General features: G+C 40.0%; 7 protein-coding genes across 19 annotated transcripts in view; 4 read left to right on the top strand and 3 right to left on the bottom strand.

Moving 5' to 3' along the window:
* Nucleotides 1–5,226: 5,226 nt before the first annotated feature.
* LOC128310613 (myosin light chain kinase, smooth muscle-like) lies at nt 5,227–15,763 on the bottom strand. Of its 3 annotated transcripts, none has more exons than XM_053047299.1 (9): nt 15,675–15,763; nt 10,293–11,211; nt 9,659–9,983; nt 9,269–9,586; nt 7,153–7,427; nt 6,259–7,060; nt 5,744–6,184; nt 5,569–5,662; nt 5,227–5,503 (listed from the first exon to the last, which is right to left on the bottom strand). In XM_053047299.1, coding segments are annotated over exons 2-9 (3,120 nt in total). In that variant the 5' UTR covers nt 11,156–11,211; nt 15,675–15,763; the 3' UTR covers nt 5,227–5,501. The 3 variants fall into 3 exon arrangements, with proteins under 3 accessions (XP_052903259.1, XP_052903261.1, XP_052903260.1); XM_053047301.1 differs by lacking the exon at nt 15,675–15,763 and adding an exon at nt 13,616–13,763 and having other exon boundaries at nt 10,293–11,166; XM_053047300.1 differs by lacking the exon at nt 15,675–15,763 and adding an exon at nt 13,616–13,763.
* Nucleotides 15,764–20,560: 4,797 nt separating this feature from the next.
* On the top strand, nt 20,561–25,424 carry LOC128299271 (hepatocyte nuclear factor 4-gamma). Its single transcript, XM_053035175.1, has 7 exons — nt 20,561–21,946; nt 22,190–22,403; nt 22,496–22,590; nt 22,744–23,286; nt 23,374–23,473; nt 23,794–23,930; nt 24,036–25,424. The coding sequence occupies exons 1-7, from the start codon at nt 21,829–21,831 to the stop codon at nt 24,638–24,640; spliced, it is 1,812 nt and encodes a 603-aa protein (XP_052891135.1). The 5' UTR covers nt 20,561–21,828; the 3' UTR covers nt 24,641–25,424.
* Nucleotides 25,425–26,762: 1,338 nt separating this feature from the next.
* LOC128299273 (adipokinetic hormone/corazonin-related peptide receptor variant I) lies at nt 26,763–28,562 on the top strand. Its single transcript, XM_053035176.1, has 7 exons — nt 26,763–27,115; nt 27,199–27,322; nt 27,395–27,543; nt 27,659–27,758; nt 27,825–28,032; nt 28,094–28,217; nt 28,284–28,562. Exons 1-7 carry the CDS (start codon nt 26,949–26,951, stop codon nt 28,474–28,476), a joined length of 1,065 nt encoding a protein of 354 aa, XP_052891136.1. The 5' UTR covers nt 26,763–26,948; the 3' UTR covers nt 28,477–28,562.
* Nucleotides 28,563–30,234: 1,672 nt separating this feature from the next.
* LOC128310834 (cartilage oligomeric matrix protein) lies at nt 30,235–84,702 on the bottom strand. 2 transcript variants are annotated; one of them, XM_053047561.1, is made up of 19 exons: nt 84,538–84,702; nt 66,605–66,812; nt 36,942–37,038; nt 36,361–36,424; nt 36,183–36,286; nt 35,865–36,076; nt 35,578–35,734; nt 35,364–35,501; nt 35,120–35,296; nt 34,936–35,053; nt 34,720–34,841; nt 33,206–33,306; nt 32,685–33,046; nt 32,400–32,619; nt 32,046–32,333; nt 31,748–31,982; nt 31,437–31,665; nt 30,845–31,353; nt 30,235–30,765 (listed from the first exon to the last, which is right to left on the bottom strand). In XM_053047561.1, exons 3-19 carry the CDS (start codon nt 37,024–37,026, stop codon nt 30,689–30,691), a joined length of 3,198 nt encoding a protein of 1,065 aa, XP_052903521.1. In that variant the 5' UTR covers nt 37,027–37,038; nt 66,605–66,812; nt 84,538–84,702; the 3' UTR covers nt 30,235–30,688. The 2 variants fall into 2 exon arrangements, with proteins under 2 accessions (XP_052903521.1, XP_052903522.1); XM_053047562.1 differs by lacking the exons at nt 66,605–66,812; nt 84,538–84,702 and adding an exon at nt 38,667–38,903.
* On the top strand, nt 44,883–62,617 carry LOC128310835 (uncharacterized). 4 transcript variants are annotated; one of them, XM_053047563.1, is made up of 9 exons: nt 44,883–45,626; nt 50,918–51,745; nt 55,109–55,320; nt 55,387–55,673; nt 55,761–55,894; nt 55,966–56,106; nt 56,170–57,814; nt 61,304–61,504; nt 61,709–62,617. In XM_053047563.1, exons 2-9 carry the CDS (start codon nt 51,507–51,509, stop codon nt 61,793–61,795), a joined length of 2,946 nt encoding a protein of 981 aa, XP_052903523.1. In that variant the 5' UTR covers nt 44,883–45,626; nt 50,918–51,506; the 3' UTR covers nt 61,796–62,617. The 4 variants fall into 4 exon arrangements, with proteins under 4 accessions (XP_052903523.1, XP_052903524.1, XP_052903525.1 ...); XM_053047564.1 differs by having other exon boundaries at nt 44,883–45,292; XM_053047565.1 differs by lacking the exon at nt 44,883–45,626 and having other exon boundaries at nt 50,900–51,745.
* On the top strand, nt 65,465–85,164 carry LOC128310836 (RAC serine/threonine-protein kinase). Of its 3 annotated transcripts, none has more exons than XM_053047568.1 (7): nt 65,465–65,547; nt 67,656–68,078; nt 76,223–77,069; nt 77,146–77,343; nt 77,460–77,611; nt 79,445–80,063; nt 80,158–85,164. In XM_053047568.1, exons 3-7 carry the CDS (start codon nt 76,419–76,421, stop codon nt 80,236–80,238), a joined length of 1,701 nt encoding a protein of 566 aa, XP_052903528.1. In that variant the 5' UTR covers nt 65,465–65,547; nt 67,656–68,078; nt 76,223–76,418; the 3' UTR covers nt 80,239–85,164. The 3 variants fall into 3 exon arrangements, with proteins under 3 accessions (XP_052903528.1, XP_052903529.1, XP_052903527.1); XM_053047569.1 differs by lacking the exon at nt 65,465–65,547 and adding an exon at nt 65,885–65,900; XM_053047567.1 differs by lacking the exon at nt 65,465–65,547 and adding an exon at nt 66,622–66,792.
* A 7,723-nt stretch (nt 85,165–92,887) lies between these two features.
* LOC128297942 (broad-complex core protein) overlaps nt 92,888–144,179 on the bottom strand; it is a 138,355-nt gene continuing 87,063 nt past the window's right edge. For 3 of the 5 annotated variants that reach the window (XM_053033661.1, XM_053033658.1, XM_053033659.1), the window contains 7 exons: nt 125,539–125,872; nt 125,275–125,463; nt 124,682–125,189; nt 124,183–124,588; nt 123,945–124,096; nt 123,264–123,314; nt 112,300–112,998 (listed from right to left, as the gene is read on the bottom strand). In XM_053033661.1, the coding sequence (XP_052889621.1) occupies nt 112,463–112,998; nt 123,264–123,314; nt 123,945–124,096; nt 124,183–124,588; nt 124,682–125,189; nt 125,275–125,463; nt 125,539–125,724 (2,028 nt within the window). In that variant the 5' untranslated portion in view covers nt 125,725–125,872 and the 3' untranslated portion in view covers nt 112,300–112,462. Of the gene's footprint in view, nt 97,110–112,299; nt 112,999–123,263; nt 123,315–123,944; nt 124,097–124,182; nt 124,589–124,681; nt 125,190–125,274; nt 125,464–125,538; nt 125,873–144,179 lie in introns of those variants that run through there. The other 2 variants (XM_053033660.1, XM_053033662.1) reach the window with 2 other exon arrangements.

Below are 144,179 nucleotides of genomic sequence, written 5' to 3' on the forward strand. Positions count from 1 at the left end.
TCAAGGATGTACAGCACTTCTGCGGCGACTACTGCTGTGTGCCCCGGTCGTCGTATCAAATTGGAGACAAATTCGGTTGGATTGATACGGGCTAACGTTAGTTTTGTTTCCATCAGTGCCTTATCGACCTTGCATATTTCTGTCATTACCGCGGTGTACACATCATTTAGTTTCTGCCCGAGGTAACTTTCAACCAACGTTATCTTGGAGTTGAAATAGGTAAAGAGATCCAGGTTTCTCCCATTTACCGCCTTGCGCTTAAACGGCGATTGATAACCGTTTGACTCAAGGATAAAGATCCTCGGGTGATCTGTATCGAAACTGTCGAAACCGCAGATCTGTTTTACATCACGCGCTCTTATTGAAAACATCTGTTCGTGTGTGATCAAGGTGTACACGGCGTTTATGCGATCGCCCTTGTTGCTGTTAAACGTTTTATTGACCGTGCCTTCGTAGATGATCTCGAAGTCGGTCCTTTCACAGAGCTTTTGGTGATCTAAATCCCAGGTGAGATAGCCGTATTCCGTGTCCAAACACCAACCAACACTGTACGGGCACACGATACCACTTCGAAGTGTCACTTGGTCTTCCTCGATGTTCGCTGTCGTCACGTAGTCGTACATGCTGATCTCGTACTCGTAGTATACCAGCGCCTTCGTCCACGTATAAGATGGTGTTGAGTAGACACCTCCCTCGCACGATGAGCCCGTGACGCTGCCGATGATCAATGCCTGCCCTCTGGTGGTGTGATTGCGACGCAATTCCCTAATCTTATAATTATCAGAGAGTGAAATTTCGCCTACCACTTGAGCGTGCCTACATTCATCCGGAGTAAATTCCTTTACTATATACGCGAAACCATGTTCATATTCAGAGGTGTGAGACCAAGCCCCGCAGTGTTTTATCGAGCGTTTAATAATTACTTTACACTGGCGCACATGTGTTAATGTTTTCGGACTACGTTGTAATACCTGAATTTTTGTCTCGATTGTAGTTATGTTTTCTGTTTGAGGTATGCAAGATGCTACTTTCATCAATGAGTAACTCGTTATGTTGATGTTATCATTCGCACAATCGTATGCGATTAACCCATTAATGGTTTTTCCAAAGGCTTGAGCTGCAAATAGAAGAAGTATGATTAATAGCGCATTCCATATATTTGGTTTGAACCTTGCTTTGTTCGTACGCTTCCCTGGTACGTACTCATCTTTGTGTATTGTTGCATCAACATTTGTCGTGCTTGTCTGAAGCTGTTTCGAATACCGCGTGCAAGGTATTGTCTTCTTCCGTTTTGCCCTTTTCTTGGGCGGTGCATCAACGTTTTCCCTTATGCAGCATTTATTAATCTTTCCTTTGATAGCATTCTTCCGTGTTTTCGGGAAGTTTTCAACTGATTCATCATTGTTTCGTGCCTTGTCCTTTGATTCGGGAAGCTGAGTGACTGGTTTTGCACCAGAATTCTCTCTTGATAAATAATTTGGCCTTATTGGACGGAGACTTCCTTCGTCTTCTTTTATTATCATGGAATGATTAATTCCTTGATCATGGGCTGCCTTGCCATAAATCAACCACCCCAATCTTGTTTTCATTGCGATCGGATCACCTAATTTTCCATATCTATGGGATATTCCCATTAAAAGGTGATTGTGTTTAATGCCAATTATGATTGTCGGTTGAACGTTATTATAGGCATTTATGGGTAAGTCCTTCAGGTAAGGATATTCATCGCACAATTCGTCGTAATTCAAAGATTGAATTGGCAACTTAAGATTGTTAATTGTCCTTACGTCTTTTAGTACAAATCCCTTTTTTGTGGCACCCTTGATTCTTACTTCCACGCTTTGACTTTTAACGTGGTCGGCCATTTTACCTTGTGTCCAAAGTAATTGAAGAGGTATTTCTTTCCCTGTAAGCTCAAGTTTCTTTGCGACTTTGGCTTCCAAAAGTGTTAAGGACGATCCGGGATCTAGGAAAGCATATGTATCTATCTTTTTATCTTCGTTTATTAATGTTACCGGTAATACCTGGTAATGTGTTGATGATGCATTTTGTTCATAATGGCTATTTACACCTTCTTTTTCAACTATGGGAGGTGTAACCTTTACATGAAGCATCTTATGGTGCTTACTTTCGCAACCATTTATTCCGCAAGTTTGTGCGGACCTGCAATCGTTTATCGAATGATTGTTTGTTTTTAAACAACCTTGACACAAACGTTTGTTTCGAGCAATTTTTATTCGCTCAGAAGGTACTTCCCTGATCAATGCATAGCATGTGATCGTAGCATGAGGTTTATTGCATATTAAGCATTTCATTACCCCGTTTGACCACTTGTAGGAATTTGTTTCCTTTTTTGTAGGCTGTAGTTCAGCCTTAGCAGTTGATTTTTGATCATGGAAAAGACTGTTTCCCTTCTGTGTATGAACTGCGATCGTGTTCATCATTTCCGACGTTTTGGCATAGGGTTTGAGCCATCGACATAATTCCTCTAGATTTTGAACATCTAATGATGATGATGCGGCCGCCATATGTTCCGCTCTTTTCACTTGAATGTGATGCGGTAACTTAGCCGTTAAATCCATCACTAGCCTGTGATCGTTCAAATACGTCGGTCTCCCCATAAGTTTTACGTTCGTCACGATGTTTTCGAGTGCGTTAGCCATATCCGAGATCACGTTTTTTGATTCCTTTCGTAACTTTTGGAGATCATTCAACAACTCCAAATAAACCATATCAGGTCTCCCGAAAGTTTCGTCTAAACGTTTTATTATCTCCGGGACGTTTTCCGCCTCCATCATCAATTGTTGAACAGTCTTGTAGGCTGTTCCGTGTAAAACTTGCTTTAGACGATTTAAGTTTTCTATATTAGAAAACTCCCCTTCTCGGGTAGTGTCTTCAAACGTCTTTTTAAAGTTTGTCCATTGACTCGTGTTGCCATCGAATCTGGGCAACTGCATTAGGGCTTGTCTTTTGACCAAGATCCCTATTTGGGTGGATTCACCACGGTTGTTCGTCATTAGCATAATGAATTCTTTCATTTGCCTTTGCTGGCTCACTAACAATTGTGATACCATTTCCTGTAGAGTTTGTTCCCTAGTGGAACTTCCTTCTCCAAGGTTCATCTTGCCTTCTTTCAAGGTCTTGAGCTCTGCCCGATTTTTTGCGTCTCTTTCCGCGAGAGCCTTGAGCTCTTCCTTTTGCCGATTAAGTTCATACTTAATTCGTTGGCATTTGTAGCATAGCCAGGCTTCCTCTGGCTTTGGCTTCCGAGTTAATTTGGCACATGTCAAATGGAACCATCGATCGCATTCTGTACATGCGATCATACTCTCTTCAGCGGTATCTTCCGCTGCACAGAGTCGACAACTACCCTTATTATTCTCGGTAAATTCATAAGGCATTTTGGACGAATCAAAGATTTCCTTGCCGTGCTTAAATAGAACGTTACACTTACCCCTTTCGGATTTATGTTAACTTCCCTTGATGCACTGGCTGGATCTTTCACGATTGTGACGATTAAGGACGACTGCGGTGGAAGAGGTGCGCAACTTGAATCACTGTTGTTCGTGGTTAATATTGTTCACTTTCTCGTCCGTAGAAGTTTTAGAACATCACTATAGTCCGTAGCCCTTTGAAAAGTTCTGCACTTGCACTTGATTCGATATTCACGACGCTTAATCACTTTTGTTATGTTTTAACCGTCTTCGCGAATCATTTAATACACAGAACTGTTTTGCTGTTCTTATGGCGACAGCACACCATGAACATAAGTTCGTTCTAAAGAGATTACAATGCGCGCGCGAGTTACTGTAATCTCCTCTCTGGAGCCACCATTTGTTGCTGCGGGAACAAAGTTCGGACTGCTGGGTCCGCCGCCGTAGGTTGACCACGCGAAGGTTGGCCTACCCTGAGACTCTCGCGCAAGTCTCGTTCACCTTTCAGATCAGTTCGGATCAGACGTTAGGCTTTGTAGCTGGATTCCCAGGGCGAGTTTCTAACGTGGATCTTTACTTTCACTGAAAGGGCCGTAGAAGTGAAGGCGCTCGGAATTGTTCGGGTCGGACACTAGCCTGTTGTTCTGAATAATCAGAGTAAGTATCTAGTGTGGACCTCCGTTCAATTCGATTGCCAACCCAGCGACTTGAAGATACCGTGTTAGGGTTTAAAGTACAAGTGAAGTTTATTGGCAATGTCTCCTGCTTATATACTAACAATGTGTCTGAGGTTTGAAAGTGAAAACGAGATGAACGATAGAATCATTCTCCTTACGTTAGCAATCTTATGTTGAAAGATCAGATCATCGTTCTTACTTTAGCATATCTTGCATTGTGAGGGTATAATTATTCTTCTTATGTTGGCAAATCTATTGGTGTCGGGTGTACACGCCCGTTGACGGTCGCATTGCGTCTGCTTATTTGCGATAATTGTCGTATAGTCGATTGTATTTGTTTACAGTATCAACGGTGAGGGCTCTTATTGTTTATGCGCTTTTCGAACGGGTCTCCGGACGTTGTTTACTTACGAGCTCGCGTTTCTGTCAACTGTTATGATTTACGCCCTCACCTTGGGTGCTGGGCATTGCTATGCTATGCTATGCTATGGGTGCTATGCTGGCTCATTCATAAGTTTTGTTTGCTTACTTTGCATTTCGACCGATTTCGCGGATTTCTCAATTGTTATGATTAACCCCCTTCGGATTCTATCATGCTCATTCATGAGTTTTGTTCGCGTTCGCAACAGTGTGAATTCCAATTCGAACGCCAGATCGGACGCAAACTGCAGTAACAAACCATGTTCACATGCCAATGAACCGTGCGGTGAAGAGTTACCGCTTTGCCAAGGCATTCAACGAACCAGCCAGGAATCGGAGCGTCCCGATACGGTGACGCCAATGGAGGAACCCACTCTACCCAATCTACCATCACCCTCGACACCGGCAGACTATGAGGTAAACAACAGCATCTGAAACTATGGTTCACACGATTCGCGAGTAGCGCCCATCGCCATCGCGAATTTCCATCGTCTCGGAGATCGTCTTCAGCTGCTCCGCTAGCCACGGTATCGACACATTATTCGTTACATCCAACACACCGGCACTGGTAGTGCTTTTGTATAGCGTCAGGGCCGGGATGCTTCGCTCCGATTCTGTCACTTGACAAATTTTGTCAATCTGATTTTGTCACTTGACAAATTTGTCAGCATTTTGCCAACTCTCGTGGCCCTGCTCCTATTGATGATGTGTAATAAAGCTCCAGATACGTACGTATCTCCAGATACGTACCCCTGCCGTTTTAGTACATTTTATCTTGGGTTTCTTTATGCATTAAAATTATTGTTCATTATTTTATTAATTTAGTGGTTTGTGTAGTACGTAAAATAGCTTAAAACAATTAACACACATTTATATTTAACATCGGATGCTTTCATTTGGTATTGGAAACAATCAACAAACGTCTTTTGCGCCGTTCTGTGTGCATTGTAGATACCATCCTGATAAATGGCTCTGCAAATAGAAAAAAACAATAGAAGCACAGTTTCTTATCCACCGGGATGGAATCCATTACTTACACTCAGGATTCGTTTCACGAGGCACCACCGAGACACGCCGGGAAGCGGATAAATTTGCCATTCTTCCGAGGGCCCTTATGGCATTGCCGGTTTTCTGTTGAGTTCGTAAAATAAATGAGAATCAATCGAATTACTCCAATAACGCACCACCATACTGTAATGCAAATAAACTTACCTGCCATTTTCTACGGATGATGAATTTTTTCAATTTATCCGTTCGGATCTGATTAATGCCAATATTGTCGCCGCTCTTGAGTGAAAGCCACTCAGACTGCAGACATTTTTGGGCGTTTAGCCGTTCTTCCTGACGTCCACGGAGTAACCCTGCGATAAACTCTTTTGCTTCGTCCGATACCAAGTCGAACGCTTCATCGTCAAAGTCGTACTCGGCGCGTGTGATGTTGCTGAACGTGTCCACGTCGTTGTCGCCCATGAATGGTGAAAGACCGGAAAGTAGCACGTAGCAAATGACACCAATGCTCCACATGTCTGACTGTACGCTGATCGGTTCGTAGTTGATGATTTCCGGTGCGATGAACTCGGGCGTTCCAAAGAGTACTCTCGTTGGGTTCGAGGCACACAAACGCTGTGCCAAACCGAAGTCGATAATTTTTATCTGTCATAGATAATTTAAATCGAAACTAAAGTCAATCATTGATCAAGCAATAAGATATCCTAACGTTACCTTACCTCGTGACTCGTTTTGGTGGCGCACATAATGTTCTCTGGCTTTAGATCGAGATGCACTATCTGGCGGCTGTGCATGTGCTCAACACCCTGGCAGATCTGTCGCACGAATATAACACAATCCTTCTCGGTGAGCGTAAAATCGTCCGCTACCACACGTTCAAACAATTCGCCGCCCGAAATGTACTCCACCACCATTATGATTTCCTTCGGTAGCTCGAATGTGGCGAAAAGTCGAAGTAGCTTGGGATGATCCAAGCTTTCCATGATAGCCGTCTCTTGCCAGACTCGTTCCTTGTCCTTTATACGTATGCACTTGACCTTTTTAGCCGCTAGGATAGTCCCCTTTTCGGCCTGGCGAGCAATCACCTTGTAAACTACCCCAAACCGTCCCTTGCCGACCTCCTTCAATACCTCAAACTGCTCGGTAAAGTCTCCGCCGGCGGAAAACTTTACAGTAGCTGGGAACGACTGTTGATGCTGATTGCTTTCCAACCCTCCCTGGTCACCTCCGTAATCATGGTAACTATTATCAACATCGTTGCAGATGCTTACCCCACTGGAAGTGGGACTGGTCACCACCGGACGGTTCGCTCGCAGTTCTGATGTTCCATTGGTGTTACCAGTGCTTAGTGTAACCAGATCGCTCGCAGGCGTTGGATGGCTCGTTCCGTGTACATTTTCCGCCCGTATACGAAATCGATAGCAATCGTGCTGCTGCAAATTTTCGAGTAAACATGAGAACGAGTTTGGTACACGCTTGGCGCAAACCCAACGCTCTTCTCCATTCTGTTCCATTTCGATCCTGCGCTCAAAGGAAAGTTATCAATAATCGATTTAATAAAATTCGTAATTCGATTTTGTAATCAAACTAGAATCTAATACTAAGATACATACACAAATCCAGTTATGGCACTTCCTCCATCGTATGGGGCAGGATTCCAAGATACGGTGAGCGCGGTTTGACTGACTATGGTCGCCGTCGGTTTACCGGCCGGTGGTTCCGGTGGTGACTCAACACGCAAACACATCGATAGCTCTGTGTCTGGACAGGTTTTGTCAAGCTGAATGCTATATTTGCCGCCTTGGGCCGATTCTATATTTGTTAGTAGGAGTCGGGTGCGTCCCGGTAGATTGGTCGTAGTCACGTTGCTCTCGATGATGGTTCGGCCCTTAGATGATAGGAATAACAAAGCATGCATAACTATGACATGGTGTTTATCATTACTAGCAATGATCATTATTAAATATGTAATGTGTAGCGGAAGCGCATTTAATAACAGTGAAGCAAGATAGCACGTCGATCGACTCATGCAAAATATTATAAGTTTGCATTATCTTATCAAAGCAGAAATACTGGACTAATTGGTAGTGCATGTATTGGAAGAGATGGTTATCCTAAAGACTTTACAATTGGCCATTGTTAAGTACATTTAACCGTCGTAAGTTACTTATATTTTGGGTTTAAAATATGCTTCAAACGTATCCGCAGAGTAAAAACAGTTTAAACAGCTCATAATACACGAGTCCATTTCTAATCCGTTGGAAAATCCTTACATATCCTGCAAAACAGGTATGAAAAATCCATATATAAATAACCGCGCGTCAACAGAAGCATCAGAATACAACGCGTGCACCTGGAGACACCTAGCGACAACGCGTGCACCGGACGATGACACCATCGATACGTGTGTTGCGTGGTCAGCGGAACCGGAGGCCAATCGTCCCCAAAACTATAGAATCGTGAGAATCGCCACACAAACGAGATTGACAATACATCTCAAGAGAAGCCAGCAGCAGCTGTAGAAAACAGTTCTGAAGTAACAGCCAACGTGAACGGCCACTCGGCGTTAAAAGTAGTGTGTAGAAATAAAATTGTGTCATTTAAAAAACCCTATTCAACACCAGTTACCAAACATTTATCGATGTTTTATGTTCATATTTCTTCTACTTCTTCCACGGCACACCAGCCTCAAGAGGTCTGGGCCTGTCATTCTTGGATTTCTTACCCGTAGCTGGATACTCACTCCTGCGCACGGTCCGTATTACTTAGTCAAACTTAGTTAATATAGCTATTCGTTTTAATTATAATGTAAGTATGAATAAATTAAATTATTCTTCTATTTCTACACTCACTATTCTACAGTTGCGAATGTTGCGCGAACCATTAGTTCTTAAGATAATCGATAATCAATAATCAAATTTAACTCTCTCTTTCAACGAAAACTCCACCAACGTCTCGGCAAATATACTGCACAAAAACGAATGAAATTTATCCGAAAAATTACTTGCGAAAGAACACGTTAATTTTACCATTGAGACATAATTCAAACTATTTTTTTTTTGTTTCGTTAGAACGGCCTGGCCGTATCGACTTATTTTACCACGTGTAGCCGGATAGTCAGTCCTTGCTACGGGGGATTGGTCCGGATGGGATTTTGGTCCGGGCCGTTCGTGTGAAGACCGGCTCCGCTACCATCATGCCACCAGGCCGCCCCTACATAATTCAAACTAAAGCAAACATAAATAATTATCTTTGTACCATCGGGATTCGTTGTATATGATTAGTATGCAACGATGTATTGTAAAAGGGGGTTAATCAATACAAAATATGAAGTAAACTGGGTTTTTTGTGTGCCACCTTTGTTGTGAACGTATGCGAGAACTTTATTACTCATATTTATATGTTAAAAAGTATAACAAAATATTTCTAACATTGGCTTACTGAATACCCATACGCAAATGTGTGATTACACTGCCTAACTGGACCGACGCTCCGTGTCGCCAACGAGTGCGTGTTTAATTGGGATTAAGATTAGCCGATTAACGGCATCAAATAAGATGACATTAGAATATCTAATCGAACACCTTATTCCACCGCTACTGATATGACAATGAAACGGGTTTAAGAACCGGTTTTGATGACGTCACACACTCAGAACTGTAGACTTATACAATAATAACACACGAAAACGCCTCCAGACAGTATATGTAAATCATTGCTCTAACTTACCGAACGTCTCCAGCGCAAATCGGACGGAGGGTGACCCTGGTAACAGGCTTCAATAATCACGTCATCACCCTGCAGTACCACCTCGTCCTGAAGACAATGAAGAAACCGTAATTTCTGACCCACACTGTACCGTTCTATTTCCTTCCTCTCCAGCGTACCGACGTAAGTTTTGGGCAGGACGCACAGATCAGCGTACGCGCACATCTGCCCATGGGAATCGGTATCCGTCGATGGGATGCAACACTTCACCTCGCCGCTTTGCCGGTATGCGCTGTTGAATATTCGCAAAATGTTTCCACCATCATCGCGCGATTCCATCTGCGTGTGACCAAAGTGTGAACAAACGAGGTCAGCCAGGCAAAGAGGGTGCTTGACATCAACATTACATACCGAAAACCCTTTGGTAAGGCTCGTGATTTCTATGCCCCGGACGAACCATCGTAGCCGTATATCCGGTGGATGCACACACGCATAAAACTCCACATTATCGCCCTCAAGTGCAATCTGTGAAATTGGGAAGCGTACAAAGTGAACCGGCAACCGGTAATCACAATCCATCGATGGCTGTTGCTGGTCAGGTTCGAGCACGTCCAGATAGCAACTCGAGATGAGTTGCCGCTTTGCCGTTTCGAGTACACACTCGTACAGTCCTGCATCGTCCAGGAATGGGTCTTTAAGCCGTAATCCAAACTTCCCATTACCATGATCGATGTATCTGGAAGAAAGAACAAGGAACAAATTAAAAATATCTTCATAAATGTCGGGTAATATCCAAAGATCCCCGTAATCTGACGGGGATGAAAACGGCTGTATTAAAGCCGTATTTCTCTCCGGGATCGAATCCGAATTTAAGACCGTATTGAGCTCCGGATTTTACTCAGGAGTAGATCCCTAATCCGATACCAAATTAATTTCGGAACCGTGCCCGGTTTACCAGTACCAGAGTTTAAGTATTTTCGTGAATCCAATCCGAATCCCATACTACCCTTTTGACTAATTTCCTAGTTTATCCTTTGCTACTTACGCGAAATCCGTCGAATCCTTCACAGGGCGTCCATTTTTCTTCCACGAACATTTCACCAGCTCGGAACACTGGATCTCAAGACTTAGCTCAACTTCCGATCCCTCGGTAATAGTGATTACCTTCGGCAAGTCTTGTACAACTCGCGGCAGTTTGTCGATCGAGCCAGACCATTTCGGGTTCTGTACATCAATTTCCGCGGACATCACCTTCATGCAGCCATCCAACGTTTCCAGAACGCACGTGTACGTACCCGAATCGCTCGCTCTGGCCTTTTCTAGCACCAACGAAAGGTTTCTCTGACTTACGCTTCGATGAAATATTCGTCCTTCCTCGAGCTCCCGTCCGTTATGAAAACAGCGGATAAGCGGTGTGGACGGTGCGTAGTATTCCGCGTTCAGTATAATGTAATCACCGACCAGAGGCGAATAGTCGTTGATGTGGCGATAGATTCGAATACTACAGATCGCGGCCTGACTATTCCGCTTCACCCGATTAATAATGCGTATTTTCTCGAGCACTAGCAGCTCGATGGTACGCTCTACCCGGCCACTTTCATTCTCGATTATAAGCTGATATTGGCCCGCGTCCTTTCCTTGGATGTTCTGTATTTTCATCGTGCACAGTGAACCCTTGCTCTGGATCGTGACGGTACTCGATGGCGCGAACGTTTTACCATTGCGCTGCCAAGACATAACCGGCGTAGGATAACCTTCAATAATACACTGAAATATGGCCGTCTCGTACTCGTACACTTCCAACTTTTGGGGTACGTAGATAAACTTTAACGGCACGGTACCGCTTTGTTCACTGTTGCTTTTGGCGCACGTAGGCGCTAGTTGCTGATTCTCCGCTTTGCTAGTCATTTCACGCGATGCTAACAAAACAGTTAAAGATTCATTCGTCACTTTGGCTAAAACAACTAGACAAACATTTAAACATCCAATGGAATTGCGGAATTAGTTTTAGTAGACGTCACACGTGGATCAAATGATCGTATGTTGGTTCACCTATGATCTGTAAATGATTAAGGCACTGGCCTGATGATTCACTAAGCACGCACGCACAGGAACTATTTCGCTTCGCATTATACCTTTATAGTGTATCCCCACGTTACCTTGTAGTGATACATTGTACCGCAGATATTACCTATGTCCATGAACGTGCCTTTAATAGTTAAAGAAGGTCGTACTGTATGGATCTTGGCACCGTGGTTGCATATGGTAACATGCAGAAGATCATGGATCTGTAGTTGTTGCTAGTAGCAGAACATACATTCGATGACACTGCGTGTCATGGTATTTTCTTTTTTGGTATAAATTGCTCTCATGTTCAATGTCAGAGCGTTGTGAAATAACTTTTACATAAAATGCTGATGCAATTGTTAACCGGATACAGGAAACGGACAAAGGTGAAGAACTTTCGGAAAGATTTTGGAGGAGACAATGGCACTGTTTGGGATGAAATCTTGCGTGTGAAGATGTTTCATGTCAAATGTCATGTTTATTAATGGAGACCTTAGGAGTTGACATTAGCTCAAAAAAAAAGTATTGTTGAAGGAATGATAATCGTTAAATAATCATTGTTTTTCAACAGCAATGAAATATTTTTTTGTTTTATGCACATGATCTTCAAATTAAAACGAAAAGATCGTCATCACGATCAGCTCAGGCAACGCTAAACAGCAATTTCAAATATGTTGGAACCCCACCCAATAATAGGTCTCCCCAATCTGAGTGGCGTTGTCGATGAGGTAATAATAATTTAGGAATATAATGGTCGTTTCACGGACATACATGGAAACTCGGTCCAAGGCGAGATTGAAATGAGGGGTTTAATAATATTACTTTTTTATCATTTTGGCAACCAACTACCTCGCGAATGGATTTCAACATGGATTGTATGTCTGCAGCCCAGTTTGTTGTCTATCAAAATGCTTAAAGAAATGTACATTTTAATAATATTAGTCCCAAAAACCGATACCAATTATTAACACTAATCCGCAACAATACCAGTCATGGTAGAATTGTATCTCATTAGCTAAGCGCGGCCTAATGGTACCAGTTACTGAGAACAGAGTGCAACTTGCGAGCGCACACCATTACTCACTGTGCGACCTTCACGGTGTGACGACGATAAGTTGCCGGTACGATGAGTCCGCAAAAGTCGGTTGGCGCTACTATTTGCGGTGCTAACTAACCGTGCGTTCCACCGTTATGCACGTACCAGCTTTATCTCAGTTGCTGTGTGGACAACCGTAGACAAGATCCAAAGGCATTCCGAAAATTCTACACTCACTGTTTCGTTGCTTGAGGTGGCACAGCAGTCACTGACAACGAAAACAATCTCACACCCCTGATTCGGTTTGTTTTGCGTGATTTTGCCATATTACCACGGCGTTTTAGTCGTTTGTTGTGTTGTGATCGTGGTTATGCAACGAACGTGTTTTTATGCCTCGAAAAGGGAATATTCCATGGCATCATATATTGAAAGCGTCAAGATTAAAACTAACGCAAGCTGGAGTTTATGTGTAGGCATGATGGAACGAATAACGCAAAGTTTAATATAATGCGCACCTAATAAAATCAAAATACAACAGCCCAAAGTTGTACACAAGCATATCCTATACGCCCGATTTGATATGTATCTGGAATACATAAATATTGTCATTTCACACAGGCCTGTAAAGGGTTGGCATCTGTTAAACAGTATTTGCAAACGATCGTCATTCTCGTAAACCTACTACCCACAAACAATATAAACGCTCGCAGCCTCCCAAACAATGTATATGTGTGCGTGGTTGTTCCACAAATCCGCGCAACACAATACCCGCAGAATTGTGGCGGCACAATGTCGCTGTAAGGGAAAAATAACCTTGCGTAAACACGCTTCCCAACTCTCACATAGACACACACATATATACGTTGACGAACGATCGCTATTCATTCTTCGCGAGTGTAAGGCTGGTAAGGTTTTTGTGCGCTAAACTACCGACTGGTAGTTCCGGCAGCTATCCCCAACCGTACCGGATCACTCGTTTACATCAAACCTGATTAAACTGCTCCATTAAACAATCGTTTTAGTTCATGTTAGCACTCGCAAACAAGCGTTTCTGTAACATATTGCAAAACTCATCCACCATTTGGCACCGTTTGGCCAACACACTCACACACGCGGAGAGCTTAAAATCGGTGTATCTTTCCGCGCCCTTGTACATATTTTTCGTTTGTTTGCAGTGTTGTGCTCGACGGGTCTTCTATGGATCTTAGTTCTTCGCCTTGGTTCGCGATCACCGTCAACGCACACACACACTTGTTATTTCGTACTTTAATTAAACCACAAGTGCTAATTAGTCGATCCAGCTATTGTCGATTGCCTGAAACCGATCAGAATGACACGCTGTCCCCGATCTTGAGATGAAACGCTTAACTGCACAGTGTATCACAGCGTACTGCACTGTCGAACGTTACGACACAAAGTGCGACAGGGGCACCATCTGGCTGGCAGGGCACGATCGCAGTTAAGATGCTGCGCCGAAGCGACCATGCTCTCGTTTCTTACCCGTCACCTAATCGATCGATAAAGCGATAAAGCGAAAAAATGAGAGAGAAAGGTATGTCTGAGGGCATGCGTGTGACAGAGAATGAGTAAGCAACTAAATAGATGATTCGCATTAATAGATTCGCAGCCAAAATGTTATTCACCGTAGTATCTGTGTCACAAGGTATTGATAGCTTGATTGGTTAAAATTACAACCAGAAAATATGATGATTATTTCCACCTCATACCGCAACAGATGTTTGAGAAAGATGAAATCATCATTAAGGTGTTTCACGTCAAAAAACTAGACAGAAAGTGGTCACAGCGCCTACTAAGCAGTTTCCTAGTGTCCGCCAAAGAAGGTCACCTGAGACACCAACATGGTGTCAAAGAACTACTTTCCGGGACAGGAGAATAAAATGTGTTAGGGAATTAGTCACGTACAACATCAATTTATGAATATAGCAGAGGGGGGCCCGGTGGTATGGTGGCAGCGACGCCAGTCTTCACACGAACGGACCGGACCAAAATCCCATCCGGACCAATCCCTCGTAGCAAGGACTGATTATCAATCCGGCTACGTGGTTTTTTAAATAAGACAAACATAAACAAAATAAGCCCGAAATGGGGCAGGCATGACCTAACAGGTCGTTACGTCAAGAAGAGAGAGAGAAAGAGAGAGAGAGAGAGAAAGAGAGAGAGAGAGAGAGAGAGAGAGAGAGAGAGAGAGAGAGAGAGAGAGAGAGAGAGCAGAGACTGACTGAAACACGACATATTTGTAGGGTGTCGATATTACTAATTATTTTATATATTATTGTTTTAATCAAAATTCATCAAATCGTCCTGCAAAATGCCGAAATATTTAATGTGGTGGACTCTATCATTTCGTTCCAAATAAATGAATACAGAAGGTAGGCAGATCAGTTCCATCACAGCCATTACCATGTAGCTGGCTTGTTTAAATTAAAGTCTTGGACGAACAAACTTTTCAAAGGGGGTGAGCGCTCTTTCGTTTAACCACACTGATCACACTTATCATAATATTGCACTTATTGAAACTTTCGATCTAATTCCACAACATCCGCCACTAATGTTGGTGTAATTTCTTTCCGAATCACGTAAACAGTAGTAGCAATTAGATCCTTTCCGTTTGATCAATTTTAATCAACATGCGTTAATCAGGCAGACTTTCCGCATGCGAATCTGGTCCCAGCGGCGGATCTAACGGTGGGCGGAGTAGGCGGCCGCCAGGGGCCTCGTCGAATGGGGGTCCCGAAAAAAGCTTTTTAGTAGGAAATGGTGTATAGATTATGTCAGAAAAGTCTCGCAAAACGAAGCGAGGGCTAGCGAGGGGCCCCGAGGAGTACAACAAGGGGCCCCTGGAAAAATATGTTCGCGGCCACCCCCTCCCCCCAGCAATTTTTTTTTCAATTGAGGCGCCGACTATCATTCCGCCTAGGGCCTCCAAGGGGATTGATCCACCACTGTCTGGTCCACTGCTTCCTTCCTAAGTACTTAGGCATTTCAACTGCATAACTCTGTACACCATATTTTGTGACTAACAACTCTTCTACTAACTAACTTCTCTTCTACTTAGCTAATCATACACTTCTAGCACGTACGAGCACTGGAACCGGCAATTTTCGACACCTTGACACCAAAATCGTTCGAGTGCGCTTACACATATCGATAATCGGCAGTAGATCGTTCCGCAAACGGTTCACAAAGCGATCGTACGCAATTGCATGCACGCACGTTGCGGTCTCAAGTGGTGAATAGCTTGTTGTGATCGCAGTTTCCGCGGGACTACTTCGGTTCCCCGTAGTGTGGAGGGAAAAGGCCTACCAAGTAGTGCTGGTTAAGTACCAAATGGCGCTTTACTGTTGTTTGCACAACGTCTGCATTCAGTTTGCACCGACCGACGCGATCAGCGGACGAACAACGATTATTTTTGCTCCCGCAAACGAAGGCGCTACATTGTGGTCAGCGAGCGCAAATGCGCCTGAACACACACTGCCAAACAGGGCTGGGATAGATTTCTCCACATGAGTAAGGGCATGGTGCATGGGTGCACACTATACAGCACGATCGAGTAAAACGATCGCATATCTTACTTCAATCAAGCGATCTTCGGTGATTGATAGAATAATTGATCGTTTCGTATCACCAAGGGGAAAATACAAGAAAGTTTAGTATTTCAAACGGCCTCCGACCTTTTTGATCCCAGTGCGACGATACATATTCCAATATGATAGTTACTTGAGTGTTTTTTTGTTCTACTGTCCCAAACCCTAGTACCATTGACCGAATCCGGGTACGGTAGACCGGATGATAGTGAAACAACCCTAGCCACTATCTGTCCGGTTTTGGGTTACATGTCGTTGAAGGACGTTGGATTCTTTCACGCAAAAAGGTTGGTATTCTCCCTCTACTACACAGAGAAGCTTAACACAACTGAACAAAACCAGTTAAACGCTACGATTTTGCAGCAGCATCCGCCTGAGTCACTTTCGTTTCGAATGTTTATCTCTCCTACAAAACTCCTTTCATGGAATGAATGTTACATCGGCGCAAAACCACAACCCTGGTGTGGTTGAGATTGTTTTTCTTTTTTTCTCTGTTACTGGGTATGCAATGCAGTATGGGATAAATATTCGAGGACACAAAGATGCATGAATTTATCGATACAAGTCGACAAGAGCTATCTGCAGGGGAAATGTTACTGACGTGTAAGTGTGTTAGGCTGATAATGTACAGGAACAACGAAATGATGTAAATGAATGATAAGTCGTGTTTTGTGGTTTTTTTATTTGGTAGCGTTATAGATTTTAATCACCGTTATCACTGCTATATTAGTACAGTAATCAACGTTAAACGTGATGTGTGAAATTCACGAGTACAAGATTTAACGAATGTTTTTTTAAACATAGAAGAAACGGGCAGAATATGAATTTTCCAGATCTAGAGAACAACAAATCAGTCAAGAATAGGACATACAGGCAGTCCCTGTGATACACTTTGCAGCGATACACTTATTTAGACTAGAAAATTGTTTACAGCTTAGAGAAACTTGACTTTATATAGTTTAAGTTTATATAGTTTAGTTCCTAAACTACTCTTACTACTTATAGAGATATAGATACTCTTCTAAGTTATATACTTTGCAATTGACGATACTCTCTTAATTACGATCGAAAAGAAATGGGTAGAAGGATGTGTGGTCCCATTTAAGTGTGAGAAACAATAACCAGCTCTACGAGGAGCTGCAGTTAAATGATTAACTCACGACCGTACAGCGACCGTAAACTCGCCAGGTTCCGGTGGGTTGATCCTGTCATTAGAATGACACTGGGCGACCCAGTACGTAGAGTCCTGTTAGGTCGTCCACATAAGCATACGAGGCGTGTTAGGCCCGATGGCAGTACAGTACAGATTGCAGTACAGTACAGATGGCAAGCAGTTGAAGTACTTACCAGAAAGGAATTGAATATTTTATTTGTCAAATTTCAAATTTTCCAAAAAATACTTTACATTGTAACATTATAAAAATAAATTTTGATATAAATTTGCTCTAATTGCCGAAACAAACCTAAAAATATAAATTAATTTAAAAAATGTGCTTCCCAATGTTAAAAGAAGAAATCGACCCCTGAATAATCAAAATAAATGATATTTTAAAGGAAATTCGAGCTACGTAAAAAAAATCGAGTTACGAGAATTTCTCTGGCACGCGTTATTCGCGTAGCTCGGGAAAACACTGTACAGGCAGTTTCCGAGATACGCGATTCCTCTTATACGCGGGTTTTGGAATTTTGACAGATGAGCTAGTTTATAGCACAATATCTTAACAAAAAGGTTAAGATTTGGTTAAAATTTGGTTAAAATAACCTTTTTTGCCTTATAAAACATTTCTTTCTAACTTATTTTAATGTAATCTTTCGAAAAATCGTCTGATTCGCTGCATAAATTAAATGCAGAGAAGGAAGTCGTCTCTGTGACTTTGAGGTATAAACAAAATTGCACCAGAATTCGACTTACGCGGAAATTCGAGATACGCGGACTTTCCCCGGTTATAGCGGTCCGCTATAATAGCGTAGCTCGGGAACTGCCTGTACATTAATTTTCGAAATGTAAATTTCTTATTTTCTAGCAGTTTTATTACATATAGTTACCTCACACCATTGAACATGAAATAAAGCTAGTTATTAAAAATTATTTGTAAACCGGTATATTTTTCTTTACTGAAGAGAACGGAAGGCTGAAGGTGTGTTCGCTTTCAAGTGATCAACGATAATGCCTTTTATTTTTTCGGATCCTTCTTTTCCTGCTGTCACAGCAGCTGTCAAAGTTGACAGCTGCCAAGGTGTGCATAGAGTTTACAAATTTATGTTATTTCTACATATTTGAAAACTAATTGTTCCAAAAGACAGCTAAACTCAAGCTAAATTAAGTTAAATCAGAAGAAAAAATAAAAATTTATTAACGTTTCACCGCAATTTTGTATTCACCTCGGTTGCTTCCCAACAAGAAAGCGAAATTCACCACACCTTGCACCGATGTCTATAGCAACCCTGAAATTAATCTACGCACGCAAGGTGAAAATGCTGTCAGCTACAGTCGAAATTAAGTGCATATAACTGTAGTGATGTCGGTTGTTTTATGTAATTTTGTGTTGTAAATATGTGTAGTCCTCGTTTGTAGCGTATAATTCTGTTATTGTTGTTAACTGGGAGGTAAATATGTGCCATATTCAGTACGGTGACGTTGAGGATTTGTGTGCTTGATTGTTGCTGTGTGGTAGCAGAAACAGCAGTACGAGCAGCAGCTAATAACAGCAAACAAACGCAACGCACAGGAATATCGAACCCGTTCGTTGTCACCGTCGCGTTGTGTCGCTGTTTCTGTATGGTGGTTGTATTCGTGTTGTGTCGTTGCGTCATGGTGCTCCGTTTATTCATCGCGGATCAATCGCACTTGTCCCGGAACGTACAGTGTTGTCGTGTTTGTGCCGTATCGTATCTTTCTGGAACGGGAAGACATTGATAAGGCGGACGCGCACCAACCGCACCTATCCCGCCCCTGCTAAGCCTACCCTGCTCAAGATCGTATTTCAAGTAGGAGTGGTTAGTAGGCAGAGGTGTTGTTCCCGGAATGTGTGGGATGGGAAATTTTGCCTCCGAATGTCCTTTCCCGACATTTGTTGTGCCGAATGTTGCTAATTGAAGGACCTGCTCGGGCATACAAAGCATATTTGTTAGTGTGTAAAGTTCACATGGCTTTGTGTGTTAATGTTCCTTATGCATTACACAGGATTGTGTCCGCGGTTAATCACCGTTCAAGTGGCCGTTTCGTGTAGAAAGTTAAATCTGACTATCGCGTGCTCTTGGTGGTGATGTTATTGCCGATGATGATGATGATGATGATAATGATGATGGTCACTTCCCTACAGTCGGGCCTTGTTCGAACTGTATGAGAGTGGTAAAGTTTATGTTTTTTAACAACTCAGTGAGTTCCGTAGTCTCTGGCCAGAGCATGTAAACAACATGGTTCCAAGATCATGCCCCGTGATCACGGTAACCAGAATGATGGAATGTCATAAAGAACCTTTGATTCAGGATGAATTCTTTCGTCTTTCTGCATGAAGGGGATAGATGAAAACAAACAATTTCTTCCACGCGATTCGATAGATGAATGTTTTCGCCATGGTAAATTGATGGCCCATGTAGGTTCCATCACAAGATACACGTTGGTTGCATTTCTTACGTTGTATTGATCAATATTTGTGTCAATTTCGTTCGTTGGGTAGGTGTTGTGAGTGTAATTGATAAGCTTTAATCAAAACACGATCGCAATTCGATCTATCGCTCCATCCTTTACTCCGAGCGATGAAGATAAAGAGTATCTGATAAAAAATGGTTTAATTATCCTCTAAGCAAACAGTAGGTTTTGTGCTGCATAGCATAGATGCATGACGAATACTGCAGACATTTGAATGACAAACCCCACACACAACGAGCCACACACAGGTAAAAAATACATGGCAAGTAAATCATGATCATAGATGACATTACGTCGCTGGGTGCTATAAACGGTTAAACGCTGGACGAACTTGTTTGAACATTGTGTTTTTTTTCTCACACTGATTCTCACTCCTTCGCCTGCTTTATTCAATGGGTAAATTGCGGTCTGGATAAAATTTTGTACTGGATGTTGGCTGCGTGACTCGTGTTGTATCTTTTTTTTGTTCAAACAACAATTACGCCAAATCAGCAATCGTACACTCGGGATAAAAGCAAGGAATGTCCAGCGCGCAACTCGAATAGAACGGGTGAGACCTCTGGTTTTTGCCACCTTGTTTTGTTTTTTTTTTTTTGTTTTCGGCCTAGGTTATTTCTTTTTTGTTAGAACGACCTGGCCGTATGGTCTTTTCGACCTAGGTGATCTTAAAAAACTGTCTCGATAAAAAGGAATGGTGTGCCGTGTTATGAACCGAGTGAAACATTAATCACAGTAGATAAAGGCACTATTCGTATGGGAAGGATCTTGACACCATGGTACAATCCGAAGAAGTTCGAGTGTTGATATCGCGGTGATATCGCACTGGACGATAATCGTCGATAGCTCGCCATACCTCGAGGCCGCATTCATACTGATACAACTCACGGTCGTTGCTACCAAGCGATTTAATTATCAGCTTAATTCCGTCTTCGTGAACTAAAACTGGAGGGGATATGAGATATTATAAAAAGTTCTGGAGAACGATTTAAGAAGATGTGGGCGATTTAATACACTCTTGCAAATGAAGCGTTTAACAGTGATAAACCCCCGGAAGATGTCCCATCTGTAGAGGAAAAGATATGCACCAACAAACAAATATAAGCCAACCCGTTTATCGCCAGTTCTATCAACATCAATTTTCCAATGTAACAAAGTGAATCAAACGGTCGCACGCTAACGGAGTGATGACATGGTTCACTAGCTTCATATCACAATGACAATATGTTAGGAGAATGAGCACAAACTGAACGCACAACGAGAAGATCACGTTGACGATTGTTTTACAATTGAGCAAAAAGATCATGTGTGCACTAAGCACAGGAAAAGAAACGTTAGTTACCTTCCCCTCGAGATTTGTCATTAATCAGTTTCATCTGCTTCTCCATGTGCAGGTCCTTAGAGAACATGAAAAGCATTATCTGCTGGGATTCTAGGAAAAATGCAAACATTCAATATTTTAAGAATTTCATTTGGAAGTTGGCTTCGAACCCATTTTTTATGAGCTTGTGGATGTTTGTGCGTGTTATCTTGTAAAACTAAATGACCACTCTCTCCCATTGTATTTAAAAAACATGTTGTTTTCTTATATAAATGGATTATTTTCTCCTATTGTCCAAAACTGCCTTTTTTGTTTGTTGGTAGTTGTGAATAACTGACCAATTAAAATGGCATATTCTTGTTCCATCTCTTGTGAGAAAAGGGGTGAAAAAGATAAGAGATAAGGCCAGGCCAAAAAATACCGTAGTCCGTATAGATGAAAAGATGAAGCGAAAGAGTTGGAAAGAGATTGTTGCGTGCCAAGGCAGAACGATCAAAAACCAACACTCGTTCATTGCCCGCGTAATCGGCCGGTACTGTCCGGAGCGAGGCGCTGATTAGCTCTGGTCATCTCTTGAGACACACAGTATTGATCCCGAGATTTCCAATCGCGTGAGACAACGAAGGGAGCCGTAAGGAAGATCTAGCGTTGGTTGTGTGAGGTGCTGGTCCGGTGCCAAATAGTGGAGGGAATCTCTAGTGCGTTGATGTGTCGCGCACATAATCAGCTATCTGAACCACCACATTCAGTAGAACCACACCGTGTACGAACACTAGCGAAAAAAGGAACTTGCGCCACGACGTCGACGAACCGCGTACCCTGGCACTGTTGCATCCAGTGTCTACGAGTGCCACAGAGGATCGTTGGTGCTTTTAATCGTCGAATCGTGTAGCTCTGTACTGCATGATGATGCAGTTTTTGCCTCTTACAGAATGTGTACCACTGCTCGCGAGCCAATATGCTGCTATCAAGATGTCTAACGCCGGAATAGAATACAGCGAGCTAAACGACCGCACGAAAGGTAAGTCGAAAGATTCTACTGGAAACCTTTTTTGGCGCCGTTTCGCGATGGCAACACGTGAAAACCAAAACTCGTGTTAAGAATATTTTCTGCATCGCGGAGGCTCTATAGATATTGTCATAAGAGTTGCCATAAGGTGTTGAATAGATGATTGTGAAAACGAGGCGCACGGTGAAAAGTACCCCTGGTTGGGAACTTAAGGACAACCAGTTATCCAATAAAAACGATATAACCGTTTTGCAGGAAGCCACGACAGCCCGAGCCACACGTCCGATACGGCTTATGAATCATGTCTAAGTCCCCTTCAGCCGAACGATAGTAGCAGCTTCAATGCAATCAATGTGTGCGCGATCTGCTGTGATCGTGCCACTGGTAAACACTACGGTGCCGCTTCTTGCGATGGATGTAAGGGATTTTTTCGACGGAGCGTAAGAAAGAACCACACCTACTCCTGCAGGTATGACGAACTTCTGGAAAGGTTACACCAAATCTCCCAAATATTCATCAATTAAAAATTCGGTTTATCTATCGCGTTTCTCCCTATCTTAGATTCTCCCGAAACTGCGTGGTGGACAAAGACAAAAGGAACCAGTGTCGGTATTGTAGATTGAAGAAATGCTTCAAAGCTGGCATGAAAAAAGAAGGTAAATCACCATCAAACGTCGCCTTGCACCGACACTCCACGGTGCTGGTGATGGCGCATCTGCTCCCGGATCTCGTGATTGATAACAATGCATTTTCTTCTTTCGTTGGTTTACTTGTTGCTTTTACCACTGTTTCCAATCACCGTCTCGCAGCGGTCCAAAACGAGCGGGACCGTATAAGTTGCCGCAAGCCAAGCACCGATGATAAGAACACCATCAGCGGACTGTCGGTGAAGTTTTTACTTCGAGCAGAAAACTTCAGCCGCCATTTTGGGGCCGCTTTGGACGAGACGAATGATGCTGAGGAAGCGGACCTGTCATCGAAGCGCTTCGCCAGCATCAACGATGTATGCGACTCGATGAAACAACAGTTGTTGATATTGGTCGAATGGGCCAAATCGATCCCTGCGTTCGCCGAACTACAGCTGGACGATCAAGTTGCACTTCTGCGAGCGCACGCCGGTGAACATTTGCTGTTGGGGCTGTCGAGGCGATCCATGCATTTGCAGGATATGCTGTTGCTGGGGAACAATTGCATCATTACGAAGCAGTGCCCGGATGCGAACATGTCACCGAATTTGGACATTTCCCGTATCGGGGCACGCATCATCGACGAGCTTGTGAGTGCCATGAAAGAAATACAAATCGACGATTCAGAGTTGGCCTGCATAAAGGCGCTAGTGTTTTTCGATCCGAGTACGTGTTATTTTAGCTTTCCAGTGTATATTCTTCAGTGATATTAATAGGTTAATGTTCCCTTTTCTTTTCTACACTTCGCCACAGGTGCAAAAGGACTGAACGAACCCGCCAAGATTAAATCACTCAGGCATCAGGTTCTAAATAATCTTGAAGATTACATATCAGACAAACTGTATGATTCGAGGTAAGACGTTTTTACTGGAGTGTAAACCAAACTAGCAATTGTTGGGTTAATCTGATTCTTATTCATCAATTTCAACCCTCTAAAAATTCACACATCTTTGAAAAATCTTCGGAATCTTTAGAATTTGATCTTTTCAAACATTCGCCATTTCTAAATCTTTAGAATGTTTGTAAATTTATGTATCCATTGAGAGGCGACTCGTGATGGATCTGAATGACTCTATCAACAATTGATTAAATTACTGTTCACGAAAGATTCATCAAGTAAAAATCTACTAGTAATAGTACAAAGATAACTTTTATTTCGTTGTTTCTAAACAGAGGAAGATTTGGAGAGATTCTGTTGCTATTGCCAGTGCTTCAATCGATAACGTGGCAGATGATTCAACAAATAGAGCTTGCCAAAATGTTCGGTGTTGCACATATTGATAGCCTTCTGCAGGAAATGCTGCTAGGAGGTACTGTATATTTTTTAGTAGAAGAAACAAAGATCATTAATATATCTCATCTCATACGAATTCCGATTTCTGTCCGAATTCCGATGTCCATCTATCTTTATACAGGTGATGCTATAGATACCTCATCGACGATCACCTCACCGATAAATATGATGAACACTAACAACAGTCCATCTGATTCGTGTGATACGACGCATCTCGCTACCACAATGAGCACGGCCGTGGACCATGAAACGCAAGACCCTCTAGTACAAATGTCGTCCCTAAACGGACCCAGTTACGGTGGCGATCCCGACAATTTGCTCATATCGCCGATGGACACGGTTCCCGGTGGAAACAGTTACTGTTCCCGTAAAACAACCGGACAAACGACGCCCGATTCCTTAAATGGACAGCTACATGGGCCGAGAAGTGGTGATGGAGTTGACGTCCCGGCAGACGTTAGCTATATGCAACATCAAACACATCAAGGCCAAACGCAGCAGCGCCATGTGACGACCAGCAATTCAACGGATGCGCATGTGACGGTAGCGGACATATACTTCCACGCGCCAACGAACATAGGTCCACCGTCGTCGTTGCAGCTCGATAGTGACGTGGCAATGTACAACAACAACAGTCTGAACTGCTGTCAAGGCGGAATGATCCATACTGGCAAGAGTTGCGAGGTGGTGAAAATCGAAACCAAACGGGAACCGGAAAATGCCTAACACCAAAATCTTCCCTTGCCTTCTTCTAGCCCAAAGCTATCAGCTAGCATAGCCATTAAGAGCGATGTAATATGGATCCCATGTGCAATGTTAGGGTAAAGCATAGAACTCGATTGATATTTACCGTGCTGCAGGTTAGGAATGCCATGTGCATCTGACTTCTATTAAGTTGGTTTTCGTTAAATTTGTTTTTACATTACTTTCTTTGTTAAAATAGGTTCTAATTTTTGTATTTTTTTGTTGGATATCTGTCGGTTCTTCGGTTATGGGAAATTGTGACAATGTTAAGCGCGGCACAATCAGCAAACTGGAAGCTATGAAGTTGTGAGTTTTTTACACAAGTTTTATCCCTTCCTACTGTGCTTTGGCGTAGCTAATATTTTGTAGGTGTGATGGTTTTTTCCTTCTTAGTTTTCTTATATAAATGGCAAGAAAGTTAGGAACCAATGTTATAATTGTAAGAATAACAATGCTAGTAATAGTAATATGAAAACAAAAGTCAAACTCATTCTGTGAGATGTAGGTTTTTTGCTGTACATATACAACAGGGTGGTGTGCATTCGGGCGGTGATTGTTATACTCTTTGCGTAGTTTAGGTATTTAGGATTCTAGCGCCACTATTCCTCCCTCATTTTCCTCCTTCCACACCCCATATGATATATGATCCAATGTGACGTAAAGGAAACTTCTATAGACTTGTTTTTCTCTTCTGTTTTCTGGGACGAAAAGTGCAAATAAAACGACTGTTATTTACTGTTTCCAGTTCGGGCAGCGATGCGGTGCTCTAAAAGAGGCTATTCTTTAATTGCTCTGACGCGACTCCGAACTAATGGTGACGATAGAGCAATAAACATATTGTTTTGATTTACCTACTAAATATTGAGGGGGAAATACGCCTTAACACAAAATTGACCAGGCGTTTAAAGCGATTATCTTTGATGGCTACTTTGCCTTTGAAAAAGTCGAATACATGGAATATGCTTCCATATTGTTGGGAGTTCGTACTGTAGAATAGTTGTATAAAAGTTATGTTTTAAAATGAGTTGTATTGTTTAACTCCTAAAATTTGATGTAAATGAAGCGTACCAGTCAATATGACTTGCCCGGGCAAACTGGTGTTATACAAAAATTTTTTTTTGAACGAATGCTAAGGCATACACATCTGTAGCGACATCAATCATCTCTGCGGCGCTTGTCCTAGTTGATATGGCAATCGGCAGCAAATTGCCGTCGGTTAGTTGCTCAATGCTCACGAATTGAGTAGTAGAAAACATTGATAACCGTTGATGGCGACCTAATGTGACACAGGCCTGCCAGTCAGTAGGCTAGCCTTCGTGCGGAAAGTCTATCTGTCCCGTTCCCATCCAGCCACACCAGAACAAATACATCGTACGTTGGTTTATGGGAAAATAATTAGCTTTGTCGTGCGGAAGTATTGGATGAATGTGAATCGATCAAACTCTCTGTAAATAATAGGAGAATAAGTGTTACCGTGTTTAAGTCTACCACTACACAACGTCTATTCGTTTATGTGCAATGGCTGGACGATTGAAGTACCGATGTGAGAATTTATTTTATCTGGTGGATGAAGTAACAAGTGGAAACACACTGGCTTTTTTCTGTGGGTTGTAACACTGGGTATTTTCTGAGAATACCGTGTCCAGTGCTGCACATTCATCTGAACGCGATCATTTGCTAATCATCGATCCTAGGATCTATCTCGGCGCATACCCTTCATCGTGTATGTTGTCGCCTATCCCACTTGGACTATGAGTTGTTTGGCACGCAGTAAGTGAGTGTTCACCCGTGTTCGAACATCAACATCTAATCTGGTGAATTGCTCTGCGATGATCGAAAGCATGTCTTGTAACGATCACTTTGCCTGTGCTCATGTACTTGTGCAGCCCGGCTGTAGCTGTTTGTGTACAGTGTTTGAGAGATTGTAAAGGTATTCCGTTCCAGAATCGATGAGGCACATACTTATCAGAAATCCAAATCAAACAGCAGGCCGAAATTAAATGTAGCAAATGAATGAAGTTTTTTCAACACGTAATAGTTAAGTCAGGATCGTTTATGTACGATTCTCTTGAATTTCAAGCGTGGAAAAGTGTTACGAAAGAGATTTAAAGATCAGAATGAATATGCAACAGTTTACTACATTACGGGTATACATATGGTAGAAAATGTCATTAGAGGAGAATCTTGTGTTTTTTTTTACGGAACGCTTGCACTGACGTCAGATGCAAAAGAATTTTATGGAATATTTTAACTATCGAGTAGAAGGTAGTACCATAATTTACGCAGTATAATGCTCGAAACAATGGCACACATAAAGTCGAACCAACGGATTGAAGATCACCGGAATCTAGTTGACTGGTCTTTCTATGCCAACGAGTCATCTGGTGAGGAGTACTACGAAATGCCGATCGATATGCGTTTCAACTCTGGTCATATTCTGTCGATCATGGTGTACAGGTAAAAGACCCTGAAGGAGTGACTTTAATTTCATATCCAATTGGATCTTAATTATATTGGCTGGGGTTTCGTTTCCATCACAGTACGCTGATGGTGTTTTCAGCTACGGGAAATATTACAGTTCTGCAAATTCTTGCCCAACGGAAAGTACGAGCATCATCCAGGATAAACATAATGCTTGCCCATCTAGCCATAGCGGATCTCTTGGTATGTAAAAGTGTAGTTTCATTGGGAATTGATCAACAGGTAGTAACTTTTCATCAATGTCTCTTCGCACAGGTTACCTTCCTTATGATGCCGTTAGAAATAGGATGGGCATACACGGTTAGATGGTCAGCTGGGGATGTAATGTGTCGCGTGATGGCTTTTTTCCGAACATTTGGCTTGTACCTTTCCAGCTTCATTCTGATCTGTATATCAGTCGACAGGTGCGTGGAACAGGTTGCATGGTGTGAGAATGCGGCTAATGATCGATATATATATATATATATATATATATATATATATATATATATATATTTTTTTTTTTTTTTTTTTTTGCAGATACTTTGCCGTGTTGAAACCATTGAAAGTTCATGAACATCGAGCAATTTTAATGATTTCTGGCGCTTGGATAATGTCTGGTCTTTGCAGTCTGCCGCAGGTATAGCAACGCTAGGCGGTAGTTTCACTACCAAAACATAAATTTCTTATGTGGATTATATTTCAGGCATTTATCTTTCATCTGGAGGTGCATCCAAACATCACAGGATACCAGCAGTGCGTGACTTACCATTATTTCGAGGAAGAAATCTATCAAATCGTCTACAACGTGATGGTAATGTGCCTGATGTACACGATCCCGCTGATAGTAATCCTTTACTGTTATGGATCTATATACTATGAAATATTTAGTCGCACAAATCCGAGGAATTTAGGTATTACTTTTTAACAAACACCTATATCATAAAGCTTACAACTAGCCTTTTTCATTTACAGACAGCTTTCGTCGATCGAGTATCGATGTGCTAGGTCGAGCAAAACGGAAGACGTTAAGGATGACCATAACGATCGTCATCGTGTTTGTAGTTTGCTGGACACCTTACTACGTAATGTCACTATGGTTCGTTATTCTACAAGCACGACGCGAACGTAAAATACTAACTCCCTTTCTTATTTCCGTTTCTAGGTATTGGTTAGATAAAGAATCGGCAAAGAATGTAGACCAGCGAATACAGAAGGGTTTGTTCTTGTTCGCCAGTACGAACAGCTGCATGAACCCGGTAGTGTATGGTATTTACAATGTGCGGAAGAAACACACCAAAAACCATTTAAAGGTGCAAGATAAAAGTTGTGGAAGTCATCTTGCTATGAAAGTGTAACTCCCAATCAAGTGTTCAGTGTTTGTGTCTATTTTAGTAACCTAAGTAATGGTTTTAATATAAATGTCTAAAATAATAAAGCATCTTTATCATACAGAAATTGCAAGTAAAGTGTTTGTGGGATTCGTACACAGGAACGATGAGGCGGATTTCGGATTGCTGAAATAATATTCGTCTTACTCGCTTTGTGGTTCAGGTGGTAGAAAGCGATTATTCCGCAACAATTTTCCAACGTCTGTTAGGACAAAACGAAGTTTGTTTCGCTAGCTCCGTTGATCCTTCTGTGCTCGCTTTGTGGTTCAGGTGGTAGAGAGCGATTATTCCGCAACAATTTTCCGACGTTTGTTAGGACAAAACGAAGTATGTTTCGCTAGCTCCGTTGATCCTGCTGTGTCGAGCGCTTGACACACGCTTGGATCGTGTAACGCTCATTTCATGTAACGCTAAATCAGTTTCCCCCCTTTTTTTAAAACGTTATGGAGCATAGATCCTACGACCATATCGAGTTTTATGCAATGGTACTCGCTCGTTCGTCGTTGTAGGGTCAGAGACGGACAGTGTGATGGCTGCTGTAGATGATGCGGATCATTTTAACGGACACATAAATGCTGCCTTCAAACGGTCTATAGATATTTCCTTATGCCCTTGCACTTCAATTACATACGTTTTCACCTTTCTATGTACCACGATTCTGGAACGAAAGGCTTGATTCTGCTAGTGGATACATCGCAGTATATTTCGGTCGCGGAGTGCGGTAGGTTAAAGGCTTTTAATATCAGTGAACTATCAGTAGGCGGACTAAGTAGATACTTCTTAACATCGTCATCTTGTTGTTGTTAATTTGCCAGTTTTAATTCAAAGTTCAAAGTCGATATTAGCTTCGATTTTTCCTATTCTGCTGAGCATGTCGGCCACTTTATTACTTTCTCCGGCAATGTGTCGTATGTCGGTGGTGTATTCACTTATGAAGGTTAGGCGCCGCTGCTGCGTTGGATTTGCTCGTTCCAGTTTCTGCAAGAATGCTGTAGTTAACGGTTTGTGATCTGTGTATACTGTGAATTCACGTACTTCTGATATATCTTTGAAGTGTCGGATTGCCTCATAAATCGCGTATTATTCTCGTATGTACTAGCTTGAGTAAGATGTGCGGAAAGGTTTTTTGAGAAGAAGGCTAAGGGTTGTAGTCCCTGTACAGTGATTTGATTCAGTGCTGCACCGATTGCGAGGTTGGATGCATCGACCTCCAGTACCAATTTCGCGTTCGGTGATGTATGCGCAAGCAAGGCGGCTTTGGCTAAATCTTCTTTACACTTTTGGAATGGCAGTGTTGTAGCCGCGATCCATGTCAGAGGTGTGCAATCGTTTTTTTTATATTACCGATAATACTATTGCCTGCCGTTTGTGTTAATTTGGTGCCTAACCGATGCATTCGTTGTTTTGTGTTCAGTGCGTATAGTGGTGATATCTCTTAATTTGTTCATAATATGCGTAAATAGTTGGTGCTGATGCCGTAGTTATGTCGTTCAAATGTACTTGTTTTGCGCTGTCGATCAACTTACTTCCTTTCACATCAACAAGCAAATCATAGTGCTTCAAAAAATCGGCTCCCAAGATTGGTGTGCTTACATCAGCAATTACGAATAACCAAAGAAAAGGACGTCCAAGGCCGACATCGGTTTTAAGGTTTTTATTGCCGTAGGTTGTGATTTTAGTGGCGTTTGCTGCGAATAGCTTTCGAGTTGGAGACCGGTGCATCCTTTCTTTCAGGTAAGAGGACACACGGAAATTTCAGCGCCGGTATCAATCAGAAATCGGGCGCATGTAATATTATCCGTGACATACACACGATAGATTGTGTTTGTGCGTTGTTTCAGCTGGTCGCTGGATAGATCGTAACGGGGAGGTGTGCTGCTGTACGATGGAACGGTTATTGATGATGGTTAATGATGGCGTTGAAGTTCGAGAGAGCTACTAGTGGGGAGAGAAGCGTTACTATCGATAACGGGGTAATATATCAGACGCTTTATTGTTCGTTATTATTCTCTTATGTACTGGGGAAAAGTATTTCTCGCCAACATTGAGCTGAGGTAGCAACGAGAAGGGAGAATCTGATTATACGAAGCAGATTTGAAAATATATATATTTATACGTTATATTTAGTTGTACTACTACGACGACAAGCTTTACTGCGGTTGGACTTAAACACGTCACGTTAAGCGCGATGATCCACCTGAACTTCACGTTGCAAACGTGGAGGAAGTTCACGGTAGATTGCTTCCGGAACGTTATCTGTGGAGTGAGAATGTGAACATAATTCTCATTGACTTCGCTGTACTATTCGAGGAAACATTCAGCTGTACAAACTTACCATTGCATCGGTACACCAAGTCGGACCAAATGATCATTTCCTGCGAGAAGCAGAATACTCCCAGCCGGCCACCTTTGAGCGTGGTGTCAAAGATGTTGCCCGAATCGGCCACCATCTGATCGCCATCGAATATGCGCAAACGGATCAACCCAATCTTAGGTCGGTGCAGCAACAACCAACGGTAAGCAGTACGCTCCGTCCATCCCACGTTGCGTGGATCCTTCCAGAGTAACTTCACTTGATCCTTCGTATCCCCTGTATGCCACAGACTGTTGCGCAACATCTCGCCTGGTCCAGTATTGCTGTTGATCAGCTTCAGCTGAATGCCCGGCTCAGCGGACGCACGGAAAGGTGTTGCCTGCCAGTACGTCTGTATGTTTTTCTTCCACATGACCGCATAGAACTTGTGATTGTCCTGATAGCTGAAGATGAAACCGACGTAATCGTCATCAATTTCCGTGTCGACAAAGAAGGTACCTTCGAAATCCACGCCACCAAATGCGTCGTAACTGTGTTGAATGATACAAAAATAAAAATAAAATCTTCTGAATTAATTTCAGTTTCTTTCTTAACGGTGTCTCTCACGGCTTACCCAACAGCTAGGCCAGGATCACTGTTTTGTGTCTGCACAATTTCGGCACCCTTGTTATAGATAACCCAGTTGGGATCGATCTGCGAGTCACCCTCCGGATCTAGGACCACTGTCTGATAGGTACGAAAATCGGTGGAGAAGATTTTGGAATTGTTCGGACAGTTATCGAGATAGTTCGGAATGAGATCCAAATCAAAATCTTCCTCACAGATATCACCAATTCCATCATCTAGAATGTAGTGCGGAAAAATTGGTACATTATACCTACATTCGTTCTAAAGAAATCAGATCCTGGCACCCATTAAACCTACTATTTGCGTCAGTCTGATCGGGATTGAACACAATCGGACAGTTATCTTCATGGTTCAGTATGCCATCATTATCAGCATCCGTGTCGCACAGATCGCCCCTACCGTCACCATCCGAATCAAGCTGATCGGAATTGGGCAGCTTCGGACAGTTGTCCCGGCTATCCTGAATACCATCCCGGTCGCGATCGACATCACTGTCGCAAGCATCACCGATAAGATCATTATCCGAATCAAGCTGAAAGTAAAATACGAACACAAATCAGTAAGGATGAAGTTCAATTTACTATTTCAGGTATACCTGATTGAGATTTGGTATCAGCGGACAGTTATCGCAAACGTCACCAATCCTATCACCATCAGTATCGAGTTGGTTGAAGTTGGCCACCTTGGGACAGTTGTCATCTTCGTTACGGATACCATCGTTATCAATGTCTGGATCGCAAGCATCACCCAAACCATCCTTATCAACATCGTTCTGATCGACATTGGACACCGTCGGACAGTTGTCGCAAGCATCTCCTTGTTTGTCTCCTCCATCCACATCACTATCCATTTGGTCCGGATTGTGTACCAAGGGACAGTTATCCTGCAAACGAGGTGCATTTAATTAATATCCTTGTACATCGAACAGTGCTAGACTCTTCATTCATACCGGATTGTTTAAAATTCCATCGTTGTCTGCATCCGGGTCGCAGGCATCTCCAATGCCGTCGCGATCGGCATCTTCTTGACCAGAGTTGGGAATGTTGACACAATTGTCGGCGCGGCATTTCTCATCATTGCACTGCAGGTTCTTGTCAGGCCATCCATCAAGATCCTTGTCGGAACCGCACAGGTACCCATCACCTGCCCAACCTACCTTACATTTACACCTGAAAATCCAATGCAACTATCAGATTTTGTCGATTCGTCATAATTCTCAATTATCAATTTCTACCTGTATTTGTTGTTTCCGGCATGTTTGCATATGGCATTTGTGTCACAAATCGTGCCATCTTGACACATCCGATCCGATGGTAAACACTCGTGTGAGGAACTATGGATAAACCCCGGTTTACACTGGCATTCGTACGATCCTTCCGTGTTCTGGCAAACCATATTGGGTCCGCACCGTGCAGAACCGTCGGCACACTCGTTCCGATCAATGCACCGTTGCCGCTGCATCGACCCATCGAACGAGGTGGCCGTAAGGCCTTCGTAGTGCATACCTACATATCCACCGGGGCATGGATCGCATCGGAAACCGGGAATGGTGTTGGTGCAGCGAACACGCACATCACACGGTTCCACAAGATCACACTTGCAACGGAAGACAAGTAACAGAAAGGTACCGTCAGATTGTAGAGCAGGACATAGACAACGTATTTAGATATGGACGTCCAGCGCTTGGCCTCGACTACCAATACCGGAATAGTTCATCAGGAATCGAGCACAAGGCATTGAACGAATTACACATACCTCATCGAAATCATGACAGGCAGTACCGTTGCCAGTGAAACCGGCCGGACAAGCACCGCAGCGGAAGAATGGATGCTGATCTATTCTACTGCAATGTACACCTTCAGGTGGGGAACATTTAAGGAAGGGTGTGTTTAAAGATTGGGCAGACATTACAATATCTATATGGTATGTGATTGAGGTTTCATGATTCACTCGGGTCCGTACGGACATACACTTAGATGAAATATCAGGCCCGTTTTTTTTTAAGAGTTTTCACGGCAAGGTATTGAGCATAAAAACGTATGTGTTCAAAAAATGGATGACGTAAACAAACAATAACGTATGCATTAAAAATGGATAAATTCCAGCGATTTTCAATACGAGTTTCCTGCCACTTAGAGAAGAACTAAGCAGTTTTGTGTTTTATAGCCGTCCGTTTATGCACTACCAAAACTTGATAGTATAATGTTTAATGACCTCTTTTAAAATTGTAAGACTATTGCTTTAAATCTAAAAACTGTCAGTTTTACACTGAATCATAGAAGTTTTGATATATTTCTTCGTATTCGCCGGCTGTGGTTGATCTTTCTTCTTTTTGGCCTTTTGATATTTAAAAAAACGCTAGAGTGCCAGGCTGTGGTCTTGTTCTAGCCGCCACAGCACAGAACGCCGCGATAGCAGACACCGCCGTAAAGTGCAGTAGAATCTAATGATTTAGATCGAAGGCAAAGTGATCCTTGTATCCTTTTCTGGAAATTGTAGCAATCGGCCAAACATTGAGGAAGTACTTGAGAAAGATGGACTTCGTTTTCTGTAAGTTTTAATTACGTCCAAACAAATTCGTATCCTACTAGCAGACAATCTTTTTTCCAAAAAAATACTTTGAAAATAGTTAATTATAACATTTTAATGAAAGCAAACATGAAACATGAAAAAAGCATGCATAATGTTTCTTACGCGATGTTATACTATCTGTTTCGGAAGTTATCAAAGATGTTAAATGTGTGTTACACGGCTCACCTCAAAGTAAATAATTGATATCAAACCAATTAACCAAACTTGACAAACAATAATGATCAGTTTATTATTATTATTGGGTATCGTAAATATCGTTGGCTTAGTGAAGCTTAAGGTTAAGTACATTTAGCACATTACCGAGTACGAGATGGTACGTCGTACTGTATTGAAGATTAACAAAAGTATGTAGAAACAATAATAAGAACCATGTAACACAGTATATAATTCGTTCATTTCGGTTCGTTGTGGAAAGAATGAAAAGTATTATGAGAACATCGGCACACTCGTCATGTACCTGGATATGGGCTATTTTGGTTTACATTCACAATTGCGCACGGATAAGGATTGTAACTGAAGAAGGAGAAAATGCTTCGCCTCAAGAAGCCCCTTAGCTTCCTAGGCTAGAGGACTCCTTCGACGACAGTCTCGAAGGTCAGCCGTAGGTGGTTAAATATGGGGGAAAGATGTTCGATCAAGGCAATAGCTTATGGGAGGTTTTGATTATTGGTTCCTACCTGGCGCGCACGGCTTATCTTCGCAAGCGTCCCTAATTCGGCAGTGCTTCCCGTCGCCCTCATAACCCACAGGACAGGGACCACACTGGGCACCCTCGACCGTGTCATAACACTGGACACCACTGTGCCCCGGGAGGGAAGAGAATAATAGCAAAGGTATATTATTCGCAACTAACGCGCTTGGCAGCGAGATATTCAAGGACGAATGATACTTACCTAAAGCATGGTTGGTCCGCACAAGTTTGACCCGGGCGACAGTTTCGTCCATCGCCGACATACCCACGCGGACAGTGACCACAACGCATGCCGGTCGATGAATCATAGCACTGCACCCCTGCAAAAAAAAACATATAGTCGTCTATCTATCTGTCAATACTCGGATCTTAGTGCCACATCTCACCTGGGAAACATGGATTACTGTACTGACAGTTCTCGCGCAATGGTTGTGCCTGTTGACAGCCGGCACAGTTTTCGATCAAACCGCGCAGGTAATTAATCTCATGTCGCTGACCTTTCACCTCTTCCTTTAGCTCCTTGACCAACTTCAACAATTCACCTAACAGTTTCAGTATGTTCTCTACATCAGGTCAATTGACGTTAGTGGAAGATGGTCAATGCTTCGTTTAATTCTTCCCTTAACTTACCATCGCAATCACCATGAATGATTGGAATGTCTCCACGGTTTGCTGAGAAATCGGAATGAAATGCTTCCTTGTACTTTTCCGACGTATGATGCCAATTGCGGATGTCCCGCTTCTTGTTGCGCTCAGGAACACTCTCACCTGCGAACCGGTTTGAAGCATGTAATGAACAATCTAGGACAATGGAACTACGGTTCCAAAAACCTTACCTACTTACCCTGAACTTTGTTCTTCAGCATCTTCTCCACCGTTTGCTTTTGACGCGTGGAGTGTATGTGATTACCATTGCGGCGCAGTATCTTCTGACAGCTGGCCCGGCTCAATGCCTTTTCCAGCTCGGAATCCAGAAATAGTGGATACTTTCGCTCCCGAAACTTGGCATGTGTAAAAAACGAAAGGAAGCGGAGAAAACAAAACAATACTAAAATCAAATCACATTCGCCATAATTTAATCAAGTACGATCCGAAAGATTGGCGGATGAATTAGTGTATCGCATTAAGTACCAGTTTGACGGTCGGTTCATCGTTGCTGGCAAAAAGCTTGGACAGATTGACGTCGAGCTCCTCGGTGGAGGACTGTTTACAGTTCATGTAAACGGTGATCGCACTCTGGTGGAACGCGAATGCTAACGATTTGATCGTTGTTGATTCGTTCAGATCGTTCAGTATTAGATTCTTCGAGTACACCTTCGAGTGGGTGGTGATATCGATGGTCACTGGGTGGTTGGTGGGTAAACGAAGAAGAGAAAAAAGTACATTCCCGCGCTTGAAACGCTTGATTTATCGATCAACGATTAGCCGGCTGCCGGTTTTCCAACTTACCGCGCTTATTTTTGCGGTCGAGATAGAAAGAAAACTTGTTCTTCGATTCCGGGAAATCAATCATAAATAGTGCCTCGATCGTGATTCTAAACTTCCTACGTGGTCTGAAAGAATGTAAATGAAACGATTTCGTTACACTTTAGAGTTCGGATATTTATATACCCGATAGAGGTCTTACCTAATGTGTCTAAGTGATATTAAGAAATCATCCTTTATGTATTCCTCCAGCTCCGTCGAAGCAACTGGATAAATTGGTGAAAACACGAAAACAAAACACAACGTAATTCATTTAGATCGTAAGCCATGTTAGTACCGTTCTATAACCGTAAACAACCGTTTACTCTTCTCTCTGTACTTACTGACATCGCGAACAAAAACATTTAAGAATTCAGTGGCGCCCCAAATATGAAATTAATATAAATAAATCAATCAATATCACCAGCGAGCAAAAGCGCAAATGGTACACGCACTAAAACATAGGCGCCTGCATACAGCCCTGTGTGCGGTTTTCATGTAGATAATTTGTTGAAGATTTATGATACTGTTACGTTATTTCATATTGGTCAATTTGGATGACGTATTGTCGGGCGAAGTGTTTTAGATCGAAATTAAATTCACCTGTTCGTCGTTCATACGTGGGGTTTCGAAGACTTAAATTGAAATTCGGGCGGATCAGTCTACTACCACTACTATATTGCATGAGGTGTTTAAAGTAACTTATGAAATTGCATATTTACGACTAATCGTTAACATACTTACCTGGGTCAATAGATAGTAGTTGTACTTGCTGCAGAAACGCGCATAGTGACAATAGCATCAACAGCCCTGCCGTCATTGATTTCATTTTGCTTCAGTACTATGGAAAGTGAAAAGCGAAAGAAAAACACAACAATTTACACACACTTTACGTAGGTAGTTGATTGAAATGATATTATACGTGACAATAGATTAGTAATTATTGTTCCACACATCATAACTCGGATCACTTTTCAGTTGCTAGCAAACGAACTCAGGGCCAACGCGTACCAGGTAAATCGGGAACGATAACTGGAAATCGTTTCTTTTCCTGGTTTTAAGAGTCTCGGATTGAATATTTGGAAAGATCTCTATGTCCTTTCAGTCTGTGGATGTGTGAGTTTTTTTGCTTCTCAACTCTTGTTATTAATACTTGTTGTTGTTGTATTTGTTGTTAATATTTGTTAATACTGTCGTGTTCCTACATGGGGCAACATTTTCTTCATTTGTTTCACTGTTCAAAGCGGCGCAAATACTGTACCATTTACATTAAATTTGGTATGTTTAATTAATTGTTTGAGGCTTTGATTTCAGTTTGCCTGTTTCTCTTGCTGTTTTGTTTTCACTCTTCATTCTAGATTTCAAGATTTCTAGATATTAGATGAGTGTACTATTGGAAGATATCAACTAGCTGCCCCGATCTACTACATCAACTAGATGGATAAGATGCTACAACTACACAATAGCAAATGCCTCGCGAGATGATACTATAGTTGCCCCGGTGATCTTGTGGTCGCCTTGTTTTAAAAGGCTCCCATCGAAGTCGACGAACTGGTTAACTCTTTGAGCGACATCAACATTACAATCCCGTTCCTCGTCTCCGGCTCCCGATGCAGACATTGATGGTCTCGGCGGACAGGTAGACAAAACCATATCCAGGGGTACTTCCCGTTCCCGTGCACAGAGAAAAAGGTGCAAAACAGGAATTCCCATCCAAAAACGCTACAACCCGCAACGCAACACTGGATGCAGACAACGAGGGGAAAAAATGCGAGGGGTATAAAAAATATACATATCGTAAAAAAAACACACGGAGAAGACTGATCGGGCAATCAAACCCCGCCACAAATGGGGTAGAATGGAAAACGGTGCGAGAAGAGGCCTTCGAGTTGCGATGAGAGACAAATGGCGGGAACTGAAAGTTAAGAGCCCCGAAGCATCGGAATTGTGGCGCGTAGGCGTTTTTTAAAAGCGAACAAGGAATGACGGAACAAAACATGTGGGCAGCTCCACATGGAGGCTGAATGTATGAGCGTAAGCAGCCAGACAGAGAGTGAAACGGTGGAAAACGCCTTTGATTCTTACAAACCTTACCCTCCTGGTGTGGTCAGCCACCGAACGGGGTCTAGGTGGTGCCTTGCGTATAGATGGCTCCTCCACACGAGGGTTCGCGCAAAACGTAACGCTGTTGTTTTCGGTTTGCATAGGAACATATGGGATTTCGAACGAGGATTTGCCAAATTCGGAACCGATTGGTCCAAAAATGGACATGCGGTTCGATTGCAGAGGACCTAAAAATACCGGATGGACAGCAAATCCGATCCTAAACCGTAACGCCAAACGAACAATACGATTATTGTAGTTTATAGTTTTTTTGGGGGTAAGATACCTATGCGATCAATCAGTGGCTGCACGCATCAGTGATTTAAATGTTGGAATACACGCACTTGAGTGGATAATTACACTTACACTGAAAAGAAAAAGGTATAACACTTTCTGGCACATGCACGATACGTATGTGCCAAACTGTCCTGCACAACTTACAGCAAGTGTAACTGTTACACGCTGTATTCTAAATTTCGCAGCAATTCAAACGTCGTCTATTCACTAGGATACAGGATCATGAAATGCAAAACGATCAACAAACTTCTGTATTAGGATCACACTCTACTGGTTAGTGAGTCTTCCACCAGCACACCGGCACGGTACCAGCATAGAAAAGATCGACCAAACGCTGCGGGATCTCGCAGCAGACTAACCCGCGACGCGTACCTTCATCTGAGACGCGCGATTGCGACGTCCGCTGCTTGTATATGGTCGGCGCTAGTACTGGCTCCTTTAGGTGGGTAGTCGTATTGCATACTTGAAGTGGAAGCAAGACGCAACGATCACGACCAACCAGAGGCGGTGCACGGCTGGCTAGGTGTGGCACCCTTCACGGAAGAAGGTGCTGTATCGGATGCTGAGCGTTTGTGAAACATATTACGACTACCATTGATGAGTTTTATTTAACTTTTAGAAAAATAGATGACACCCATATCAGTGAGTTACTATCTTCATGAAGGTGGCACACCGCAACTGAGAATCACCTATTGGATATCAGCATCCGGAATTTTTGGGCACGGTGGCATAAGGCGCCAAAAACCAAGAGGTCCCGTTGATAGGATATCGTTTCACCCCGATATTTTCCGGGTTCCGGATTAAAAGTGAAATAAATATGTCAGATCAACACTAGAGCGTATGGCAAAATCAGCTGGTTTCCTCGCTCTATAGACCCCTGCTACGCGTAGTGCGTTCATGCTCTTTCCGTACTGGCCATTACCATTTAATGACTATGACTAATAAAATAAAAAAAAACTCTGTCGCTCTGTCTGTAGAAGCATCCGGCCTTCAGCATTACGAAGAGGATCGAGACATGCAATGATGCTGGGTGGGTGTTAAGTAAACCTGTCCAACCCGCCAAACTGCCAATTTAGATCGGCGTAAAAAAGGCGTTAAGCTGAAGGGTAAAGATTATCACCTAACACCAGGCCCAGTAATGCCGATGACTGTGATCGGGCCGCTTGCGTATGAACATCGTTGAGGTTCGTATTTTATGGATACCATGATCCACACAAAGCAGCAGACCGGATGGCAAAAAGCTTCTTAACGTTTTTCTCATTAGTTCTCCGTATGCTAGTTGAATCGATCTTAGAATTGTAAGATTTTTTTTCTTTTTTGGTGCATTTAATTATATTTTTTTTCATAGTAAGATAATTTGATCGGAAAACGTGGGCAGCAACTATCTCATGTAGAGTGCGCGTTTTATGTTTTGCGTTACTGCTTGACACGCTGCTATTTCGCATATGTAATAGATGTCGTAGGAATTCTTCAAGCACGCTCTTCAGATGCTCGTGCTGATCTGGAAACCAAAAACCTTTCAAGGCAAACTAGTAGTAGGAAAATTATGAACTTAGCTGCCATTGAGAGAGATCTCATTAAGTAGTCTGTTAACAGCTTTATTTGCATTATTTGGTCATTATATGGCTGTATGAATGATGACAGCCTGTGCGTGCTTGTTGGATAATGATAAGGCATTTTATGTGAACAAAAATAATGGCACAAGATGATCGGATGAACAGCTGATTTTAAGATTTGAACTGCTACGAAAGCACCAACATCCCACTCAGTTACTCAGTAAGCAGAAATGACCCAGTTAACAGTACAAAGGGGAAGATCGCGCAACTAAAAACCTGTCCCTGTGCGCCCTTATGCTGCATTACCTTGAGATCAGGGCCGATCGATAATGGCGACTGCCACTGGGTACACTCCTGTTTTGATTCGAGTCTATAGACTAAAACCAACCTATGCTTGTTGATAATCAATTCATCAACTCATTGATCGACGCTTCCCCCAAGGATGTGTGTCTCATCCATTGAGCAAAGTGAATTGTGGCATGATCCGGGATAACAATGTGAAGGGGATGAGGCAAATAGCGACCAAGATGAGGTTCGTACCTTCCCTTGAGTGTGTTGATCCATAAGCATGATAATATGTTACGCGAGTTAAATGTAGCGTGTTTATCAACCCATGAATTGCGGATTACATAGATTCTTTTTTTAAATATTTCAATGTATTGCAATGTCACGTATTTCCACAAAATTTTGAAAGGTAATATCAAAGAGTCTAAATGCTCCGTTGATGTACAGTCATTTCCCGAGTTGCGCGACACTTGTGTAACGTGAATGCGAGATACGCGAATCTCAAAATGTTGGCAGTTGGTGTAATTATGTACGTGGAATTCAATTTTTTGTTAGGCAAATTTCATTTAAAAAACGGTTACATTTAGCTATTATTAAAACAATTTTCATAACATTTTCTAATTGTAAAAATATAGAAATATCAATTATGAACAGGGCTTTTCACAGTAACGTGAAAAGAAGAAATAGAACTCTTAATATAGAATATAAACTATATTATAGATGGAATTCGAGTTACGCAATTTTTTCTACCACGCATTATTTGCGTAACTCGGAACTGCTCCATTTCTCTTTGATGGGTTCTCGTTGCTTTTTTAATAGTATTTACACGACAATAATCGGCATCAAAAGTCACCCAAAACGTTTTCTCGTAGTACGCAATATTGTTGGTTCCGTTAAAGATGAGCTGTTAAAGATTCATGAACGTCTAACAAATCATATTTCATGCATTTCTTAAGTATGAACATTAATTATTTTATTTTAATAACCCAATTACAGTTCGTTTTCGATTGCGAAAACACTCCGACGATTGAAGAGGATTAATCAATCCTCACAGATTTGAACAACTCCCCTCTGAAGGTTAATATAAATTACTTAATTAATATTACTTATTAATAAATTAATTAAAACAGTACTCATGATTTGATTTTTCAGTTAAGGGTAAATGAGATTAAAAAGAGCGAGTAATAATACCGGAATTGGGCCAGTCGCGTATGTGATATGTTATTGCCCCAAATAGTGTAAGTCTACACCACCGTCTCACTTAATTAATGTGACGAATTTTAATTTATTCGCCCTCCCGAATTATTTCCTGTAGTAGAATGAAACATTCTAGTGGCCACTAATTCGCATGGCACTGTATGATGTCATCCTAGACATGGGAAGAGAGAAAGAAGTGAAGCAAGGGTATTCCCTCTGTTCGGTTCATTCCCTTTGTATTGATTGCTACGTGTTTACATTCCTCGCGAGAGCACGCATGTTGCAACTGTCAGAGTGCGTTCTCGCGTTCGTAAAGCACCAGAAACGTAGATTATAGAGATGGTTTCCTCTCAACCTGTGTCACAACTTGCTGCTAATCCATTCTTAGGGGATGGATGGATGGATGGTGAACAAAGTTGGCTGCCTATGGTGGTGCTTCGGTCACGTTTTACACACGCACAAGCGCTGTGTTTCCAGGGGTTGGGTATTGAATTGAAGATACAAGACGCACTTCACCACTACTGCAGATGGCAGTGTTCCCAGCTAATTGGCTGTCGTATGACGGCCGAGACGAATGTGTGAGGATGAGCTGGAACCGTAAGGTCGAAGCCTGCGCCAGGAGAAGCCACTACTAGAGACGTTCAGTTTGACATTTATCATATGATGTGTGTAAACAAACTGTAAGTCTCGCGCTTAAGAACACAGCTACGGACAAGGATGGGTGGAGAGAGATGCGTGAGGTCTGACGGTTCAGAGCCGAGTGCGACGATATTTGAAAGTCTCCATGCACTTCGGTAAGAAACAGTTGGACATGATGCACGACGCATAACGTTGGTAGTGTTGCTTTCTGGTCTTCCTTTTTACTAAGCCTCTGCCTATCCTTAACTACAGATTCTATTACCGTGTAGCAAACTCTCGAAAAGTGTTTTCGTGAGAAACTGTCATCCAAGACACGATTTCCACACAATGTTCTTTAGAATCCCAGCGGAAGAACAAAAAGGAATAAGTAGTTCGAATCGCTATTCCTCCCAAATTCTTTTAAAAAAAACATACATTTACACACATGCAATTGGTACTCGACTTCAAGGAATTCCATCTAACTTTATTCACTACCCCCCATTATTAAACACGAAAGTGCACAGTGAGAAAAAATTATTATGACTTCTTAATAATTTGTCAGAACTTTGTGGTCTACATAAAATTATTAAACAATACTTAATTACTAGACAATAAGGATTCGAAAACGCTCATAAACAAGATACAATTCAAAATATCAATGACAACATTTAATTTAAGACACATCTGCTGTAACGAGTTACTTTGTCCATAGCTAACCTAATACGTTCTCAACGAAAACAAAAAGTCGACCGAAAAGATCTATTCGGCGCTAACATGTCCACACTAGCTAGGAGCGGAGAGGTGTGATCCAATTTCGGACCAGATCGCGTTATTAAAAGGATCGAGAATTGTTGCTCTTTTAGTAGCACAAAGATCATAGTGTTATTACACTCCTGTAGAACACACGGTAACAAAAACCTTGAATTACATGCCATGGTGATCACCATCCTAACCCCTTTTGTCCCATCTCATCCTCAAACGATAATTGTAGCAGTAATAATAAAATATTTTCATAAATTCGTTATTGTAACCCATTACTCGCTTGCGCACGGCTATGATGACCAATGTCAGTATTTTTATATCTTGCTCCCATTGCTCCAATTGCGGAGGTGTTTCTCGAAGCCGGAAACGTGAAATATCCCATTTAAAGTAAACGCTCAACCTGTCACTGGCCATTCATGTCGTTTTTGCCGATTGTCGAATGACGCTGGTATTGGTTTGTATTGCTCATCGCTTGCTCTTTATAAAGTTACGTTGCATTCACTATTCTTATAACAGGTTGCTTTAAGCGGTATCACGTTCAAATGTTCGAGCACAAACATAATGAAATATGCATTTGCATTTGTATAACATGAAGAAGAAGAAGAGGACTTGCTGAGTGCGTGTGTGTTTGTATAAGGTAAAGACACCACCGTTTGGGGAATGTTGATTTAGCTCACCATATGTCAACATAGTGCACGCGGGGATCCATTTCATTTGAGTGATGTTCCATACCTCTTACGCTTTCTTCTCCCATCCGCAACTCTACTGTATTGTGTAAGGATCGCGAGGGACGCAGCTCTCTGGCATATGATGAAATATGCTTTATTAGCGCGTCTTCTTTTTGAGGCACATTGCTCACTTCTATCGATATGAATCATTACCATTTAAAAGAGAGCAACATATCGAGAAAGATGCGGTGGGTTGGTGGGTTTGAAGAGACCGCAGATTCGCAACGCACGGTCGATCCTGAACTATGCTCTCAAGGAATTCCCGACGTAGAAATACTGAGATGGCTCTTCGACGGCACGGGACATTTCGTGTTCGTGGAAAACATTACTCACGAATGAGCATAAAAAGAAAAATCATTTCAATATTAGAGCGGGCATCCATGTTTGTATATTGCGTAGTATTCTGTCTCCCTGTGCTCATCTCATCCTTTTCCCTCGCATTTTCTCTCAAAACCCCTAGGGTGTTCAAAAAATTTCCCCCGTATTCCACATCATTCACTCTAGTGGCGGTTTGGTAAGGATGGGTTTCCATTTTCTTTCGCTTTCACACATGGTGTATCTCGCTCTCTCTCTCTCTCTCTCTCGCTTTCCCTCTATCGCTCTCTCATCCTCTATCTTTCTCTCTCTTTCTCTCTCTCGCTCTCTCTCGAGGCAAAACGCTCTCTTGCGTGAACACAACTCGCTTTTCACTCGCTATCGGGTTTTGCTCACTGACTTTTCCAAACTGATGGAGAGTGCGCGCGAGTTTTCCTCGTCGGATGGCAGGCAGGCACCGTCCGTGGTTTGCTTTTCTCAACTGAGATTCTTTCTTTTTTGACAGGGCGACATAAACCTCTATTGTCTTTCGTGTGTTGCGCGCGGATCAGGATAGCGGGCGATAATTTTCGGTGCTTGATATATTTTTGATTTCACCATATCGTTTGCCCGTTTCCTTCATTTTTAGTATTTGTTTTTGGTCCATTCCGTCTCAGATCCGTTCCTAGCAGGCTAGTCAAGCGAGTGAGTGAGCACGAGTGTGTTTGTGTGTGGCTGTGTTTGTGTGCCCAGTTTACGAACACAACCGTCGCATTAAGACAAGAATCTCTCTCCATTGCTGCCGTACCGAATGGTTGAACGGCCGAAAAAAGTGTCAAGAAAAGATCAAAGTGAGATCTCGGGACAGATTCATCCATAGTATTGCATCTTTCATATGTATGTGTAACGCTGCTCGTATGTTTGCTTTTAACATTCAACCTTGTGCGTATGTTTTGCGAACGGTCGATCGAGTTGAACAGTTTAGCTGACGTGCAGTAGTTAGCGATTTCCCGATTCCCACTTCCGACGGGGAAATGATAGTACCACTCGAGCCAAACATTGAAAACGAACGACCGATGAAACTTCTATCGAAACGAAACATGAAACGAAATACCAGGTGCAATTTCCATACCCAGTACGGATGTTAGTGCGTGCCAAAAGCGAACAGAAGCAGCCACAATCGTGCATAAAACCGAATTCTCACAACGCGCACCGTGGATAGCGGAAAACCAGCGCCTCAGTGGGAAGAAAAAAAGTGAGAGTCAAAAATTGCTCTAAAGAAAAGGACCTGCCACATACTGAACTCAACAACTTTTCCCAAGATATCCGCTACTCGATCCTGGAGTAAGCAGAAGAAAACCCAAGGAATAGTGTAGTAAGGATACTCAAGTGAAGCAGTGAATTTAATTTCTCACATCGATCCAGTAGTGCCCTCCACAGGGATCTGATATAACCTAGAGTGTGGATTTGTGCGACAGCTGAGTGTGATAGTTTTGACGAGGACGGACAGCCAGGCTAGAAAACAACACAGCAGTAACACGTACACGTACCTCACGTTTTGCGTGTGCATGTGTGGAAAGATAGAAACGGTAGATATAGATAGAACAGTTTAGATAGATAGTACTGCTTGAATTTCAGTCATCCTGACATCACCGCAAGTGCCTCTGCATAGCGCAATAGAAACGCGAGGAGCGTGGCTGGCGCAAGCATCTGATTACTTGGATCCATTCATTTCTTCGCCACACCACAGCGCACCACCCCGGTACAACAATTGTCCATCATTCACACACATTCACACATTCTATCACTCTCTCTCTCTTTCTTTCCTTTTCTCTTGAATTATTTCTCTCTCTTTCTCATACACACATATACACACACATGCAATCTCTTTTTCCTCTTCTCTACCTAACCTTGCTGTCAGCTAAGTCCTAGTGACGTTTGACAGCGTTGACACTGTATGCCAGGCTAGTCTTGTTGGTTTTGTTATTGTTGTGTCGTAGATGGTGTGTGGGAAAGTGGGCCAATCCACCCCCAAACCAACAAACGATTTGGTTTTGGTGGGGATGGGAAAAATAACCGGCAGCAAAAAGGCCTACACAGAACATCTGTTTTCTTGGTTAAAAACTAACTCTGTTCTGTAAATTGGAATTGAAAATGTGTATCTCAAATATCATGCCTTCGACTATTAAAATTATTAAGTAAATTATACATTATTGTAGCCTACGCGACCTCGGGAATATAACTGTAAAAGCCAGCTTCTTCAATACGTCCTGGGGATACAATTCTACAAAAATGTGAAACGATGAAGATGTGTAAGATCGAATAGAGGAACATTTCGATATCTTTTTTGAAATGATCATTATGCTTATAATGGATCATTATGTTGTTTGTAAAAATGGAGAAGAAGTACTATCCATTCTTTTGTACTGTTACAGAATGTAGATGATAAGTTAAAGAACGACGACCGTTTCGCGACGATTTAGATCTTTAAAAGTTGTAGTCTGATCTTCATCTGTCTAGTAAGAAACAGAGCGTAAATGTGCTGTTTTGTTCATAGGCGGATGCTTGTTGACGATTGACTAAACTGTGCATAATTTATTCTCAACTGACATTGGCATAAGCTTCAACTGTTGCCGCCTTATTCACACCGCCGGTTACTGCTTCCACCGTGCTCCTTTGTAGTGGTTGCTGGTGTAGTCGTAGAACAACTCTCTCGTTGATCCGGATACGTCCACTAACAACTGTCAACTTGTTCCTGGTCTGATTGGTCCCAGAATTAAATAAGATATACGCGCATTGTACTAGAATGGAAAGGGAAAATTGTCCCGTTTAATCGCTAGTCCGCACTTCAATTCGTGACAGGAGTTATTGAACCAGCCAGCACTGATAACGATTGCGACCGATCGTAGTAGATCGTAGTTTGGCAATGTTCAGCCATGAGGTGTTTGGTTCGATCTGATGCCAAATTTATAAAGCGTTACTTTGTATCGTACTATTGAAAAAAAACGTGCTGCATCGACTGGCAATCAGATGCTTCCGGATTTTCGACCAACAACATCACAACCATGCAAAACTCTCTTGTACAATCATACCCCTAAAAGAATTCAACACACACTACGACGAATGTGACGACGCTCAGGCAGTGTGTGTAAGTACATCGCTCGCGGAGTTGAGGAAAAAAGCGATGAATTCCCCAGTTCTACTCGCGCGTCTATCGAGTGCGGGGAGAATATCACCCTTAATGGTAGTGCGGTGCCTTCAACTAAGGGTGTATCAATTGTCAAACGATCATTGTAAATTTGATTTGTTGGATAGTTAAACCGGTGGTCCGTAGTACGTGGCAGAGGGTCGATCTGTATTGATTCTGGAATCTCGTTGACAGTTGTGTGTCCAGCGTTTTGCGGATGTTAGCCGTTCCGGCTCGTTGTAGTGTATACTTTATACAGAAAGGGCATTCTTAATGCTGCAATTCGTACGTCTGAATGTATGCGTATGAGCGAGTGGATCAAGTTCAGTCAAATGATGAAACCGCCAAAAAAGAAAGGGTCAAACATAAGTCAGTAATGATATAATATATAATGATATATATATATATATATATATATATATATATATATATATATATATATATATATATATATACGCATATATATATATATATATATATATATATATATATATATATATATATATATATATATATATATATATACGCATTATGCAGGTAGGACACAGTAGTGCTTTGTGCAGTGACCGAGACGTAGTAGACGATGTGCTGACAGTTGACAACGAAACGATCACGCACGATCAATAATGCTAGTCAAAACCAGATAATTGAATGGTCTTATCTAATGCGTGAAAAGAGAGCATGTGTGCACTACCTGCAAAAAGAATTCAACATTGAATGAAAGACGGTAAACCGAACTAAGATTGACAGCATTTGTAGCTGGGAAAGTGTCAGCAACAGAAGGTAATGGCTACTTACACACATGGATCGTACTCGTAGTGAACACTGGCAACGGTATCGACTTCATTTGTGCGCGCGAGGTATTAGTAGGATCCCTTTATCTTTGGGGTTTGATGATAGCACGAAATGGTGAAGGGTGAGATCCCCGGCACCGTAGCAGCTAATTCGTGGCGGACTAGCTGTTTCCCAAAATACTGACACCCGCTCTGGGCGGACTAGAATGGTTGGGATGTGTGTACGAGGGTGTGTGGGTTTATACCACCACCGTTACATGTTTACAGGCCCGTACAAACGCACCCAGGCAGCGCATCAACTCTAAACAGTAGACCGATCTTCGTTCGTTCATCGGTCCCATCGTCATCAACATCTTCATCTGCCTCCTCATGTTGTTGCTCTTCGTACTTGTTACCGGGGCTTGTGAACAATTCGCGGCGAGTGAATCGCGCACTAAACAACAACCGAACGCGAACGAAATATTACTGAAAAAGGAAGGGGGAAGCAGGGTGGTAGGGGCCAGGATGTAGGAGATGAGGAGTGCACGAGAATGTGGTGTAATTTTTTTTTGTTCCCATCTTTTTCTCCTCGTTGCGACATCTGCTTTCCGATGTTTTTCTCGGTATGAACTGTCAGAAAAAATAAATAAATTTTCTCTTGGGCTATTGTTTTATGTTTTATTAATTTTGATAATGAGTATCCTGCTAAAGTTGGGTTGAGATCAACATCCTCGTAACTTAGGATGCATGGGGATATTGGGACATTGGAGATTACTATCTACACTCCAAATACTTTCGTTAGTAAGCATGTGCTTTCTTTACAATCCTCGCGCGTATATCTTATTTAATTCTGGGCCCAAGCAGACCAGGACCAAGTTGACAGTTGTTAGTGGACGTATCCGGATTAACGAGAGAGTTGTTCTACGACTACACCAGCAACCACTACAAAGGAGCACGGTGGAAGCAGGTACCGGCGGTGTGAATAAGGCGGCAACAGTTGAAGCTTATGTCAATGTCAGTTGAGTACAAATTATGCACAGTTTAGTAGTGCCGTGAATAGGCTAGGCTACAAACCAGGCCAGTAGTCTTAATTGTCGTTGTTCGTGGTACAGCTCATATAACAATTCGTGCATCTCTTTTCGGGGCGATCCCTTTCCGTTCACCCTTAATTTTCCCCCACATAGGGAAAATTCACGTCCACTTCTCGGCACAGGATCAGGGGTAATGTGAGATATTAGCTGTGGTCATCGTCATCGCATCCGCCACTTTTAACGTCCCGCTGTGTGTGTGTGGCTATTACGCGCGCACGTGTGCTCACAAATGTATGCCGTGTACAGATTTTCCATGCGTGTGTGTATGTGAGTGTGTGAATAGAATGCATATGTGTTTGTGTGTGTGTGTGTGTGTGTAGATGTGGGGATGTTGGTGAGTCAAATTTTTGGTTCAGCAGGGATGCTATTTTTAAGACTAAGCTTACTTGGACCGTCCTGTGCTAGTGGTCTTTACTCTTTTCTTCACACGTAAAAATATGTGCATGTGGTTGCCTCTTTGCGTGCAAATTTCCAACCCCCTCTCTCCCTCCTCTCACCCCTTTTTGTTCTCAAATCCCCCTCACACACCCGTCACTGCCCTAGGATGGACGTGCAACTCATTCGCAGAACGCTCCCTTGGTCACAGGGCCACCGGACCAAACGAGCAAGTGCGACCAACCAACAGTTTGGAAATGTAAGGCGCTTACTGCAGCCGTACAAAATACACCACGCTGGAGCTCTTCTGGCGCTTGTTGCGCTGGAGGCCTGTAATATGTCGCGTTGCGTGATGATTGTCAAAAAGCTTCGTTCTATTCGTGAACGAAGACATTAGCGCAATGCATTTTTATAGTTTTTTATAGTATTGCAAAACGCAATGAGACGCATAACTCACAACTCTGAACCCCCTCCATTTTTCGTTTGCTCCAACCTCCAATTGAACGGAAATAATGATCAACGAATGGAAAACTCCAGTCGGTCATGGTGGAAAAATTGGGGTAGTGTTCCTATAGTCACGGCAACGTGAAGGAACAAAGGCAATGATTTTCTAATGCCTTCGTTGTGCAGGTCTGAGAGTGGAAGCAGTTTCGTTTCCTTTCTCCATTTTATTTTTCATTTATGTTACAGTATTGTAATGTGCGGTTACTAGCTGACCGACTCAACGAAATGGAATGGAAAACGTGAACTTTACGAAACGATCCCGAGGAAATTCGTGCAGTAGCCATAATAACAACGATGAGCTTCTTGAACATTCTCTTTTTCCACAAGGCATGGTTTTGAATCCAGCAGAAGAAATGGAGAAGTATCAGGAAAATAAGAGAAAAAACTTCAGAGTGATGGTGGTACGGGAGGGGCAAATGGTAAGGAGGGGAGAGGTAGGGGGGAGGGTCTTAACATGTTGAAGATTCTTTGCCCCGTTTTCCTGAGCTTCGTCTTGGTTTAGTAATATAAAGCGGGGAAACGTCAGAATCATTATTAGTACCAGCGATCATGCATCTTTTGTATCGCATCCCAACACATCTGTCATAATCGTTGCGTTGCGTATTGAAACCATTATTAACCTGCGTTACGCATCGGAGATCCCTCTCTTGGTTTTGCCAGATATACGCTTATAAAGAATTGACGCACCGTCCACAAGTCTCTTCGTCTATCCATTAGAACTATTAAATTTTCCCTCAATTTTCCCTGTCGGAATTCTCCCGGATTCGCCGAATTTTTACCGTATTCAAATTCTCTTAATTTATATTTTGCATTTGCTCTCTTCCCTTTTTGTTCTCTCTTTCTTTCTCTATTTCTCTCCCTGGTGCTTTCACTCTCAACCCCGATGGTTGGTCTTGGGAATGGCCGTTTTCCGGCACCTTACCCGGTGATCGCTCGCGCTTTCTGTGCAGATACGCACATTAAGCATCGTGAGGCCTCGTGATCTAGGTTAGGTTTTGTCGACGGTAACCAAAAGTGGTATCCGTACGGCCATCTCACCCCTCCCCCAATACGTGCAGACGACGTGTTGCAACCGAACCAGATCGAGTGACTGTGTGTTTGTTTGGCATCGGCCAGGAAATCGCGATTCAAACACATTGCAGGTATCTGGTGCTGTAGTGTGTGGCGCCACCGTCACGATGATGATCATATCCGCTACAGACCCGCTATGATCCTGTGCGATTGGAATCGCGTCATCTGCCGTCGCATTATCGTACAGTTATTGTGATGAATCGACCAGCACCAGTGTTGATATATCAATACGACGTAGACGAGGACAACGACAACGAGCACAGAGTGTGTTGCAAATGCGTAGTGGATCAGCCAACTGCGATCGATAGCAGCGCGGTGCAACATATATCAGATATTGCTTATTATTACGATTGCGACGACGACGGTGATTATCACCATCACAATTGGTTGTGGCAGCATCATTTGCAGCAGCGGCGGCAGCTTTGGACCACAAGCTGCTCGGTGGTTTAGTACGAAAAGAAATGAAAGATGTCGCACGCGGCGGCAATGCAGGCGGGCGGCAGTTTGGCCGCGACGGCCGCTCGTGCCGATAGTACACACATTAGCGGTGGTCGATACGACTTCGAAGACGGTGGAACATTCTGTGGTGGCTGGGAAGATAACAAAGCCCACGGCCACGGAGTTTGTACGGGTCCAAAGAACAAAGGTGCTTATTCCGGAGCATGGCATTACGGTTTCGAGGTATCGGGGATATATTGTTGGCCAAGGTAAGTTCGGTGAATGTTGTTGTGAATAGCTTTAAATAAATATGTCATAATTATACCAGTATGCTGTTTGTGCGAGTATTTAGAAGTGCTTTAAAACAAACAAATTGAATGTGAAACTTGTTTAACGATTAAGGATATTTTGTATGTAACTTGGTTCCGTCCGAGTAGCTTGAAGACTGGCTCGCCTTAAAATATCATTATTTTTCATTATCGTGTTCATGCTAGACAGCTGTCCTATAATAGTGTAAATTATTGTCAATACGTCTGTTTTGATCACTCAGCTAGCTGAATAAGACAGCTTTTGCCCTAAACGATTAATTTGTAGTCTAAAAGGATAAATTTGAGTTTGATAAATTGATTTTTTACTCACATAGACGTCGATCGGTTGAAGTCGTCAACCCATATCTGAATATTTTGCATTCGCAATGGGAAGCAGAATCTTCTCAAGATTTGATCTCTTTTTGATTTGATCTGATTCCCGTTTTTGTGTTCAAGTCAGTCAATCTTTTCAAGTTACCAAACACATTTATAATTGATATTTCTTCGTTTATTTCGAGAATTAGAATAAAATCTTACCGAATGTGATTTTTATAATAGTCAAATGTTTAAGGGAAAATTAAAAATTTGGTAAAAAAAATTGAATTCCACATACAAAATTACATAAACTGTCAAAATTTGTAGATTCACGTAACTCTAGTGTCGCGTAAGTCGGGAAATGACTGTATTAATGACTATCGTTGGAAGAACTTCCGTCTCATTCCATTCATTCCATCCTTCTTAACTATTTTCAGTTTACTAAATAAGAACCCCCCCCCCCCCCCCCCCCCCCCTTAAATAAAATTCGCAGATATTGACATTGTCGTGAAATGATTCATGTGAAATGGCATAATTAAACAAAATTTAGTCAATTGTTGCAATGCACATCACGTAAGGGTCTCGAATCCCTGTTATCTCATGGAGTTCACTAGAATCTTTATTTTTTCAATTAATGCATGAAATACCGGTAGTATTACTACGAAATGAAGGTGTTAATGTGTGAAACGAAATTAACTTAATCATGTGTGTTTAAGTTTAACAGAACTATAGACCAATCATCGATTGCTGGTGTTCGCTGAAATTGCTACTAGTAAGTAAGCGACTTCTAATACAGGTACAATGAATAGAATTTTGTCGAATCTACATTGCTAACTGTGTATTTGAATAATTTAATTGTCACAATAAAACATACAAAAGCAGTGTGTTTTGCACAAGCAATAACTACCCAAATTACTCTACCCTTACTTTGCACGATCCAATATCGAAACTTTGGCCCACACCGCGCTAGCACAGCATGTATCAATTTATTGCTGTTTTGACCGAAACACGAAAGAATCCCCCCCTCTTTAATTCGGACAATACGAATAAATCGCGATGCAACGTCGCCCCTGGTTATGTGTTTCGGTTTCAGTGGATTGAATTAAAGACAAGAGCTAGCGATACTGGCGCAATGAGAAATACTGTTTTGCCAGAATTAAATACTTCCTCGACCGATGACGCCACCATACGCCATGTTTGGCGCCAGGAACGTCTAATAGCGGGCTAGTAATGTTTATTACTCGTAACAATTCGGTTCTCAAAAAACTACGACCGTTACTCATTTGCAACGCTCACGCGCAACAGGCGACTCATTGTTGATGCTCGTGCTTACATCTTGACGCCATTTGTAACTAACGGTTGTTGCAAAAAAAAGATAGAAGGCGGTCAGACGATCCCAAAAGGAATCGGTCGACATAATTTTCTTTTCGTCGCCGCCATCATCAAAAACCACCATGCCTAATGCTATATGTCAAATTGTTCAACCGGTCGCATCGCATCGCCACATCGTGATATTGATCTGCCGCCGACATGCATTGGTATGACGTTCTAATGTAAGGCAAGTGAGAGAAAACCGACGCAATATTCGTTGAGCATATGGTTGTATCTGACAAAAAGGATCAATAAAGATCACGCCATAAAAATATGGTTCATTCGTAGCTACCGCATTGTATAGCAATTGTGTAGAAGAGTCACGTGTAACCACATGTTAGTCGATAGATAAAAGAAATATACTAGAGATATTTCATTCATAGCTTTTCTGTTTTATTTGCTTATTTTGCTATTGATATATGTGCACGAGACCGATCGCCAGCAGTTCGTACACCGAAGGTCGTGCATCTCTTCATAACAAGAACTTAGCTTATTTTACATTGGCTAAAGTTTATAGGATAAACAAAAACAAAGTATATCAGTAAATCTTTTGTCTGGAGCAGTGATTGGTAACAAAACTGTGAGTTACAACCTTATCATACCTCAATACAACTTTGATCAGATTTTTAATTTCGATTTTGCAATTAAACAAAAGATTGTTGGACATTGGGTCAAATTCTAAGCATTGATTGAAAATTTATTAACAACTGTATATAATTGAAACAATAAGTTTTGGATCAATTTTTTCAATTAAATCCGAAAAACGTAATTAGTTCGCAAAACGTATTAGGCGTCTCCATTGTTTTATTATTTTTTTTGTTTCGTTAGAACGGCCTGGCCGTATCGACTTATTTTACCACGTAGCCTGATAGTCAGGCCTTGCTACGGGGGATTGGTCCGAATGGAATTTTGGTCCGGGCCGTTGGTGTGAAGACTGGCTCCGCTACCATCATGCCACCGGGCCGCCCCACCTCCATTGTTTTACAACCGTACTAAAAATCGATATTTACATTTTACATTTTCTTAACAAATGGGTATTATTTCAATTGTTTATTGAAATAATTATTCTTTTTCTTTTCTTTCTATCGGCACAACAATCTCAAGAGGTGTCGAGGCCAGCCATTTCTGTCTTTCTTGGACTATATTCACCCATTGTTTAGCTGGATAGTCACATGTCCGTGTTAAACACATTTGTTTAGCTGGATAGTCAATCCTGCGCACGGGTCCTGCGCAATTGGTCCGGATGACATCCTATGACAGTTCTGTTGTTTGGAACCGACGCCGCTGATATATACATTACCGGGCTGGCAAATATTTGCGAACAGGCTATCAATGTACAAGTCGTATCAGGCGCATCTACTGATCTACAACAAAACGACGAATATCGAATTTTATCTATAGATTTTTATAGTACCAGGGTTTTAAAAATGTTTGTTAACATTTAAAAAACCGCGAAACTAATCATCAGTGTCAAACCATAATGTTTGAACCAAGTTACAAATAATGCATAAGTGGACACAGCGTCTCCGTTGTTATTCAACAATATGATATAGATCGTATAACTAATCCTTTCTCGAAGCAGTCAGAAGTACGTACAATTATTAAAAACTTTTTTTATTTTTCCGTTTGCTGTCACAGTGGCTCAACATACGAGGGACATTGGCAAAATGGCAAAAGACATGGGCTGGGTATTGAGGTTAGAGGCAGATGGGTGTACAGAGGCGAATGGACGCAAGGTTTCAAGGGCCGGTACGGTGTGCGACAAAGTGCATCATCGACAGCCCGGTATGAGGGAACATGGGCTAACGGGCTGCAGGATGGGTACGGTTCGGAAACGTACGCTGATGGAGGTACATGTACTAAAATGCGCTCGGAATCCCTTATCAATTACATTAACCCTGATTCCCTTTGATTAGGCAGCTACCAAGGACAGTGGCAGCGGGGTATGCGGCATGGATATGGTGTCCGCACATCGGCTCCATTCGGCATGGCCGCTCGGTTTCGGCCAAAGTCGGTCCGCGTGTCGATGACCTCGCTGCGGAGTACCGACGGCGGCAATCAGGCACCAACGCCAGATCCGGGCGAAAAGCGCAATCATCGGATCGATGATGCGCGTGGTGGTTTTGTGTTAAAGGCGAAATCCGACGAAACACCCGTCCGCCGCAACAGTTTGGTAGAAAAAACGAAGAAAGGACTTTTATCGGTAAGTGACCGGAAGTATTGCGACTGATAATACACGTGTAACTTCGTGTTTAATTCTTATCGTATTTTTTATTTGTCCAAAAATCAGGGACTCAAAATTAGGAAACAAAAAAGTACGGGCGATTTGGAAAAACGTGGCACAGGCACGGGTAGCATTCGGTCTACGGCGTCGACCGCATCCTGGTTGAGTACGGAATCTTCACAATCAGGAATGACAAATAAGTAAGATATAGACGTTTTTTGACGAATCTTTGATATTGATCCCTTGTGCTTCTCTCTATTTGATCCCCCAGGACAATGCACACGGATTCCAATGCAAGCTTTATAGTAGAGGACGAACAGTTGGATGCGAGCGTGGTGGAAACGTATATGGGCGAGTGGAAGAATGATAAGCGATGTGGATATGGTATTTCGGAGCGTAGCGATGGATTAAAGTGAGTATGGAATTAATTTGCTATCATGACAGCCCCTATTACAACAATTAAATCTCTCTTCAGGTATGAAGGAGAGTGGTATGCAAATAAGAAGTACGGTTACGGTGTAACTACATTTAAGGATGGCACGAAAGAGGAAGGCAAATACAAGAACAACGTGTTGATCACGAGTCAGAAGAAAAAGCATCTATTCTTGATCCGTTCGGCCAAGTTCCGCGAACGGATAGATGCGGCAGTTGACTCGGCCCAGCGCTCCTCTAAGTACGCACTACAGAAAGCGGACATTGCGATATCGCGCACCGCTACCGCACGCGGCAAAGCCGAACTGGCCGATGCGGCCGCAGATGAGGCGCGTTCTGAATCAGATCTAGCGATACGAATCGCACGTGACTTTGCTCCCGATTTTAATCCGTCCCTGCTGGAGCGGTTCGATCGCTTGCGGCGCAACCGTGTCTACCCACTGCCGGACAGTGTGAAGCTGAATGAGTTGCCCGGTGGCCGACTCGGTCAGGACGAGTACGGTGCCCACAGCCAGCTACACAACCATGCCAACAAAAAGGAGTTAGAGCTGGCTAATATGAAGAACGCACTGAACAGTCCTTTCGGGATGAGTGGTGGACATGCGGGGGCTACCAACCAGCGCATGTCGAATTACTATGACCAAAAAGGACAAAACACAAACAGCTCTATCATGGGGGGTCCAAATGGGCCGATTGGTGGTGTAATGCATCAAACGTCGATGGCCCACTACGGTTCGTCGATGGGACCGAGCCACGACCAAGGGCGGCTAATGGACGATGGGCTGCAGTCGATATATGGTCGGCAACCGTCCTGCCCGAACTCACAACAGTGCGGTCCCGGTAGTGGTAGTGGTGGTCCTTCTGCCAACTACTACGGAGCGGGTGCAGTTACTAAGTCGGCCACCGGCGGTACACCGTCGAACGAGAAATTTTCCTACCAACAGTCGAGCTTACAGTTGCGGGACGAACCCACTCTCGGTGGCATTACGAGCCCAAGACGAACGTCCACGCTGCAGCACGCAAACACGTCGATGTACAGCGAGTCAGTCAAACAGATGAACTCTCGTCCAGCTCCATCGCTCGGGGCGATCGGTAGCCAATCATCGATAGATTACTTCGACCATTACAAGCGACCGCCCAGCAGAGATGGATCGGTAGATCGGTACACGCGTGCCGCTAGTAAGCTGGGCGGTGCAGGCGTCAGTTCACGTCAACCGTCCGTTGAGAAAACGGGACCGGTATGTATGACAAATTCGGGAGGCGTGGATGGTGGTGAAGTTACCGAACGGATCGGTACGTTACGACGTGGTTCGCAGATAATATCGGGTCCAGCGACTACCAACGGTTCCATCCAGGTGAATATCGGCATAGGTAATGGTAGTGTACGGCCGGGATCGAGAGCGACTACCCCATTGCATCAACACAGCCCGGACATGTGCCAGCAATCGCAGCAACCATTCGAGGACGTTTTGCTTCGGCAACGAACCCTCGGACAGGACATTATTCCTTCGCTTACGCAGCCAAAGCGCACCGAAAGTCTTTACCTATCGAAACCGGCTATCAACAGTGTTCCGATGGGCGGTGGAGGTAGCAGTGGTTTCGGTGGAGGAGGCATGAGATCGAGAGGAGGTGGAGGTGGAGGTGGAGGAGGAGGCAACGGTATGGCAACGTTTAGTAGGGAGCCAAAGGTAGGTATCGGGGTTTTGAAGAATGTCCGCGAATGCTGCTTCACGGTGTTATTTTTACTCCGCCAGTTATCTCTGCACTGTAAACATCGTTGTAAACAATGGCGGATCAAGTTGTATCGCATGCCTTTAAGTGGGGCGGTTTGATGATTTGATTATGAAGCGATGCGCGAATGTGTGTTTCGTATTATTTCAATAGTCATTGCCAAAATCACAAGATATAGGATAAGTGGTTATGTATGACTGATCGCCCATTTTCGTTAAAAGCTTAATGCATTGAAAAATGTCTTCCATATTTCGTTACTATTACCACATATCTTGCGCTATCGCTTATCGTATGTAGGTGGTTGGCGCTCATTGCAAAGGTTGCCTGGTTTCTATTTTCATTTTAATAGCCATATCGTACAATCACGCAGTCACGGGAGGGGCGTAATGGTATTTGGGTCTTGGGCCGGTCTTGTAGAAGAGGAAAATAAATATGGCTGGCATTTGGGAAAAATATCGATAGCACTGTGGCACTATTCCCATGCTTCACGTTTTTCTTCAATTTTCAAACAGCCTGTATGCTCTCTATTATTACTCTCCTTTTTTTCTCAATCTCTCCCACTCGAAGTATGTTTTTCTCGCGATCTTCATTCATGCTCGTGAATGATTAATGTTCCTTTCATAGTTTTTTAACCTTTCACGAGTAAGATTCTATCCAACTGAATATCTTACATATCTTGGTTTGCAAGCATCTTCATTTGCTGCACAAGCAAACAAGTAGAGATTCGGTTTAATTTAATCGGTTTACCAAGGAGGGGCCGACTGCTGATATGATGATCCTGAAATGATAGCCATCTTGCGGTACTACTAGCAGAACGGTGTTGATTGTTTCGTTCTTCGCTACACGCGTACATACAAACATGTCGATTGTTTCACACAATGCGCACGTGTAAACGTGGTTCGCTATTGTGTGTTTTCCGATCGTGCTTCGCTTTTCCTTTACAACGATATACAGCCACTTCTGTTTTCTAACCCGTGTGGAAATGTTTGTATGCGTTAATATCGGCATGCAGAAATGATGGATGAACCAGAGAATAGTTGAGAAACGAGTAGACGATGAACCTGTCGACGCCATAATCGGTCATCTTCGTAAGGAACGTAAATGCAACAAGCCTAAAAAAAATACTCTCCATGTTGCATATTAGTAACATTCCATGTCATTTGCAATACATCCATTGTCCCGAATAGTGTTATTGCTTCTTGGAACGAACCCTTCAGATCTACCGTGTGACTTTAGTAATGGGTTTGGGTTTGTGTGAATACTGGGTTAATCAACCACAATTTAGGGCTGACTTTCGTTTTCGTAACTCAACAGTGGTTAACAGCCATTCCACACCGTGCGACATACCAGGGAATACCGAATCCTTGTTGTTGTCGTGCTAGGAAGATCACAATTATTCAGATATCGAGAGGCATGCAGAGGATAGGTACAAATAATGGACGATCCTTGCCAATTTCATCGTTATTGATAGTGATAGTTCATATAAACTCGTCTTAAACTCGTACTCGTACAGAATATGGACTTATGTTAATGTTACAGAATAGGGATTTATGTGTCTGCTATTGGGAAATCTTAACTCTATGTTTAATATGTTAAGTTGAAAATCTTAACTTGAAATATTTAAAGTCCCCGTGAACTCTGTAAGGAAATTATAGAACTCTGTACCCTAACTTCCATGTTTTGCTAGATCTTCCCTCTTTCTCTCTCTCTCTCTCTCTCTCTCCCTCTCTTTCCCGCTCTCTCATAATCTCTCTCTCTCTCTCTCTCTCTCTTGGTCTCTATCTCTATCTTTGTCTTTCTCTTCCCCTCTCTTTCTCTTACGTCAACTTATATTGAATATCCACAAATAGCATTTGTATTCAGGTACAAGGGGCTTCTGCTCGTCTTAGCACATTTTTAGAACCCAACAACACGCTTCAGTGAAAATGATCATGCACAATCGTGAAAGGAACATCTAACTTAGGGACGAATGTACATGTACCGTGCCGGTCGATAGAATGACTGCGAAAGCGAAAGGATCTGATGCGACTCTGATTCATAGTTACTTCTGTGGTACGTCCCGAACCCTTTTGCATCCTCCTCCCTATCCATTTTGTGTCCTTGAGAGTTTCATAGTTTTGTTTGAAGTTTGCGTCTGTGTAATTTTTGGTCGATCTTTACTCGATCTTTACTTACTATTGCTTAACCGTTTAGTTCGAAGAATTGCTCTTTCTTCTGTATATTATGTATTATGTATCTTCATTTGCAACTCCTCCCGGATATCTGAATTCCCAATCTTTTCTATTTGATCTCACGTTTATCTTCTCTCTGTGGTACGGGATTTTGTGTTTGATTCTCGTATTGTGCGAAAAGCTTACTAATATTTTCTCTTGTGAGTTGACCAAACGACAACCGCACAAAATCTTCTCTCACATGCTCTGTAGCACCTTCCGCAGATGAATCGTTCGGTGGTGGTTTGGTGAAATGTGTCGCCATCGTATATCGCCGTATAAACGGGTCCCTGTGCGCCAGTAACTAGTTCATTCATTGCCGAGCAGACCCTGCGTCGAAGTGCGAGCGCATCGGTTTGTGCGGGATTCTTTTTGTGAATGTTCGTCGTATGTCACCGACCAGGCAACGCTGGTGCTACTACGCTTAACGGCAACGCATTACTGTTGATCGTGTAACAGTGGTTTCGATCGGCAACCGTGCAATCGTGTGGCTCGGACCCGGCAAAGCAGCTTGTGTCCGAACGGTTGTATTAGTGTTTTGTGGCCACGCGGATCTCATTAATAGTAACATATGGTTTTTGCCCCTGGACCCGTGTTACGGCTGTGTGTTCGTGTGCATGTATCAGCGGACCGGTGCAACGGGCTATAAATAGTTTTACGGCCCTGGATCTTCTTCGTTGGACGCCAATCGACGAACACTCGCTTAACGCATACACGATTCACGACGGCGGTGCGTTACAATACGGGTGGATTTCGGATCCACTGGTAGTCGATTGCTGCGGGTAAACTAGGTGGTGTTGTTTAACGAGGGCCGGAGAGCAGTGAGAGCGCGTGCGTGTGTGTAGCAAACTGCCTAAGGCATTCATGCGGAAGTTCCGCGTAACAGTTCCGAGTGGGAGAGTTTAATCAAGAGAGGAAAAGAGAAAGAGAGAGAGGCAGAATAACGAAAAGTAACAGCGCAAAAGACAACCAAACGCGATCGGAAGTCAAGAATGCAGTGGCAACAGGAAGTGGACGATGAAGATATTATGTACTCTCCGGCCTTACTGGCCCGGCGAGCTTCCGAGAGCTGGATTGAATTTCCTCCGGTGGAGGTTGTTATTCGCTTCCAATGCTTGTTTTTATTAATTTTGCACTATCCGTTGTGAATTTTCGCAAGGAAAACTAATGCTTTACTTCCGTAAACTCCATGACGTTTCAAATCCTAACCAATCACTTTTTACATCTTGGGTACAGAGTATTCCAGTAAATGCAACTCTACAGAGGAAGAAATCATTACCAGACGTACAACAACTACCGTTCTCAACCGGTGTCATGAGCCGAGAGGAGGTGTCGATTCTTGGTTCTGCTCGGCGCGAAGAGGTTCGGCGACTGAGAGATGAGCAGGAACGCTTAAGAGTTAATCCACTGCTGTATCTGGTCAGTCCACAAGTGAGGGTAAGTTATTCAACCCTTTTCCAACTTTTGTTCCAATTGGGTCCGTATTTGGATTCAAAGGCTATGGAATCGATCCTGTAACATGTGATCAATCGAAACCTAGTTAACACAACTCAACTGTATATTGTACGCAATATTGCCAAAAATCACGATCTAATGTCAATGATTACTAAATTTCCAACTTTTTTACTATTTCTCTTGCAGGATTGGTTCTCGCGTCAGCAACTAGTTATGTTAGTGCTGATCGTTAATATTGCCTTGGCTATTTTATTCTTTAAAATACTCACATAGCGTTGGCTCAGTCCATGTTTGCATTTCAGCATGTTTCTAAGAGAGGTGGCACTATAGAATAGCCGAGAGCAGAAATGAGGATAATATTTAAACGAACATTATGGGATAACTCTTGTCGCAGCAGTGTACGCAACCGAGAAAAAATACAGATAAAAAATGTCCTTCAAATCAAACAAATCCAATAAAATCAAGCTAATACTCGCACACACACTGAATAGAAACATAAACTAAACGCCTAACATCCACAATATACATAACACCCAGAAGTAAGAGAAAAGAGAGACGAAACTATTTTCCGCCGGTGCATCTTTGCGAAATGCGACCAGTTTCTTTGCAACGTGACTTTCGAAGCCAAAGGCGAAAACGTCGTTGTGGTACACTGAAGTAGCAAAAGTAAAGGAGGATGACAAATATTTCAAGCAAAGTGATGTTTAACGAGATGTTTAAGTGAGGCAATCAATTAGCGAGCAGCATCAAGATGGAATCAATAAAATTGTTTATCTTTGTGCATCAATCATCAACCTTCGCAATTACGATCCATCCTTTACCTACGTAAAATATATTTATAAAATCAAACAAATGAAACATACAATTAAACGTAACACCGATATAGAGCTCAGCAGGGGAAGCAGAAAATCAGACAGACGAAAAGAAAAATAGAGAGTACGAAATCCAGCTAATTACGCCATTGTGACGATGTGTGTTTGGTGCAAAAAGATTGGATATGAAAAAAAACGGAATTAAAAAAAAAAACAAAAATAAATAAAAATACTCCAAATAAACAAACTTTGCAAACGAAAATACTGAACCAAACCTTTTCAAGTTCACAATAGTACACAAATAAACAATATAAGAGAAGGAGGAAATTTAAGTAAAAGAACTAGTAACAATTTCAATCGAACGAGTAACAGTAAGCAGAGGTTTAAAAGAATTAAAATAAAGAGAGAAATTGTGTGGGTGTATGCATATGAAAGAGAGTGAGAGAGCGAAAAAAAAAGCAAAAGTTGGAAAGCTATACAAAAAATCAAAAAGAAAAACAACTTAGATAAACCAATTTGTGAAAATGATCGGTAGGTGTTTGTGTGCGCACGCGGTAAAAAAAACAACTTTGCAGCTAATGCAGCAGAAGCCAAATCTTACGAAAAAAAATATTTGTTAACATAATTTTTAGCAAAACAACGCCCGTCTTAAACACATACAAAAGGCCACGGGAAGATGATGCAACAACCGAATCCAAGTTTAATTATTTCGTTTTTTTTGTTCCAAATGACAGAACTATTCAAATTTGCTTAAGGATCAAACTCTTAAGATTCTAATAAACAAAAAAGAACGTTGAATTTTTTTCCACCGGTCGGGGGGATTTCTGTTTGCAAATGAGCATAAGCAGTCGGAAATGTTGCGTTACAGGAAAAAGGAAACGGTTGTAAGTATTATAAGCTGTGAAATCATCTACATACTTTTTGTGCTTTATAGTTTGTGTTTTTTTCTTATGCTTCTACTTCGGTTCAGACTAAGAAATTTATGCCTATTGCATATACGTCTTGGTTGCGCAGAATACTCGAAATAATAGATTACTTCCATTACTATAATCTTTTTTGTTGTATCGTTAGAACGGCTCTTGTATACCACGAGAAATAACGGTTTCCATCAGCTTTCGCGTCAGCACGATCTATTGGGAAATAGTTTTGAACAATTTTGACGTGACACGGCGTTGAATGGATTAAACAAAATTTACACAAAAACACATAGGATCCCAATCGAATCGATTACTTTGAAAATCCGTCAATTGATGACACGTTTTGCTACACTATAGATCATGCAATGTGGCAAATTAAGATTTAAAGGGTTTGTTTGTTTAAATTATTGTTTCCGTTGCTCTGGTAGTAACGCAAAATAATGTGAACGAGAATTATGAAAAATTAAGAGCATGTATTTTGAGTATATTTAATTCAGAGCGATGAACTTTTACAATAACAATGATATCATGATGACTATCATAAACAATCTTTTCCGGACTTTCAAACCGATCTGCTTTTACGACCACAAAGTCGTAGTGTAGAACAAATGAAAATTCAACGGCCCACATTAGACTCTGTGGTCGTAGTGAGGTTGTTTGGTTATACAGTCATTTCCCGAGGTTCGCGAAACTCGAGTTACGCTAATTTGAGATACGCTGATCTCCAAATTTTGACAGTTCGTGTAATTTTGTATGCGGAATGTAAGCTCTACTCTTTACCACCAAATCGCATAAAATGCGCGAAATTGATGGTGTACGTACAACTAGGTAAGTGTTTTTTTATGGCGATATTTGTGAATCGTTTCAGATACGGTATACGCTTCCGATGATGCCATTTTACCATCTGACTATGTGTAAAATCTTTCCCCTTCAAAAAACTGCATCGAATCGGCAATAGGTGAAAAACATATCCTTGATGTGTTATCAACTAACTGAGGTTTTGATCACTTGTAATGATTTGCAGACCGAAGTAAAACAGGTGTGTCATCGTTCCTGAAGTACACAAAAAGTCATTCCGTCAAGGATGAGATCAATAGGAACAAATGGAATGGAATGTAAAAGAATGTTTGCAATCCTGCAGATTCGGTGGAAGATGCCGTTGATCAAGCCTAAATGTGTAAAAGAACAGAGCACTCTTTGTTCAAGTAAAATATTTCCTCGTGCAACCGCAGTGCTACAAACACGCTACCTGCAAAACGTACTTGTATTTTTCTTTCGCGAACTTTAGTGCCACAAAAACTACACAAACAATACCATCAGCTACACAAATTTAACAAGTGAAACAGATTCGTACCAGGAGCTTGATGGCGTTTAGAGAAACTATTCCGACCAAAAAAATAGTATTGCGAGGTGGTGCTGGAACTATCGTTGAATGTGTCTACATAGGAATAAGGCAATACGATTGTAGTTCGGGATCCTTTCCTGGTTCTTGTTCATACCAGCAACCCTACTCAAAAACAATCATTCCTTAGAAGGTGCTTTCAAGCCGTCTGCTTCACTGCCTGCGATCCCATTCAGAATCGGTACCAGCCCATGCTCAGCCAGCAATGTATTTGATTAGTTTGGGAAAGATTCCTGAATGATATATCTATCAAAAAAACAACCGTATTTTGAAATATTACCGACAAAAACACGTCTATTTAACTGTTTGTTCCCCTTGGTGTTGTTTACACGAGCTTGTTGATATTCTTCTTTGTCTTCTTCTAGAGCTTCATATGGCATGACAGCCAAACAATGCCCAAGGTACCAACATCATCAATAGCAATGTTCACAGTTGTGGGCTTAAAATAGAAAATTGTTGAAAAATCGTCTGACTGTGCATACAACTTGTACGATAAATTATGAAATCAACTGTAAGTACAATTTAACGTTGAATTTTCACGTAATATGCCGTACAAACGGTTTTAAAACAAATGAACTCGCTAACTAGTAGTATAAACACAACGAATCGGTCTTTTCGTGTGTTCTTTGCAGCTTGAGATGTTTGCTGCCTGTTTGTACCAGTCCGAAGCGTTTCTCCGAAGAATGCGGCCAATGAACCGAAGTTTGACAGCAGTGAATGATCATATTTTATATGTATCAGCGGGACGCACAAATTTTGAAGGAATAAGGTCAACGCAATTGGATGCGAATTGTTTTGCTACATCATCATTTTTAGTGCGGCTCTTTTACGCGAAAGCATGTACCTAGGTTAGACGGTGCAAATTATACGGTATTGAATTCGATTCTTAGTAAGGTATGGTAAAGTGAACGTGCTTGATAAAATTGTTATAGCGCGACAGATTGTTCGTGGGTGAATTTGCTTGCTTGTTAATTCGTTCAACTCCTCTATTTTGCACATTGCCTGCCTGCCGGCTCGATACGTGTACACATGTCCTTGAGGTGTTTTTCACGTTTCGGAAGTGTCTTTTTGTATATAATTTACTACGCCGACGAGAATTGTGTTTCACGGTTTTAGTTTTTTTTGTTTGACCTTGGGTCATTTCGTTGCCTGTTGGTGTTGCGCATCGCTTTTAAGCACTCTCCCCCTTACGGTTGATCCAGTTAGCGCATCTTCAAACGAAAAACACTATAAAAAAGTCCACGCAGGTGTTTAACAGTTGATTGAATGAAATTCTCGTTACGATAAAAGCGAAGCAGATAAGTTTTGTAGATAAGATGTTATCGCATGAAGGAATGTGAGAAATGTGCAGACATTTCGACTAGCTAAGTGGAACGGGCGTAAGTTCGCACCGAGAAATCGATACGCACTCACCAACACAGACACTACGGGCGGAGTGAATGGGCGAAAGAAGAAAAAATCCGTCAAACGTGCGTGGAAGTGCGTAGTGCATGATAACGATAGCAAGTTAGAGACTATTATTCTACCCGTGCTGCTAGTATGTCGAACAATGTCAGACTCAATCCGATAGAATTGAGTCTATGAGGGAGCTGAACGTATGTAGCATTTGGGAGCATGCAATCTTAATTTATTGCCTGAAGGTTTTTAAGGGAGAAACACAACATAGCTAGAAAACATCGCAAAACCACACCTAACCTGCCGTGTGTTTCTGGATATTAGCCGACGTGTGGTCTTTTTATACCGAGCGTGCCTGCGTTTGTGTGCGTGTGATCAATCGTACCAGACAGCATCGCCATAGCCATCAACGTGGTGTACCTTTCGCGCTAGTCGCAAATAACACATCCGCACCCTGTCTACTGCGATGGTATGCGACGTGTTGGATGCGTGAGTAAAAAGCGAGAGAGCATTAAGAGTGCTTAAAGGGAAGGAGATGGACACAAGTTTCACCTACCGCGTGTCGCAGTCTGTCCTCGAACATAATAATGTTGCATGCATCTGTATTGTCTGGCGCACTGGCTCGAACGAGTGTGTGTGTTGGTCAGTCTGGGTCTAGTACCTGAGACAAAACACTTCCTCGACTATGGATTTCATCATTCAATCACCGTAGTCTGTCTATGTTGCGTTTATTGCTGCTGCTGCGTACGTTCCATGTGGTGTATCTGAAAAAAAGGTGAAAAAATTAAAGAAAAGACCAGATGAGAAGTGCATACCAACAAGTGAGAGCAAATGTACAATCAATAGAAGAAGCAAAGACAAAAATACAACCACACAGAACGACCGTGTCTGCAGAGAAAGAAAACGACCGCAATACGATCAAGTTGAAGAGCTTCCGGTGAAACAGAGTGTGATAGACAGGAAACCGGAGAACGAACGAGCCAATTGGCAAAATCAACGGCTATGCTACTACAGTCTTCTTCTAAGTTTCGCGCTAAGAGTTGTCTTTTCCGAGTTACGCAGTTTTTGATTTACGCGGATTATATAAATTTGGCAGTCCGTGGAGTTGTGTACGTGGAATTCAATGTCTTATTTGTCAAATTAACGAGCTAATATTGCTAAAACATATTACATTGTAATATGTTGACAAAAAATACTTTTGATAAAATTGTAGTCGTGTTGTCGAAATAACAATTTTTAATGTGAAAACAAGCATACAATCCCATACTATGAAATATAGCGTTGCTTATACGGATTGCTCCGACAATCATGATCGGCGTAATAACTCGGGAAATGACTGTATTTACACGCGGTGCGTTTCGTCGTATCAGTGTTATCCGGCAGGATATACAATAAAGGTGGCACTATCCATTTGATGCTATTATTCGTTAAGAAACGAATGAAGCCATCAAGACTCAAAATCTCTAAAAAATAATCACAATACAACAATGTCATTATTCGTTCCATGCCATCCGAGGTGTGTGCTGTTTTAATTAGATATTTTCGTGAGTGTGTGTGGGGAATTGTACATGCAGTGACTGGTTAACATTGTTTCCTTCTCCTTACAGTGACGGCGTACTTTACCGAGCTGTAGCTGCTAAAAGTTACTTACAGGACTTGTACGTCTCGTAGACGAATGAAAACCGACTATTTTCAGAAAAATAAAAGATTGATTTCAGTGTGTGTGTGCGTGCGTGTGTGTATGTGTATAAAAGTGTTATTCGATTATTTGAAACGTAATTTGTGAAGTGCAGTGAAGTTTTGAAAGTACATCGTTGTAGGCATACCAAAACTTTGGAGATATTCTGAAGAGAGAAGGGTTATCGGTTCTACCGAAATCTGACACTGCGTTGTGTTTCTTCAGTGCACGGATACAAATTTGAGTGGTGGTGGTGAGCATTTCGAGGAAGTACGCGTGCTTTGCTGGTGCCCCTGCAACAGTGCGTCGCGAACTACACAGAAGTGCCTCGATGATATTTCGCGACTAAAAGGTAACTAGACACCGTTTGTGCAGAAGAAATAAACATGACTGAACTGAGGCAGAAGCAAAATGGAAGGGGAACAATTGTGAAATGAAGAACTAAAAAATATCGAAGAGAGAAATTTGTGCACCATTTTGGGGATTCGAGTTTCTGGTTAGATTGGTTCTCCGTCTTTTAATTCAACGTCCTGAAATATGGCGTGAAGCTCTTGTTTAGAATTTTCCAAATTCATCCCTGAAGAAATGTGTTTATATAACTTCAATTTTAAAATCATGTAATGGTTGACTTGACGACTGCTACTGTCGGTCTAATTTTGTCATTAATTTTGTTTTTGGTACCGGTGGTTTAACCAGGAGGAAGCAATCTGATGCAATGGAAGGGGTGGACAAATGTAAAAAAAACCCAACACAACTTCACTGTGTATACGATTGAACGCCTTTGGTGTAATTATTAACTACCAAGAATTGACTTCCTTTTTGCGCAGGATATTCGTTCGGCAGGTTTCAGATCAGAGGGTGCGGCGCGGAGGGTTGTTTTATTGCTAGTCGTGGGTAAATGGCTGTCTGCCTGTCAAATTACTGTTTATCCCAACGAGGTCAAGTGCCCTAAATGTTCCTGTATTTAGGGCAGCTCGCCAAACAGATCGCCCGGTAAAACCAAAACTCAGGGACATCTTTCGGGTTGTTTGTTTTAAAAATTTAGCGAACAGCACTAGATTTGTAGTTGTCCTATAAACGTAAAACAGTGTTTTGGTTTGTTGTTAGACAAAACACGACGATAGGATACCTTCTACCCATTTGATCTCATAAAACGGTAATAGCCTTTTGCACAGATTCCAACCAATGAACCATAGTGTGACACGTGAAAGGAGGTGACTGTCTTTGTTGTCATTGTTGCTATACAACCGGCTTGAATGAGATACATTAACAAAAGAACATGTCGCGTCCGCCGGGGGTCGTCTCGCTGTTGTCAACTATATAGTGTCCTCGTTTTGTTTTTTTTTCTGTCTACTCTTTACAGAGTTGCGTGCAACACCACACTTAATATAGATTCACTATTACGAGCATCTGTCATAACGTCTACGACGTTCGTGAGGTATGATCCGTGATGTACTAACTCATACTCCGGTATTTTCAAGTTTGGAAAATATTCACAAGGTTCTATATCCGGCAAATACAGGTTTACCGGGTAAATTGGGATTACTTGCTGGTGGTATATGGACCTTAAAATGAAAGTTCTTGATTTTAAAGTATAAATTAGACATACAATAAGGCTATCATATACATTCTTGTTCATTTTCCTCCTCATAAATTCATTACGTTTTCACTAACCCAGCGCTCTACAGGCACTGAACATTGATCAAAAGTTCAATGAGCAAACCTGACCTTGGTCTACGGGCTCATTGCACAACGAGCAAGGCTCAGCTGTCAAATAAATGAGTGTCAAATAATGAGAAGCAGTGTTGTTATCTTCAAAAATTTACTCTAAAGAAAGGGTAAAAGACAGCAATTGAACTGACCACCATGTTGCAAACCGTCCCAGGATGCAATGTCCCCACGGAAACAACAACCGTTTGTCTGGCCAGGTTCCCACCGGGGTGAGGTTTATTCGACGACAAAGCGCTACATTAGTGACAAACGTTGCTTGGCTTAAAGATCGTGATGAAACAACAACCGCGGCACCGCCTTAAATAGCGGAGCAAGAGTGCAGCAGTAAGCAGAAGATTACGGAATGCCGCCGCCACCGATGTGGAAGAGGAAAAAGGTCATGATATACGGTCGAAGTCGTCGACAGTCTATGAATACATCGTCTGCGAATGTTTGACGTTCCGCCGCAATAGGACACGGTTCTAATTTTGGCCTACCACCAGGTATCGGTTTATCGGTCACGACGAGCATCGTTAGCTTGGCAACAACCATGGATTAGATTGAATTTTTCATCATAATTCGACAGCGTCAGATATTATCTGTTCTTAGCTAAACTTACTTACTGGTTTTCTGTAACCATTGTCACATGACTTTTTTCTTTGAATTCTTTCTTGTTAATTCATAATTGGCGCAGTATCTCGTGAATTTCGTTGTCTATCTGGTGTTCAAGGAAATTTACTCCGATTAAACGAACATCAAGAGTTGAGTTGATGAATTACTCAGAATTGATGGATGACTTGAACATATCTTTTCTTTGGTATGAGTTTAAAAGATAATCAAACAAATTAAGGTGGGTCGGCTCGGTGGCATGATGGTAGCGGAACTGGCCTTCACACGAACGGACCGGACCAAAATGCCATCCGGACCAATCCCCCGTAGCAAGGACTTACTATCCGGCTACATGGTAGAAAAAGTCGAAACGGCCAGGCTGTTCTAACGAAAACAAAAAAAAACAAATTAAGGTCTATGCAATATAAAAAAACGCTTACGCTCAAAGCGCAAAAAAAATGTGAATTAATTGTGAAATATAAGAATTTTAATGTGAAATATATTGTTCTTTCCATTTTAATCATGTTCATGTTGTTTGACAATTGTACATGATCGATACATGCATAAGCTTCGTATCCATGCATAACATCGTATATGCATAAGTATTAAGGAGTTCAATTTCGCCACCCTGTTGAATGTATTGCGGATGCCGTGTATGTTACTATTTACTATCATTTAATTTTCCGGTCACTTAAAATGTATCAAATAGCAATCCAGAGCTGGTACTCAAACACTTAGTGCTCCACAAAAAGGGGCAGTGATCGTGATCGCTGGGGGAATAGCGCACACATCTTAATTTGGCGCCACCTGTCGCGGAGTTGTTTTGATTTACGAGTTGTTTGTGCGTCAGGACCAGGATAAGAAGGGTTAGGCAACGTACATGAGGGCGGAGTGAACGGCAGAAGCAGCGTGATAAGCGCATGCGGATTTCAACCGCAATGGCAATGCGGTGTGTAAGCGTGTGGTGGTGTGAGACAAACATGCACACAATGAGCTGTCGCAAAGTAAGACTGCCCGTTAGGGTATAGAAATTGCATCGTCTGCTCAACAACACTCGTTCCATGCGCGGACAGTTGTTGGCGCGTGGCCACATGCACCGATTATTTGTTTCGCCGTGGGTACTTCTCGGCATAAACAACGGCCGTGCATCACGAGTTTACTATGTGGTCAAAAACGGAACTTCACATTTTCGGGTGAAATGACCGATGCGTTGATAAGGGCTCGAAACAGCGGAAATGACCTTTGCGATCGGGTTTGCGCTTGTCTTCACGTACAGCGTGAATGAGCACGAAACTAAGCAAATTGATAATGAAAAATCTTGATGTCTTGTGTAAATTTCATTCTTCGTTGTCCTTTTTTTAGATATACGGTCTGTCCGTTCTAACGATAATAAAAAAAAGAAATCACCTTTTTATTATTTATTTGTTATTCAATCGCAACTAATTTGTTGAATCAAATTTCCTTTTATATGTATTATATTTATACACAAAGCACTTGGCTGAATGCAAAGGTCCTTCTCCGATTGATAAAATAGGTAAGCAGTCGAATCGATACGAATCAAAACGGAAAGCTAGACACAACCCAACGCAGTAATGAAGGAGCGTGTTGACAGTGTAATATAATCGTGTTACTTCCCTTCGTCGCAGTCTATCGGTTTTTGCTATTCTACCTAGTGTAGCAAGACATGTGCTTGCGTACATTTGCCGATTACTGCGCACTTTAATTGTAATCTTTGTATGCCCTGTATCCCATAATGTCACCGATATGTTACGGCGCATTAGTTAATAAACGTGAAGTTTTGGATCAACCAGGGGTAGGAAAATTTGGAAACAACGTAAAAAGGGACATCTTGGTAGTGGGTTTGTGGAAGTTCTGTGAGGTTTGTAGATTCATCGAATTTGAGGAAGAAACATATTGATAATATTTTATGAGCAAAATATCTGTCTGTCGGAAGTTCATCAAGAAGTTTTCTATGCATTCCCACTACAGAGATCTTCGGAGTGAACGAGAAATGGCTGAAGCTGGTTGTTAAAGACCACCAACGGTCCCAAAATGGTGTCGTTAATGTTACGATAAAACTGAAGGAATTTTGTATTTTTATGTGATGTGTAACATAACAACATAATTAACGCCTTATGTATTTTTCTTTTTATCATATTTTCGAATATTTTTCCAATAAAAATGTTTATTGCGAGAACGATAAGGGAAGCTGAATTAATTAAATACGTCCCATCCGCGACTGTCCAAACGAATGGTTTCCCCGGGGGAATAGGATAGCAACGCCCCAAGTACCACTAATCATCTAAATAGGACGATAATTGATTAGAATTGAACTTCGTTTAGTATTGCTTGCGTAGAATTACATTTTTGTTACCCCGTTAGTGGAAGACACCATGCTGTTACTGTTGTACTCTGCAATTAAGACCAAAATGTAAGTCAGTATGCTAGACCAATAACAAATGCCTGCTGACAGAAAGTTTCAATGAATTGGATATGTTCAATTGGCGCTGTGAAGCTTTTTATATGCACAATATTTGAGTTTGCTTTCGAATTTTAATCAAATTCTTACCAGTTTATCATCTTGACATAGTTTTGCTGCGATACAAAATAGTCGGTTGTCGAATCAAAATATATAAATGTATTTTTTTCTTTAAAGCAGGTCGATTTAAAAGGATACTATAGAAGTAATGTCTTAATTCCCTTCGTGGCTAGGAATAACAAAAGGGCTCGACAAAATTCGTCTCGCTCCACCCATCCAATCGCTTTGTGTTCGGTATAATGATGCGCATGGCTGTTTTTGTATTTACAGACGAACGGCCGGGCCGTATATCTTATAAGCTACACTTAATATCTAGTATTTACACAAATTTATTTATTACTACGTGGTGGGGAGACATCCCCTTCTCCAATAGTTTTATCCTTTTGGGATTTTATAATACACTTCTTTTACATAGCTGAGTTTTCTTGCTCATGAAAATTGATTGAATGAAATTTCTCCACATTTTGAAAAAATAGATTGACGTAAGAATCATTTGGAGGAAATTTCTTATATTTGAGTATCGTTGGAAGATATACTTATGAAACATTATAAGTAAAGGTTTATTAACGACTTTGTATGTCTTATTCAAGTTTATAAGTGCACGGTACTGCGGTAACAAATGTTAAAGATATTGGTTTGATGCTTGCTGAGTACATACGATAGCGTATACAGATGTTTTTTTTCGTTAAACTCTCACTATAGGCCGTGTTTTGTAGAGCAGGTAACACAGATGAGCCCTACGTCGGCCCGTGAAGCCCGTCACTCGACATACGATGCACGCCAAGTTTTGTAAGACGCCACCGGCAATGCACTGGTGGATGCGCGACTTCCGTCGCTGCCCTTGCCTTCGTCGTTTTGTGTTAATGGAACGGTTCGGTTCGGTTTGTGTCAGATCGTTATTAAATAGAGATGCACTTGTGCCTGACTGTATGTGTGAAGAGAGAAGAGGCTCTTGGGAAGATTTTTATTTTACTCTGTTTCTACCACACGTGATGCAAACCGAGTTCGGGTAGGTCAGGGTTTTTGGAAAACCGGTGCTAGATGCGTCCGCCTGTCTCTTCAAATGTGTACACGTTGGGTGTGGTTCGGGAACCGAAGAACACACATACCGTGTTGGGTTGAGGTTGCGAATTTGCGGTTTTAGCCGCATCACCCGTTCTCAATTTCCTTTCCTCAATTTTGGCATGTTTCTTGTAACACAGTATATGCCAATCGTCAGTTCCAAAGAACTTTAAACTTCCGGCGCTTACACGTATAGTGGACACTTCGAATCGGTCTGAAGGAAATTTTCATGGTGAGAAACGACATCTGAAGCTAATTTGTTACGCACATTGAACATGAGAATAACGTGCAAGAGACCTAGACGCCTGGATAAGGTTTAAGTGATACCGAGCGGCAGACTGCTTGGAGTGAAGATCGAAGTTACGTGAACGCGAATTTTACGTTTCTGTGTAATGTGTAATGAATGAACGTAGATTCGTTTCCGGTGTTGGTTGGCAACGGAGTAGAAGTACGTGTACGTATGATGTACTTGTGTGTGGACGATAGAGATAGAGATGTAGTGTATTCGCATAATTTTACAATCTTTGGCAGAAAATATCTTTGGTTTCTTCGTGGGCGCCGCCTGCACGCTAGTAGTTGCATATTGCATGTTGCAAAGCATGTGCACTCTGGTTTGATTTTCATTGAGCAAAAATGTTCAATAATAAAATTTTCGATTCGGTTTGGCGTTTTATTTGGCCGTTTGATGTATCATAATAATGACCGATTACCAGTACTGACCATCGCAATAAAACCCCAATTGAATCATTTTGGAATCCCATTTGCGAATGTTTCATTTTGGAAGTTCTTTGCAATATTAAAGATGGCTCATCCGTAGGAAACCGTTGACTTATTTTCATCGGAAATTCCCGTCATCCAAACCGTTTACAGGTTAAATAAGACAGTCCGAATTTTTTTAGCCGATTTTTTTTAGGTAGCCGCTGTCACCTTGTCGTATCGATGTTTACGTTTTCGGCTTTATTTTTCGTTGTCACAACCGGTAGCAAGAAAGTCAAGAATGTAAAAAAACACGATGACTCGCATAATGATGTGGCATAATGTGTTTTGGAAGATGGCTAGGGTTTATTCATCTTTTTGTACTATATTTCTTATAGATCAGGGAAAAGAGCAAAGAAGAGATTTATTGTTCTGATTTGAGTTTTGTTGCAAAATAAAATCATTGGCTTCTATATCAATTAAGTATAATCAAACTTTTTAGTTGTTATGGTAATTGAAACGAAGTAGCAAACGAAGTACATTTTAATTGTAATATATTTTTACTTCTCGGAAGTTGGGTTAAAATCTAATGATTGTAACGAAGCAATGAGGAACCTTTTCAAGAAAATCTCCATAAAAGATATATTTCCTATAAAATATACCCTTAAGGTAAGGTTCGAGGGCGGCATGTCAAGAGTAAAACGAATAGAATGATGCTAGACAACAGGTGTAGAACGCGCACGATCACTAACAACTCTGCTCCCCTTCATGATAAGGTGGATCCGGGGAGGTTGGTTGGTGAAACAGCAACAAAGTATGAAAATCCAGTGGTGCAAAAATCTGGTGGGGTTTACTCTGATGTAAAGGGGAAAAGGCAAGGTGTGTCGGACAGAACCATTCACTTGCGTGTGTGCCGATGGTTGCGGGAGTGAACTCTGTTATTGCGCAGTGTTTTATTTCGATCGGGCTAAACTCCTACAGTACCGCCGAAATAAGAGTGGGAAATGAGTCATTCGTACAAAAAAAGTTTTTGACTTTGGTTGTTTTCTTCTTCTGCAAAACTATTGCGTATTTTTAAAATTCGCAATTGAGGACGTGGTATACAATTGTGTAATGATAATAGCTTCCAATCACTAGCATATGATCACTGATGTAACAACCAAATGAATAATCATAATCTTGAAGTAGGGCAAAATAAAGGCCGCAGGGGAAGCGTACTGAGGTTTACCACCGTCACAATTCGGCACAATGAGTACCCAGTTAGTGCAATAGCAACCATCAGCTGTCGCCAGTTAGGAAATAAGACGACACCGTTGCAAGACCCCGTCTTGTGCTGATTGCCTTTATCGGTAAACCGTTTGATAAGGAAAACAATATGATGGTGGTGCACTTTTGAAGTCAAGGGGTCGCTGTTATAGATTTTTTAAAATTGTGATTAAATTCGAGAATATTATGAAGCAACCAAATAGAGGTGATTTTTATGTTGTTGTGATTAACTAATGTTTTGATAAGAGATATTCACATGAATCTTCGGAGATGTGTCATTCAAATCATGAATTAAACATTTCAGTTTTTGATAACTTTCTTGATATATTTTTGAATGTTCCGATTTTTGGAATATCAGGGTTTATTAATATTTTTGATTAATAAATATTTCGGCGAATCATGCTTATGAAAGCAATTGCAATTGCAGTTTCATGAATCTTTAATCATAATTAACACACTTAATAGATATACATCGCCTTGAACGTTTTTGGTGTTAAATGAAAAATCCACGTATCCGTTCGTACGACCTTTGGCTGGCGTTTGTCACAGAAATCGAATTTATGCGCTCATGAACCGGTCATTAAGTTCCTTTTTTATTGTTCTCTCTATTGTAGTTTGCTTCTGGGTTAGATGAGCATCGCGTCTTAAATGCAAACAGGAAATAGAGTGATATACTCTATATAATACAATCGAACCTGCGATCTGGTGGTCTGACTTTGTAGACTTCATCAACGAGAACGTGTTTGAATTTGCTGTATACTTCTGACGACTTCTGACAACGCATTCGAATACCGAAATAAAAAAACTTGTATGATGGCTTCCAAAACTGCCCAAAGTACGCCACCCATTACGATCTCGACACCATCACTGAAAACGGCAGCATCAACAACATCGCTGTCATCGAACATGTCCGTATCGTCCGGAACGAACACACAGTCTACAATGGCGATATCGTCGGTCGAAACCGTAGTGTCCGCATCGTCTTCGGCCAATGCATCGTCGACGGTCGTTAAGTCAGGCTGGTTGTTTAAGCGAGGTGAACACATTAAAACCTGGCGATCACGCTACTTCGTGCTTAAGAGCGATGGTACGCTGGAGGGTTACAAAGTGCGGCCGGAACCACCGGCCTCGATTGAACCGTCGAACAAGTTCACGGTACGCGATTGTCAGATAATGTCAATCGATCGGCCCCGTCCGTATACATTCATCATACGTGGTCTACAGTGGACAACGGTGATCGAACGGATGTTTCACGTGGAAAACGAAAATGAGCGTAAGGATTGGGTGGACGCTATCCGTAGCGTTGCGAACAAGCTGAACGAAGAAGAGGTCTACCAAGCGACGCTGCCAAATGAAACGGGTGACGACGACTGCGAAATGGGTTCGATTGCAGAGGACGAACTAGAAAAGATGCCTATATACGGTACAGCCATGGATAAAGTAAGCGGTAGGCGAAAGGTGGTAAGTAGTAGTGCATTGCAGATAGCTAATTAATACATTTATGATTTTTTAACGAATATACCTATTTTTTCTCCAGACGCTCGAGAACTTCGAATTCTTAAAGGTTCTCGGCAAAGGCACTTTTGGTAAAGTAATTCTCTGTCGCGAGAAAACCACAGCCAAGCTGTACGCTATTAAAATACTGAAAAAGGATGTCATTATACAAAAGGATGAGGTGGCTCATACGATGGCGGAAAGTCGAGTGCTGAAAACGACAAACCATCCGTTTTTGATAGTAAGTGTTAGGCGACTTTTCCAGCTTTGAATACTCATCGTTACAAATCGGACACATTTTTCTCATTCGTGTACTCGATATTCTCCGTGTTTCTTTTTCGGGTTTGCTCCTCGCAGTCGCTGAAATACTCGTTCCAAACGGTAGATCGTTTGTGCTTCGTGATGCAGTACGTCAATGGTGGTGAACTGTTCTTCCATTTGAGTCGCGAGCGTATATTTCCCGAGGATCGCACGCGATTTTACGCAGCAGAAATCATTTCTGCCCTTGGGTAAGTATCTGTTGTGGTAAAGATCATATGGCTTGTTAGTATGTTTATTGTTTTGATCTATATAAAAAAATGTAATTGTATAGAGTATTTATAATTGTTCAAAATATTGAGCATTGGACTAATGAAGTATTTCTTCCATTTCTTACAAAGTTTGTTACATTAACTAATTGTACAGATTTTCAAATGAATGCAACCGTTCAGGCATAGCAATAGAAGAATTTAGGGCCAGAAAGGGAGCCACATTTCTAGAACAGAGTTGAGTAGGTTTTTCTTGTTTCTGATATTCCAAGAGTTGTTGGAATCATATTATACGTATATCAACCAATTTAGGGTTTGTATAATACTTGCAACTCTCGATCGACAACCTGCAAAAAGCAATTTGTTGCAGCAAAAGTGTCGTAAAGCGTCCTATGCAATACTGTTCGTGGGAACAGAACTAACCATTGTCCATGTTGGTAAAGCGTGGGGTAATATACCAACGAGATCAGCCGATTATGATAATTGTCGAGCTTTTGGATTTGCAATCCATGTACCGATAAGTAAAAATAATAAATAACATAATGCCCAACTTCCCGTGGCCAATCTGGTATCGGCATTGCTATTTGTGCTTATTAGCCTAACAGCAACAACGCTCACAGCTACCAGCCGACACGAGATTTGTGGCTTGTTTTTGTAGCGAGCCACCGCGAGCCAGGTTTGCATGTTTTTTAGTTGATTTTATTATTGGTTTATCTAGCTTTTACAGCAACTACCGGCACTTGCATGACCATTCCTGTGCATTCGTTTGGTTTTTGACGGTGGACGCGCAATGCATTAAAATTGAACAACAACAACAGTCCATCGGTCGTATGGGATTTATCGCGAAATAACATCAGTGGTAATAGGGAAGTTTATGAAAAACGGGTTTGACGTGGCTCGAAGGCATGCGCATCGCCAAAGTGTTTGGTACATTGTACAACAATTAATTCTAATTCTGACTGCCGTAGTAAATTCGTGGTGAAGTGCAGGTTAATGCAAAATGTTAAATAGTTTTTATTTTGTTATTGCAGTCACTTGTCACTGTTATGGTGGTTACTGGTCAGAATATGAGTGTGTATTATAGCCGAATATCGAGTTTTGATGAATTTCCGTTTCGTATTTGTAACAGCTGCCCGTGCAGCATCCATTACATCAATGGAACACTTTATCACTAATATTATTCGTGAAAAACATAATTTGACTGTAGATGATAATTGATTGCTATTTTGAACAATCGCCTTGAACTGCATGTAAGTTTTCTAAATTTATCGCAATGAGATGTGGTTTGCTTATGTGGTTGAATGAGATTTGACAGGCAAGGTAAAGCAATAAAAGTTTAGCATCTGTCTATGAGCTCTCTGCAGTATGTTCTGCCGCACGCAGTAGTCACGTTTCAAGCTCATTCACACGAGGACACATAGAAAGAGAGATGATGTATCGCTGCTATACGAAATAGAAAGAACAATTGCGGTATTGTGTATCAGAACAAATTAGTTAATATCAATAGCGATTTGATGTGCAAACCAGAAAGGGAAAAGTTGAAGTAATTGGCATTGTGGTTTAGCATTGTTTGTTTGTTTACTGCGACGCTGTGGTTTAGCAAACCCCACATGGCATGCAAACCGATATTGACGTCAATGGATAGCTTTTGGAAATTCGGCTGGTACTGTATCATACATATGATCTGATAACTAAACATTGTTGACAAAGGTGCACTGGGCCGGGATATGGGATAATTGTGGTCCCAACAGTGCGATGCATCTAGATAAAACATTCGTGTGAATATGCTTCATGTTCATAATTCTATATTTGCAGATATTTACACTCTCATGGCATCATTTATCGCGATCTGAAGTTGGAAAACTTATTGCTAGACAAAGATGGACACATCAAGATTGCAGATTTCGGTCTGTGCAAAGAAGACATCACCTACGGACGGACAACGAAGACGTTCTGCGGTACGCCCGAATATCTTGCACCGGAAGTGTTAGAGGACAACGATTATGGTCATGCGGTTGATTGGTGGGGTACGGGTGTCGTAATGTACGAGATGATTTGTGGTCGACTTCCGTTCTACAATCGCGATCACGACATTCTGTTCACTCTGATCCTGATGGAGGAGGTAAAGTTCCCGCGCAACATTAGCCCGAATGCGCGGAGTTTGCTCAGTGGGTTGTTGGTGAAAAATCCGAAACAGCGTCTTGGTGGCGGACCGGACGACGCGAAGGAAATTATGGTTCATCCATTCTTTGTCAGCATCAACTGGTCGGATTTGGTGGCGAAACGCATTACGCCACCGTTCAAGCCGCAGGTAACGAGCGATACGGATACGCGCTATTTCGACCGAGAGTTCACCGGTGAAAGTGTTGAGCTGACGCCCTCGGACAGTAATGGACCGCTGGGAGCAATTCAGGAGGAACCACATTTTTCGGAAGTAAGTTTACAAAAGGGGTAAGAATTTAATCTTACCTACGTTTGTTCGGAAATCACTGATAGTTATTCTTAAATTTTCTTCTATGACATTCCAGTTCAGCTACCAGGATATGGCATCCACCATGCACACGCCAAGCTTTATGAATCATTCGCACAACTATCCTCCGATGCAGTGAAAGATAGCTGAAAGACACCTGGTGCCACCGGGTGTTGCGTGAAATAATGCGCCCGCTTTTGGGAAGGACCATCAGTATGGGACACTGACTTACATAGGGTATCTCCATATAGGAGTCCGTTACCGAGCTGGTTACTGGAAAGCGGTAGGGCGAGAAAGCAGCCAAGAAACGGAGAGGACACAGTAAAGGAGTAAAAATCTTTCGTTTGAATAGGCAAGGGGAGGATACAACTTGACCGTTGGAAGATGACTATTATGTTCGTAATTGCGTTCCAATAGCCTAGTTTTGTCCCTACATCTTTGTCGCTAGCAGTAATCAAGGAACGGGTCTGACAACGAATCAAACCTGCTATGCAGACAGCTCTCGGAACATTTTCACCTCACCATTCGAATCAGTATGTGAGGGCTGTAAAGTTAGATTTGTTTATTTAAGAGCGCATTTTTATACGAAGTCCCACAATCCATCGTGCCAATCTTTCGATGGTCATTGATGTGATAACGAAGGAGAATTGATAACACGTTTCGCGGGTCTGATAGCCGTGATTCGGGAGTAACAGAACCCGAGACTGCGCATTCAGTCAGCCCCAAAGAAGGTTTTTAACACGAAGAAACGTCTGCTCGACGACTGTTTTCTGTTCACTGTTTCTGAGAAGAAAAGGTTTGGAGACAAGTTTCAAAACTCTTAATCAATGATTCATTATTTATGCATAAAACTCAAACTTTGTCATCAACATTGCCGTATAAAAAGAAAAAAAATTGAACCTATCATATTTTCCATGGCGGGTGAAAGAGATTGGGAGAATGATATAAATAATTACCATCGTGCCAATTATTGCCATAAAAACACACAGACACACTCCCAAACACACATCATAATGATCTCAATTCGCAATATATTAGCAACAGTTATGCAATAGCTCTATCCATTCTGTATTAGGTAGAGCACAATGAATTATGGCGCATGCTGTACCGGGCCCAGACCAACTATCAAAACATAACACAAATAGCTAACCTCTTTTCTGCTGGGAAAACAGTAACAACATGTAACAATTAAATGTATGAGCACCTTTCGCGTTTCGTGTTACGACTAGGAACGTAAATGTTGGGTACAGTTTGTTTCTAAGGGTGTGTGTGATGTTAGTGCTGGCTGAAGCGATGAGAAAATAATGTTAGGTAGCTGAGAACTGGTAAACGGAAGTGACTGAGCCATTCGAGTTGCTACATTATCAATTTATTTTGTTGCGCCCACAAACATACAAACAATTTTCGTGGGCAGTTTCCTAATAATTTAACAACATTTATGTAGTCCTATCTTGATGATAGTGCATGTGCGCAGATTGTACTATATCAGAGGTTGGGCCTGCTTGGCTGCTAGACATAAATTAGTTTATTTTCCAGCAGCGATGCTAAAGCATGACAAGCTGTTTTATAAATAATAAGTATAAGTCGTTGAGTAAGTGCATAAGCATATGCGTTCGTAAATGCATATGCAAGATGGAAAGCAACGGGCTGTGATAGACAAAGTTAATAATAATTGCATGTAAGTAGCGGCAAAAAAACAATAGTACGACAAATTGGCCATCTTTGGCAAGTACCAATGGTTAATAGCCAAATGGACAGCAAGGTACGAAACATAAAAGGATTGAAACAGAATTTCGCATTGGTCGCAATATTGCTGACAGCGTAAAAACTTTAACGGTGACAGCAATACAGTCACCTCTTCCTCTCCAATCCAATATTTCCTTTCTCACTCTCCCTCTCCCTTTCTCTTTATCTCTCTTTCCGTTTCTTTGTCTCTTCCGCTCTTCTCTTCTCTAATCCTCATGCTGCTTCCTTCGGAGGTCACCGATGAATAACTGAATTATTCATCGCGCTGTGTGTTCACGTGGTCCTTAGCTGTAAAATGCAAAAATGGTTTAATGAAAATAGTGACAGGCCGATTTGCACGGCTATAAAAGATAGACGAACTGTTGCTCCTGTCCGGAAATTAATTTGTCAAACACATCGATTTAGTTCTCTCCATCTTATCATTATTTCATTTTTTTAACCTACCTACCTAAAACATATAAGCTTGTTTGAGTTGGTAGCCTAAATCTAGTTGGAGGTATTACAGAGCAAGAATAGGTCTACGAGAATCAGTAATCATTTGCCTTAGTGCACATCGTTTTTTTACGTACAATAACGCATCGTTTTACGTACGATAGTGCATCGTTAAAAATATAGCTTAAAGACGTATCAGCAGCGCCAACCACATGCGGTGTGTAGGCTGCCGTTAATAAGAAATAAAGAGATAGACGTTAAGAGAAAATATCACTGCCTTAGCTAATTCAGATATTGAATAGTAAAAGCACAACACGCAAATGTAGTAAAGGGACAAAGATATGCTAAACAAACTCAAATAGTGGTAGGAAGGTGTGAATACCAGGAAACCATAGACGCGCAATCACGGATATTTAAAATGTACCATTTATGATACCTTTTTCTATTTTTGTTTGTAATTGTATATGGCGCCTTGTGTTAAATGAAATTTTGAAGCTGCAAATTGTAGCAAGCGCTTTGTATAAATTAGGAAGAATATTTGTTCCCGCGTTCAATATTTCCACGCGGCTACTGGTGCTATTACATTAAAATACTTTCCCTAAAGAATGCACGCAAATGCTTAGTGCAAGTTACAGAAAATTGCTTTTGTAAAAGTGTACAAACACAGAACCTGTAAAATAGATATTGCAAAAGTTTCCAATGCCGGGAATATTCACAAAACGTTCTTATCCAAGTGAGCAAAAAAGAGAATAAATTGCAGATTTATAAGAAAACATTTTATGATAGGAAAGGTATGCGATCAGGGAAATCTAGCTAATGCAAAACTCACAGTGTGACGTAACTTCTATTTTTTCTCAATACGATAAAAATCATCCTGGCACATGATCAGCTGACAACATATTTTAATTATTTACGATTACTAATAACTTTGATTTTTAATATCCATGTGATTCAATTTTACGTTTGATTCCATGGGAGTTTCCAATTTTAACAAAATCATTTTCATTACCTGTCTGTCCTTTAAATTTCTTGCCGCAAAATGGACCAATATCATTGTATGGAACGATATTCTGACAAGTTCGGAAGATTAGAATCCTTTGCTACAATGTTAATGTTATAGTTATTTCTTGCATACCACCTATGAGCTTCTTTATCATAATGACATTTTACCAAATCAGACCAAAAGAACAGAGAACTTGTGAGATTGTGAACTTGTGAATGAGTAGTAGTAAGTTGTAGACAATTTCTCTTCTTGTAAAGGCTTACATTTGGGGTGGAATGTTTCGGGTTTCGCTAATTTCTCTATTGGATAGTTAGAGGAGTGAATCTTAATAGAAAACCTTGAACCTTGAGCTTGCCACAGAAGCACGTTCGTATGCAGGAGGCACCATACCCAGGGGACTGCCCGATTCGCCAAAGCGCATACGGACTAACAACTCCTCAAACCTCAGAACCTATGCTGGTCCGTTAGGACATTTACGTCAGCGATAGGCCTTATGGGTACACTTATCCACATTATGCTTCATAATCCCCCACGACACCGCGCAATGAACATTGGTTAGATGTCAGGCGTATGAGATGATCACGGCCATGACCCCTGAGCCGTTGGCATAAGAAAAATTGCCGCCCCATGTATTGATTGAAAAACCCATTGCCATTTAGGAATTGGGTGAGGAAGAAGTCGGTTTTACCATGCGTTTTTCGTAACCAATATCCAATGTCTGGCGAGGTACGCTATGGTGTGTGGCAAATTATAATTAGCATGTAGATAAATTTTGCATTTCGTTTCTTTTGGTTTTGTATGGCTGTGTGTTTCTCTTCGTTATTCGTTTCGTTTTCTGCCACTACCGTTGCACGTGTTGCTCCTTCATTAAGGCTGTCCAGAACCGTATTCGAATTCTGTTTACTTAAGCTATGGGCTTAAACGAAAAATCTATCAGTGAAGTGCCCGACAGCGATTGGAAGATGAAAGAATTCGGTGCACCAAAATGGAATGTTTTGAATGAGGAATTATTTTGAATAAAATTGAGTTTCTTACTGCATCTCTTAGAACCTTGGGTCGCGATAAAACTTTACAGTTTCACAAGCGATCGTATCTCAGAAGATCATGGTCTCGGGAATATCTGGATGCTGGCAAGTCCAGTCTAGAAGTTATTGACCAAAGAGGTAGCGCATTCTACATCCACGCTTTTGTTTTATGTTCAAACGAGTATTTCACGCAAATAACCAGCCACCGCTTTATCACACATGCACCACTTACCGTCGCTCCATGACATATACACCTGTAACCTGTTGCACACATACACACCGCCATACCGTACGCACGCCTGCTAGCGTTGAGCATGCGCCCGGTTCCACACAATGCGACCGCATGGTGGATGAAACTATTGTTTTTAATAACAATACTACTCTTAAACCGCCACTAAATAACAATACTACTCTTAAACTGCACCAAGCAGTTCACTTCACTACACTACTGCACTAAAACACTTTTTTCACGTGTAATCGATCTACACCTGTCACACACATACACACCGTCTTACCGCACGTACGCCTGCTCGCGTTGAGCCTGCACCCGGTTCCACACAATGCGACCGCATGCTGGATGAAACTATTGTTGCTAATTCGACTCTTGTCGAGGGCCAGCCACTAAATAACAATACTGCAACTCTTAAACTGCACCAAGCACTTAACTTCACTACACTACTGCACTAAGAACACTTTTTTCACGTGTAATCGATCTTTCGATCGACGCGGAACGTCACAACAAGGGACGCGTGCAAGTCCTACTGCTGCTGCACAATGTGCTCCTTGTACTAGTGCTAGTGCTACGTTTTACTATCAAAACGTACGGGGACTACACTAACACTGACGAACTACGGCTTGCAGTGTCGGAATCCGACCGATATCTGGCTTGACCCGAGCTTGCCCTCGTCGCAGATGTCTCTCGCGGTGGAGGAGTGTTGATTGCATGCTCTCGCTCTCTGACGTCGCTGGAATTCCGAACGGAATCGTTCGAGCCTACATGTGTTATTAGGCAGTTCGACAATATTCGTCTTTTTAATGTTGCGATTTAAATACCCCCGCGGCTTGCTGCGAATGCATCAACGAATCAGTGAATTTGACGACTGCATCTGCTCGATATGTGCGGTGATTCGTCCTGGTGACGGCATTCTGCTGTTCAGGGGCTTTAATCAACCAGCCTTTTCCTGGTCAGGTGCCCAGCCGGATCCTGATTTCATAATTCATAATTCATAAACGACACCGCGCAATGAACATTGGTTAGATGTCATGCGTAAGAGATAATCACGGCCATGGCCCCTTTAACCAGCCGTTGGCATAAGAAAAATTGCCGCCCCAAATATTGATTAAAAACCTATTACCATTTAGGAAGTGGGTGAGGAAGAAGTCGGTTTTACCGTGCGTTTTTCGTAAGCAATATCCAATGTCTGGAATGAACCTCCGAGTCTACTCTCCGTGTTGTGAAGTATTCCATTACTATTGTCAGGCCCGGAGAGAAACATCTCGCTCGACTGCTCGCGCAGTACTGCTGAGCTCTGGGTGTTTTCTCCTATTCAGGAATACCCGCGATTTTCATCGACCAGGATGTGCAACGGCATCATTCCTGATACCACACATGCAACGCCGTGAGAGGTTGTACGACAGGCTCTAATCATCTGATGCACCACAGTCCCATTCAGGCGTCTTAGCCACTGCTTCTGACATTCAAAACGTAGGGTGGACACCCACAGCGGGGCTCCATAGCGAACTATAGAGAACATAGAGGTTATGTGGCCCATCAAAGTTCGGCCAGGAACCAGCTTGATTTTTAGTGCACCCTTCAACGTCCGCCGGATGCGTTTGACATTCTTTCCGAATTCCGTCAAGGAATCCACACTTCGGGTACCTTTTAGGATATCGGCGTATGTCTGTTCCTCCGAACCCGCACTGATCAGAATTGGTACTGCGCTAGCCTTTGGAACACGCTTGGGTTGCTGGGTCTTTTGAGCGTAAGTAGCGCTCGGTTGACCCTCTTGCCCAGCAGCAGAATGGCCCTCGGAGGCGCTTTACCAAGAATCATGTTTTTTTAAGCTCCTTTGCTTCCGTCTTGGAATTGGAATTCCGGCCTTTTTTCATCTGCACTGCGAACCTCTGTTCCGCAGATGGTGAAGTGCTTGCTAGGCCTAATGTTTTGCGGGTGAAAGCTGTCACCCAGCAGACGGCGTAGCACGGTTCGTCCTCCTAACGAACCGGTACACGGACCTTTCCGGATTTTTGTTACTGGGTTCAAGAGTTATATTGCTTGAATACTCCAATAGAAATGGTAATATTTGATTCTCCATCACATATCACACAAACATTGGTCCCAATGGTTCGAGCCCGTAGTCTCGATTTGCCGTTCGCCTATGAATAGATTGTTATCGTTGCCAAGCGTATGACAATCCCAAAATTCCATTTCCTTTGATGGTATAATTGGTCTGATTGCTTTTGGTTCATAAGCGGAGAGTTCAATGTTAGCATCATCAATGTTCAATCAATCAATGTTTAGCAACATCAATTCAAAATCCCTGGTGTATTATGTTTACCATGGACTACATATGCTTACATATGTTTGTGATGCTCACAGTGTGTTAGCGCTAAACGCTCGTACCTACGCCTGTAAACGCAGGTTGGATGAAAACGTCAGGATCCACATCCGGAAAAAGGATCATGCGTGAGTTACGTCATGTGATCGCTCTCTTTTCCATCCAACCACCGAGGAGACAGGACGAGTTTTAGTGCTCGCATCACCACGCTCGCACTCAAAGCACCTGTTTTTGAAACAAAGGCAACACAGTGTGTGATGCTTACAGAGGGTGCGTAGCGCCCTGTAGCATACCAGATACATCCTTTTCAGAAGATTTGCTACCGCCAACTTTAGAATCTTTAATTCTAATCATCTTGTCTTCATCCGTCTTAGAATTATTTTTATCATTAATATCTGTACCGATCAGTATTAGCGGTAGACTGATCCTCTTTTTCTCTTCCTTTTTCTTTTCTTTTTTCGTTTTGTTTTTCTTTCTCATTCATAGTATGCGATTCTTTAGAATCGCCAGTTTTTTCTTCTTTTATGAGTTCATATTCTATTCGTTGACATGATCAGGTTTGTGTTTCTTTGTCTTGTCCATGTTGATATAACAGCGCAAGGCAAAAAATCGCTTTTGAGGAGATCCAATATTTTGAAACGCAAAAACGGGCTTCTTCGCTAATTTAGATTAATCATTGTTTTCAGATGTAATTTGAAGTTGTCGTTCCGCTGATAGTCGGTCTCAGAAGTATGTCAATACGAAGACGATACGAGTTTTTTCTGAGTTTCCGAGCTTATTTTTTTTGTTAAGAGTTTCAAGAGTTGTGGCTAGTAGAACATGGTTGAATTTTGCAGTTCGCATACCTTGGTAATAGCAAACAAGACATGAACAAAAACTCATTGACTTGATCGTCCTGTCGTTCTCCCATGCAGCATCGATACGCCACACTAATAGCGTCGTTTCGGCCAAGTAATACTACTCTCACTTACCAATATAAACAAGACCGCAATAGCGTTACTGTAAATCCATATGTACTAGATAAAATTAATAAAAAAAAGTTTATCGAAAATATGAACAGTAGCACAGACTAACGCAATTCAGCATGTGCACCGTATCCGAACATTTGTAAGTGCAGTAGAGTTGGTTTTTATATCGGTTAAAACGTCAAAGCGAGCAATACGGCCTGGTAGTTCTATTTGAATAAAAAAAATCGCTAAATCGGTTATTGTCATCTTGTCAAGCTCTGATACCAAGAGAGCATCCAACGCAGGAGGATGCTTTTTCCGTGTTTATCGAGACCGAAAACTCGTCAAAAATGACCAGTTTTTCACGCTCCTGATACCAGGAGAACATCCAACGCAGGAGGATGCTTTTTCCGTGTCGATCGATAAATTTCGATGAAGTTTTATAATTGTGCTATTACATTAAATAAAGGCTTTACTACTTAAAGCTTTTGCACTCTTGACGCATGAAATTTTCATAAAATTTATTTAAATATGTAGTAATTTTTTTATGCTAGAATGTATTCATGATATTCTGAACTTTGGTTGTATTGTTAATTAAAATTACTAGCTTATAACACAAAAGCAGGCATGAGTATTCTTTCTCATCGTGAATTAATTATAATGTTGGGAATACATTTAGTATTTTTTATTTACGGATTTAACTCAACTTTTTGGCAGGTAACAGGGAATTATGTGAGCTAATCTATGTGTTTTTGGATAAGTCCATATAGTAATTTTTGAATTGTTGACATATAAGGTGATCTATTATTTACATTTAAAAATACAATAAACATGAAAAATTGATTATGTAACAAAGAATACAGATACGCTCGTGCATCACGCCGGTTGGAAGTAGAGCGAGAGAGTTCAGCATCCTCTATCTCTATCCTTATCAGTCTAATGTCAAAAAGGAGTGCCAAAACGATTCGATGTCAACGCAGTCACTGATCAGACAGGGAATGCAGTCATATTTTAGCAACTAACTCAAACAGTAGTAATAGTAGGAGAGAATAATAAACCACGCGTTATGTTTTACAAATTTAGTTCCTATAAGTGTCGTCACTAACCAGTACACCACCGGCGCGCTTCAATAATAACACTACAGTCCTCGCAATTGAATTATTTATTGGATTCTCAGGTGATGTTAATGTTTAATGCGCCGTTCTGATCAAAGTTGAAACACGCGCTATCGTGAGCGTATACTATCGAATCGCTCGCAGTTTGGTAATTTATGTCAAAATGTTTAAAAATGAATAGGAATTAAATATCATTGAGTTGTTCAATTTCTAAGCATATTTCTTCAAAACAGACAGCGTGTGCGTTCGGATTTGGATGCCTTTAACTTTAGTTTGAACGCTACTTAACTAAACACAACCTCATCCATGAATCTTCGTGTGATGTGTGAGGCTGACATGAAAGTTATAACGACCTCGTGAGTAACTTGAAAATTGGCTGCTTACCTGAAACGATTTCGTTACTACCAATTTCGGATCCGTTACAAAAATAAACTACTTGATCATTCACACTATTAGATGTTGTACATTTTCTTAGATGGGTTTATTATATTTATCATGAAAATGTATGAATATCATTATTGAAGCAAATGACAACAAAAGATGTCTTTGACTCAAATTCATTGTGATTTTTGTATGTAAGTTGGTTTTTGCTTCCCATTTAATTGATCACCGGTGTTGGTGGTGTACTAACCTGAACCTAGCTCTGCCATTTCTTCTTTCGGCGATCATGTTTTGCCGATTGCATTGCTAAAGTGGCAAATGAATGTTTTCTGCTGTGCAGTTAAAACTAAACCCATTTGCTATCGTAATTCTCGCGCTCTCGCACATTCTATCTCGTTAGTTTCTCGTTTACGACCCTTTGTATGTTTGTTTGTTGATATTTATGTATAAACACTCTCCCGCCACCGTACTAGCTTAGAACTTATGCTAATTTTGATGCAGAAAACACATCTACGGATACAACAACGATAAGGAAAATTGTTCCAGTTTACTTTCCCGTTGTAGGATTGGTGCGTTTGGTACGCATTTAGGGTACAGAGAGACAGAGAAACCCGCGCACAGTGACTGACGAACCTCCGACCTTTGTGTACTAGGATCTTTTTTCGTATTACATCTGTATTTGTTTTGCTTCGACATGCACTGTGCTGTGCATTTTGGTGCACAAATTGTTGTGTTGTCATCGTTCCATTTTCATCAAATCCACCTAGCCCTAGCTAAAGAGTTTCCTAAGTATTCTTCTAGTTTTATCACTAGCAGCATTTAGTACACAAGAGAGAAAAAAATAATACAAACACGCACGCACGCCATGCAGACACTCGTTAGGTAGATGTGCGTGTATAGTTTTTCATATTTCAAACTTGCATTTAAACTCGATCTCGTATATTTATATTTGCATATGCTTATATTGACTGAATTAGCGTGAATTACTGAGTGTATGTTTGTGATGTGTACTTCTCTTGTTCCAAGAATTCTTACATAACTGTTCCCCACATACCGTTCACAGTTGTTTATATTCATCTCATTTAGATCGTTTGTATGGTGTGTATGTGATTGTTTTGTTTTTATTTATAAAAATCCTTATAATAATTTTTTCATTAAGTGGAACTAAACGAGTCGCACCTTATGCAACTTAATAACGTAAAGGTGAGACTGTGTTGTTTGATTTTAAAAACTCTACAACGTTCGAGAGTATGCTTCAAATTGTTTTGTGTTGTTTGTAATATGTTATTATTCTTTTGTTTTGTTTTTGTTAAGCCCATTTTGTTTAGTATTATTATGCTAATAGTAATAGGTTAGCTCGTGAGGTATTTCGTTCAGGTTTATGATAAATTTCTTTCCATGACTTTTTACTTGTTTGGTTCCATTTGTTTTGTATCGTGCTGCGTTGCTTTCGTCTGAGCATGTGCCTAAACGTAAATAAATTGTATCCATTTGTTATTATTTAACAATCGTTATTTGTGAATTGATCCAAATATTGCACGCATTCCCCAACCATTTTGTTACTCCTTTCCAACGTTGCTTTTTCTAGTTTGTTTTGTTTTCGATTTTTTGCATATTATATCTTCTACTCAGAAGAGTGGTTCACGGGGGTTTCCTTAATTCTTTGCGCTTGTTGTACTCTGTTGAAAGGCAGCTTGGTTGCATTTGAACTTGGTTTTAATGACGCTTTAATTATTGTTTTTTTTACATAAATTAAAGATATAAAGATCCAAATGAAGCGCAAATGAATACCAGTTGAATGAATTCTAAGCCATAAAAACAGAGAATTTAAACATTATCTGCCAAAGTAGATGCTAATTTCTCCATCGCGTTATTCTTTTGGTTGCATTTGTTTTGCCATTATGATCATATTATTTGCTTTATATTGTAAACATGAGACCTGAGATGAGTAGAAATGTATTATTCTTATTAAATGTGATGTAAAAAGATGTGTTTTGTGTTTAATGGTCAAAGCCTTTATAGGATACAGGTTGGGGCATAGCCCAGATGTAGTCTGCTATTTTGAAATTGATATTGACATTCAGATGGAAAAGTGTTTCTGGCTGACTATACCCGCGATAAGGTAGTATTTCCCTGCGTGAAAGAGAAAATGCCTTCAAACTAATGTGAATTGTACCATAGATTAAATTACCAATTGTAATAAACAATACAACCTGGTGATAATAAACTGAGTAACGCAATACGCGTAATACGTAACAACAGTATCGACTTCTTGGTGGCCATAAGCAGAATGGTAGTTGGTTACCATCAGCAGGGGGCACGGGGTCACATCAAGTTCGGGACTCTAAACAACCGCTTACCCGGCGGCATACAGTCTTTGACCATTCACCGCGTTAGTATGCCACACTCTTTGACCACACTTTTAAGAATAATACGCGTAAAAAAATGTTCATCTAAACGTCAAAATAGTTATGCATCGTCCTGTATCCTATACTGACCTTGTTAATGAAGTTTGCATTTACTGTCTGTTGCTATATATAAAGCAAGAGTGTTCCGAAACTCTCCACAGACACAGTGCTGTCCATTTTGTTGCTCGGCGTTTCGGTGTATACTTGAGAGTTGCCCTTTGGTTTACATTGCTCACAATTTGCACTCTACACCGGGACACATAAGGCAAAGAAAAGCATACACGGAACGCGAAAGTAAATGTGATGTTGTGTTCTGTTTTCCAAAGTCGGTTTCTTTACTGTTGTCAAGTTGCAGCATTCAAGTTACTTAATATCGTAAATCGTTAAAAAAAACCATGTGCGCCATCTTCGGATTTAAAGATGAACACAGAACATACTACATTCCCTGATTTTGATTGCTTCATGATTTGTCATTTGGCTGTGGTTCGCATACTAAAACACGTACACACCCGTCTGCGGCTACGCAGTTATCAAAAGCTATTACTGCTTGCTAGTTTGCTAGTGTTTAGTAGTATTCATGTATTACGCCTGGTTGTTTTTTGCATTGCGATGGATTAAAGGAAAACAATAAACAAATAAATGTTATGCAAAACATTATGCTAAGGTAGTTCTGGCAATTCAGGAATGTTGTTTTGTGTTGACTGTTTATCGATAGAGCTTTGTGGGTCATGCTACAGTGAGCAGTATTCGTGAATCACATTAACGATTTCGTATTTCATAATTCAGTTCGGGATCCCGGATCGTCGTCTAATAAGGAACAATGGTATTCAAGAAAACAATTTCTATACGAAAATAAAAAATCCTATCTTCAAACGTGTATAAATTATTATATATAAACATATAAATATGTATATATATATATATATATATATATATATATATATATATATATATATATATATATATATATGTATATATATATATATATATATATATATATATATATATATATATATATATATATATATATATATATATATATATATATATGTATATATATATGTATATATATATATATATATATATATATATATATATATATATATATATATATATATATATATATATATATATGTTTTGTTAATGATCGCCTTTATCGCCGATCGTTTATGAGTGTTTAGAGATCGGTAAAAAACGAAAGCACACTTATACCTCTTATTTTTCATCATTTCAATAAATGGTGAATTAATCCTATTCCGTCGTCCAGTTTTTAATGCGTAAGATGCAGCATTTGTTCATTTGAATCGTTTTATTCATGGCATTTCTGGAGAGGAATAAAATTAACCTGTCGAACGAGAAAGAAGCATTCCCTCACATTAAATTACCGTGTACTAATATCTCTCTCTCTCTCTCTCTCTCTCTCTCTCTCTTTCTCTCTCTTTCTCTCTCTCTCTCTCATTCTCTCCATTTTGACGTGCGTGTGAAAAACAATGCGAACAATACAAACAAATGAAGCGGGTTGAAACTTTTGATATTTGGCGACATGTTCTGATCAGCTCATCATTGTGTAACATGTGTTTGGTTTATAAAATATTTTTCTATTATAATTGTTTTTTTTTCGTTTTTTCATCTCGTACACCATACTCTTAGCGCTCACTGTAAATATGATGCTTTACATTTCGCTTTCTTGTTGTGTTGCTTGTTGTTATAATCTATTAATTGTATGTCTAATAACTATGAAATCCCTGCCCATCAAGTTTTGGCTTGTTGGCTTTCTACTTTAATAGTATATTTGCCTTAAATTTCTTCCCTCAATTGCCTGATTTTGTTTACAGTGTTGCGTGTTTCCATTGTTTTGTGCAATGTGTGAGTGTTTTTGTGTGAGCGTTTGTTTCATGTGATTTCAATGTATTAAATTCGAACATTTTACAACATTTTTTGTTTTGTCTTCAGGATTTATACCGATACCCTATACAAAGTGATGCTGGGATAGTTATTGATTCGTACATTTAGAATTATAAAACACTAGCAAGTCGCTTAATACTGCACTATATACTTCGTGCCCTTCTTGTCTCTGCGAATATATATTTATACTTTGTTATTTTTTACTTTTTTCTCTTTCCTCTGATCCAGTCAAAGACCCCGTTTGTGTGAGAGTGTTTGTGTATGGTTTTTAAAAAATAATTTAATTTTCTTTTCCATTTGAGCGTAGGATATGTTTTCTTTTTTGTTGTATCTCTTCTTTAGGACAGTAGTTTTAAAAATCTTTGTGATAATATAGCTAAATATAACGGATCTTGTAGACCATTATATCTGCAATAATTTGGCGACACCGCCGGTCTGGTATACGGAAATGTATTTAAATTTATATAAACCTGAACATTACACACCCATATTCGCACACACACACACCCATATTCACGCACACACAAACGGGTGTCATGATTTTTTTGCATGCATTGTTGTCCGATTGTGTTGCATATTTTTTCAAACTTATTTATAATATTCTTCTACACTTGTCTCTTGCTCTCTCTTTCATAGATTGCAATTAGTCAAACTCTTAATTTTATAACTTTATACAATAGTGTACACTAAATGTTCACTGGCCTAGTCACATCACCCGCAAGTGTATGGATGGGTGTTTCTCCTGCCTTTACTAGCTATTGCTAATATTCATATCAACGCTACAAGAAGTTTTAATTATTGTGTTGTTTTCGTACTTCTTGTGTATGTTTGAATGTGATCAAATCCTTGTCGTCTATAAGTCTTCTCTAGAGCAGCCTACTTAGTTTTCACTGCCCTGGGTAAAGAAACGAGAGCACATTTAAGTTAGTTGCAGTAGCCTGATTTAACACCTTTGCAATATTCTTTTTGTTTCCCAGAGTTACCGAAATTTTAAGAGTAAAATAGTTTGCGTGGATGCGTGTGTGTCTGTGTGTGTATGGGTTTTGTATTTAAAATGCGTTTGCCTAATTATTTTGTTATATTTATAATTATAACTAATTATATATCTGATATTAAATTGTTTTTCTTTTATATTCATTTTATCCTTTTTTTATTAATGTTGTTATTGTAAGCCAAATGTAAACAAATCACTACCAACCGACAAAAATATGAAGTTCTTTAGTTTGCTAGTGTTTTAACGTTGTTTGTGCGCTGTTTACCTAAGTGTAACATTGAATACTTGGTTCAATCTTTGTGCTCCTCCATACTCCAGCTAAAATGAACAAAATGTGATTTGGAATTTAACTATTCAAAAAACAGATGAATGGTAAGGACTCTGCAGAATGGTATCAAATGATACTCATTAAAAGTTGCAGTACTAGTCAGTTCTTTTTAAATTTGATAATAATCTTTAACTTTGTCCTGTGTTTTTCCTTCTTCTTATGTGACACAACAATTTTGTCTTACATTTTGGGAATTTGTTTCAGTTTTTGGCCAGGAATTGGTTGTTTAAGTTATTGTTATCTGGATTGTGCTTTACAAAACACCCAACCACACACATACATACACATACACACGTCGAGAATTTTGGAATCATCGATTCTCATTTATCGAAAGGTGTAGCGAAAACCAAAAAAGGCAAATCCTTTAAATAATTAATTTTAATTTTTTTCTCATAAAATCACAGTTATTCGTTTTGTCTTCTTGATACTTCCCTAAGTTTACACATCGTCAATTTATCGACTGCCTTTTTTACTTCGGATACACGACTACCCAACACGTAAATTTAATCTAATGCCTTCAAATGTTTAGTTTACTTGAGACAGCACAGATTCGTAGAGCAGTCGAACCGCAATACACACGTGACTCACTTGCTTATACAGTTCCACACTTGATTGAAAATTAGTTTTTTTGGGGAAGATATGAAAACAGCATGTTTGTTAATTTTTATCTATTTCTTGTACCCTTCTGTAGCGTCAAACATCACGTTTAACTCGACACCGGGTTTAAAATGAATATATCATTGCTCATTTGATATGTGTGCAATTTACCTAATATGATTGAATTCGTGGCATTGGAGGGACAAACCATTAAAAAAACACAAGAATCAACATGCTTGTTTCCTAGAGCTTGTGAAAGTTATTGTAAAAATTCACAACACGCAGTTTTTGGTGGAAAAGTGTGTACAACGTATCTTAGGTCTATTTTCAACGTTCCAGAATTATTGCACTGTGCGCACTATTGTTATTAGGGAGTAAATTAATCATGTAAATAATTATATGAACAGTATACTGGACACACTCTTTTTAATCGGTAATTAAGTTACGCTTTCCATTTCTTTTTAATTAACCAAGGACTTTTATGGTTTTGATTATCGATATGCATACATACATAAATTTCACAGTTAAAATCAAAACAAAATAAAAAATGCTTCCATCTAATGTACTGGAACTTTCTCATTCACCCGTTTTGCACAGCACAGTTCCATCACATTAAAATGTTAACACAAAACAACTCTCTCAGGCAGTGTTTAATCAGGCAGATATTGCCCTTTATCGTCTTCATTGAGGAAGAATCTTTAAATCCCTTGAGTTTTTTAATCACTTGAAGCAAGGACTAAAAAGGTATTTGTTTTTCTTTTTGAAGATACTCAATACTGGGTGGATATGTTTTAATTAGTTGCACGTTTTTCTAGAAAAAAGATCTTTAAGAGTGGTGATATTAGCATGCCTGATATGAACTTTGGTTACTTTGCATATCTACCAAACAAAAATGGGAGTTAAAGTATTGTAACGTCCACATATACACTCCACTTTGTTGAATAACGCATTTGATATCTCGGTTTCGTCTCGGTGATATGATCCGTTGGGATTGATCGTGGTCACGATTGTGTCCTACTGATGATGTGCCATACAAAGTTGGACCCGTTGGCAGGTTGCAACGTAGCGTGTTGCGTATGAAGCGTGCTATCCGGACGTGGATTAGAACGTTGCTTACTGAATGCCCGGTGGTGGTTGACCGAGTTCGGACGCAAAGTCAAACAGATGTGGATGAGCGTGTGGGTGCGTACCGTGCAGACTAGCCCCTACATTGCTCCCGTTCCCGGATAGAACCGTCTTGATGGCGGATGTCTTCAGCAACCGTTTCAGCATACCGCTTGATCCACGATGCTGGAGGCTTTTGTGTGTAGTTAGTGAGTTTTTCGTCCGGTACCGCCGGTGACAGAACTCGCACACGTACAGCGTATCGGACTGTTCGTGCTTATCCTGGAAGTGACGCTTGAGGGAGTAATAGCAAGAGAAGGTACGTCGGCAGTAAGGACACTCCTGTGGTTCGTTAATACCGCCACTGGTCGGTGGAGGCATACGGAGTGGCATCAGATGTGACGGCGAACTGGCAATAACCGACGACGAAGATGACGATGCGGACGGTGATGCTTGGCCTGGTGGTCCTGATGAGTGGGTCACATACGCATGTGCGTGGGCGCAAAAACAAACGGGATAAAATAGAAGGATAGAAAACAGTACATTAGCTATTGTTAGATGACCAGTGCAAGTCGAATATTTGATATAGAAGTAGATACATATTTTTATTGGGATTCAATACGATAGGCGTAGATATAGTTAATCTAAATGTAAGTGAGGAGAGCGAAAAAAAGAACTGAACCGACAGTAGCCACCGTGCCTGCCGAACAATAGAGAAAAACTAGTTCAGTTCACAGTTGCGCTTAGATAGTTGGACAGGATTACATACGGTAGAAGCTATTTTTTGGAAAGAAATTGTAAAAAGGGATAATCCTTCCAACTGTCAGCTACCGTAGCGTATAGCATTGAGCGATTGAACAGCCTATACGAATCTTGTACTTGTGCACGATCGAACGTACAAGAAGTGTATAGGTTTCAAAGAAAGTAATCCAAAACAGAAAATAAAACTTATGCATTACAATGCAAATCATAGCGCAAGAGAAGCCTTCATAAATTGTGACTATAATATTACAACAATAAAATATAAAGACTGTTTTTTTAATTTAAAGAAAAATCACACTACACAAGAAAAGGCAATATCAAAACAATTCTAAGATTAAAAACAGACATTCAGACATTATAGGACTTTAACATGTATTGGTACATTATCACAAAACAAGTGATTAACGTATGCTTTAAAAAAACCGCACTGATTTTGGACTTTTTTCGTAGAAGTTCCTCGTCAGCTAATGATGTAATTAAGTTATAACATATTTAATAATTTATTAAAAAGTTTATAGTATTTAATTTATACCATCAACTTTGAACTCTGAAATGCTACCTCGGAAAAAATCAGTTTAAATCTTGACATCTTAAAGAACTTCTTCAAAATCGAGTGTGAAATGACCTCATCGTGTCACCGATAGTTCAAAGGATTGAAGCAGTGCTTGGAAGGGATAAAGTATACATTATTATGTTATATGCAGGTGTCAATCTCGTCTGAACAAAAATTTATTTAGCATACTTTAACGGATGACGATGATTATCCGGCATTAGATAACAATAGCTGGCGTTAGGAGCCGTGTACTTTACGTTCTCCACCAAGCAACGTACCAATTACAAAGTACCTTCCGTACATTACAATTTCCATCAAGACTATCAAGCGAAAGAGAATGTGTTTTTTTTTGTTCTATCCTGACCTCGATCATTATGAACAAGCCCTCCATGATATGGGATGGTCAAAAATAATAGATTAGATAAAAAAATAATAGATACCAATTACCATTAACCATAGCAATAGCTCTCAAATTCCATCAAAAACTTTTTTCACTAAGCCTTAAGGATCCTGAATGATATATTCTAATCATTTTGAGATCAAAATTGAAAATCAGTCAACCATCAAGGTTGCGCGACCGGTGAGAACTTATTAGTTATTATCTGGTTAATTAGATTTAATTAGGGTACTTTCCAACTAGTTTAATACTGTCCAGCAGTGTCACAATATACTTAATAATATATTAACAAATAATAATATATTAACAAAGAAGGCGTATTAACAATTGCATGTTTTTGTTGTAATATTTTTGTTAGTAGAAATCAGTTCGGTATTTTATAGCATACGTTACTATAAATTCTCATTCATTGCATATGATCAATAATTCAAAATGTTGCGTCCAATTTGAGAATCCATACTTGATTTAATTGGGCACGCAACATAAAACTTATTGAAAAAAATATTTAAAAAGCTATAGAACATTTAAAAGATAAATCTTTGTACGTTTTATGCGCTAAGCGCTGGTAAATCAGGTAACATATTTTTAATACACATTAAAATAAAAAGAGATGCATCACCAGTAAGCATCACTAAAATTTTTAATAACTTTGGTATATGCACTATGCAGGAACATGGTAAAGCTTTCATTCACTTACATGTAATATATGGAACAGCGACACGAAAAGGAATGTATACGCAACAATGGGAGCACGTAAACATACAGATAAAAAGGTTTTCTTGGTTATAGAACCATTTTGGAAAAAAAAGGAAATCCGTTTAGGAGGGACATGAAAGGAAAATGGGATAGAATGAAAGAGTACTTACTTTACTTTAGTAAAAAGTATACTTACGCACTATATTACTTACACACATACAGACAAACACATATAACCACATATAGCGAACGAGGATGGCAGGCAACGGACATATACACGAACAAAAAATCAACAAGCAAAGGCAAACACACACAGAGCTAAATGGAGACTTCATGCAGGCGGCCAGCAGCAGCTAAGAAGAAATGAATATAATGGTGGCTAAAATGGCAGAAGAAAATACTTTTTTCGTCACACTAGTCGATGAAGACGACGGTGATTACCATTATTAGTTTTCGGTACTTGTGTTGGTCCATGATTGTTTTTATTCGAGAAAGTAACCTTAACATAACGGCAAGCATTATAAACGTCATCTACCTACAGCAAAGTTAAAAAAAAAAACAATCTTAGAATAGTAACACATCATCATGCACGGCAGACAACAATAAGGACGGTTGTTGCAGCTTATCGCGTTGGATAGACCGATGACAGTTTAGTTAACAATATTCATTGTCAATATTTAAAATGTGCTTATATATTATGTTTATTTAATTTTTTCATGTGTGTGTGTCATATATTGCTTAAATGTAAACAACACTAAGTGATGAGAGAAAAAAGGGCTAAAAACAGCATGTGTCATGCAACAAGAATACGATGGAAGTAGGAGAGTAAATTGAATTTGCAACTATCACGATTAGACTTATAAGGACACACATACGTACAAATTTAAAGTACAGTGCATCCTGTATTCGAAAGCTTTGGAAGTACTAGTGTACGATTAGGAACCAAATCCTGTCAGAGCAGGTTTCGATCGTCATCCCTTCTTGATGCAACGGTATAAATATGCGTCGCTCGCCTTACAGCAACCAAAAGTAGAGACGTCGAGGAAGTTCACTCACGATCACTAACTCTTTCTCGTGTTCTCCCTTTCTCTAACTCTAACTCTCTTCTTTCCTTTCTTTCTAACACTCTTTGAAGGATAAATCTCCCCCCCCCCCCCAAGTCAAAAATAATAAACTGGAGAAGATGTACTCTCGTTAACTTTTATCTCGTTTCTGTCTATACTTCTTGTTCGTTCGTATATCAAATAATTTTCATATAACGAAGATATTACAGAGGATTGGTCTCTATAAGACCTTTATGCAATTTTTCAAAGACAGTTTTGCGGGTAACATGCGTTTAGCAAAGAAGAAAGGTGATGAAATATGTTTGATAAAATCTTAAGTATTTATTTTTCAAAATAATACGCTAGATAAAAACTATTGTATATTATATTTATATATCTGTATATGGCATATGTTTGATTTTGCTTGCGTGTGCGTGTTACTTTTCATTTTCTCTTTATTGTGGTGTACACTTTTCCCTTTGATTCCTCCCAGAAGCGCTAGATGTGCTTTGTTTTTGTGAGTTATTTTAAGTTTTTGTCAACTGGAAATTTTATGTACAAACTGGGAGTTGCGTCTAGTGTGAGACTACTTACGAGTGTACTATTTTAGTAGCTATTTTGTATTGCTATTAATGCAATGATACTAAGTAACAACGGAAGCAATGCAAAATAAGCAAAGGATAAATATGAAATTAAACTGGAAAAGAAGAAGACCCTTTTTCTAAATCTATAATAAAGTCGGTATTTGAACCAAATGACGTAGTACACATGCAAAATGATATACAAAAAGTTATCAAAGAGGGGTCACTCAAATTCAGTTCTGAATGGGTATCAGAAGAATAAAATAAAATTGTAACTATAAAGACTGAATATTTGCAAATCTGAAAGTGCCAACCTATATGTATCATCTACGGGTCGAAAGGACATGACGGAGCGAGACTGTTTCGACGTGTTAACACGTTTCGTTCGCAACAGGTGCAGATGTGAACTAAGTTAGTTGTGATTAAAACAATGTAATCAGGGAGGTAGATGTCTAGGCGATAATAATAGTAAGAGATAATTACTGTGTACTTTAGTCTTACAAAACTACTAGAATAACCTACTGCTCAGAATTGGGCGCGACAGCACTACTCTCTGTTCGCGTGTGAGTTGATTGAGTGTTCCAAATATATTACATTTTAATTAACAAGTCATACCTTAGCATCGCTAAGGAGCTGAGCAATAGAAGAGACGATACATTTGTAATTGAAATGGTACGTCGTAACGATGCGCGTGTATTTAAAGCAGTCATGGAAATTAAATATCATCAATTTACGCTAAGTAACTCCACTAAGGAAACATCAGCATGAGATCAAGAGAGAAAGAGAGGAGGAGAGAGAAAGAGAGAGAGAGAGAGAGAGAGAGAGAGAGAGAGAAAATATGCATTGAGAAGGATGTTGCTTACTTTTGCTTCTCCTTGAATAAGTTTTTCGGCCCGGAGCGGAGCCTTCATATACGGTTGGACGTTACGATGGGTTCAACGGTACTATCAAACAACTCGCTCTAAGTGAGTATGTGAAACTAAATCATATCAGAATGGAATAGTGATGATAAACAGTTTATGTGAAATACTTCATAGAAGCAAGCGGTAGGCAAGCGAGATTGCGAGATTGAAAGATAGTAAGGCGATAAAAATAGTGAGACAAAATTGAGTGAAATAAAATAGTGTTAGCAGCAAGGCTTTTATGTTATATTGGAATGCAATGTATACTGTTCCTTTTCATTCCCTGATCTCAATCGATCTGAGAGAGACTTGATGCTGATAGGAAAAAAGTTTAAATAACGAACGTTTAAAACAATCTACTATGTTTACAAGAAGTATAGACTATTTAATGTGTTAAATCGCTAATAGTGTGAGAATTTTTATAAAACTAGAGCGTTTATGTGAGTAAAAGTTTTGGCAAATGGAATGTTTTAGCATTTGATTACACGCTGCATACAAAATATTGAAATTGTTTGCATATTTTGTTTGTTCATAATTCAACTTATATATACTCTAACCCCAAACTTGGTGGAATGATACATACGCGTTGGAAAATGAGAGTAATATATCATGATAGGTAACTATAGCAGAGCAATAGATAAGGCACGAATGTGGTGAAGAAATAGGGGTAAAGAACAGAGTACTGGAGGATATTATTGCTAAAGAACTATTACAGATAGTTGGGTTGTGTTATTCTGTATCGATAGTAGAGAAGGAAGAATGATTTTGAATAGCATTTATGCTAGTGGTAGAAAGGGCAACTAATTAAAAGAGATGCGAGATAGAATTTAAATTGTAACATAAAACGCTAACCTTTCACTCACTAAGTCTTTCATTTCATTCTCATGAGTTTCTTATAGGTACACACATGAGTATGTACGCAAACACATTCGCACACACAGATTCTCTATTTGCATATTCTCTCTCAATCTGTCATCCATCCTCCTATTTGAAACATTCTTCACTTTAGTAGACGGAGCCTTTTTCGACGCGTAGCTGTGCAACCGATGATCTTAAACTGCCGGCTTCTCCGCTATGTTCGATGCAGCAATAGTAGTTTTGTTCTATTTTTACACATCTTTGAGTTCGTTGGTGTTTGGTTCGCATTAATAACGCTAACTTTACTTATTATCCTTAAGCAGGAAATTTTGTACACTGTTCTTTGTGTGTGTCTATATGATACTGCTTATATTCCAGATTCTTGAACTTGCAGCAGATACAGATAGAGAGAGAGGAAGTGAGAGTGTGAACATCATTTTGTATGCAAGTCGTACCGCGTGCACGGCATGCAACTGCATCGCAACCACAACACAACCAGTGCAGCGATTTCACTTTCACTCTATGTTTCACGTACGCCTCTTAGCTGTGTTGGTTCGTGGTTTTGACCGAGGGATCAATTAACTGATAGCATTAGATGTTTAACGCATCTTGGATCTCATAAAGTCTGGTTATCTCAGTCATCGTATAAATCACTGGAAATTGGGAGCTTCTGATTGCCTTCATTAGCGTCGATCTTTTCCATTCTCAGGTTTGCACATTGCACCAGCTGAGAGTAATCACTCGCAGTCAGATTCTTAATATTTCAAATAAGTTGTCTGTGCTTGTTCCATTATTAATATATAGGTGTGCTCCTCTCGTAGCATTCTCGCACATTACCTGCGAAACTGAGTCTGCTTATAACATTTACCAAGGAATTGGCTCCACCAGGTAAGTCGGTATAGGAAAGGAAAATCGGTAAGAGATACCAACCGATCCCGTTCCAAGGGACACACACACACGAGCGCGACAACAGGTGGCGATGAACGTGTGAATGATAGCTATGGTGTGTACTGGAGTAGAGCTAGTGATGGCGGTAGTAATAGTGGCTGTAGTGGTGGTGATTTTACAAAAGGTACCGCGTAGGGAATGGACGGAGGAGCGGTCGACGTGCTTTAGAAGAACTTCACATCCTTCATATCCAGCTCACCGGGCCGGGACTTGTGGTATGTGTAGATATGTGTCATCAATGAGTTTCGCGAGCAGTAGACGCGCTCGCATATGATGCAACGATACTCTTCCTGCCTTTCCGCATGTTTGTCGGCGATATGCCGTTTCAGTGATGCTTTCGAACACAGCACTTTGCCACACAGCTGACATGAAAACAGTTTCTTAGGAGAGCAGCCTGCAATATACAAGACACACGAAAAACATTCCAAAAAACTACGCAATTGAAGATGATGTTTGGTTTTTGTTGTTTTGTTTTGTAATGTTTTTGTTCTGTAAAGTCAGGTTATTGTTTATTATTTTCGTTTTTTCGATTCCGGTGAATTTTGAGAAGATTTTTATTCATTCAGTTGGAAGAGACAGCCAACGGAGTAGACAGTAGTGATGATGAATAGTAGAGATTCAGATCGGTGTCCAGAGTAAGTAAAGATTGTGAACAGGTATTGCGTTTGTGTTTTTGGCACAATAGAAGAGAGAGAAAAAGACAAAGATTGATGCTGCTATACTACAGATATGTTGTGTCAAATGGTTTTAGTCATGTAGGGGGGGACCCGAAAAGGGTACTGAAATAACCAAAAATCTGTCAATGCGGCATCCCATCATTTTAGCTGTCAAACTTGACAGTTGTCCAATTGTTGCTGTTGTAGGATAGTTATTTGTTGCTGTCTCTGGTTTTTAGTGACTTTGTGCACATTATTTTGAAAATTTGCGTGGATATAGATCGAAACGAATAAAGGAACAGATAGGGGTAGGAGAAAAACATTAGAAGGTGGAAAATAATTACTGGCTTATTGGTAATTATACGAAGAATGGTAGTACTCGTTACGACACAAGACTTTGCAGTAGTGTCTAAAGTGTATTCGCCATAGATGGCCGTTTATATGAAGAAGAAGTAGATAGACAGAGCGAGAAAGAGAGCGAAAAACAAGAAAGAAAGAAAAAAACATACGGCAGAGGGAAGAGTGAAGAAAAGTTAACTGAGTACAGATAGTAGATATCGATAGTGACATATCATTAAGTACAATCATATAGACATATCATTATATAGAAGAAAGGAGGAGAACTGCAGTTTCAGAGTTTACATCAACGTCAGAAAGACGAGTATACTGCTGCGACCGTAGATGACCATTGTGAATAGACCTGACGAAAACATTTATATCAACCTGATACACGGATTGGCCCTTATTGTATAATTCCTACACATTATAAATGCATCGTTGGATTTACACAGTGTAGATGAGCCAAACGATGGGAAATAACGCGTAAAGAAACGAAGGAACTTTGAATTATACGATTTTCTGTTAATTCGCTCTATTTAGTATGTCTTCTGTATTGCCAACTTGCCAAGCTTCTGCACACATTTACGGATCGTCGACAATTTAGGTTTTGTTTTTTTATTACCTTTGATTACCATTACGCTCTAGGTTTTGCCATAATTCGTACATATTTTCGTTTCACCTGATGGATAGTTCATTGGTGGGGAAGATGGTACATAAAAAAAACATTTAGATCAAAAGCAAACGGAGCAAACGGAAACACATAAAAATGAAATGTATACACGTATAAAAACAGGTAAAAGCAATTGTAATAACACTAATTACTGGTACACGGTTCGACATTGACGTAAAAGCCACACAACATTCAAGTGGAGTAACACAATAATATCATAATATATATATATATATATATATATATATATATATATATATATATATATATATATATATATATATATATATATATATATATATATATATATATATATAGATGAAAAAGAAAACACATTTAATAAAACCGTTGCTAAAATTATGCAAAAATCATATCAACATTGAAAACCAACAAGTAGTAATTTGAAGTAGTAGTAGTAGTAGTAGTAGTAGTAGTAGTAGCAGTAACCACAATGAAGGCGATGTAAACGGGAATTATTTCCCACTTGAAATAAATTTAAGAAATAAGAAATACACACACAGAACAAAAAACAAGAATACTTTCGTCTTGCGCGTCTACAACTCGAACTTTGGCATACCACAACAAGGGGAGGAGGGGACCCGCTTTGAATTTGCTGACAAATTTGCGATGCTTTGGGACTTGTAGTTAGCTTTCTTTGAATTTTTGACTTTTGAATACTTTATATTGACGCATCAGTGGTAAAGAATAACGCTTTTCGAAATATTAGATACTGATTTATTCAATTACTGATATTTGTGTTCTAACTGTGTTTTACAAGCTGTGTATGTGTAACGCACTGCGTAGAGTTTTGTTTTTATAAACTCTCTTTTATGCTTTGTTGGTTTTGTTTTGTTTGACATTAAACAAAATCGTTCTTCTTCTGCTATCTGCTCTTTGTGTCTCCATTAGTTATCTTGTTTTGTTGATTTCTTTTGTCAACACATTTTTATTTAAATGTTATGAGAAGAAGTACGGCTTAAGTGTTACCTGTTGACATATTTTGCTATACATATGATGGTGTGATGATCTGGTTTTGTAATATTTTATTCCTTTTCTTCTTCTTGTCTTCTGTTTCTATTTATTTATTAAATAAGGTGAGAGTTTTGTTCTGCTGTATTAGTACCATGCAAGTTTTGTGTCTAATGTTGTAATATATTTTTTCTTCTTCTTTATGTTGGCTTTGTTTGATTTAAATTTTTGTTTCACTATTTTACATTCCACGAATCCACCGTGTTTTGCTATTATGATGCTATTTTAATCGGGTTTGCTGACACGCGTGTTTTTACGTTTTCTGTTTCTGTTTTGTTTTAATACACATTAATTAAACTTTGCTATGTTATATTTATGTGATAAGCAAAGTCTTACTATTTACGGTTCACTTAAGAACAAAATTGGCAATAAACAAACTTTACTTCAAATCGCATAACCCTTATAGGAAAGGTTGTAACTTACTCAATTGTCTTACACAGTTTGCTTTAAATTCACGGTGTTCATTATATGCAGTTTCTGATTGTTTTTTTCTGCTGTTGTTATCATATTCATCGTTTTGCTATGCGAGGGACAATTAGGGATATTTTGCGGAGTTTGTTATGTTTCAGTGTTCAATGTTATCGGTGAAGTGTGTTCCAATTGTTGTTAGACGTTTGCACTAGGTTTTGGGAAGCATTCGTATCAGAGTTTCGTAGTTTTGCTTTTTTTACACAATTTATATAAAGAAAGGAAATATAGTTCTCAATTTTCGTTTTACGAATTTTGCACATTATCGTTTTTTACACCCTTTATGTCCTTTCGTCACATAATTTCTGTCAAGTGACAATAAATTAAATAAACATACGATTAAAACGTAATAAATAAAACAAAATAAACTCTTTTCTCTCGTGAAAAAACATTTGCCAGATTATTAAATTACATTTAAAAACAAATAATTTGCTAATTTTGGTTTACCTTTCCTTCCTACACGCATTTTTGCTTTCTTATTCAGTTTTGTTAGCGTGTGTGTATTTTAACTTCTTCCTTTATTTGCACAATTCGGCCGAATTATTTTCGAAACAAAAAATAAAATATTCAGACTTATATTTTGCATTTACACTTCTCTTGATTTAAGCTTCTCCCGCCCCTAACGTGTTTTCCGCGAGTGGAGTTACAAACCTTTGTTTACACATTCTGATTTCCTTACCATAAATGGTCTGTTGGGAGCAATGATGCCAATTCAAAAATATTATTAAATTTCAGTCTTTTAGACAATCACAAATAGGTTTTTTCGCTCTTGTGTATTTCTTCTTTTTCTTTTTTTTGTTTTCATGTTGTATGCTTAAATTTTGTATATTTTTTCGTTGGATGAAGTATGCATCTTAATAACCATCCTTTTTAAATTTTGTATACATTTTAATAATTTTTTAAGTGTTAATTTTTGTTTGTTTCTAATTGTTTTGTAATTTCCCAGCGTCAATTATTTGCTGTTCTTTTCGGGAAGCCATTGCACAGGCCTTTTTTGTCAGAAAAATTCGGAACTCGTAAATGCTTCTTAATGCTACAAAAAGTCTACAAAATAAATCACACACTCGCGCACCTCAATGTACAAATGCAAAGTTGTTCCATTTCTCGCCCAAATTGCTCGTGTGTATAGCCCCAAATATATCATCTTATTGTTACTCGTTATCGTTGAGGATGGGGATGTTTGATGTTGTTGTTTTGTTTTCTATTCAAAAATACCGCTCTAAGTGAATCACAATGAAACAAACAGCTCAGCTTTGTTTTAACACCGTTTTCCAATACCGAATAAAATACAACAGTGAATCACAAATGTTGGAAACAAAATTTTTCCTTCATCCGCCTAATGATTTTCCTCCTTGTTTCTACACATCTTTCACGTTTTGTTTTCGATTTGCCGAAAAAACCTTGATTAACATCATGTAGCCATGTGCCCAAAACAATATAGCCTTGTTATATGTAATACTAAAATCAGTTTTGGTAACTTTTTCGTCGCAATCAATAATAATTTGTCTTTTTCAACTCTCTCACATATGCTGTGTGACATGTGCCTTTAGTTTATGCTCCTTTTCCTTCTCCTATAACTGTAATTTTTATCGTGTTTTTATTTTTGTTTCAGATTCGTACTTCACATCCATATTGTGTGTTTTGCTCAGTTTTGCAAAAAAAAAATCACAACTTTTACTTTTTATTTCCCCAAATTGTTTTTTGTTTTGTCTAAATATAGATTACGGTGCGAACCATTTCACGTTTCACAAGAACACGCAATAGTTTATACTCGATTTAGAATCTAATCAGTCGTATTCGTAAATTTGCAAGCCGCAATCTAAGATTTGTTTTTTTTTAAATTACCTATAATTTTCGTTTTTGCATTATTGAGGGGCTGTTTTGTTTTATTTTCCCCTTTTGATATTTAATTTTTACAGTGTATGCAAGAGTCTATGACAAATGCGTCCTGCTCGATCTTGTGTGTGTTCATTCATTTATGATCGAATACTTTTACGTTATTTCTATGTTGGTGAGGTGAATTATTTAAAGTGCATTCGATGTTTTTCATGACAGCAAACGCGTATTAACCGTTGCTTATTCAAAACGAATAGTCATCACGAATGCTTTACACCATTGAAACAGCTTTCGCTATACCGTTGCGGACAGAACAGAACAGCAAAAATGAATCCCCCGAATTCAGAAACATACACAGGCACACAATATAAAATATATTACGTTGTGCGTGCCGATTCAGTATTTTGTAGCTTAAAATGAGAACAAAGTTTAATGCAACAAATTGAATATCGAATATCCAAATAAGCGAAACAAAAAAATTGGCAAAAACAGTGCTTTTTTAGTTATCCGATTATTACGTTCACATGATTACGATAATGCATTTACATGTTTACGTTGCTTACAAAAGAAAAATATTATCAGTTAAACTTAACATTCATCGTATGTAACGTCCGTCGTTCGTTTGTAAAACGACAAGGCTTTTTATGCCGTTCTGTAATTTTCTCCAACATTTCCTTTTTCTTTTTCGACCTCTCTTTTCTTTATCTACCTCTTTCTTTTTCTCTCTTCATCTTTCTCTCTTTCCCTTTCTATCTCTCACTTTCTCTCTCTTGCCATTGCATTCGTCTACACACACATACAGCGCAGTAGGAACCTACCTTAAACAATAAAACATGGGATTTTATTAGTTCATCTCATAAATCAGTTATAGTAAACGGTAAGCAGTAATTAGTAATTATCGCAATTATAATTATAATGGAAGAGTGGCAGCATGACGCAGTATATATGATTTTCCTAAAAAAACAAAACCCTCAAACCACTTGGTGGGGTATGTGCATTGACAGAGTTTTATGTAATGATGTATATCAAAAAATTAAAATCCCTCACAAAGAACTCTTGGTCCTATGTCGAACTAAAAAGTGTTCTAAGATCGAACTACGCACAACAAAGATTCTTGGTTTCATATAGCAGTACCATAGCGTGTGCGTGTAGTGTGTTTTAGATATTTTTAACTCCAGTTTTCTACTCCGTCTGTAAGCAACTCACACACTAAACACCAATCTTTTAAACGGTAAATAATAATGATGTTGATGTATGAGTTATTGTGATTGGTGCAGATAAATATAATTAAACAATGAATAATTTCTTATTATTCGGTCTCAGTTTTTTGCGCATATTTACTGTTTACACTTTCCCTGTTACACACTGCAGCTATTTTGTTGTGACATGTTTGATAGCCGCTCGCGTTCCAGTTAAGACTGGTAATATTTCCACTGAGGCAGCGTTCACTGCGGGGGGCAATAAGTTGAACAAGGTAAATAATTTACACTAATTGGTTATAAGCACCCTACACATATCGACGACAATAATTAAAATAAAAGGATTAACCCAAAATGGTAATAAAAAGATGAAAATCAGTCTTGACAATAATTTCACGTACAGTCAAAAATATACAGTAATGCGTGCGTGTGTGTTTGTTGTTTTTTTTGCATACCGAAAACGCAAACTTTGGTTTCCTTTCTTTTTCGTTTTAACAAGCCAAATAATTTCGTTATATTAAAATAATTTAAGCAATTTCGCAATTGTTCAACCGCAACGATCAGCAAACTAAATCACAAGACCAGAACGAGCAAGGAAAGAATGAAATTACCCATTACTCTTGCTTGATGCTTTTCCTCTTTGTTATCTTAAAGTGTAACACAGGATTATGTTCTTCCTCCTTTTTCATCGCTAGTCATCGATTTGTGGCATTATTTAATAGCAAAGACAATAGATATAAGATGTACCGCTTAACTTAACAGACTACTACGAATACGCTGTAATAAATGTATGTAGAGGTTTCAACAAAACAAAACATATAAGTAAACATAAATGAACTATTAAAAATGAACATTACCATCAGATAGCTTCGTACTGCACTAAAAACGTGTGCGCAGGGTTATAACGGATAAAACCCGCCCGGAGGATAAAACGAATAAGGTGGGGAAATGGGACTCGGGGCAGAACTAGTAGGAATGGCAACCTCATTTAGATTCATATTTTTTTGCAGTAGGTTACAGATTTTGCCTAACTGAAGAGACTTCTTTTTTAAGTAATAAGTAATTTTTTCAAACATAAGCGAATTTTTCAGATCATGTTTTACGTAACTATTATAACACATTTTCTTGCATGTGTTATATTTAATTTCGACCACTAGGAATATAAACTTGATTGAACCGAAAGCTAATTTTGGACTTTTTTGCTATCACAAAATTATTTTGCTTGACGAATCTTTAAGAAGGATAGCATAGAATTGGTTGTAAATAGTGATGGGCAATACGACTCATTGCGTGGATCTATCCGGCATAGTATTGGTGCCGACGCATACGTTTTTTTCAAATCTGACTTTTTAGACGCAAGAAGGTTGAATTTGTTGCATCTACGGATCAGATTTGCATTAGCTTAAAATGGGTGTCCATCTACAGTGAAATGTCGATTGTCCGGGTGGAAATAAGTAGAATTGTTTTAATCTATTTTACATTTTGCCCCATATTTTTTTATAAAGAGTTTATCAAGTTAAACCCAATGAAAAATATTCCATAATGATTTTAAATAACAACTGTTAACATTGAAAAAAAAAACATATGAATCTTTTTAGGGTAGACCTAGCTTCTTCATCTTCAAATATTGCGCGTACAAAGCTGAAGCTGAAGCTTATTGACTGTCGAAATCGTTTAACAGGTATGCGGTTCACTGTTGTCTGGATAATGAACGTTCGACTGTAATATCATAGTAAGCTTAAATAAATCATAAATGCTTGCACCAGAAATAGAAGCGGACCCACGCACGCAGATTCTGAAAGAATCATACTTAGCACTCAGAAGATCTCGAATCTTTCCCTTCAGCTTCATTCATACACATTCCTTATGTGTTTTTGAGTATATAAAAATACGATGCTGAAGTTTGATGATGACGTTCAGGCGAATAAACGAATATAATACATTCAGTAAATCATAAAAAATAAATTGAGTAAATGAATAATCATATAGATTCCTAAATGCGTTGTGTCAGAAAATGTAAACAAAATTTGTATATACTATAATCAAACACTGATTACAAGTTTTTAGAACAGTTCCATCACCATCCTTTTCTATGCAGTACGCCTTTTTCTCTAAAGCAGCAATTGTTTATGGACTAGGACGATCAACACCGTTGATGGACACTCCGTCACGAATAATTTTTGATCGTGATTATTGGATACATCCTATCGTAGATTTTTTTAAAACTTTTGTAGGAGTTTGTGGATTTAAAAAAGCCTATAGTCTTTTGTGTTTTCCCTAATTTTTTTTTAACCTGGCTATAAATAACGAACCGACATAATATACTTGAACTCAATCCGATTCTGATCGCTTGCAGATCGTTTCGATCCGGTTGGTACAGGTTGCCTTGCGTTATAATAGTTAGAAAGGGATGGATAGCTTAGTTGGAATAGTGAACATGTATACGTAGGATTGGGGAAGGTCGGAGGGCACTTTACTAATCCCACCATTATAGATCTCAGCTTTACTTAGTGCTTGAATGCATTTAAGTGCATTTCCCTCGATGGCAAATAAGGGACAGAGAAAGCGAGTGAGAACGATAGAGTCACACACTAGATGAAAACAGATCTGATATAGAGATGTAGAGGAATATCTTTTGCATCCGTTTTTTTAGGACTTTGTTTTTTAAATACACACACATACACATATACATCATTTATACGTGAGCTGCTGATCCCTCTTCAATGTAAGATGCAATTTTCCTTAAAGTTTCCTTTTATCTTTTTGCTTATTTTCTCATACTTAGCGACACGGTCGCACGTGGTAGGTAGCGTTGACGTGGTCATATATGCTTTAGCAGGATATTCTGCAGACTACTAACATGGGGAGAGAACGCGGAACTATTTACATGAATTCGAGCTTGGTAGCCACGCTATGCTTGATATCACAGTCGGTACTGCCGGCATTGTTGTTTAGCAGCTCGTGGTGGGCGGCACCGGTTGCGGCTGCAACGGCGGCCGCTGCAGCCGCCGCTGTACCGTGGTGCAGAGGGCTGACCGCACCTCCCCCGCCCCCCACTGCGGCAGCAACCGCCGCGAACGGGTGCTGACCATGCAGGTGTGCATGGTGGTGGTGGTGCAGGATCTTCTGCCGACGATGATAAATGCTCTTGTGATTGTTCAAGCTGTTTAGCGTGCGGAACACCTTGTGGCACAGGTTGCAGACCGCATTGTTTAGCGGCTGCAGATGCTGCTGCTCCTTGTGCCGCTTGAGCGTCAACTTCGTGCTCAGCAGCTTACCGCACACGTCGCACCGGTGGCAGGCCGCCAGCGGCAGCGGCAACGAGAGCCGATTGATACCATGACCAACGTGACCACCGTGCCCACCGTCTGGTGGGGAAGCGGAGCGCTGGGACGCCATGCTTGCCGCCATGCTCATGCCTGCCGGGATGGAGGAGTGTTCCACATCCAGCCAACCGCCACGTGTTAGTGCCGTACGTGGCCGTGCGAAAGTGCGTAAATGACCACACAACGCGCGAGAGAGACACACAGGGTGTAAGTGGTAGTAGTGGTGGTGATGGTGTTGGTAGTAGCAGTAGTAGGAGTACAAGGGACGTACCGCACAATTACATTTTTACACCATAGTCGGTTGGTTGTTGGCGCCCCCCCGGGGAAACGTGGGTGTGTCCAAACCGCGCGCATTTTAACGTGAACGTACGTGCATATATCGAGTGAGAATCGACCGATAAGCAGCACCGGGAAAAAGAAAAGAGAGACAATAGTGACTTACTGTTTTGCGTTGCTTTTGGTTTGGCTTTTGTTGTTTTGTTTAATTTTTGGCTTATTTTATTGCGTTCTAATTCGATTGTTTTTGCCATATGTTCGATACGATCATTGATTTGATCGATACTTTTGTATTGATTTTTAGTGCACAAATAAAATGAATTTTCCTACAGTTGTTGTAAGGTAAGAATGAATATATGCATCATATACAAGGGATCATAAACGTACTGAACTCTATCTTTCAAGCAAACTATTGACTTTTTTATTGTTTATTTTTTGGGGTTCAATTCAAAAAAAAAAGAAATTTTGAATAAAGCGTTACCAAATCAAAGAGTTTGAGTTTTTCTTGTTGACGTATTTTGTTGCTACGTTATTTTTTTCTTCGTAAGAGGCCCGCATTAAAAAGCACATCTTGATCGTTTTTTATTTGTTTCTGATTGGGTAAATTAATCGATTGTTTGTTATTTTTTCTCCGAGATAAGGAAACACGTTCAACAACAAAAAATACAGCATGGTGACGAAAAAGGCAATCAGAAAAAAAAACAGAAATACACGATTAAAATAAGATGCGTATCGTACATGGCCGAATGGTGTGCGAATTTGTTGCCAATTAGAAAGGGGGGCTTTGTAGGATATTTTGTTTGATGTTTCTTGGGTAAACATATAATGATATTGCTATTATATTTTCCATTTTTCAAATAGTTATCAGCATCCATGTAATCAGTGAACAACAAAAAAAGGGCGGGATAGGGTGATAGTGAGAAGGGTAATAATAATTAAAAAAAGAAGTAAACACATAAAACACATTGACGGTAAAGGTAGAGTTATGAACCAATTTTTACTGTTTTGTTTCGCTCTATTTTCATGGGGGAAAATACGGAGCAATGGAAGGGTTTGAGATGTCAGGATAGAATGGAACTTTTTTGGGGCATATATGCCTTAAGGTTGGTTGCATCGGGCTGTTTTAAATATTGGGAAATAGTAATGGGATAAGTAGTACGATTAATGAAAGCTATATAACAATGAGAGTATGTCTGGGGTGTGTTGTTGCAATATGGTGCCATTAATTGGCATCAGGATTTTCTATTTTCATTTGTTACATTTACTTTACTGCATTAAAAGTTGATACAATTGCTTATATGAAAGTAAAAGAGTACCGTTTTTTTTTGTTTAGGAAAGGCTAGGCCGTATTGCTAGAAAAAGAGATTGTACTGAATTACAATACGCGCAATGACATGTGACACGTCCTTGAAATTAAAAAAAAAAACATGGACGTGAGCTTATGGATCAAAACGGAATATTAATTGTTTACTTATTAGGTGTCGGAATTAATGGTTTTTGCAAGGGTTTGCTCTTCTTTTTATACGCTTTATTGTACAAATTTAATAAACGCATTAGACTTTGTTTGTTGTTGTTTTGATTAATGCAATTGAGCAAATGTTCATATTCTCAAAGCCCAATGTGTATCCTTTGTCCTTTTTTCTTTGGTGCTGGGTGCCCCGTCAGCCTCCCTCTTCTATCTTTTTCTCACTTTATTGTGGTACTCAAAATGTTATGAATTTTAAAGACCTTCCAATGGAAATAAAAAAAAGGGACAAGAAGACACGCATTTGCATTCATGAGGTGTGGCAATCATACACACACATACATACATACACACACACACACATTCTCACGAACGCACACACATAGCGAGAACACTGGAAAACATTTGCTAAATCGAACAACGACAAGCGTGTTTTGGGGAGAATGAAATGAAAACATAATGTTACACAAACAAATCTGGCAACACAGATAGAGAGAAGTACTAAAAATTGTTCTCGCCAATTTCCCAAATGCCTCTGGCAGTTCAGTGCAGTGCAATACCTCTTGCAATGCATAGGATTTACGAGTACTAGTATTCACATGTTGTACTCTTCTTAACCATATGTGAGAGGCTATATGAATGATCATGACAAGGAGGGAGGAAAGAGGAAAGATGGAGAAGGATCAAAACAGGGAACCATTAAAAAGGAAGATTTTGAGTATGCGGATCACGTGTAAAAACAAAAAAATAAAATAAAATAAAAAATTCTAACGGCCAATAGTTTGTTTACGACGCTTAACTTAACAGAAATGTACAAAAAAAATCCCATATTGCTTATTTTGGTTTGCTTATTCTTCCACGACATTAGTCCTTTTCCCACAGGTAGCTTGTCGGTAAAATGACTAACGAAACAAATACAAACAATGTATTAAAAATTAGTTAATAAGACTGGTTAAACCACGAGTTTTTGCTTCTATTTATCAATATTCCAAATAGTTTCTTTGTCATTTTTTCCAAATAGTGTTTTAGAACTTATGTTTTGTAGACTATGGTTGCGGAGAAGGTTGGTTTTAACGAACATGGGGAAACAATTCAATCCGAATTAATTTAGCAGTGGTCTAATCGTAGCAGAAAGTCACTATAGTGTCTCCTTGATTTCTTATTTCCAATTGTGTAAAATAGAACAAAAACCAAATTACTGAGCTTTCGCGTTCCCTTCGGGCACGGACGGACGAACGGTCATTTTAAAATGTGATTCATTATTGTCCTATTGTTTGTTTTTTTTTTAATATTGTGTGTGTGTGTCTCTCTCTTGGTGCAGTAAGGTTAGTTGTGGGATGAAAATATCTGAATATTGTTAACAAAATACACAACTGACATTCAATAAAACGCACTTTTTTTGTTGTTGAATGGAAGGTGCAAAACAAGATGATTTCATTTTTCATTTTTTGTCTAACTCCAATTAGCGTTTTTTGTGTTTGTGTTTTTGTGTATTGATTGTTACTTTTCCCTCAATTTTCACGTTTCACGTTTTTATGCCTATTCCCAAATTTGCTATCTCCCATATCTTTACGAAGAAAGCAGTTAATTTTTTTCCATGCAATAACAAATATCAATCATTACTATGCTTAAACATAAATATTCATATTATTTCTAGTCCTTATTATCTTTATAGTCAATTTATAGTCAATGAGCGGCTACTTCAATGATAATGAATTGCCTTTTTTTCATCAAAATTGTGCAATGTTTCCTATGTTCTTATTGTTCTATATTTTCTTTTTCATTTTCGTAAGCGAGTTATAGTTAAAATACGTTGTATGTGGGCAGCATTAATCCTGAACGGTGACCAAGAATCGTCAAAAAACGCAGTGATGTTACTTGTGTTGAACTCCTCTTCCAACCATTTTGTTCTAGTGATGTATCGTGTTAAAAGGACACTTTTCTTTCTCTTCCAGTTGCGTTCGTCAAGGAATTACTAAAAAACACCCACCCTCCACACCCAAAACGTACCACGCCTCGTCGCATTACCCTAGGACGGTACACGTTCTGTGCTATTCATTGTGCTTCCCTTCGAAATGCGTTACACGTTATACACGTTACACGATTAAAAGTAACCACCTGGACGATTCGGTCCGATCGGACTGCCGGGCATGGTAGCGGGATGGTGGTGGGCCGACGGATGCGATCCACCGACTGCCGCATTCGTAGCGGAAGACGACTGTGATGTGGGTGGTATTGGGGCATTGGCGGACATCGGTGACGGAGAGCTACCACCACTGTTACTGGCAGCACCGGCACTAGCACCTCCGATTGAGAGCTGTACGAGCTTCTTGTCGTCTTTGGCGTACTTCATGTTTCTGTGATAGATACTCTTGTGATTCCGGAGGCTATTCAAGGAACTATACACACGCTTGCATATATTGCAGACCGGTTCTTTTGTCGGGCGCATGTGAACGTTCTGTATGTGGCGTCTCAGGCGCGTTAGTGATGACAGGTTTTTGTTACACGGATCGCACCGGAAATCTTCGCCTAACACTGATGACATGGGATATGATGATGATGGTGATGGTGGTGTGATAGTTGCATTTAGCAGTTCGACGGAATTGACAGCGTACGAGTTCGATTGTAGCGATTTTGTCGTCAGGCGCCCTGACGACGGAAGAGTCCATAAAGAGATGTGCAACATAATTAGAGGTTCGCGTAGTATTAAAGAACAGGAGTCGGAATTAAAGGAGTAGTTACTTTCTCGTTTGTTTCGACAACAAAAGCTCCAAAAATAAGGATGAAAAAACGAAACCATCAACTTGCTGATGCGGAGAAATTTGTTAGCAAAAGGAGTTGTGGAGGGGAGTGGAGAAGGTGTGAAAGAAAATCATGAAGCGACAATTAAATCTGTTTTCTTTTGCAGTTTCCATTTCTTCCTAATGGAGGTGGTTCAATTAGCAAAACGGAATAGTAGTACCTTCACCGGGAACTGTTTATTGGGTTGTCTAATATATTGCATTTCTGTACGTTGCGTGTGATGACTTTACCGTATAAAAAGTCAACTAGAATAAAAACAAACGATGGAGAAGTAGTAGGGTCATTTTCTGTTCGCGAATTCAGGATCAAGCTGACAATTCATCGCAAGTATGGCGGGATTCGGCGGGATTCTGTACATTGGGAACATTGGAAAAATTGGATTCTTTGGACGTTTACAATACAACATACAATAACTAGTGTTCCAAAAATTCAAGATCTTTTTTAACATTTTCAAAAGTTTCAATACAACTTTCTCATAATTAACTAAGTTATAGAACAACTTGGCTCATTTAGAAATGGGACACTTTGTTACAATAAGTTAGCGCACTTAAAATGGAATCTTTTGACAACGTTTTGTTGATGGATATATACACTTCAGTTTGTCCAATTTCTACGCAATGTCGCTATTTTATCCATAGAGATATTCACTATGCTAGTGGATAATCGAAAATTGATTGTGAACAGTCATATGCATAATCCATCAGCGTCAACTAGGAAATAGCAAACGCTTAAGTTTGGCTAAATTGACTATTGCGCGAGTACCTACATTGAAAGTATAAGGAGACTTAGACAACTATCCATAACGAGCATATTAAGCGACGGACTGAAACCGTTAATCGTTAACTGCGATTGAGAGTCATTCGGAAAATCAAGGCTAATGCTATTATCTCAGACCATGATTTTTCCAAAAATCTTAACGCTGAACGCCCTACTGTACGGCGACTCCGACTACTAGAATGATTTAAGTGTTGCCGAGCAAGTAAACATCCAAATCGCAACCTCAATCAACAAACAATGGTTAGATACTGGGCTCTACGCCCGGAAGAGAGCAACTCCGGAGTAGAGGAGCTGGAAACCAACGTGACAGCCGATTGCAAACAGATCCCGTGGGTTAAATTCTCTTTGGCTTCTGCTAGCCGCAAGGTTCCTAGGTTTGTCTCTAAGACATCCTAATTAAAAAAAACTTCATTGGTTTTGTGACGAATAAAATCATGTTTTCAGAATTATAGTGTCTTAGGCACACGAATTTGACCATTTATAAGGACTCATGATAGTTTAGTCATGTTTTGGCCAGATCTAGCCAGGTGCCGCAAAGACGTGCTACAATTGCATAACGATGATGTACTAAAATTCGTACTAAAACACCTATGCATGTGGATAGAATTTGCCCAGGATATTGGACGAATGAAAACTTAGTGGAATTTTCTGGCCGAAACAATGACTGAAGCAGCTGTGCGCTGGTTGTTGAGCAGTCGAGAGTTTTTTTTTTTCACAAAAAAGACGAATAACTTTCTTCATATTTTTTAAAATATATTATGCTATTTCATATATTACTTATGTTTCATTCTAACACCGTGTTTCAATTGGAATGATGACAGAAAAGATATACGCGTTACGAAGTGCCTCAATTCTAAACGATCTAAGCTGTAGTGCATCCCAAAGCAAAATTTATATTGTATTCCGAAAGTTTGTAAAATCTTGTAAGTTGTTTTATTTGTTGATTTTTTTAAGTTTTTTGAAAATCTACTGGTATATGAAGTGAATTTATACAAATCACTTGATTTTTGTTTGATTTATAAGCAAAAGTCTGTCTGATATCAATTTAGAAGCATTGTTTGCGTATTTTAAACTTTGACAACTTAGTTGGCAATTAATATCTTCAATGGCGAATTCGTCATTATTGGGATAATCGACAAGACCTTTAAAATATTCTAGTGCGATATTTTAGATTTGTTTGTTTCCATTGATTTTGTTACAAAACTTTAGTGCCTACCCAATTTTTATACAGCACCAATTTACAGCTTTGGAATTTAAATTTGTATCATGAAAATCATGAAAATCCAATACATCCGATTTAAGAGACAGTTTTTTTTATTACTTGTTTATTTAAAAAATATTTTCCGTCCTCCATACAAGTTAAACGAGAGCACCAAGTACATTGAAAAGGCATACTAGTAAGAGTACGATCTTAACAAATATTTAATTTGCTTGTACGCATGTAAGACAAAAAGAATACCAGGAGGATAGGAACAATGTTATTAAAATACAATTGCTCTCTTAAGCTGCTACCAAAATAATCCGATCAGGAGGAGGGAGGGGGCATTTCTGCAAGAAATATTTCTGGTGTCCAATGAAGACACTGGTCCTGTCCTGAGAGGTCATTAGTGGAAAGGAATGGAAATGGTAAAATTCACTAATTCACACAGGTGTTAAGGAGCATTCAATGTTGTCTCTAATTATCCAAATTATTTTATTACTCTTCTCACTTTGGGGATGAGTTTGTTTATGATTTGTTGCATTTGATTGGGTTCGATTTAAGGTCCGATATTTGTAAGTGTATGCACTCCACCGTTTGTTTACTCTCCTCCATTATACAAGCGACTTTCTCCAAAAGCTTCTTAAGTTTAACAGCACTGTGTAACTACTACGTACTAATATTTACAGTAAGTATGTTTGTGTGTGATTGTGTTTGTACAATGGGTTGATAAAGTTTGATCATTCATTATATTTCCAGTATTGTTTGTATCACATTTCGTAGATTCCTTTTCCAGTCACGTCAGCATTCATATCACTAGTAACGCCGTTGTGAAATTTTAGGTACGTAAAACATAATTTATGTGGTTTTTTTTGTGGGGTTTTTTATCTTGGGTTTTTGATGGGGAAAACCTTTTGTGGGGTTTTTGGTCAGGTTTGGTGATCAATAATTTCTTATTAGATCTTTCAATTTTCCATACAATTTACTCTGACCGTTTGACATGCTTGTGCTGACCGACTGATTGAGGAAAAATTTTTCAGTTTTGCACAATATTGTTCTGTTTTATTGTGCCATTGTACATACACCCGTTCAATATGAGCAATTGGATGCATCATTTTATTTAAATTATACCGTAATACATAACATTTTCCATTGTCTCCACCAATATCTTTGTACAGTTTAATTATATGTTTAATTTGAGGGATAATTTAGCACCATTTGGATCTTACTTTTTACGGGGGGTTTTTTTGCCTGTTGTAATATCCGCATATTTTTTACAAAATTTATACTAACTTGTTTTCCGACTTAAGATTATAGTAATGTTTTGTTTTTCTTGTTTTTATACCATCCTGCTTTGTTACTAAGGTTAATATTTCCCTGTCCGAGGAACAGCCATATCTTAAACGTTAATTATGTAAAATAATAATTACAATAACCAATATATATATATATATATATATATATATATATATATATATATATATATATATATATATATATATATATATATATATATATATATATATATATATATATATATATATATATTTATATGTGTGTATAGCAAAGATGCATTATCCAACCCTCAATAATTTACAGATTTTTGCCTGCAGACGTTTTGGCTCATGTTACTTTTTACTTCTATTTTTGTTGGTTCGTTTGTTTGTGTTTCTTTGGTCCGTTTTTGTTCGTTCGATTTTTAGAAGCACAATCCAATTTGTAATATGTGTTTTTTGTTGCTTTCAAAACAAAATCCGTACTTTGATTTTATAATCGTTTGTTCTTCTTTGTTTTTCATCGTTAACTAGCGGGCACCAACAGTTGATACAAAATTAAGTAAAAGATAGATGAAAGTTCTATTTTAGACTGACGGAAATAGCAGTATTGATAAAAACAGTGGATTTAAAAGTAATAGTAACAGTGGCAGCCGTATTGGTTATAGTGGCAAAAGATGTAGCAGTAGTAATATAAAAAAGTAGTAGTAGTTGTAGTATTAGTAGTAGCAGTAAAAGTAATAGTACTAGTAGTAGCTTTGAGGTTGAAGGTTTAGTGGATTAGTATTATAGTTGGTAACGATAAGAATAGGTGGTTGTGTTGTAAGGAGCAGTCAAACAGTAATACAGTAAGACAGTACCGTTTAATAGAATGTCACAAAGTGTGTTACGTGTGTCGGTTTAAAACAGGGTTATTCTTCTGAAGTAAAGGCAAAACTAGAAATTTTCAATGTCCAAACAAAACACGTTCACGTTTATTTAAAAATAAAATATAACAAATGCAGCACTGTAGTTTTTGTGTTTGATTATTAAAATGAATGGAATGAATATTAAACATTTAGAGGCTTTTAGCATATTTTGTTTTCTTTTGAACTTAAAACACACAACAACGATGTATAAACACGATCAAACACGTAATTTTATACCAAACAACAGTTATACATTCTTACACTAGTTCAAACCCGAAAACGAAAATTCCGAAACAGCACACAACTTATGAAGAAAAGCAAACATGAGTACAAATACAAAAAAGGATCGTTGATTTGGACGTAAAACAAAATAAAATATGAAAACACACACAAACGGACACATTAGCTGTCGTTTATGATAGCATAACATGTCTTTTTAAAAGTAATGCGTTAGTTTTGTGATATATATATTGTCGTATTGTATTACCAAGCGCCATTTTGTATGCTAGTCGCTTTAACTCTGTTTGATTTCACTTTTTCAATGCTATGAATTTTGTTTTGTGTCGGTTATAATCGAATGATTGGGCCAAAGCACACAATTAAAAAGGAAAATTTCATAATTTAAAAGCAGAAGGTAAACCATTTCTACTTCATAGAACCCTTGTTTGTTGTTAGTTTATCGTATGACATTTTGAAAGTAATAAAAATACTTAACTTCCAGCCAAAGCTGTTGTAAATATGTTTTTGTTTGGTTTGTTTCGTCGGAAAAAGTTTGCCATCTGTTTTTCTTTTATAATTTGTTTTTTGTTTGTTCGACAGTTCAGAGTTGTGTAAGATTAACGGCACATAGGTAGTTAACGTTAAAAGCATTTAATGGTTAGTATTAAGAAAAAATAGGAAGAAAATATGGAATTGGATAATAATTTTGCTCGTTTGCTCAGGAACAGATAACACGATTTTAGTTGCAGAAAATTGAGTATTAATTATTGGACTGTTTTTTTTTTATCTCTGACCATTAATATGGTTTGAATAACAAACTTTTATGTTGACAAATACAAAAAAAATCAAACAAAGAGAAGAAAAATGTTAACAGCTTTCATTAAATGAAATGTGTTTTTGATTCTTCATTTACTTCTTTTTTTATTTTGTAATAGTTGTAATTGTTGTCGAAAGTTTCAAATAATCTGTGAAACAGTGCGTGGATGAATGAAGTTCGTTTATGTTTGGTATTTTTTTAAATCCACACAAAAAGTCCATATTTTCCCACGGCGCATCGTAAGCAAAAGTTACCAAGAGGATATATATATATATAAATATATATATATATATATATATATATATATATATATATATATATATATATATATATATATATATATATATATATATATATATATATATATATATATATATATATATAAAGTATGTTCAGAGTTAGTAATTGATTTTTTATGGTTTTGGTTGTGGTTTTAATTTGGTTTCAATTGGAAAATGGAAAATATATAACGTTTGTAAAAAAATAAAATAAAACAGGTATAAATAAGAAAGTTGATGAAAGATAGTGGTCGATGTATGTATAAATTTTGTTGGCTCGTTGAGAAATTCAGAATTCAGAACAAAGTATCGTGTGGACAAAAATCAAATACAAACTAACTTACCCTGAGGCGAACCGGCCAACTCCACCGCTTGCAGTGCTTGTGTGCTAAATCCTGTGCCGAAAAGGGAAATAAGAAGTATTCAAATGAATGAAAAGGGAAATAAGTAATATAAAAAAACATAAAATTAATACAGAGTTGCACAGTACATTATTGCATTTGATGGAAAATGCAATACAGTGGGTTTTGAAGGCAAGTGAGACATATATGGACTTGTTTATTGATTTTTTTCTAGTTAAGGTAGAGTAAGTAATTCGAGCTATTGCAAGACAAAATGATTCTGTGTTAATAGTTTTCAACTATACACAATTGAACTCTGTCAGTCAAGCGAAAATTTTGTAAGGAATAGTTTACATTTTATTATGACCCACAAATTGGGAAAAATTCGACATTTATTTAATTCCAGTTGTTCCAGTTGAACTCCAAACCCCAGCATGATCAAGCAGCAATACTGAAGATATTTCTGGGTTCTTTTGCAATTGAACTCCACAATGTTTTAGATAAATTTAGAATCTCTCCTATTTTCTTGAGCATTATTGTTCGAGATACAGAAAGTTAGAAGGGTTTCAAATTTACAGTGACCAATTTTGGTTCAACTGAAAAAGTCTCCATCTATGGTTGCAACTTCATTTGAATTTAAAAAGCCGACCAAAGGCTGTACTGCAACAATCGCGATTTACTCACCTGCCAACGCCGAAGGGTCTGCTGCTAGTGCTGCCATGGAAAAGTTAAATGAAGGTGGCGTCGGAAATAGCTTGTTTTCGTTAGCATTCATGAGAAACTGGGCCCCACTGTGGTGATGAATGTTGGTATCAAGCTCATGATCATTTGGTGATCTGATCGCCAATAAACAAAACAAACGCACAAAGTTTTGTTATTAGTCATCATCGGGATAGACCACTCGGCATTCCTTGCTACTTACCTCAGGGAACCTTTCACATCCAGTCCACTTTTAACGAGTTCTCCGTGGTCGTCCGGCACCGAGTCGGAGCTGTTTTCTTGATCACCGCCCGTGCCACACAGCAGCTCGAGCGGTTCCGACTTCACGTCCTCGGCCGAACGTTCCGATGGGGAGGATGCCAGGCTTTCCTTTTCCGCCGAGCAGAGGCTACCTGTGTTACTTCCGTTTGAAGTGCCGAGTGACGTTGGCATGTGACCGGAACCGCAAAGTCCACCAACGACCGGGCCACCGCCGCCGCTACTGTTTTCCTTGCTGTGCAATAGGTTGTTGTTCAAGTTGTTGTTGTTGTTGATGTTATTGTTATTGTTATTAATACTACTTTTTATTAAGTTACTCGAACTGTTGATGGAGAAACTACTATTGTTGCCTAAAGAGACATATAGAAGGGAAAGAAGAATATTCACAACTATTAGTTTGAATGATTGTTTAAGGTTTCCTTCTCGTATTCTCCTTTACTGACCGTTGTTTGCATGACCGGATAAGCTGTCCTGTTGCCGCAATTGTTCTTTTCCCTGGGATGGTGATGGCAAATTGATGTGCTGCTTGGAAGCGCTCGAGGAAAAATCGGTAGCTGTCGTCTGGGGCGTACTGCAGATTACATCTAGATCGCGCATATTCGTCGGCCCATTGCTGTCCACCGACATCCGGTGTCGCTTGAGTGCCATCTCGTCCGAATGGGCCGAGTTGTTCCGTTCCCGTCGTAGGGCAGCCGCTGCGGCGGCTCGCTTCAGTAGCTGATTTACCATCGGTGCACCGTTACTGTTGCCACCTCCGCAACCTCCACCACCACCACCACCACCACCACCGCCGCTGCCACTGCTCGGGGAGGAACTGTTGTGCAGGTTGGCAAGATGTGGAGGAGGAGATACACCTTGTGACACGTACAACGAGTCGTCCAACATTTTCTCCGGGTAGATCGGATGATGTACGACACCCGATGGCAAGTTGGTACCAAGCGATGTATGCATCTATGCGGAAGAAAGTAACAAATGGTCCAATTAACCAATCAGTCACATCAGTTGCGTTGGACATGTGCTTCATCACAACACTTACGCCATGAGTATCTTCAGCTTGTTGCTGTGTTAAACCAGATACTCGTAAAATTTCCGCCGTTTTCAGAAAAGAGCTCAATGATCGCTGATGCACATTCACCTCACCGTGGTAGATAAATTCAACTAACGCGTGCAGATCGGTGAATGCCACATCTTGAAGCACTATCACGGGATGTTTGCATGGTGTGCTCTGTGAAATAATAAGATAAAGTAACACTGACCATGGGCAGGAAAGCAGCAGGAAATAGGACATCAGGTACGCTACCTTCAATAACTCGCGGAAATATGTACTGCACGCTGATAGGACGACACGGTGCGCTTTAAGACTGCGGCCATCACAGGCAAGTGTCACATCGACAAAGTCCTCATCATCGCGCAAGTTTTCGAAGGCCGACGTGATACTGCTCTGGTAGTTGTTCCATCGCAGACAGAAATGCTGCGTGTCCACCATGGTTGTTGCTGTTGTTGTCGGGTGTATTTGCACTGTTATCTATGATATTGTATTTTTGACTGTGTGTATTTGTACGGCTATGGCTTCGTTCGAGATCACTTTACTCACATATGTGCTTGCTTGATGTTTAATAGTTGATATGAGCAATCTGTAAATGGGGAGAAGAAAGAATACATACGGAATTACAAATAAATTAATCTGCCAATACATAAGAATGTTATAACATGTTTCCATCACGAGGACAAAGAGGCCGGTTGAAAAATTGCAATTTATGTCTCTTGTGGCTGATTTGTCATTAAATAAGGTTAGTTTATCGTTAGGTTTTACATTAGATTATGGAAATTCACTAAGGATTAGTTACATTGCTTAAAACGGTTTGTCATTTGTCGGTTTGCTGATTTGTCATTAAATAAGGTTAGTTTATCGTTAGGTTTTACATTAGATTATGGAAATTCATTAAGGATTAGTTACATTGCTTACATTAAATCGAATTTAAGCTCCTTTAAGGCCCCAAGTCTCATGCCGTAGAATAATAATGCAGTTCTTGATCAATTTTCAATGAATCCATGATTCATTTTTAAACCCAAAATTTTCATGAACAAAGGCACAATGATCAACAAACATACAGATACACACAAACTTGTCTACAATTTTAAAATAGGGGTCACAGATCAGCGCACTTTAACGGCGAGCGAATTCTAACAAATCATACCGCAAAATTTGTTTCGATATTTCACTATTTTAAGGTGTGACTCATTAAGTACATGGTTAAATCCTACATCATAAATCAACCGACAAATGCAACCGTTTTAAAATGCTTACCCAAACCTAAACGGAATGGATCAAGGAGCGGAAACGGGGTTTGAGCTTTCACAGCACAAAATATTTCATTTCTTGCGTGTGTGCGAATATGCGTATTATGTTCACGAATTCACAGGGATAAATTTTCACCTACGCGCTGTATAACACTATCGATGCAAAGCTGATAGGTATAGATAATCTCAGATACATAGATGAGCCGTGCGTACAATTTATGATGTGTGCTAGGTGCCACCTTAGCACATAAATCCTGCACGTAATGCAAGTTTTTAATGCACTGCACCTATATTAAACGTGCATGCGACGATAGTTATAAATACCACACAAAAAAATACTGTATTTATCGGAACAGCAACCTCAAGAGGGCTAAGCCTGCAATTTCTGGCTTTCTTTAACTTCTTTGCATTTATTCGCCCGAACCAGGATAGTCAGTCTTGCGCTCGGAGGCTTGGTATGGATGGGATTTTGGATCAGCCCAGTCGCGTGAAAACTGGCGCCGCTATCGATACATCACCGAGCCGCTCCAAAAATATAAACTTACTATCTCACAGTAACTACTTTGCACAATCACGACACTCTACTACTCGACTACCGTCTAGCGACTCTACCGTGGTGCACTGGTTGGTTAAGTACGGAATGGGTTCATGACTTAATCCGAAATAGAATTTGGGTGTCCAACGATTGACATTCAGTTTAAAAAATATTGTTCTGTCACAGCACGTGTGCAAGTGGAAGGAACTCGATAGCTAGTTGTTGGTAAACCCCATTCAACTAACAGTGACACGATTATCGAACGAAACATAATCATCAGTAACGCTAAGCTAAGGCCGCCAAGAGTTTAGGGACCGTAGTTACAAATTTGATGACGCTTCGTTTTAAAAGCACTGACGGGAACCAGAAGGGGTACTTAATACTTTGATGGCCGTAAAACAAAACATTAAAATCGCTAACCAAAAATAAAAGCGGGAAACAAATGTGAACGATCAGCATATTTCAAAGTTGAAAATCTAAAGCATAAGGAGGCAACCTTCTGTTAAAACCGATCAGCCACACACTTGCACACTATACAAACTAACCGCGCATTGGGAATCAAGCAAAATGGAATGCTGTTGGTGAGTCTATTAGATACATCAAATAGCAAACGTAAACAAGTTCGCTCATACAACGAAGTAGGCACAATGTAGTTTGTTTAGAAAGAATTGCGTCAAAAACTGTATCGCATTGGAAACGTAAATAGCTCAATTATTGGTAAAGTTGGGGTTTTGGGTTTGGGTTGGGTTGTAGAAGTTTTTATTGTGGATTTAACTTTCTTAAATTTAACAGTATCGATAGTCGTGAATGATACTTCATCTGAAATCATGGTATCATGGTAAAAGTAAATCAATAATCACAGAAAAATGCACAATACTGCTAGATACATAAACCAGCTTGGGGTTTATGTGTCAATGAAGTTTAATATTTTATTGAATTTACCATTGATCGCTTAACCCAACAAATGTATTAGAATAAATTGTTAGAAGATTTCATGAAATGTTTTCAATGATTTTGTATTACTAACTATTACAGTTCATTAGCAATATGGCCTGACCGTTCTTGAAGAAATAAAAAAAAATACTATAACAGCTCATTATAAAATAACGTAATTTTATCCATTTAATGCTTTGCGATGGCTTAAAAAAATATATATAATATTATTCCATGACTTTATCGTTTGTCTTATGTGAATTAAATTCAAACATTCCGTAAAATATTCATTAAATCTCATATGAGAACCATTGCAATTTTGCCATGCAAAAATAGCTCCCCAGAACGATAGGCGCTGTAATGCTTTTCTGTTTAAAAAATTATGCTAAACTAGTTTCGCTATACAAATTTTAGTTGGAGGCGACGCATAACGTTTCCATGGTAACATTATTTCCCACATCCATGGATAATATTTTTGTGTGGTGCAACTTTGATTTCACATCTCTTCTTTTAACTGCTTTCTTTCGCTATGCCTTCTATGACACCCTCGCCAACAGCTCATTTTTCCATTTTTCCATTTTATGATTTTACCAAATGGACCAATTTTTACACGTATCTACAAACGCGCAATTTGAGAATGTTTTTAATTGTTTTCCTTGGGTATTCGCGCGTTTTCTTGCATTTTCATTCGGATCCTTTACAAGATTTTCAAAAAGATTTTAATGTTGGTCGGTGATGCAATTTGAACGGTTTCTTAAACGACAAAACTGGTACAAAATCCTATTCGAGCCATACCCCTGCAGCAGCACTCACTTCTTCTTCTTCTATCGGAACAACAACCTTAATAGGTCTGGGCCTGCCATTTCTGGCTTTCTGTGTCTTTATTTACCAGTAGCTGAATAATCAGTCTGAAGTACGGGGGATTGGAACCGGGAGTACGTGTACAACGTGACGACGAAAACCATGACCGCTCTGCCGGACCTTGAGGACTACTGGACTGGTATTGTAACGCACGGCACCGGGATGGGTCCCGGTCCGTTCCTGTGAAGACCAGCATCGCTACCATCAAGCCACCGGGCCGCCCCAAAGCTTCCAAGTACCACGTGAACACAGGACTCACTATCCTGATTAATACAAATCAAGGAAGACCAGAAATGGTCATTGATTCCACGAAGATAGCAGCATAGAAAATAATGCCATGTTTTACAGCAACTTATAAAGATGTTAAAAAAGCTGTTTTACCGCTTGATTCGCTGCAATTTTTAATGTTTTTTACTAACAGATATGCGAGACTGTTTCAGGAGCAGTTGCTGTTGTTGTTATGCTGTGTTGTTTACTTCCCTGTTTAAATAGAGAACATTTTATCAAACCAGGTAACCAGGATTCTTGAACGCAGAATTTTGTGGAGTCAAGTCCCAATGGCTAAAACGCCATCAAATTCAAATAGGAAACTTCTTTTGAATGAAAAGCTCGGCAAAATCATAGGCAACAATCGTCAGTTCAAATCTGACATCAGCCAAGAGAACTGACTTCCATCATCATCTTAATCATTGTACTTCACCGGATATTTCGGGTTTGCGATTGCACTCCATGTTTGGAGTTTTTACAGAACAAGAAGATTTTTAGTAGGGCAATTTTTTTTTTGTAAATCGCCTGTACTTCAATAATCCATTACACAAGCTGAGCACAACATCCAGAGAACTTGGCCTGCTAATTCTGGACTTTTTAAACTTTATTTACCCGTAACCTGGATAGTTGTTACTGGGAACGAGGGATTGGTCCAGGTGAAATTTTCTACCAGTTCTGTGCCGCTACCAAATACACTCCCAGGCACATCTGATAAAATGGCACCGTATTAAATCTAAACATGTATGTGCCTGTTACTGGAAAGGCATGACTCACATATACTTATCTAAGGAAAAAGTCAGAAAAAAAAACATGGGTAATCTGTAGTACCTGGTAGTAAAAACATTGACTTTAGATGAAATTATGTGCGGAGCCTACGAAAAGCAGGTATGCATTGTAAGCAACAAGGGGTATAATCTGACGCAAGATTCTTAAGAACTGCTGAAGTATAATTTGGAGTACTCCAGTTAAAATTATATAATGCATATGGGCATCACAGTCCAGGTGGGAGCTGAACGCAATCAGGAAGTGTCGGATATTTTTGCGATACATTTCATTCTTGATAACTGACCAACCCCGGGACTTCGGGTTCAGGACTAATCAACTGTAATGACTAAATATCTACAACACGTCGCTAGATGTCCAGATCATACGAATGGCTATATCAGACTAAGAGACGAACGAAGCCACTAACGTTCAAAGTCTGTTAAATCCAATAACAACAATATTAGCTATTTGTGACTTGGAATATGCTTTGCCAAATAGTTTTTATGAGAGTCGAAGTGGCCGGGCAGAGAAATTTGATAATTTATTAAACTAAATGAAATAAAATTAACAACGTCCACCAATTGGGAAGAAAACCATTTTTTAAACATCTTTTAGTTTACGTACACAACGGAATTCTGTTGCATAGCCCTGTAACCGGGCCGATTAGCTAGTCATATTACAAATAGACTAAAGTGTGTTTTTTCAGTAAAAAATCTTTTACTCTTTTATAAAAGTAAATGCAAACCATTTTAACATTCAGAACGAACCTAATTAACATAATCACCCGTAACGACCGTTCCAGCATGTGTGCTCAGCTAGTTTTCGCGTATTCCCAAACGATCTCCATGCAAATCGGTTGCACTCAATGTTCGAGTTCGTAAACGAAATCGGAATGGGGTTGCAATGCGAGCGGGCACAAAGATATGCTAGAGTCGAGAGCGTGACATACCATACCGTGGCCACAAGTGGTCCATAGCAAAAGATACACACATAAACGGACTGTCACTCTTGGCTAGAGTCACTCTCACTTTCTATATATACATATATAACGGCACCGAAAGGCACGTCCGGCAAGTAGAAGAGAAAGCACACGAGGGTCGGGCTGAAGTTCGTTGTCGTCATCGTCGTCATTCGGCGTCTAGCAGTCAGACAAACACCTAGCGCTCGCTAGGCAAGTAGAGCGGAGACTGGTGGGCGGAACGATAAAGCAAAAGAGGTAGAAAATATCGCTCAGGATGCTACCGAAGCGCGATTACGACGACTGCGATGAAGACGACGATGCAAAAGGCAATCGACCATTTGGTCCGACGCCGTGTTTTCACTAGGTTAAGGTGAAGGTCATGCACATCCAACGGTACCACATAACGACCGACCGACGGAAAGAACCATATACAGTCGGGGAAACCATCATATCGTGGTATGTTTCAACTGTTCTGGGTCCCATGCTATGCTACTATTTTTACATGCACACAGGGCAGTTCTCACTTGCAAGGGCTTCTATCGATAAAGCATAGCGCCAGGGAAGTGTGAGTTTATGTTTACACAAGCTGCACAGCATTGCAATTCTTGTTCTTCATGAAAATTCGCACGGCTCGCCACAAAATGATTCTGAATACATGAATAGATATTCTATACGAAAGACTATAGATTTAAGACACAAGATAGTAATGAAACATTACTATATGTGATGAAAATGTATCATATGAAGAGATCAGTTGCAGATGCAATGTAATTAACGCATCAACTTGCGAGACAACCGGTTTTAGGCGTAACCTGGTATCAAAAGGGAGTTCAATGGGGTCAAGGGGGTCAACGGAGCCAGGGTTAGTCTTTTGTTAAATCTAAATAGTTACATTATGCACGATAGTGCAAACCTGTCTTTTAATGTGTGGCTGTTTCATTTAGTATAAATTTTTTTTTTTGTTTATTTCATAGAGAATTTACACTACTTTACATACACTCAAATGGAGTATGCAGTTGGAATGAACTCGTATGTATGATCCATTCATCTTTTCTACCACACTACCATGTTACAAAATCAACCAACAGAGAAAAAATCATGAAACCAATTCATGCAACGCCCGTATTTCCATTTCAATGTCGAGCATCGAAAGTGAAAAAGAGAAGAATCAAAAATTCCTGTGCGAGCAACAAATCTGCAGCAGTAGTGACGGGTACGGTAGTGAAACTAGTTGTGCATTCCACACTTCCAAGTGGGAAGAATTGCAGTATCCACTTCCACACATGCACATGGTTTGTACATATGTGCGTGGGAATGTTTTCCAAGAACTAGCCACACGTGCTACGATGAAGCAACGAATCTAGATGCATTCATCGCATCTGTGTACTCTATGTAGTGAGCCTGGTGGGTCGTTTTTTGCACTTTAGCAGTGCTCTTTTGGATAGTAGCAACCACGTGGAGTTCTCCCGTCTAGCCCACACGTTAAAACCGTCAGCTGGGCATAAAAGAAAGATCGTAATCGTGTTTTACATTTTCCAACAACCGGCCCAAACCGTGATGCTGGCAAGGTGTGAAAGAATGCGGTGGATACGAGCTGACGATGCAAAAAAAAATACAGGACACGATCAAGGACCAACTGAGATTTTTTTTCTCAGCACAACAGCTGTCGGTTGTGCATCGTCGACACCACGCTGCAAATCCTTTTGCAAAAAGGAGTAAAGTCTCATTCCCTTCCATGCACGACTGCATGCGACCACGTGCGTCCACACAAACCGGCTGGAGCTAAAAACAGCTACAGTAAAAGTAAGAAGAAAGAAACGATAGCCAACCAACACAGCCACATGCACATATAAGGGTGGAAAAGTGGTGGGTGGATTTTTATGGGGGATACCTTACAAAGCCAGTCGAAAGTAAATGCTCTCATTCTCCGTGGACGATGTTTGTTTTGGGCAAGCTCTCTGATGATGGTCACACGCTCTCACTCTTATTCTCTTTTTTTAAGGGGATAATATCACACTACATGTACGGAGTCTGGTAAGAGGCATCACTATCGTGCTTCAAAACTCTAGGAATCTAGCAAAGATATTCCTCACTTCTACTTTTACTCCATCAATACTCTCCCTTGCCATACATAGCATAGTTCCATACGAACGACGATGTACGCGTATGTTATCGTTATTTGCCGCGGTCATATATGTGTGAATGTGTTTGTCTTTCAACACCGAATTTTGACACTGGTTTGCCAGTCAAATTTTCTCTGATATTCTTTCTCGTTTCACTGCTCATCCCACTAGAGTAACTTTCTTCTTTCGCCGTAGCGGAATCCTAGCGTAGCTGTGTGTGCACAATGAAAACACGCAACAATATAACAAAAAGAAAAGACAAGTCACATTTTACCATCATGTCATAAGCATTCTGGTGTAGACGGACGAAATACGGACGGACCATTGGACGATATATGCAACATGTAGCAAGTGAAACACATTCTAGCCAAACCGAGCAATTTGTGTTGCATGACAATGGGTCTACTCAGGTGGCAAGGAGGGCAGTCATAACGCACAAGGTCAATTGACGAATGTTATCACTCATGAGTGACCAGGCGCACCCATCGTCTGCCTGTATGATGGGGTGAAAATCTTGAATATTTATGAAGGATGTTACGAAAGATGGTGTATGTTTCAGTTATGGAGAAATATAAAATTATAATTAAAATAAAACAAATTGTTTAGCACTCTTGTAGCAGACCAAGACCAAGAAGTGATTGTACCCCTGGTTAAGCTAGAAACCTATTACTAGAAGATCTCAAACGACAGTTGTGCCCGAGTTTCTTTTTATCACGGTTGTATAATTGAATATAGTTTATGAGATGACTGTGTATACACTGACTTCAAGGAACATGATTTTTTCCAGTCCAAAAAAAAAACTTTTAAACCTTTAAATTTGATATTGATACAGGTAAAGTATTCATTTGTGGAAGTTGCTTTTCCTATCTAATAATTGTATTTTTTTAGACAAATTTAAGCGTTTATTCCTTGAAACTTCGTTGCTGTGTACGTTTCAACGAACAATGTCTCATTTGGGTTATTAGTCACAGTTTTATTATACATATGATTTAATTTAATACTTAGTACAACAATAAAGAAAAAGCTGGATAGTTTGAATTTCCACATAAACAACGGATTATTTTTTTCTCGCTTATCCTACCAGTGTTCCAATTGTGTGCAAACCGCAGATGTTCTACAGATATAGCAAATAAAACAAGATCGCATTCAAGGTTGCTCCAATGTTGGCGAAAAAATAGCATGTGTGCTAATTGTTAGTTTGTGCTACATCTTCTTTAAACGTTGTTACCTTTGCAATTCTATTGCAATTATGGATTCCTGGATTTCGTATGACTCGTATGAAGCACCTTATCCTTTGGATGAAATAAACGTCATACCCTCGACGATCACTCCCAATGCACATGCATTACCATCGATATCCGCACAATGATTACTACCTGGTATCACAAATAATTGCGTCACAAATGATTCAAGTGACTATCAGAATGTTCGTTTCAATCAATTGCCCCAACTTAATGGTAACCAATATTCTTGGAAGTTACATTAAGCGAAGAAATCATAAATTTCCAGTGACACTCGTTGGAAACTTAACGTATTTTGTAAAATAAGAAGCAACGTTCATATCAAATCCAAACTTGCGAAATAGGACCATCCGTTCAATGACCGTAACGCAACATATAGTGTGCAACACACGTCGATAAGATAACGCATTACGCGGCGACTGTTCGTCGACTATTTACTACCCCTTCTCTTGTTTTTTCCTACGATTTTGCAATTTCATGTTATCGAAACGAGCAAAGGTGAAGGATTTCGTTGGTGTTTTGGCATACGAAAGTGTGCAAAAACAAACGTGTGATTTTTTTTAAAAGATCTAATATTTTCATTTATGAATTATGTTGAAATGTTAAAGTTTGAGGAAGAAATATTATTAAAAATTGCAAATTACCAAAATGAAACGATGGATCGATCGAGGCACAACACTGTGTGCGCGCTTGGTACTTTGTGCAGTGCGGTTCGTTCAGTTCGTTCGTGTGGGTGATCTTTGGAGATGTACTATGATTTATACTAATCATCCCATGAATTGTGTGAACGTAATGCAATCGAAGATTAGTTTTAAGATTTCACCCTTAACTCAATTCCCTTTAGACTTTCGGGGCCAATATCACACCATCCAATCGGACCCACACAAAACACACACACGTTACCAGCGCAATGCGCACATACAAACACCCACACACACACGCACTACACTTAGGTCAGGTTTGTTTTTTCCTTTACCACCTTCTTCGTCACTGTGGTCGTTGTGGCGGTGCATTAACAATTTATCAGCGGCCAACCGCCGTTGTTGCTTCGCGTTTTCCGCACAAAGCATTATTTTTTTTGGTTGCGTCACATCGCCACTACACACATACACATGGCACTGAAACCGATCCTAAAGACAAACGGCAACGATGCATTTGCGAACGTCTTATCGTATTGCGCTCTTTTTTTACTCTTTACCGGCCAACACGCGCGCACGCTATGATTTATTACAGCCTTTTAGTGACGGCAGGAGGTTACGGAAATTTGGAACTAGCTGATAATCAACGCCATTATATGTTGAGCGAGTTGGATGTATGGATTATTTGTTTTGAACTGCTGTTAGATTCCACTACCAATTGCGCTTATGTATTACTCGTACGTTCGGAAGGATATTGCATGTTTCAATAACGCCTCCTTTTGCCGCTATGCTCACACTTTGCTTTATTTTTTTTTAGCACACCATTAACACTTAACTTTGTTTCGTATTCGGCAATGCACTAAATCTTCATGAGCATGTTGGAGCAATAGCTACGACACCTGCGAAATCATACAATTCATTTCTAACTTGAATATTAGCCGGTGCATGAATAAACGATCGAAAAAATAGTACATCAATAAATGAAAACACATTAGAGCAATCACATCGGATCATAGAGATCATAGAGCTATTGTTATCACACAAAAGCACACAGAATGGTTCTGTTTGCTTTACTACCTTTGGTTTCTCACAAATTTGTACACAATTGCATTATTACGAAGGTTACACTTTGCAAACGGGATCTCGCGTGGTTGGTACGACTGTGCAAATTAAATTTACCGATAAGATAACACAGTGCAAACGTTGCCAAACTTTGTGTCCCCGAATAATATTTAAAGTTGGGCCTCGAATTGGTGTTCTTGCTATGCCTGTGCGTCTATTCCCATTTTCTAGTAGTTTGTCGATATATTTGCATCAAAGTGATTCTTCTGTTTGTGCAGGTGCCCGTGCAGCTGGTAAGAGTTTCAAGCGTGTTGTGGAAATGGAGAATTGCAGCAGGGGAAACCACGACTAATGCACCAGCAGCTATCATCAACTTATTCCGTCAACACTTTGAATGCTCCAAAAACGATGCTGCAACATAATCGAAAGGACCCGGTCAAGGTTTTCACTTTCGTTGTGAAGTGTCGATACAACGTTGCAGCAAAGTAAAGGCAAGCAGCAACAGCAACAGCAGCAGCCCATGTTACGTGCGCAACTGTCACTAAAAGCGCGTTTCAAGAGAGACAGGGCCAGCCGAAAATGGTGGTCTAGCCGCAGATAATAATGACCCGGGTCTGTGTGTGAGCGTTTTTTTCTTTTGCTTTACTATTTTGGCCCCCGCCACACTCCACTGCTGCGATGTGTGTTATCAACGTGGGCTTGGTTTGTGTATTTCGGCTTGCAGGCACCTTCCTTTCCACAACACCCAGCCCGTCACACGCCTCACCGGTCCACTATCACTAGCCGCCCGCTCTGCTTAGTATCACCACATCTGTGTAACCTACTCATACGTTCACCCTCAACACCTCGAGTCGCCATTTCCCATGTACCTCTCCCAGCGTAATAAATATAGTCAATGGTCTAAATGGGTGCGAAAGAACAAGAAAATCGCGATCGCTGTCACACCACTTCCAAGCGGCGACATTGTTTGCACAAGGTTGAATTGGCGAAAAAAGAAGTGATTAACGAAAAAGGAAATAAAAAAGTAGACAAACACATAGAAACAGTACCGCAACGCAACTACAACGTCATCATCGACAGACGAGAGCTAGCGCGCTAGTCTATAGGCGATTTGCATATAACAAACATCACCGTACCCCCACTAGCGCAGAAGTAAGCGTGAGAAGTGCAAGAATCGACTTTTCCGCCGCGGTGTGCTTTTCCGCGGGAAACATTAGTTCCTACACTACATCAGTCGTATATTATGGGGTATTTTTTTTAAATTTCTTTGATTTGTTTTCTTCAAGCTAATGCCACTAATGGTTCATCAGACAGCTTTTAGTTTGGAACACCACCATGACCACAACCGTTGTCGGAAAGAGTAGAATGTAAAATAACACCGATACAATCGGACAATAATCGTAACATTTCTTCCAGATCGACCCCTTCGTGCAGTTATTAGAAAAAGTTTATTTTGTTTGGTTATTTATAATCATTTTATAGTTTGTGTCATTCAGCACAGTTTGCAATTTTTAGCACCTCTTCTACAACACACTCGCTAATCAACACACGCAATCCTATCTTGACAATACGTACACAACGGTGTGTTACCAACATTTGCTAGAGATCACGTGGTACACAAATACACCTAGACGTGCTGAAAATGATATTTTTATTTTTCGCAAATATTGCTTCAATCAAAATCTGTACGCCGAAACAACAGCAAAATTGGTTGTTATTTTTTTGGTTTTTGGTAGAACGAAGGCGAACTCTTCCAACGTTTTTCGGAAGGAATGAAATGCTTATATATAGTTCAAGATTACTGAAGATTAAAAAATGCCAGTGAAAATTTTTAAAGGGGAGGAATCAGTAGTTCAACATAACTAGAAAATAATCCCATATGGTCATTAAGCATTAATGGTCATATCAAAGACCAGGCGCACGCTTTAATTTGATCTCCAATAGTGGAGCTATAGTGGAGTCATGATATAAATCTTTGATTTTCGTACAATCGATCTGCGAAATGATTTTTTTTTTCTATTTTGTTGTTTGTAGCTTTTATTCTATGTTATTAACTGTTTAAAGGAAAGTACACTTTTCTGTTATGCACAGTATCTGCAAAAGGTCTGATTAATTCCAACTACCCAATAACATTTTGATGAACATTTTAAGTATTATTATGTTTCCCACTCCTCCATACACATCACAACAAAATGCAATTCCTCTGTAAATCTTCCATCACAACACAGTTGCACTTTACAACATCACTATTACACTCAGGTAACTAGGAGAACCATGAAAAAATCAATCAAAACGAAATCCCTTCGTTAACGTTGATGTTGCTATACCACGGAAATGATCGCACACTTAATTGCTGCATTGCTATGTGAGAGAACACCTGTCAGAGTAAACCACTCGTTTAACATCTTGTGTTTGGGTGAGAACGGACGTCTAATGCAAACCATTTAAAAACAATCACAACGTACACAAGCATTTCTCATTTCGTTGCTCACTGATTTTAACCAAACACGACACAATCAACAGCACATCATCATGATCATCACAATCGGCATAACACTTGAGATCACAGACTGCAACAAAACAATAGAATCACAACACACAGGTGGAAGTGGGAACTGCCACGATATGCTAATCCAGTTAGCCGCATTGAATTGGAACGCACAAACTACTGCCACTGCAAACTAGCAAATAAAAAAACCCGGGGACCGCAGACTTACTTTGCTTACATACAACGCCACAACAACTAAAAACTCTAAAGAAGCACCGGGGTCAGTCGGGTCCACTACACACAACCAGCAGTAGCAGTAGCAGCAGCAAACGATTGGGAGAAATAAAACGCGCAAATCCCATCCAACGATTTTCCCGGACCGTCGTTCAATAGTCGGTCGGTCGTCGTCGTCACTCAGAAGAAACAGAAGGAAAAACCCGTTTTTTTCACCGTCCGGGAGATCCGGCTCGGTCGATCCACGTCCGTTTGCCGTGTGCTATTAGTTTGGCGGTTTGAGATATTTTGCTGATTTGCTGCACTAATTTTCCTTTCTATTCCGTCCGAAACCACCCGGCGCACTGAACGGAGTCGGCAGTTGGGTGAAGAGTCTAGGGGACCAGCGAAGAACGGGAGCCACTTCCCTTCCCGCACCGATGGGGTGAAGAAAAAAGTGAAAATTCTATGTAATGATATGTTGTTTTTCCTTATATATAACCATTATTATTACTTCGGGTCGTTTCGAGCCCCGGTTGTTGCGCCCATCTCATCGCATCACATCCCGACCCCGGAAAAACGGGGTATACTTTGTGCACAAGTCTGTCTTGGCGGCTTGAAGAGGGGTGTGGGGTAGGGATTGAATCGCGCAAATGGTACGTGGTGCGCTCGGGGATGCGTGGTTGTTTAGGGAGGAAAAACGACATTCCTCCTTACCTCGCGCCTACCGTTCCCTCGGTCACTTAGCGGGCAAAACACACTAAAACACACCATTATATACTCGCGGGAATAGGACGGAAGAAGCGAGACGGAGCAACACTAAACTTTTCCCCATTTCCTTTTTGTCCCTTTGTCTCCCCTCTTCCAAATGCCGTCTTAGCCGCGGCCGAGAGGGGCAGAGAAGTTAGCGCGCGTTAGAAAACGTCAGAAACAGCGCAAAAATCCGTACCATTTTCCATCCACCCCAGTTTTCCACTCGGGATGTACTTTGCCGTACTCTTTCTTACTCAATTCTATCGTGTCGCTTTCGTTCCTCTTTTCACAAACCAACATTGACCAGCATCCGACAAAGATGCAGTGGAGAGAATCGCGCGCGTCGAGTAGGCCGAAAAAAAACCGTGAGAGCGCCCGCGAGAAGACGGAAAAAATCGAGAGTGGAAAAAATCGACACTCGACGCAAGGGACGCCGAAGGTTGAAGAAGCCGAAGCACGGTATCATCAGTTGTAAGGATATCCCAGGCCCATGGTAGCTGGAAGGACACAGTGGACACGACGGGAAGTGATTTGAGAGTGCTGCTAGTTCGATTCCATGTGTGAGTGTTTCTTGTAAGTTCGAAACAAATGGAACGAGCGCGCAAGGTGATGGAAAAGTGTGTGGAAAAACGCTGAGCGCTGAGTACCGAGTACCAAGAGCACCGACTTCGAGACGACGCGGCACACTATCTGACATCGAAGCAGGTGGTTGTTAAAAAGGGAGGAGGATGAAGGGATCGCACGAGATGGAAAATGCCGGCATGCAGGGCAGTAAACGAGCTAAAAAAAGGGAAGAGAATAAAAATTCGCGCACTCCGACGAACGCGGGGAAAAAATCGACTTCTTGTACATTCCGATTTTTCCGTCGCGAACGCGGTACAGTGTGGTAGCACTATTTGTCGACATGTTGCTAATCCATAGTTTTTAAAGTTTAAGACTTTGTCTTAAGCTAATAAACGTGTAATATGAAATATAGGTATGAAGAATTAGCTGTAATCGATAAAATATCATGGACTCATTTCTGAATTAATTAAATAAAAGTGATAGATTGGTCGGTAGATACCTTGTGACTGTCTTGTAGGAACTTTGGTCTTGTCATTTGATGGACGGAAAGATGCATCGTAGTATTTACATATTCAAACATTTGATATTAAACATTAAAACATTAAAATAATATATTGAAATACATGTTCCCATTTTTCTTATCTTTCTTATCTTTTCTTAATCTGTTGCTCTTGATTATTTAAACTCCATCACTATATTTCGGCCAAATGTTGGCTACAAGTGGTAGATTCGTATATCTAATTTGTAAATAAATGGTCAGGAGTTGCCAGAATAGTGAAGATCACCGTTGGGAGACAGTCGTGTCGTTCAGGTGCGAATAACCTGCAGTTTAAGGTGTAGACGAATTTTAATCCATCGCTATTTTTAGAGGCTCAAACATATCTCAATATGACAAGCAGCGAGAATAGATATTTTTTTAAAGGTGTATGAATTTCAAATTATACTAAAACCTGAGTAAATATGAGCTAGTTTAAACGAGTACAGGAAGTGCTCGAGATGCGCTATTCTGGCGGATCGCTGAATAACATAATCCGTAAAAGATCCGCGTAACTCGAATTTCTGCGTAAGTCGAATCCTGATCCAAAATCGTTTATACTTTAAAGTTACATAGTTGACTTCTTTCTCTGTACCTGATTTAAGCAGCAATTTAGGTCACTTTTTGAAAGACAACGTAACCGTAAATTAAAAACAAATGTTGTAAGTCACACCCGAAGTTTTTTCAACCAATTATTAAATTTTGGTGAAATTTTGAGCTATAAATTAACTCAGCAGTCAAATTTCTAAAAAAAACACAATGTATCTCCAAATTAGCGCATAACAGATGACGCGTCTCTCAAGGACTACCTGTTTTTTAGAAAGATATTGTTCATAAGAAAAGTTCTTCGATTACGTTAAGCGAATGGTTCGAGTGTGAACAAAATCATAATGAAGCAAATATTGATACGCACTGTAATTCAAAACATTCTTTGCTATCGGACATGTTCAGTGTGCTACCACTTGCTGCTGCTACTGCTGTTCCCGCTTATGATGCTGGCAGTTTCTACTACTTTTATTAGCATACTTTCTCACTCTTAGCACTCTCTCACCATTTGTGCGTTTAGTATACTTAAGCATTAGAGGAGAACAAAAACAAAGCATAGAGCATAGGGGTTGAGTGAGAACGGCGGATGCTGTATTTCACGTGCCACCTTTTACATTTTACATCAAAAAAAAGCCTATTTTGCTCCGTTCCGCGGGAACCGAACCAAAACTTTACCCCGTTTTTTAAATGCACACATCTAAACATCCGTTCCTGCTTATCATGCCTACATCTATCCCACTCCTTATTCTACTTTACCGATGTTTTGTCCCTTTTTAGCCTGGTGTTCTTTAGTTCTCTAGCAATGTACATATTTTTTTTCTATCTTTCCGCCACCACAACGCTCCGTGATTCGGCTCAGCATAAAGTTCTTTGCAATAAAAGCGTTTCGCTTCTCGGCTAACATCCTCTCCTAAACGATCGCATATCGACGATGACTACGACAGCAACGATGGCAAAACTACGAAACGAAGGACGACGCAACCGCCGAAAACCATTATAGCCCATCACTAATACCATTTCAGCAGTAACGTCTCCTTTGAGCTTTTATCAAGCACAATTCACCCACAAAAGCGGAATCCCTTCTCGTGCACCGAAAAATAAAAATAAATACAAATATGAGCGAGGATTTAAAGGAAACGAAATAAAAAAAGTAATGAAAAAAGTCGAACAAATATAAATTTCGCTCAAAACATAAAAACCCAAGCACCATGTTCCTCTCTAAGCCGAGCCAAACAGAGACAACAGAAAAGAACCCTGTCTTACTTGTGCACACATTTCATCAAGCACCCATTGCGACCCTTCTGAACAGCAGCAGTGCTTAGGGGTTTAGTGTTAGCACAGGAGATATCTTGTGTGTACTGGTGATGCTGTTGATGCTGCGGGTTATGGTGGCTATGATTTGAAACGAAAAAGAATGACGAACACAAGTTTATACATTTGAACGAAAGAAGGAAACAACCCCATATGAATCCGAAAGGATATGGATGCATTAATGGTTAAAAAACCTGAATCTCTAATGGTTGTTGCTCAGCTGAAGAATAATGTTCGTAAGAGATAATACAAACAGTGGAGCAAGGAGATAACCAAATGGCATTAGTGGTGAAAAAAAACAAAGCAAACTAATTCAACCTAACAACAACTTATCAATTCAGCGAGATTATAATATGTAAACTAAAAAAATGAAAATATATCCGAAAACCGAAGCCTATCCATTTTCTATGAATCAGTCTACGATGTCCTCTAACATTTCATTTAACCGATGGACGAAGGATGATTGAAACGGTATTTAATTTTTTACCATTTTTATTACTTTTTGCTCCGTAATGCCGAAAAACCATTTCCCGTACTATTCACTTACCTCCCGTCCTCCGTCTTTCCTTCTCTCTCTTATACTTGTGGAAACTCGAGACAATGAGAGATGCAAGAATAAACAGAGAGGAATCGTTCGACAAGGAGAGAACAGAGCGCAAAAAGGCAAAATATTCAATTCCGGGCAATCACATGGGCATTAAAAAAAGCGTTGTAACACGCGAGAAGCGTTTTTTCTTTCCCGGGGAACTCGGCCTCGGAGAAGTCAGTCAGTTAGTCATGTAACTACCACATTAAAAGGATACTCGCGAATCTGCGAGTGCAAGAACAGCCACAGAGCCAAGGGTCTTACGATGGTTCCGATCGGTTCAAGGCCAGGAGTATCAGCGCAAGGATGCAAAGTGGCAAAGTGGTTGCTAGACCCTACCACTCCAACTTCGGCTCCAGTACACGCGGAAAGACCGCGGCAAATAGAATATTATGTTAGTATTTTACTGGCAAATAATAATGTACCTAACAGAGAGCGCTATAAGCAAATTTTGCACGATTTGTCCATTTTTACCCACACATTAGAGTGTGATTTCGCGGATTTTGTTTTAATTAATATTTTTAGGAGTAGTTACATTTTTTCAAACCTGATGAAACAGGTACCTGATGAATCGTACATCGCTACCTGATGAAATCAAGAATCCTTTTGTATTACTTTTGGAATTTTAAAACTTTTGGATTCTAATGGTGGTATTTCTTAGTTCTCTGTTTTTGAGTGATTTCTACATTGGGTATTTTCTCATAAAAATACCACTTAATTAAAAATAAACTAGTATGAAAGTTCTAAAACTAATGCACACAATATATTATGAAAGAACATTTCGAACAATTAAAAACATACTCAAAACGATTGTCAAACGACCCAAACAATTGTTTGCTAGTTATTAGAGTGTTCATTTTGCAAACCAAATTCAGTAGATTCATGCAGATTGCATAATATTTTTCATCCTATATAATTCCTTTCATGGATTGCTGTACCCTTCCAAGAAACCATGGATAAAACATTAATAACATGAGCTTTAAAAAGGGAGAATGTGCTCTTTGCGGACACTTTGCACGCCAAGTTGCTGGGAGCCTGGAGATAGCTCTACTTCTTGATAGGTGGAGGGCAGTGATTTTATATATCATTCTATTACTGTCCCAAGTGCGAAAAGTTAAAAAAGGATCAATCAAATCACTATCTCTTTAGTAGCATCTGCAAGGGTCTTCATTTACAAGATTTTTCCCGTTATACAAAGTCATTTGAGTTATCGTAAATAGTTAAAATTACATGATTTCAACATTATTATACACATCTC

The sequence above is a fragment of the Anopheles moucheti genome, chromosome 2 (assembly GCF_943734755.1).
Source record: "Anopheles moucheti chromosome 2, idAnoMoucSN_F20_07, whole genome shotgun sequence".
NCBI lineage: Eukaryota > Metazoa > Arthropoda > Insecta > Diptera > Culicidae > Anopheles > Anopheles moucheti.

Coding starts and splice junctions, on each gene's coding strand:
- LOC128310835 (XM_053047563.1), top strand. CDS start 51,507: ATGTCGCACGCGGCGGCAATGCAGGCGGGCGGCAGTTTGGCCGCGACG. Junction 55,321..55,386: donor GGAAACGTACGCTGATGGAG/GTACATGTACTA, acceptor CCCTTTGATTAG/GCAGCTACCAAGGACAGTGG. Junction 57,815..61,303: donor CGTTTAGTAGGGAGCCAAAG/GTAGGTATCGGG, acceptor TCTTGGGTACAG/AGTATTCCAGTAAATGCAAC.
- LOC128310834 (XM_053047561.1), bottom strand. CDS start 37,026: ATGAAATCAATGACGGCAGGGCTGTTGATGCTATTGTCACTATGCGCG. Junction 33,307..34,719: donor AGATAAGCCGTGCGCGCCAG/GTAGGAACCAAT, acceptor CCCCACCTGAAG/GTGTACATTGCAGTAGAATA. Junction 31,666..31,747: donor CGATCAGACTGACGCAAATA/GTAGGTTTAATG, acceptor ACTACATTCTAG/ATGATGGAATTGGTGATATC.
- LOC128299273 (XM_053035176.1), top strand. CDS start 26,949: ATGCTCGAAACAATGGCACACATAAAGTCGAACCAACGGATTGAAGAT. Junction 27,544..27,658: donor ATCTGTATATCAGTCGACAG/GTGCGTGGAACA, acceptor TTTTTTTTGCAG/ATACTTTGCCGTGTTGAAAC. Junction 28,218..28,283: donor TACTACGTAATGTCACTATG/GTTCGTTATTCT, acceptor TTCCGTTTCTAG/GTATTGGTTAGATAAAGAAT.
- LOC128310836 (XM_053047568.1), top strand. CDS start 76,419: ATGATGGCTTCCAAAACTGCCCAAAGTACGCCACCCATTACGATCTCG. Junction 77,070..77,145: donor TAAGCGGTAGGCGAAAGGTG/GTAAGTAGTAGT, acceptor TTTTTTCTCCAG/ACGCTCGAGAACTTCGAATT. Junction 77,612..79,444: donor GAAATCATTTCTGCCCTTGG/GTAAGTATCTGT, acceptor CTATATTTGCAG/ATATTTACACTCTCATGGCA.
- LOC128299271 (XM_053035175.1), top strand. CDS start 21,829: ATGATGATGCAGTTTTTGCCTCTTACAGAATGTGTACCACTGCTCGCG. Junction 21,947..22,189: donor GCTAAACGACCGCACGAAAG/GTAAGTCGAAAG, acceptor ACCGTTTTGCAG/GAAGCCACGACAGCCCGAGC. Junction 23,931..24,035: donor GCAGGAAATGCTGCTAGGAG/GTACTGTATATT, acceptor ATCTTTATACAG/GTGATGCTATAGATACCTCA.
- LOC128310613 (XM_053047299.1), bottom strand. CDS start 11,155: ATGACTAGCAAAGCGGAGAATCAGCAACTAGCGCCTACGTGCGCCAAA. Junction 9,984..10,292: donor AAGGATTCGACGGATTTCGC/GTAAGTAGCAAA, acceptor TCTTTCTTCCAG/ATACATCGATCATGGTAATG. Junction 5,663..5,743: donor TCATCCGTAGAAAATGGCAG/GTAAGTTTATTT, acceptor CGAACTCAACAG/AAAACCGGCAATGCCATAAG.